This window comes from Vitis riparia, chromosome 5, assembly GCF_004353265.1.
Source record: "Vitis riparia cultivar Riparia Gloire de Montpellier isolate 1030 chromosome 5, EGFV_Vit.rip_1.0, whole genome shotgun sequence".
Lineage (NCBI taxonomy): Eukaryota > Viridiplantae > Streptophyta > Magnoliopsida > Vitales > Vitaceae > Vitis > Vitis riparia.
Window position 1 is genome coordinate 9,464,136 of NC_048435.1, and position 104,933 is coordinate 9,569,068.

The 104,933-nt window shown below is 33.6% G+C and overlaps 2 protein-coding genes across 4 annotated transcripts; both read right to left on the reverse strand.

Annotated features, from left to right (window-relative positions):
- Positions 1–23,341: 23,341 nt before the first annotated feature.
- LOC117913856 (probable folate-biopterin transporter 8, chloroplastic) lies at positions 23,342–27,122 on the reverse strand. 2 transcript variants are annotated; one of them, XM_034828945.1, is made up of 2 exons: positions 26,191–27,122; positions 23,342–24,935 (listed from the first exon to the last, which is right to left on the reverse strand). In XM_034828945.1, the coding sequence occupies exons 1-2, from the start codon at positions 26,690–26,692 to the stop codon at positions 23,782–23,784; spliced, it is 1,656 nt and encodes a 551-aa protein (XP_034684836.1). In that variant the 5' UTR covers positions 26,693–27,122; the 3' UTR covers positions 23,342–23,781. The 2 variants fall into 2 exon arrangements, with proteins under 2 accessions (XP_034684836.1, XP_034684837.1); XM_034828946.1 differs by having other exon boundaries at positions 23,342–24,924; positions 26,191–26,323.
- A 12,303-nt stretch (positions 27,123–39,425) lies between these two features.
- LOC117914815 (haloacid dehalogenase-like hydrolase domain-containing protein At2g33255) lies at positions 39,426–82,239 on the reverse strand. Of its 2 annotated transcripts, XM_034830300.1 has the most exons (5): positions 81,799–82,238; positions 62,228–62,270; positions 53,752–53,812; positions 40,816–40,950; positions 39,426–40,209 (listed from the first exon to the last, which is right to left on the reverse strand). In XM_034830300.1, exons 1-5 carry the CDS (start codon positions 82,154–82,156, stop codon positions 40,045–40,047), a joined length of 762 nt encoding a protein of 253 aa, XP_034686191.1. In that variant the 5' UTR covers positions 82,157–82,238; the 3' UTR covers positions 39,426–40,044. The 2 variants fall into 2 exon arrangements, with proteins under 2 accessions (XP_034686191.1, XP_034686192.1); XM_034830301.1 differs by lacking the exon at positions 40,816–40,950 and having other exon boundaries at positions 81,799–82,239.
- Between the last annotated feature and the right edge of the window lie 22,694 nt (positions 82,240–104,933).

Genomic DNA, 104,933 nt, shown 5'->3' on the forward strand with positions numbered 1-104,933 from the left:
GATTCGCAAATCGCTAAAAGCGAAAGAACAAAGTCGAAGACAACTATGTGTTTTCAAGCACCTAACTAAACCATTAAAAATGGAAGAACAAAATCGAAGCTAGCTACATGCTTACAAGCACCTAACCAAACCGCTAAAAGCAAAAAAACAAAACTGAAGTTGACTATGTGCTTACAAGCACTTAACTGAACCGTTGAAAATGGGGGAACAAAGTCAAACTACATAAGCCCCGGTCTCATCGCTTAAAAGTGAAGCCAAAATGGCACAAACAACAAAAAAAAAAAACTTGAAATTTAATAAAGGCCAAAGGCTAAAATAGATAAGCAAACATGTAATATATGTATAAGGTTAAAATGAATAAACAAATAACATGTATCTGATTCTTCAAAATGCAATAAAAAAAACTCGTACACTGACCATCTAAAGTATGAAATTTGTATGGCTTAAATGCTTAAAAGAAAAATTGTCTAAGTATGAAAAATAAAAAACAATTACAAAATGCCAGGACTATCCGACCTATCCAACCACAAGCCTAATCGGCCACATTGTTCAAATGAGCCTTAGCACCGGATCTTCCATAGAGTGAAATAGGACATAATCAACATTAGATTACTTAATGATAAGCGTAGTCGGGTAAAAACCCATCATAGGAACTATACCAATAGAATTTGAGGGAGTACCGATCTCAAAGCTTGATTTCCTCATCTTAGACAAAAAAGGCCCAATTATCAACTAAAGAGTCTTTGATAGTCTATTATGTTGTCTTTCCCTAAAATCGGCACGAAGATTGGAAACCATATCCTCTTCCTCTTCTTCTTTTTCAATCACCATGAGATTCAAATAATTAGTGAACCCGTAACTTACTCTTCTCCCTCCGACTCAAAGGACTCCTCAATAGAAATTATCTCTTGCGCTTGAGCACGTTTTCTCTGGGTCAAACAAGATATAGAAGTTGAGGCCTGATGAAGAGTGTCTTCTTGGCACTTCCTCTCATGAGCGTCTAAACAAGTTTGTCACACCTCAATAGCCATTATCCAAGCAACCTCATAAACCTTCAAATCTTTTAACAAGAAATACTCGTTGGGAACATGAGAGAATGGAGCAAACCGAGAGAAGACAAGAATCACAAACGAGTGTTGATGGTCTAAAACACAATTGAAATTCTTTTCTATCAAAAGTACAAAGATCTTCATCTTAATCAGTTCAATCTCAAACAGCTTGTTAAGACAATCCCAAGATAACTTTTCCACCCACTCTACCAAGTGGTCGTGCTTCTCTTTGCCTATACGGAATTTAAAAATTATTACACTACCAAATAAGAGCACTAAAAGGGTAGGTGGTGGAAAGTCAATACTTAGTAAGTCAAAAGAGCGAATAGGACTAAAAAGTGGTTTGAACCCTTTGTGGAATTGCTCCAAGATCTGGACACCAAGACATGTCCTTTTGCCCATCCTTTGTTGTAATTGGGCAAGCTAGTGACTAGTTATAGTGAAGGAGTATGAGCTGTCAAGCTAAACCATTCCCAATGGCTCATCTTGATAGTGTAGATGAATAGGATCTCCAAAAGGAAAATGTCTAACCGGTACAAAATTTCTAAAATACTACATCATATGAGGATTTAGATAGCATTTTGTCTTGATGTAAGCAGACGGAATCACCGAGAAATGTAAGAATTGTTTAAGCAAAGACAGAATGAGAAAGCGGAGTCCTACCACAAAGTGTTCCTTTGTGAAGTAGATTGAGTTGTGAGCAAGCCCATCTATTGATAGGGCTTTGTTGTCTAAGAATTGAACATCAATGGAGTCAGGAGTTTGGAAACAAACTTGAAACTCTCATTCGAACAATTCATCTATAGGGTGGCTAGTACACCCGAATCGAGATGCCCACATTCTGATCTGTTAAGATCTACCGCTCATTGAAGCAACACTCCTTCTATCTATGTGGACAAACGAAATGAAGGTCGACTACACACCTGCGCAAGAAAAGCATAAACAGATTAACCAAACATACCATTGACTAAGACATAGAAGGCATCAACCTGATATCCTATTGTTTCTACGGAAGTTTGACCCCTTGGACAAATTGAAGCCATCTGCAAAGTATCGTCAGCTCAAAACCCTATATAAAGTTATTAATTTGCCAAAATCCATGCTTTGGATTTGAAAAACCCTCTCAAAATCTCATAAATCAAGCAAAACGCCCTCACAAATCACAACTCAGGAAAAAATATGTAGAAACCTTACCATAATATGTAGAAACCCTAACACAATGCTAATAAAAGCAAGAAGTATTCGAATGAAAGAGGAAGAAACCCAATTTGGCATAACAAAGTAGAGGTATTTTGGCACCAGTGTTGTGATTCATGCCTAATTGGTGCCTTAGCTGATTCGTGTCCAACTGGTGCTCCTTGATTGAGGGAGTAATCAACAAAATTTATAACCTATTACACCATATACTAGGGTAGCAAAGACAAAGCTACTATAGCATAATGGCTCTAGGATCGTTCACTGGGATGGGTTTTCACTTTGCAAATGATATTAATTCAAAGCTGAATTGGTGCCTTTACATTTCAAGGTTAGCTTTAAAAGAAAACATAAAGATGTTTGGATGAAAAAGGTTCGGTTTTAAACTAACCAAAAATAGTAACTAATTTTACTTACAAAGAAAAGTGTTTCTTGGAGTTTCAAATCACTAGGCTCAGATTCCTCATACAAAAAGGGAGTTCTGGTCACTTGTTTCTTTTCCTCGCATTAGAGAATTAACATATAGTTCCTTCTCCAACCGGTGTTGTACAGATGCTTCCCATTAATGGGTTCAAACACTAAATCCCTCTCACTGATGCACCTTGCAATGGTTCATACCTCTCACCTAGCACTTGCCATTCAAGGTGATCTTTAACCTTGGATTACCCGTCAAAAGCTCGCAAGAGATAACTAATGGATGTCTTCTTAGAGTCCAAAAGCTTACCAAGTGTTGGCTATTCTAGAAAATCCTACCTTCAAACCACCTACCAAAGGCTCGCAAAAGGTAAACTAGTGAATCTCCATGGACGGAGATCACTTGCCTTACCAAGTGTTGGCCCAGGTGATTTAAAGACGTTTTAAGTTAACTAAAAAGATAAAAACCATTAACAGGTCACACTTTTTCTTCATTAAAAACTAAAACAACAAAACTTCCAATTTTTCATTCGGAAACTTACTCGGCTTTCTTCACTCCAAGAGACGAAGAGCCTAGCCTCTCATCCTCTGAGGAAAAATCCTCAGAGTTTGATTGGCTAGAAAGAAAACTAATGAGAAAACAAGAATATATAGAAGAAACAGAGCAAGTGTTCTGTTCGTCGATTACATAAATGATATATATCTATGATATGGATCCTCTGGAAAAAGCTCCCCGAGAGTCTCCGAGAGTCCTCCTGGAACAAGCTCCTCCGAGAGTCTCCCCTTTTTTAGTGTTTACAAGAGAGTTTATATAGGAAGGTAATTTACCCTTCCTTGGATACTTCCTAGCTAAGGAATTACATGAGTGGCTGAATATAAGGAGAAAATGGAAATTTAGACAAAAATATCTTAAGAAAAGATCTAAAAGAGTCGGTGCACAACTATCGGGAAACTTTAGGAGAAATTCCACAGCATTGTGCAAAATGGCTGCGAAATTATTTCGCAACAAAAGGGTGATTTCGCAGCCGTGCAAAATTCTTCATTTAGCTTGGAGTGATTGGCTTCCAATGGCTGTAACTTCCTCATTTCAGCTCCAAATCGTACACAGTTTGAAGCGTTGGATTTTTGACTTCCTGAGCTTTGAAATGGTATATAGCATGTAGAAAATGGACTTCGGGAAGTGCTCCAAAAGTGCAAAGGAAGACTGCAGCTGCTGTCCTCTGTTTTCCTCTTTGCTTTTCTCCTCTTTACTTCTCTCCTCTTTGCTTCTCTCCTTTGCTTGGCTTGTCTTAATGATCCAAAAAGCTGTCAAAACACTAAAACTAGCCACAAATATGATTAGAATTCATTGCTAGGTTCTTAACATGCCAATTGGAATAAAAATGGAGAACTACTACACAAAAGTGCTTAAAACATAATGACTTAAAGGTGCAAAATAGCACTTTTTGGGTAGTAATCACTCCCCCCAACTGACACATTGCTAGTCCCTGAGCAATGAAGGAAAGAAAAATAAAGAAAAATAGATAAAATAATAATTTACAAAATCATGTTGATCACTCGAAAAAATAATCAAGTGGCATGATTGGATCAAACTCTCACATGGAACATGAAAGAAATAAAACTCAAACTTCAATAGGAGCTATCAAATAATTTGCCTAGTCACAATTCATAAAGAGTAGGCATTATGCAAATTTAAGCTTCAAAATAATTTCCACTCCCAAAGGTCCAACCCTTACTCTTCCACAAAAATCTATGTGTTATTTATTAGTTTCCGGATATAGTATGTCAAACTAATCTCTCCCCTCAACCTAGTTCTTTTCAAAGCTTAGCAAACTAATCAACCTCCAATAGGCTAAGAACGCACCTCTTTTCTCTCACAATTTTTTCTTGTAGGAGTACAAGGCTTAAAGGTATTCTTTTCTAAATTGTCCATGTAACGAGGGTCCATCGATGACTCCCAACCAATCAAGGTTTAGGGCATCAAGCTTTAAGGATTTTTCAACCACTAACTCCTCGGATTTCACCCCGAACTTTTGAGAATAATTTTTTTAATACCCAAGCACCTACAATATGTTAAACTCCACCTATTCACCCTTGTAACGAGCATTGAGGTCGGTGACTCCCAACCAATTAAGGCTTAGGGCACCAGGTTTTAAAGATTTTCACCATATACCCCTCAGACCTTGCTCGGGTTTCAAGGCAAGCAAACATTTTTTTTTTTTTTTTTTTCAAAGACTCATTGGCCTTTTACAAGGTGTCTCAACACTATTAAAATGAGGTCAAAGGTACCAAGTCTAAAATTTTCCTAAGTCAAGAGGGAAATAGTTTTTCATCTTATAATCGGAACCTAGTGTGCACAGTGTGTGAATAGCTTAAAGTGGAAGAACTGAGGTTGAATTCAATAGATGTTTCAACAATTCATCAACTTTAGTAAGCATAATACAAACTCTAAGTCAAGTAAAAAGACAAAAATTCAATTTCTCCCTTTTCATTTTGAAAATTTTTCCTTAATAACCATGGAGAGTAGAATAAAAAACTTAAAAATTTTAAAAATTAAACAAAAAGCAACTAAATTACCAAAATAACTTAGCATTAATAGCAATACTTACTTTCTCAACTCTCTCCCCAACCAAGCTAAACATTATCCTCAATGTGACAAAAGCGATTAAAAAATAAGGAGGAAGGGGTACCTCCTTAGTGACATGGAGTCTGAGTCGTATAGGAGAAACCACATGTTTCAAAGAAAACATAAGAGTTAGTGAGTAAAGGAAATAGAAAAATGCCAAGTTTAAACAAAAATGATGTCTATGTATGATATATCATCAGTAATACATCCAATCTCAGAATATAAGACATCAAAACATGGAATTATCTATACTAATATAATAAGTAAATACAAAAACTAAAAAGATGATCAAGTAGTGGTAGGGTCCTGTGGAGCTGATGCATCTCTGGTGGCCTCTTGAGTGGGTTGGATTAGAACTTCAACCTCTGCTTTGGTAGTCTCCTTAGGTGGCATAGTCTCCTCAGCTGGAGCTATGGGCTCTGATGGTTTTAAGGAGGTAAGAAATGGAATGAGAGGCTTCATGTGTGTGATCTCAGGGTGCGCGGGGCTCTCCTCTAGTCTTGGCCATGGCTGAAATGGAGAGGTGGCTGTTCATGAGTTCCAGAGGGTACTCAGCTGGTGCGTAGGGCTCTGTTGGCATTTTAGCAACTTTCCTTGGCTTTGCAAGGTGTTTTTGCAAACCTCCCTCCATTTTGCAAGTCAATTTCGCAATTTGAATGCCATTTCGACGCTTGGAGGTGATTTCGCAGCCATTTCGAAGCTCGCAGACCATTTCGCAGCCTAAAGGTGATTTCGCAGCCCATTTCGCAGCTGCGAAATAAGTGTACAGGGCTTCCAAATGGTACTCGTATGCCAAAAAGTGGTTTCGCAGCTTCGAAATACCCTGCGAAATGGAGTTTTGGCTGCGAAATTGGAAGTTTTTACGTTCACAACCATTTCGCAGTTGCGAAATGAGGGTCACTGTGCTGCAAAAATGGCACTCGTGTGCCAAAAGTTGGTTTTGCAGCTACGAAACTCCCTGCGAAATGGGGCTTTGGCTGCGAAAAATGAAAAGGAAATTTTTTTTTTTTTTTTTTTTTTTGGGTTTCGTAGCCATTTTCGCAGCTGCGAAATGAGGGTACTGTGCTGCGAAATGGCACTCGTGTGCCAAAAGTTGGCTTCGCAGCTTCGAAATACCCTGCGAAATGGAGTTTTGGCTGCGAAATTGGGAATTTTCATGCTTTGGTGGTTCGCAGCCGTTTCGCAGCTGCGAAATGGGAGTCACTGTGCTGCGAAGTGGCACTCATGTGCCAAACTTGGTTTCGCAGCTGCGAAAATTTTCGCAGAGAGGGGCCTGAGGCTGCGAAATCTCGCAGACCCTTGTTTTTGCCCTTTTTTTCACTCCGAAAGACTTCCTTTCAATTTCTTTGCATTTTCTCCTACCTGAGATCATCCAAAAACCTATATTACATCAAAACAAAGTAGAATTAAAGCATTGAAATCAAAATTAAAGCATTTAAATCAAAATTAAAACATTGAAATCAAAATTAAAACATTGAAATCAAAATTAAAACAAGTAATAAGTAAAACAAAAAGCTATGGACTAGTTAGTCTTAAGAAAGACTAAGTCCATCAAAAAATTTTGATCCTGACTTAACTTGCCCGGATCCCATATGAAGTTTGCATCCCTCACTTGGGGCTTGGTTTGTATGATTTTCCCATACAAAGCTTAAAGAAAAAGCGGATGCATGTGTTTCATCATTTTTTCCTTGATGACTATCCTCTGTGGTTCTTCATCTATATAGTCATCTTTCTCTATGTTTTTCCTCTTTTTCTTTCCTTTGATTTCCTCCCTCTTTTCTTTCTCTGTTTCACTCTCTTCATCATGCTCTAGCTTGCAAGTGGGCACATCAACCTCTTTACCACTCCTCAGAGTGATCACTTCTTTGACTTCCCTCTTTTGTGAAGATTCTCCCTCCTTAGCCTCCATTTCATGGATACTCATGGAATTTTTATAAGGTTGAAAATGAGAGTTTTCTTTCTCTTGCACTGTGTTGAGGTTGGCAAACCTTGAGATTGAATCTTGGAGATTATCTATCTTCTGAGATAGTTTTGCACTTCATCCATCTTTTTGTTCAATGAACTCTCTACACTGTCAATTCTTTGACTGAGCTGAGCATTGATGGATTTTTTAGCTTCAACAAAGTCTTCCATGACCTTGTTAAGATTCATCATAGCTTGTTCAAGGTTTGAGGCTTGCTGTGGTGCTTGAGCAGATTGCTGATACTGAGGTGGCTGTGGTTTCCAAGAGAAATTTGGATGGTCCCTCCAATTGGAATTGTAGGTGCTGCAATCACCAAACATTTCCCTCTCGGCTGGAATGGTAGGACACTCATACACCAAGTGCTCATATGATAGACAAATAGCATAAGGCATAGCTTGCAATGGTGTCTGAGAGATGGCTTGCACTTCTTGCATCTGGTTCATTTCCAGCTCTTCCAATCTCCTTTCCATAGTTGCAATCTTTGCCTTCATGTCTATGCCGTCATTCAAAATATACCTCTCACCCTTAACATTAGGTTGAGACGTCATTCTTCCCATATCTCTAGCATTTGGTTCATCCCATCCTCTTGAAACTTCAGCCACATAACTCATGAAGTTCATGGCTTCCTCTGCTATCTCGTATTCAACATGGTATGCACAACTAGCAATTTGTGAATTAAAAACAGAGAAAACAAAAGAAAACAAAAGAAAAACAATTCTAAAAAAAATTAAGACTAACTAAAACTAGCTGAAAGGTAAACTAAAACATAAATAAAGAAAAAGAACAATTAAAAAGAGTTAGTAAAAGAAAAGAAAAATCACCAAACTTGTGATGAAGATCACAAGTACTCTAGAAAGGTGATATCACTGTAAAGTGGCACCATCCCCAGCAACGGCACCATTTGACTCATGCCTAATTGGTGTCTCAACTGATTCGTGTCCAACTGGTGCTCCTTGATTGAGGGAGTAATCAACAAAATTTATAACCTATTACACCATATACTAGGGTAGCAAAGACAAAGCTACTATAGCATAGTGGCTCTAAGATCGTTCACTGGGATGGGTTTTCACTTTGCAAATGATATTAATTCAAAGCTGAATTGGTGCCTTTTCATTTCAAGGTTAGCTTTAAAAGAAAACATAAAGATGTTTGGATGAAAAAGGTTCGGTTTTAAACTAACCAAAAATAGTAACTGATTTTACTTACAAAGAAAAGTGTTTCTTGGAGTTTCAGATCACTAGGCTCAGATTCCTCATACAAAAAGGGAGTTTCGGTCACTTGTTTCTTTTCCTCGCATTAGAGAATTAACATATAGTTCCTTCTCCAACCGGTGTTGTACAGATGCTTCCCATTAATGGGTTCAAACACTAAATCCCTCTCACTGATGCACCTTGCAATGGCTCATACCTCTCACCTAGCACTTGCCATTCAAGGTGATCTTTAACCTTGGATTACCCGTCAAAAGCTCGCAAGAGATAACTAATGGATGTCTCCTTAGAGTCCAAAAGCTTACCAAGTGTTGGCTATTCTAGAAAATCCTACCTTCAAACCACCTACCAAAGGCTCGCAAAAGGTAAACTAGTGAATCTCCATGGACGGAGATCACTTGCCTTACCAAGTGTTGGCCCAGGTGATTTAAAGACGTTTTAAGTTAACTAAAAAGATAAAAACCATTAACGGGTCACACTTTCTCTTCATTAAAAACTAAAACAACAAAACTTCCAATTTTTCATTCAAAAACTTACTCGGCTTTCTTCACTCCAAGAGACGAAGAGCCTAGCCTCTCATCCTCTGAGGAAAAATCCTCAGAGTTTGATTGGCTAGAAAGAAAACTAATGAGAAAACAAGAATATATAGAAGAAACAGAGCAAGTGTTCTGTTCGTCGATTACATAAATGATATATATCTATGATATGGATCCTCTGGAAAAAGCTCCCCGAGAGTCTCCGAGAGTCCTCCTGGAACAAGCTCCTCCGAGAGTCTCCCCTTTTTTAGTGTTTACAAGAGAGTTTATATAGGAAGGTAATTTACCCTTCCTTGGATACTTCCTAGCTAAGGAATTACATGAGTGGCTGAATACAAGGAGAAAATGGAAATTTAGACAAAAATATCTGAAGAAAAGATCTAAAAGAGTCAGTGAACAACTATCGGGAAACTTCAGGAGAAATTCCACAGCACTGTGCAAAATGGCTGCAAAATCATTTCGCAACAAAAGGGTGATTTCGCAGCCGTGCAAAATTCTTCCTTCAGCTTGGAGTGATTGGCTTCCAATGGCTTTAACTTCCTCATTTCAGCTCCAAATCGTACACGGTTTGAAGCGTTGGATTTTTGACTTCCTGAGCTTTGAAATGGTATATAGCATGTAGAAAATGGACTTTGGAAAGTGCTCCAAAAGTGCAAAGGAAGACTGCAGCTGCTGTCCTCTGTTTTCCTCTTTGTTTTTCTCCTCTTTGCTTCTCTCCTTTGCTTGGCTTGTCTTAATGATCCAAAAAGCTGTCAAAACACTAAAACTAGCCACAAATATGATTAGAAGTCATTGCTAGGTTCTTAACATGCCAATTGGAATAAAAATGGAAAACTACTACACAAAAGTGCTTAAAACATAATGACTTAAAGGTGCAAAATAGCACTTTTTGGGTAGTAATCATGTTGCAACGGCACCAATGACAAATCTGATACAATATTAACGATGAAAATAACAGTAACAAAGTCCTCAAATGCAACCGTGAGAAGAAACTCAATCTAAGAACAAGAGACTAAAGTTAAAATGGCTAAAATGGCATTTAAATAGGTTGAAAAAGGAGTGTGATGATCGAGGCATTTGAAAATACTTGTTGCCTATCAACCGTTGTAATCATGTGTCACCTCAAACCTTGTACACCGAACATGTGCTCCTTTGGTGCCAAAATAGAAATTTGAAAAATTTTCCAACAAGCAAACTAGTAGTAAATTCTCTCCAACCATCCATCTAGTTTCTAAAGGAATCTAAATGAAAGAATTAGGGGGCATTATGAGACCTAGCATCTGTCCAGGCATAAATCCATTTCCCGTCTAAGTATTAGATGGACAAAAGGCTAACCAAGTAGCATTCATATTCAAGTAATAAATGTACCGAACCATTACATCAAGATTAATCATAAACATAAACGTCTTACTTCAAGTCCAAAAGTCGTTATTCACAAGGCCAATTATTGGCATTTAAAGCATTAAAGAGACACATAAAATGTTACACCTCTGTTAGAATAAAAGGTTACCAGGCATCAAATTCAGGGATGAATGAAGCTCCCTAAAAGAACAATAGCTCATTTCTTCCGAATACTAACTTAAGCTTTGAAGGGGTACATCCAGAAAAACTATCTGGACACACCTTGTTGTAAGTACACTCGTCATTTTTGTGGAGGAAGCTAGCCAGAATAAACATTGTTGGTCGTGTACCAACACTATTGATATATCCAAATCCAAATCATAGAAGATAAAGGATTTCAATAATTCAATTCTTACACATGAGAAAAATTCATATTTCATAACTCTAGGAAATGCAAATATATAAAATTCTTGTAGCTCTAGGCTATAAGTGAAACAATAATTTAATATCACAATACTTACATAATATATGTATTGCTTTACATATATGGCTTTTGGTTATAAATTTTCCATATGGCTTATGGCCATGAGAGATTGTAAATTAATTGTCCTACATAGCTTTTGGCTATGAAAAATTATATAACACTAACTTTTATATAGTTATTTGTTATAATATATAAAATAATAATCTCAATATTTTCCATATATATGAAACATATATTTGCTTTCATAGAGCTTCATATGAAAGTATTTGACATAATTTTTTTTCAACTACAAGAGTATGTAAGAATTTTTGCATATATTTTTAGGCCATAAAAATATGTAAATTGATTATTTTATATAGCTAGTTTTAGTCTATAATAAGATGCAAATTATTTTTCATGCAGTTTCAATCCACCAAAATAATTGGAATATACACTTTCCTACTCCACATAGCTAGAAGTTATGTAATATAATAAAATAAATATATTATTTTTCTACATAGGTTCTAGTCATGATAAACAATATTTTCATATTATCATAAAATAAAATAATTATTATAAATTTAGGAATAATTACTAAATTCAGGAAACTAACATTATAATTAGGCAACATTAACTAAATAATAAAAATGAAAAAATTAACTTATCATAACTTCTTGCTATGAATAGTTTTATTATGATGAAATGAAAATTTTGCATAGAATTAGGCTATAAAATATTCTCCATATAGATTATGACCATAACATTCTACAAAATTGTTAATTAACAATTTTGTTTTGTATAACTTCTAGTTATACCATAGTTATAAATTCTCTATATAACTTCTAGTTATAGAATTGTTGATTAAAAATTTTAGTTTATATAACTTCTAGTCAAACAACAAAAATTTAGAAATTGTCTACATAGGTTCTGCTATGAAATAATTATCAATAAAGAATTTTTCATATATTCTACCTAAGAGAAATTTTCTGTATAACTTTTGGCTATACAAAATTAAAATATCAATATTTTAAAATTTCTTGCTTGAACATAGAAAATATGGCTTACATAACTTTTAACTATGAAAAAAATTATGTGTAGCATTTGGTTGTACATTCTACTTTACATATTTTATTGTAACAAGATTGTGAAAATTTTTAAATAGTTTCAGGCTATGAAATATTCATTATATAACTTCTAACTATATTTGTGTAATTTTTTAATTTCCAAATAAGTTTTGGTTATGAGGATTTTACATATTTTTTATTACTTTTTTTTTTCATAATTTCTAGATAGAAATATTTTCTACTTAATTGCACATGTTTTCTACATTTAAATAAGACAAATGAAATAGAAAATAAAAGTGTGATTTCATCACATACCTTTTACATGAGAAAGAAGAGATTTTCTAGTAGTGAGTTTATCTTTTCAATGTTTCAATCTTCCACAAACACACTTCTATTAGAGTTTCCATTTGTAAAGATTAGAAAAGAAATAAAGAAAGAAAATAGAGTAATAAAAGAACTCTCATGTGTGATTTTCATTAATCTAGGTCTCCTATTTATGGGAGTCAGAAAAAGTAAAATTAAATACAATATTTAATTCTTTGTGGGGAATAACAAAAGTCTTTATGAATAACTATAAGATCATTCACAATTATCCATACATATTTATAACATCATGAAATAAATAGTAAGAAAGAAGAACTTATTAGTGAAATAGATTTTGAAACTAAAAACTCAAGTATATTTATCATAGAGAAAACTCATTAGTATGACCAAAAGTCTTCATAACTTATAGTCACAATTTTATTTTTTTATAAATGTGATGGTATTTTTTCATTGGTGACATTTTTCATTTTTCGTGAATAAAAACTTTTAAATTGATTTAATTATTGATTTGGTCATGAAGTTTTGGAATTGTGGCAATAAGAATACTGTGTTCATATGATTTTGTTTAGCAATGACAAAATGGTTTTTATCCCTTAAATATATTTTTATATGTTGCTTTCTCATTTTATCCATTAAACATATTAGTAATATGAAACATATTACTAATTAATACATGTTTTATGATATATATATATATGGTTCTATAGAATCTTAATTCCATAAATATACTATACTTCTTTGAAATCCTTCACCTAGAATTAAGTATATAGCTAAATCTTGACTAATGAAAATAACCTTACATCAGTCTCAGTGAGTAGAATGTCATGAACATATAAGATCATAAAGACCAACATGCTTCCTTGCACCTTCTTGTACACACAAGGTATATCCACTTTTTGATTAAACTCAAAGGTCTGGACTACCTAATCAAAACATTTATTTCATGAGTTGGATGCTTTCTTGATCCATAATTGGATTTATGTAACTTGCATATCATATACTCTTGACCCTTTACTATGAATATGTCCAGTTGCATCATATAGATACTCTCGTCAAGATTACCATTTTAGAATTCAATCTTGACATCCATTTGTGATATCTTATAATCAAGATGTGTCAAAATATATAAGAGTACTTTGATATACTTGAGCATGGCTATTGGCAAGAAGGCCTTCTCATGGTCAAAACCAAGTTTTTGACTATAACCCTTTGCTATAAGCCTAACCTTATATGTTTCAAACTTTCCATCTAGTTGTCTGTTCCTCTTGTAGACCCACTTGCACCATATGGGTTTTACTCCTATAGGTGCTTCTACAAGGTCCTAAACTTTTTAAAATATATAAGATGAGTATATGATGAGTAATAAATCTCGGAGTGAGGTTGATTGAAGAGCACTGGACGATACTCTCACAATAGCATAAAATACCATCGATCTAGTATCAACCATTCCTGTTTCTAGTACACCGATGTCTCGTCGTAGTGAGAGAGTTGTTATACAACCAGATCAATTCATGTTTTTAAGAGAGTCTTTTGAGAAAAATCTAGAGGGCCATGAGATCGATCCCATGGATTATGATGAAGCAATAAGCGATGTGGATGCAGATCTTTCGCAAAGAACGGTGGAAACAAAGTTAAAATCCATGTTTAGCTCTAACCCCTTTAGTAGTAAAGGGTATTTTGGCCATTTTACTTTCTATACAGGATTTACAAATTGAAAAATCTACTAACCATCCAAGCATTTCATACATGAATAATTAATGATTTTTCATTTATTCATTCATTCATCCATTTAGGTCATGGTATGAATAACAAACCCTGCAAAGTAATCACATCCTAGAAAAGTAATAATGTGTTTTTCCCTAACCTAGGGCTCTTATACTTGTTGCAGAGAATCCTGAATTGTTCTGTTCCTTGGCCTTGAATCATATTAAGTGCATGCAACTCTCTTAGGTCTACTAAATTCTAGAAACATAAGCAAAAACAAGTATAAAAACTTTATAGGATCTTGTATCAAGGGTTTAGATGGGCTTACCTTAGATCTTGATGTTCCCAAATTATTTCATATCTATAAATAGTAGAACAAAAATTGTAGAAGATCTTGTATACCCTAAGTCTTTCTCCTAATGACTCCTTCTTAAAGCTCGACACTCAAATAGTGCAGATTTGGTAGAATGAAGGCTAAGGTTTTCTCTCTTGAAGTGGATAAAAAGAAGGAAGGATAAAGCCTCAATAAGGGAGTATTCATAGGCTTTCCATAGGCTTAAGTGACTTGAGCCCACCTTGGGCTTAGGTCACTTAACCTAACTTAAAAAATTGTCCTAATTGATCAATTAGCCCAATTAGACTCCAAAATTGATTAGCCCAATCATGATAAATCATTCACTAACCAATGTGCAACATTAAGTATCTACCAAAATGCCTTTGTGCATATAAATGAACTAAGAACCAATCAATCCTCATAAACTATGTCATCAAGGAATATAAGCTTAAGCGGGATCACTAGGACCTATAGGATAATACTAACTCTCTCAAAATCAAATTTTGAAGTTGACTCAACATTCCATTATAGAATCAATTACACTCCAATACTCTATGTAATTATAATGAGACACAAGGTGCTCAGGTGTCTGACCTAATATCCACTATTTGCAGCCTCCTAATGAGTTGATGTTCATAATCTAACAACGTGAATCCTATCAACTTCTCAAGACTACCTCCATCATCCTTAAGTTATAGATCATTTTATTATGTTATCAACTAACATGTCCTATCTCACAAAAAGCTTATGTCAAGTTCCACTTAAAGAACTATTATGATCATAGTTTACTTGAATGCATTTCCTTATGATCACCCAATGGGACACATTGTCTCAAACTCCATGAGATATTATGATACCTCTATTGAGAATACCTATTGTCACTAGCCTCTATCAATAGTGACTCAATCCATTAGGAATATATAATCAATTTAAGGTTTCACCTGTAGGTCAAAGCCATCGAAACTTTGACACAAGCTCAGTATTCTCTCAAGGCTGAAAGACCAAATATTATAGTAGTTTACTAAAGTCATGACTACCTGATAATCTTACATCATGACTCATCATAGATCCTATCCAATGTATAACCATACACACAAGTGCACTCACCATGGGAAACCTATCCTATTGACCAAGACTAGTCATCCCTCTAATTAGGGGGTAGCGCACCACAATCACAAATGGATTATCTAAGTCCATCAACCAGATGTGAACAAATCATCTATTTGCAAGGAACCCGTGACTTAGATTTTCGTGCAACTCCTAATGCACCAAATAATATATAATGCACAATATGTCAAGTTAGATTGTTCATAAGATATAATACTTTGAATAGGATATATTTTTATATTTAAATAATTTAGTTGACTAATTATAAATATATTAGAATAATTTATTAAACCATTTTATAATAAAGAAAATAAAAAGGAATAATAAACAAATGCAATATAATAATATCATAAAATATTTTCCATTACAATAATATAATTTTAATTATATTTTTCATCAATTTTTTACATTGGTGAAAATTCAAACCAAATAAGATTTTACAAATTTTTTTTTCTTAAATAAAAGCATTTTTAAGGGGAAAAAAAACATGAAACAAAAATAATTTCCAAAATATAAAAATCAAAAATCAAAACCCAAAAACATTTTTTCTCTATAAGTTGCTTTTATTCATAAAGAAAACACAAGAAGATGATGAAATTTTTTAAAATAATTTTTTAGAACACTCATTATTTTTGGAAATATAATTTTATGGGGAAATTATGTAAACATGTACTATCCATAAAATATGGATAAATTCATAAACCAAAAAAGTCACTTTCATGGGTAGTACATTTTGGGAAAAATAACTCTTATTTCATGCACTAGAATAGTAACTTTGTGCATGTTTCCAATAGTGCCCTCCAACCAATTAAAAGTGGGCAGCCACCTATATAAGACAAGCTGATAGGTACACTTGATTGGACCCATGTACGCAACTGTCATATCACTCATCACCACTTCAATCTCTACATCAAACATACCACTAGAAATAGTAAATAGTTTTTACATAAAAGTAACAAACTAAAAGTACCACTGTGGATAGAAGGATATGCTAACTTATTTATCACTCATCACCATTTCAGCTTCTACGTCAAACATGTTATTGGAAATAGTAATATTATTTTTACCTAAAAGTAATAATGTTAATAATTACAAGTATCATTGTAGATAATAGGATGTACTAAGCCTATTAAGTTTTTTATTGTCATTACTATGACTCTGATAGAGATTATTAAATAATATTCCAAAAAGAGACATATAATGTTATAGACTCTCAATATTGTCCCCTTAACACATGCCCAATTAAGTGCTCTTTCAATACTCCATAGTAGTTCCTCGATGGCCCATCGTTACTCATGCCATTTACCTTCTCTAAGCCACTTTGAAGACTTTGGTTGAGGAATTTGTCTGGCCCCCTTATTGTGACCTTGGTCGCCCTTCGAGTTTAGATTAAGCTTTGTTTAAGTGCACTTTAGGTTAGATTCCACTTAGTTCGCCTTAGGACACTTAGACACACTAGGCTCATCAGGCACTACTAGGCCTAACCCATTTAGGCCATCCATTGACTCACTTTCCCGTATGGTTGCATTGTTTGCATGGATCACCCTATTGCATGGCTTATAAGACTTGCGTGTGATTGATCTTTCTTTTTCCTTTTTTTTTTTTTAATGATTCCCAATCTTAATTTTTTTTATTTAATACTTTATCTTTGAATTTATTTTCTTGTTACTTTTTTTTGGTTTTTTGGGGAAGAATACGCATTCGGAAGGGGAGGACACTAAGCTGCCATTCTGAAGATGGTAGAATGTCGAGGTGCATAAGGAAGGAACAGGGAAAGAAAAGTTGTGGTAGGAAAAGATAGAGAAAGATAATTTAGGTAAGTAAAGACAACATAGTGGATTTTGTAAGCTAAGGATTCAGGCCACATTTTGAGAGAGAGGATGTGGACAAAGATGGCAGAAAAAAAGGAAAGAGTGGGGATTCTGATTTTTCGGTGGGAAAATTTTGGATTATGGGAAGCAAAATTTTTAGAAAGAATGAGAAACCGTTCAGGGAATAAGAAGGATTATAAAGAGAGCGGGAGGAAGCAGGGAAGATTTTTTTATGGTTTTCGTGAGAAAAAGGGGAACAGAGGTTCACTGTTTTTATGGTGGGTTTTAGAGAAGGAGAACCTATCTCACTTGAAGCCGAGCAATACTTCTCAAAGGCAGGTTCTTCCAGGTACGGTCACATGAAATTCGCATCTTCTCATCTCTATATGATTCTACATCTTTTTTGCAAATCCCGGTGTTATCTTGTTGATTGTTGTGGACATTTAGGGTTGATCGTTTCTCTTGCTGAATGTGTTTAAATATGTGCATGCTCCGTTTTAGATTTTACTTTGGTCTTTTTAATCTCTATTGTTAATGGATGATGCATGGAATTGTCACTGATATTGATATCTAAAAATCTTGCTCTTTTTCTCTGATATCCCCACCTGTTTTTCAAGCCCATTGACAAAACAATGGAATGTGGTTTGGCTTAGTTATTCACTCTTTTCCTGTCTCTACTCTGTTTTCTGGAGTTCCTTTTTTCTTGTGTTCATTTTGTTTTTTTCTTTCTTTTTTTCAGGTACCCTTTCTTCGTTAGGCAGCAATTTCTGGAATTCTTGGAATGGGAGAATTAAGAATGTCTTGGGAAGTAAAAAATTGGAAATACAGTGTTGAATCCCAATTGTCTGATCTTCTGAATTTATATCGTGACCTTAGCCATGTTACTGGCCCTCATTGATTAAGTGTTGATGATCCTTCAAACCTGCGGCTTGGAGCAATTCATCAATTGCATCCTTTGGGTTCTTTTGTTTCTATTAGAGTCACTAGTAAAAAGGAAGATGAGGAGCAGAGATCATATTTTTTCATGTCGTGACATGATCATACTCTATTATCACATTGCCCATTTCATTTTGAGAGTCAGGAAAGGCCATGTTGCTCCCTCGACAACATCATGATATTCTGAATATATCACCTTCTTCAAAATCTGAGGTCTCCTTTTTCAGGGTTCTGCAGATTCAATCTGGATCAGAGATATACATACTGACAGAATGACGCTATTGTGGCAAAGTTATTGATTTCATTGATGGCATTCTATTGGATAGGCCAGACTCCTATAATCCAATTCTAGTGCATTGTTTGTGCGGGCAAGAACTGGTTCAATTAGTTTTAACTACGTTTGTAGCTACCAGTCAAATTTTTCTACAGTTAACTGGGCATCCACTTCACCTATGGAGACTGATGATAGGAATTCAAAATAGGAAGAACAGGGCCTCCCCTTTCAGATTCAACTGGACAAACCAGTCCCTTCTCATATCAAAATAGACGAGTGGAACCTAGAGAAGTATTGGGCAGCCATGGTTATGAAAGGTGTTGGGTTTTTCCTCATGTGAAAGGCTTAAATTAAGAGCCCAAAATTTAAGGCCTCTTAGGCCTTTATATAAAAGGGCTAGAAAAAGAATCATTTTTCTTCTTCTTCTTCCAATTTTTCGTAGCCACCAGGGGTAGGAGAAAAGAGAGAGAAAGGGGAGAACCACCATTTTTGAAGTTAGAGAGAAAAATTCAGTTTTTTTTTCTTCACTGCCCAAATTTCATCAAAGGTCAATCCCGCTTCGTATGTGGGCCGATCGACCTGAAATTTGGAGGAGATGTTCGTGACTCATTGATATTCATTCTAAACGGTGAAGATCGGATTTGAAGATCTGGACAGTCGTCTTTCAGTCCGAGAACAGAGCCTCCGTTTTGATGCATTTTCTATCCGGACACTTTTGATCATGAACTCATATCAACGTTAATCCGTGGTTCAATTGAGCCGATTTTTGGAGAGCATGTTCAGAACTCATTGGTATTCATTCTGAACGGTGAAGATTGGATTTGGAGTTCTGAAAAGTTATATTTTAGTCCGAGAACAGTGGTGTGTTTGGTGAGATCTCTCCATTGTTTTTATACAAAGTTATTGAAATTGCCAAAATCAATTTGTCTTGAGATATGGTTGATGTATGCCTCTAGTTTTATCTAAAGAGAATTGTGTAACTCATTAATTATATTAGTGGAGTTTTTAAGTGGCCTAAGGGTCTCGTGGTTTTTACTTCTCATATTAGAGAAGATTTTCCACGCTAAAATTATTGGTGTTCATATACTTGTTGATTGGATGTCTTCTTGCTACTCTATTTGATTGATTCCTATTAGGTTCTCATAAGAGGGGATAAAACCTGGTTGTGCATTAGTTGTATTTATCTCATCAAAAGGCTCAAAGATTCTATGGCACCATTTCAAGTGGAAGTTATGGGCATTTTCCCTAGATGGTGCATAGCATCCTTTTGTTGGTGTTCTGACCCATGGATGTATGGATCCTTCAGATCGAACTGGTGGAAAATCTGATAATAAAGATGCAGAGGCTGTTTTGACAGCTATTAAGATGGCTCCTTTGCTTGGGCATTATTTGATCAAGTAGCAATACTGCGACAAAAATTGAATGTAATCCTTTTTTCCAGCACAGAATACTCTTTTACTTGAAAGCTCGGTGAGCTAGAAGAAGCTAAAGCTAGAGGACAAGTTATTGACGCTGAACGGATTTACTTACGTGGGAGAGGCTTTGGCATAAGGAGCTTTTGATAGACTGTACAAAGGTGCCTACATGGGTCTTTTCTCCAGACTGCACCCCCCCTCCCCCATCATAGAACTTGAATTTGGATGGGGTTCCTATACTTGATTTTCCCTCTGTTTATCCCTTTTAAATGTCTTGACTGGGATTTGCTAGGTTCAGTTGTGTGGTAGAGTATCTACCGGTTCATGGTACAGGTATAAAATCGATCTGGTTTCGATTTTACTTGCTTGAAGATATTTAACAATGATTACTGCAAACAACCTACTGCTAAAGGTTGAGATACGTCATTGTCCATTTGGAGACGCACAACAATTTAGCAGGGACAACGAACATCCTTCAGGAAGACCCTGTGTTTCATCCAACAGAAATCAATTCAGAAACGTCCTTATAACAACCAGAAATTGATTCTGAAACCGAAGCAGTCGTGAGTGGCTTTCTCGAGGCGTCATTCCTAATTCCCGAAAGCATTTCAGATCAGTATGAGACTTCAGGATGGAAATTAAAGAACTTCCCATGACTGCCAGATTCGGTACTTTGTTTTGAACAGAATGATGTCTCGTGATTCTGGTATCATGGCTCTATGATGTATTTCTCGTCAACAAATCCTCAGGTTATATTGAACAAAGTTCAAAGAAATCTCGAGTTCTTGAAGCCTGGTGGGACAGCATTGATTCAGAAAACTTCACAAACTGTTACAGGAATAAGGGAGATGGAATTTAGTTTCGTGCCCTGTCTGACCAGTTCTATCCTACGCCTGAGCACTACAAACCTGTGAGAGAATAATTCATTAGGTAGCCTCAATTTAATCCAGGAATTTATGAAGGTTATTTTCCAATGACAGTCTTCTGAATCACCTTGGCTCAGAGTATGACCCCTTGCCCAATGAACAGAATGCTAAGAGTCTCTGTTACTATTTCTAAACTGGTCCTTCGTGTGAAATGACCAGCCTAGATTTGAGACTTATTATCAGATTGATTTGGTCATGAAAGACCAAGTGTTGCACTCACTAGCTTGGTTGATTGGCACCAATGCTGGCAAGTTTCGGAGCATTCGTATCAGCTTTAAAGAGCCCATGAAACGGTATGTTGTGGATGGAGACTTGGAGTCGGTTCTTCATGCATGAAACAATAATGGCAATATTATGCACCAGTGGCTCGGATCCCAGAACTTGTTCCTGTGCTGTGCTTAATGGGTACAGAATTTAATTTACAGGCCAACGCATGCGAAAACAAGAAGACTACTTGGTTTGAAGACCAGAAGGTGGTTCACGGGTTAACTAGGGGAAATGTGAAGCATGTCGAGAGGCAGCTGGCCGGTTTATGTTTATACTATTATTTTCATGGGTTTCTCATGGATCAGTTTTCGTGACCCATGACAAGGGATCTTCTCTCGTTAATGGGTAGCAGAAATGGTGGTGGAGTTTGACGCTGGAGTATCACGGAAATAAGAGAATAAAATAAAAAACAAAAATAAAAAACGGCTTCAATTGGTTCTATCTTGTTATCCTTTAAGTACGCTGGAATTATCAAAAAGCATTGAATCTTGGGAAGCCTTCATCAATAGAATCAGATCACCAACCTTTTTTCCTCGACACAGCCGGGCGTGACATGGAAGAAAAGACGGATGAAGGAGCCCCGTTACTTGAAAGAGCAGCACGTGGACTGTCTTCAACTACTTGACTCCAATTGACGGTCCTGATGATCACGAATTTGTTTTTGACCAGTATGTGGTGGGGACAGCCTTTGATGACAGTGAAAAATGCTCAAGGCCTTTTGAGATAATGGCAAAGAAAATCCAATAGATGGCAACTTGTTGCTCAGGCTCTTCGTGGCGATGTCCTTGATTGCGCGGATACCTATAGACAACCTTCTCTGATAAATCCTCTCCTTGAGAAGCATATAAATCAGATGATACCATCATCTTTTCCAGAATGCTTCAGATCACCTTTCCAGTTCCGCTTTCATGACACTCGCCGCCCATCTTCCCTTTACGTACAACCACAGACCATTCCCCTTTTTCAAAAACTTTATCCCTAGATATCTAGGCTGCTAAATTTCATATTTTTAATAAACTTTTTTCTGCCAAATTTCTTTCCCACATGCTTTTTTTTTTTTTTTTTTTTTTGCTTCTTTTATTTTTTTTCATGGTCTTTTTTTATTTTTAATAAGTATGAATAAACTTCATGATTTCAAATAATGGGGTTTATATAATTAATTCATGTAAAATTAAATTGAGCTTCGATGGGGCCTGACATCCTTAATATTTTCTCCGATATCGATTCAAATGAGACGATTGTTTGATATTTAATTAATTTTGATTCCTATTTATGATGTAAATGAGTTTGTTTTATATCTATTGTTGAGTTAACTATTATTTTTTTATTGAAGTGCATAACTTGCTGTTAGGTACATTTCCTACCACCCCATTTTCAAAATTCTATGAATATGCATGTCATTGTGAATTATGCCCTTATTTTGTGTCATACTTGATTACCTTGATATATGATGCTCGTTTGATTATCTTCGATAAAAACGCGTATTGTATGTCATATTCTTGAACTAGCTTTAATGTCTTATGATAGTATTTAAGAAATAGTTCAGATATGCACTCTAACTCTACTTTATGATTGTGATTTGATTTCTTATTTGGCATGTTAGTTTTGAAATCACTTTTACTAATAATTAAAATAAATTAAATGAATGAATTATCAACACAGTTTTTAGACCAAACAGGTAAAGAAAAATGGGGGAGTATTGACTTCTAGAATAGAAAATAAATAAAAATAAAAAATAAAGAAAGAAAGAAAGGAGGGCAATACAGGTGTGCCATGCTCAAACTAGCTTTGCCTTGTCACGAGTAACATGTGGAACAACACTCTTCTACAAAGGCTGAAAGAGTAAAAGATCAAAAAGAACAATTAGGATCCACTGTTTCCCTTGTTTTATGAAGACATTTTAACATTCTCCAAAACAAAAGATATGAGAAAGAGTTTTTTCTACTTATTTTAAATGGAATTATTATATATTTATATATTATGTAAAAAAATTTAAAATATTTTTTATTCTTTCAATTATTACCCAAAATATTCTAAAAAAATAATTCAAAACTTTTCTAATTTGCTTTAAAAATAACATGCTTTTAAGGCAAATTATGGCAAACTTATTTTCAATCAAAAGTTTATCTAACATATTTTCAAAGTTAGAAATTTAAGAAATATGTTTTCAAAATTAGAAAACTGTTTCAAGAGTCGCAACTCTGTTTTAAGTTCTTATCATAAAAGTTATTTTAAAAAACAGTTACCAATTAAGGCATTGCCTGCAAGTTTTCTTTAACCGGTCCAATTATCATTCTTTAAGTATGAGTGTGAAAAGACAATGTATAACATACTCCTCTGTGACCACAGACCTGTGGTTTATGTTAAACCCTCTTATGCAAATGGTGAAAAGAAAAACCATGGATGAAATTTACACTTGGGTCCCTTTTTCTTTTAATCATGGACGAGAAATGTACACTCTGCAAACAAATAAAATAAAATCACCAACCCCAGGTGAACTATGGACATTAGCGCCATTCTTGCCTGTCATAACCCCAAATAATCTTTCATTTAGAGTATATTTGATAATGATTTTTGAAAGTGTTTCTAATCTTTTTAATACTTAAAAGATAATTTCAAGTATTAAAAAATTTGAAATACTTCATAAAATCACTACCAAACAGACTCTTAATCTTATATGAGAGCAGGCTGACTTAGCAACTTCCATTGTGTTGCGTTGACTAAACGATGCACCAGAAACACGGTAGACATTATGCTCTTATGCCACGATAAGGCAATGGTGCTTAGCCTCTTCTACCCAGCACCCTCCAAAAACACTGCTTCTTTTACCTCTGCTCCTCGTATTCTCTTTCTCGCCGGTAAGCATAAATTGAATCAAGAGCTACTCTTCCAACCCTTCTATTTCTTCTACTTCTTTTACTTGTACCCTTCTTCCTTTCCTTTTCAGCTGTTGGGTCCACCATGGGTACAAGGTGCATCCACCCCAAAGGCACTAAAGCTGCAAGGAACTGTATCAGAATCCCCACAGGCAGGCTCGAGTAGTCACCGCCTGTTATTCCAATTAGAGAAGCCAATCCAGCACCAAAAACCCCACTGAATATTGATGACAAACAAAATGCTGATGCTAAGAAAGAAGTCAGAGATCCTTCACAACCTGATGGACACAAACTTGCAAAAAGCACTGAGAACGGTAGGAGCTTAAACTGTGCAATAGTTTCTGCTACACCTGAAAAACAAAGAGCAAACACCTGGTTTGGAATACCCAAACTGAGATTTATCTGTCTTACTAGAACAAGGTCCAGAAGAAGGGAGGAGGCATACAGAATCTGCACAGTGCCAATCAGTTTCCTCATGGGAATCCTTTTCCAGAACTGATTATAGAGTACAGTTGCAGATAGAAGCATCAACTGACTAACCACTCGAGACATCCCAATAGTTGAAGGATCAAGGCAAAGGCATTGTGTTTGGTAGCAAAAGATGGGCCCTGACAGAATTGGGACCATGGCAATAGAAACTACAACCCAAGCAAGAGGGCGACAGATGCTATCTTCACCAATTGTTGTCATAAGGTTAGAGAACTGTTCTCTAACACCTTCAAAGATCGATTTCCTAACAAGATTCTGATCCACTGGTTGTGGTAAGCCAAGAGAATCCTCTTTCGTAGTCAAGGACACTGCAACTTGAAAGAGGAGTAGAATTGCGAATACAAGAAACATTGTATTGGGTTGTGTGTTTTGTAAAAAATATCCACCAAATAAGTTGCCAAGGATTCCACCAGCAGCCACAGCCATGAAAGCATAAGATTGGAGGCCACCCCTTCTATGCTTTTGGCCATACTCTGCAACAAGAGCATCCTGTGCAACTTCTGTAATGGATGCTCCAAGATTACTGAGAAGAACACACAGCATAAGAGTAGCAAGTGCTTCACCTGCAACTGGGATCAATGACAACGCCCCCCAAGAGAGAATCTGCAAAAAGGCTAAAGAGTTTGATTTCCATCAATGTCTTTCATCACATTTAACAATTCCTAGCTATTACATCTCCATTATGTCCACTTTTAAGCAAAGCTCTTAGTTTGACAACCGAGTTACAAATTATCCATCAGACTGAATCCTAGATCTCTGTCTATGACAATTGTTACATATTTCTTTTATCAATTCAAGATTTATTCAAATCCTTTGCACAGTAACCAAACACTAAAACACAAACAAACTAAACACCCATCACAGAAGTAAACATTTTCATAACACATATAGAGAATAGGAAAATTATTCTTATAGAATTTTGTCCTCTAAGTATTACCGTTTAGCTACTAAGATTAAAAGCCCGCTTGAGATTTGATGGAATTAGTAGTGCTTTCTAATGCTTGGAGGCATTTCCTTGCAAAAATTAGGTGTTTAACAAAAGTTTAAAAGCCACTTCTAAAAACATGGAGAATCACTTGATATATGATTCTTCCAAAAATCATTTTTGAAAAATGCTATAAAACAAAAGCACTTTAATCAAAATCATTGCCAAATGGGCTCTAATTCACCTTCTATTGATTTTCATAAATATGTTGCAGACATGACTCCCTATATTGAATTCATTGTAATTAGGACTGACAAATTTTTTATTTTTCCCTGAACTTTGGGATAAAGCAAAGTGCAATTAAAAAAGTGGGAAGGAAAGAAGATTGCTTGCACTTTACAACTAATCCCTTGTCTTATGAGGAAACAGCTTGATGCAGCTACCTCAATTTTATACATTCTTCATCGGAAGTTTCGAATATTAGTACATAAATCAAATCAAGGAAAATTTAAAGTGGGAGAAAGGATCAATACAGCAAAACCATGTAGAGGGAAGACAAAAAGAATAAAGAGAATATAAAATACCAACATATGCTATGAGTGCGGATCAAACAACAAGGAAATTCAACGGTAATATTTGCTTATAATAACAAATTAAACAGAACCAAATTTGAACACAATGAAATGCTTCCTTTGGTTGTTGAGAAAATTAATAGATATCAAATAAGAAAAAACAAAATTCGCTTCTGCTGTTTCCAAATAGATGAAAGATCTAACTCCAGAATAGAAGAAACTAAAACCAAAAACATTATGATATGCTGGGAAGAGAGAGATTTTTACTTCATTTTCTCATCATTTTACGGCAACCAAACAGAGCATACAGTCAAACCCACTAAGGTGAAGCCAAGATTTATGGAACAGAGTCTATAGAAGATGTTGACTGACCTCCAAGGAAAATATAAGGGATTCTGTGAGCACCACCAATGTAAAAAGCATCTGACAAGATTCCAAACAGAGGCTTGCCCACCATGGGAAGGTTACCAATGTTCTGCACAATCTGCATCATTGAAGGGTCCAGTCTAAGATTGTGGGCCATGTGGAAGTTGAGCGCAAGCCATGGAAAACACCTGAAACCTTGTACCCCGTACCCAAACCCGCATAAACCCAACATCTGCCGACTACCCACTTGGGAAGAAGATTCTCTCCTCTCTTCATCTCCACTGTTTTTCTTACCATGCTTTTTGTTCACTAGTTCAGTGGCTACCGTGATGTGGTGTATGAGATGGGTCGAGAGTTTCACGGATTTATCGACGGCGTTGGGGTTCTGATGATGATTCGAACAGTGGACAGGCTTCACGCGAAACAGAGAGGGTTTTGGTGGGGGTTTAAGGACTGACGGGGTGATTGGGTTTAATGGGGCTCTCACAGAAATTGATGGGAAAATCATAGTAAGTTTGGTTAAGACCTTAGAAAAGAAGAACTCAAAAAAATCAGATGAAACTCGATACCAGAGGAATTGCCCAGTCTGATGAGGAAAACGAAAAAATAAAGAAGAGAACGGAGGATCCCGGGTTCCTCAAAGAAGAAGAAAAGGAAAGAATAATATAATAAAAGAGAAGAGGCGCATCTAGAAGAGTGTAGGGCTGAAGAGGGTATTCTGCATAGAGCAGTGGGTTTCTTGGAGTGGGTCATCGTTGTTTTCTTGCAGATCTGAAGGGCCCAGCCAGCACCCAAACCCAATACTCACGGATCCTACTCTCTCAGAAGTCAGAACTCATACGTCCATGTACAAATCCCATCATCATCATCACCATCTTTTAGACTCAAATGTCCTTCTCACACATGTGCTGATACCTCTTTTGCCCGCTCCCACGTTATTAGCTACCAACCAAGACCTTTTTCTTTTTCGTTTTTGCTCCTTTATTGGACGAAAAAGAAAAGGGTCATTTGATTAAAATAAAAAAGAGAAGAAAATCATCCTCCGTCTGTAAAACTAAGTTGACTAATATATTGATTTTTCTTTCTTTTTAATGCTTAATAAAAATAAAATATTATATAAATAAATAATCTAATATTTAACATTATTAAACATTAAGATTCTATTTTTAAAATTAAGTAAAAAAAAACAAACACCACTTAACCCTCCAACTTTTTTCCACTTTTGTAAAAATACTTTTTTTAAATTAAAATATATATAAATAATTAAAATATCAAATGATATTTATGTTAAAAATATATTATTTTTTAATTTCAAAAAAATGACAAAAATTAATTTTACAAATTTGGGATCCCATCGTAAAAGACTTTTATTCATTTTTTATATTATTTATTTTTTAATTAATGTTTCATAACATAAAAAATGTGACAACCACCATTCTAAAAGTAATATTTTTAATCCTAATTTAGAATATTTAAAAAAATTTAAAATTTATGATTTAATTGTGGACATGAGGAGGGAGTGTTTGACAAAAATAAATAAATTAATTAACCACTTGTATATGTAAAAAATGAGAACCATTCTTTTAGGTAGGTTTGAAAACATAAATTTTAAATCAATTAATCTTTACTTGAAAAGCACTAAATTTGTTTAGTGGAAGGACTTTGACTACTTATCACAAAATATTATAAGTGGATTTAAAATTTTATAACTTTTTTATTTTATATTTATCTTTTGTAAAATAAATATTTTTATTATTAAAAAATTTTGTATTAAAATATGTCTTATTTTAACTAAAATATTTTATTGTTAGTTCCTTTATGTACTAAAATTAAAATCTTTTAAAAATTTTATTTTAGTTGATGTCTAGGAATTATATTAAATCAAACATTATTTTTAATTGATTTATACCCTAAAATTGAATTTCTTTTAAAATAAAATTCTTTATCTTTAGTTATCACTTCATAGAATAAAATTAGAATTTCAAATAAATTATGATTATTTTAGAACTAATTTTTTAAAGGGTTAATGAAGGAAATGAAAAATTATGATTATATTTCTTTAAATGATTTTGATAAAATAAAAAGAATAAAAATATCACATGCGTCTCCAGCAAACTTGTTTTTTTATTAGTGAAAAACTAACTTTTTAAAAGTTTGAAGTCGTCATCTATTTTTATTTATTTCAAAAAGAAAAAAAATAAAAAATAAAACTTTGTATAATTCCTTATTTGAAAAAAAAAAAAAACAAACAAATCTACAAACCAATAAATAAATTTGGAAATTAAGTTACCTATCAAGACCATTATAATAAATAAGTGGTAACACCTCTCTGAACTTTATATACCTACCTACAATCTCTATTAAGCCAAATGAAAGAATTTACAAATACCAAAAATGACTAATTAATCACATATACTGAAAAAGTATGATGCAAATATACAACAAGATAAAAATAAAAATAAAAAGTTACAAGAATATACTGCATTAATAATCAAAGAATTGCACAAAATGACTTATTAGATTAATTAGAAAAAAAAATAGATTTATTGTTCAAATATCATAACATAATTTAAAAAAAAAATAGAAAGAATCTATTTATATTAAAAATAATTTTAGATTAATGATTTCAATTTATTTAGCTATAAGCTTTTAATTTAATAATAAAAGATTTGATTTTTATTCACATTTAACTTTGTTTCTAGAGACCTTTGCTCGTCTTTCATTAAAAAGAATTTTATTAGATACAATTTTACTTAAAAAAACGATGCAATTTGATTTTGTTTATAAGAAATGGTTTTTTTTTTTTTTTTGTTAGGAAAATGACGAGTCTTTACATATTTATTTTCATGGAATATTTTGATTTTGGAAAATTTTCTACAAGGTATTCAAAAAAAATTTTGACAAATTTATTAGAAAAATTATTTTTACGAATTTATCTAGAAAAGAAATTGTCAAATTTATTTACAAAAAGGGATTTTCCAATTAATTTACAAAAGAAGAGATTTTCTTATTATTTTATTGAAAACAAGATTTACACTTATAAATATTATAGTATGTTTGACAATAATTTTGAAAAGTGTTTTTACCATTTCTAATACTTAAAAAATAAAAATTTTTTAAGTGTTAAAAAGACCAAAATTATTATTAAATGTACTCTTATTATATTTTTTAAGAAGTGATTTTTGCATAGGAAAGGGTTATTACTAATTTATTTAAAAGGAAAAATTCAATTCAAATTTTTATTTAAAAAACATGTGGCTTTTATAAATTACTAAAAAAATATTTTACAAATTCTTTTATAAGAATGTTCCGATCCAATTGATTAAGAAAATAATTTCCAAAACTTTAATTCACGAAAATGATTCCCATCCAATTCTTATTAAGAAAATAATTCTTAACAACCTCCATTTATAAAATTATTTCCAATCCCAATTAAGAGAAAAAAAAAATCATTTAATCATTAAAAAGATATTTTACAAATAAATTTAACTTAAAAAAAAGTTATACAATTTCATTAGAAAGACCCCCCCAAACTTTTTTCTATAATTTACAAAGAAGATCAAATTTGTTAGAGGAGATTATTATTATTATTTAGAGAAATTTAAGAAAAAAAATATTAAAGGAAATATTGAAGATGGATTTTATCTTTTGTTCTTGTTGATAAGATTTTGAATTTTATTATTTTTAAGAAAATATTTTTTTAATTTTATAGAGGAAAATATGATTTTATAAGAAAAGTTTTCTATTTTTATTCAATAAGAGGTCTACCTCTACACTTCAAAGGATTTTTGCAGTTTTTATTTTAAAAAATAATAAATAAATAAAAATAAGCATTTTTTGGACAGTTTTATTCATAATCAATTTTTTTGTAGTCTTACTAAAAACCAATTTTCTGGACAGTTTTGTTAAAAACATTTCTGAACAATTTTCTGGGCTGTTTTATTTACTAAAAGGAAAATTTCGAGGCTATTTTATTTTATTTTAAGTTTAATTTTTTAGAATGTTTTATTTACTAAAAAAGATTATAGGTTGTTTTATTAGAATTAAAAATAATTAATCGGTTAAAAGAGATAAAATAATTCTCAATTTAATCTCTTTCATATTTTTGTTTAAAGAATAACACATTTTTTACATAAATGTCCTTAATTATTTTAAGTATTTATATATATATATTTAAAAAATAATTATTTTTATAAAAAAAAATAAGGGTATTTTTATTAGAATGAGATTAAAAAAAAGGATAAAGGAGTAGATTTTTAAAATTATGTTTTTAATGACCCTTTTAATTAAATAATTAGAAAATGATTTTTTTTAGATTTCTTTATTTGCTAAAAACAAATTTTTTAGATTATTTAAAAGAAAATTTTCTGGACAAAATAAAGAGATGAGGATGGGGAAGTGTACCGCAATAGCTCATAGCAAATCAATCCCAAGAAAGGCTTTACGAGGATACAAACAGCCTCACTTTCTTGCTAAAAACAATACAAGAATTATAAAAAAATAAAACAAACAAACAGAGAGAGACAGAATGTCATACCTCCTATGAGCTGTCCACCACCATCCCTAAACCCTAGGGTTTTTCCGCTCTTTATAGGCCGTCAGTTTGGTCTTCCCGTGAGAAAGTTCCTGCCCTCTACATGGTGCATCCCAGCTCCAAACAAAAGTGTCAAAGAGTTGGGCCCATACACATTAAGAAATAAAATTTTGGTGTCAATCAACTTGATTCTTAAGTTTTAAATTATTTTTAAAATTTATTAATCTCATTAAGAAATAAAAAGTGTTTATTATTACTTGATTTGAATTTCATTTGTTTAATAAGAAAATTTGGAAAAAAAAATGTACTTATTCATAAAGAAGAAACTAATATAACTATTCTAAACCAATTTTGGTTCAAGAAAATTTGGTATTAATTAGCTCATTTTTTTTTGTTCTAACTAATTTTTAAAAACTACTATATTTATTAAGAAATACCTTAAGAGGGTGCTTCGTATAACTTAATACTTATTATTTAATGATTTAAGTTGATTTTAAGTCAAATTATAATTAAGTTATTAACTTAAAACTTATTATTTAATTTTTATTTTAAGTATTAGTGTTGTTTGATAAACTTAACTTAAAATTTATTCTAAATCATCAACATATTTATTTTTATAAATTATAACTAGGGTAAATACGATCAAATAACAATGCAGGTTATAGAGTAGTAAAAGAGATTATGGAGATAATTAAAGCAAATGACAATAAAAATGTAAATAAAAATGTGAACTTAAGAATAAATTAATTATTTTTACTTATTACTTAAAATTGTTTTTGATTTAAGTCATGCTATTAAATTATTTTACCATACATATTTAATTTACTTAATAACTAAAATTAAGTTATTAAGTTAGTTTACTAGACACCCACTAAGGTGGTGTTTTTTTTTTTTTTTTACTTTACTCTAAATAGAAATTTAATGTTTAATAGTATTAAGTATTAAATTATTTATTTTTTATAATATTTTATTTTAATTAAACATTAAAAAGTAAAGAAAAATCAATATATTGCTTTTTCCATTTAGAAAAAACCAAAATATTTGACTTTTTTTATTCAATAAAAAGTTGGTAATAAGTTATAAAAAAGTAAAAAAACAAATAACGTATAGTCTAAAAGTAAATTGCTATCAACAAAAAGCTAAAAAAACAGACACCCATTAAATTTCCCTTCATTTGAAATTTCTTTGACTAGTGAAAATATTTGAAGAAATTAAAAAACTCATTAAGTTAGAATGTGAGTGCTCGAGTAGAGGGTACATTGATGAATAGTAGGTGATAGATGCATGAAGAAAGGGCAGTATATCAATATGCATGAATAATTTTTCAATGTACCATCTACATTCTCCACATACTAGTTAACGGTCTTCTCTATATGACTAATTAGTGTTGATGCCTTGCGTCCCAATGATCCACGTAGCTATCAAGTGGACGCACGCTTTCAACCAAGATTGAGTTCTGGTTCAGTCTTCCCTGCAAAAGATGTCTGGACAGGATGTCCGGACACACCCTCCGATGGTTTTGTCAGCCATGGCTCAAGAGATTAAGTTATCAGGCTTTTTCAGGGATAGTCAGCTTACCTTTCTCCTTGTGTGAAGGTCCTTTTATATAGTATCAGAAGTTCTGTCTCCCTCTTTAATGGTGGGAAGACTTTTTGGCTCGTCATGATGCCTCTAGATGGTGGCAGGGTCATCATCACCCTACGGACGACTGTCAGAGATCGTGGGAAGCGACTTATCATCATTCCTGTCATTTCGCTCTGCAGGCGGCGGAACGTGGATTGTGGCAGGCTGTCGGAATGATGTAGCAAGGCTTACTCACTTTAGTCGATGATCCGGACAACATATCCAGATAGGGATATGCTATCGTCCGGATGTGATATTCGCGAGTGCCGTGTGCTTCTCCCTGAGGGAGTCCGGATAGGGGAGCGCGTCACGTGTCCTCTTGGGGGAGTCCGGATGGAGTTACTCCGGATAGCGATGCGCACCACGTGTCATCAGGGGGAGGGGTCCCTACAATTAGTAGATGCATATCATTGTGAGACATTTCATAGGCTTCCAAAAGGTTTTTTTTTTTTTTTTTTTTTCTAGACAAAAAATTCCAAAGCATTTAAAAGAAACGAAAAAAACCCCTAAATTAATTAAATTTCAAGTTGGAATTGTTAAAAATAAAATATTATAATAACAACCTCTTAAAAAAAATAATCATGACCCAATTTTGTTTTTTCTTTTTTATTTCAATATCTATTTTATTTGAAAAACATTTGTGAAGATTTAAGGAAAATAAAAAAATAAAAAATAAAAAATAAAATATTAAGATTTTAAAAAAAAATAATAATAAGACAGGGTTTGAGAAAAAAAAATTCAAATTTTATTGCAAAAAAGGTTTCTTATCAAGAAATTATATTTAAAAAAAAAAAAGATTTTGTAAAAAAAATCAAGAAAATAAATCAATTATCGAGATCATACTACTAATAAGAAATATGAATTTTTAAAATGTTTATATGTTTAATCGTTCTTCTATTTTTTTTTTTTTTAGGATTAAAATATCAATCACGATGTTAGACAATATCATATATCTTAATAAAAAATATGAATTTTAAAAGTATATATTAAATTCCCAATTCCATAAATATATCTCCCTACCACGAAGGAAAAAAAAATGATATTAGGTAATAACATCATGTTTGCTTATAAGAAATATTAATTTTTAAAGTTTATACTAAATAGTAAACATAATGGAGAAATTTTTTTAAACATTTTTGTAGGAATTCAAAAAATAAAATCCTTGTTAAATAGGGATTAGTTGACCTCTTTATCTCATTTTAAATAAAGAGATATGGATTAATTCTAAATCTCATTTTTGTATTTCAGTGTTACATTCTCTATGGCAACCGTATTATCATTTTTCACAATGAAAAAAAAAAAAAAAAAAAACCTTCTCTCTCTATCATTCTTGATGGTATCAAAGCCAAATTTGGCTTCTTAGGGTTTTAAATTTTTTATTCTCAAGCCTTCATCGCTAGTTTTTTAAGAACCTGCAAAAATTTGTTTTCTAAAGAAAAAAAAATCTGCTTTGTTTTTTAATCCAAAAACAAAATATTTCTTATTATAGCGTGCATTCTTGCAGCCTTTTCATTGACATCAAATTTTTTGTTCCAACTTCCAACACTGCCTTATAACCCTTCCTCAGCCTTCATTGTCATTTTTTCTCTAAAAACTCAAATGTGAAATACGACATGGCGACGAAGAGGCAAGAATCCTTTTCTGAAGTAACCTTTGGTCAAGAAATCATACAATCCAATAATTATGGTGATTCGGAGACTACTGTTCTTCCGATCACTGGACACAAACTCAATGACTAGAATTATCTCCAATGGTCGAAGTTAGTAATGATGTTTATGTGTGGAAAAGGAAAAGATGATTACTTCATCAGAGCGGTCACCACGCCTTCACCTAAAGATTCGAAGTTCAAGACGTGGAAATCAAAAAATAGCATGGTCATGTCTTAACTTATAAACTCCATGACCAATAAAATCAATGAGGACTTCATATTTTATGAGACAACTAAGGAAATCTAGGATGTTGCAAAGTTAAACCTACTCGGACAAAGAGAATACATCCAAGATATTTGAGATAAGAGGAATCCTTAATGATCTTAAATGGAGGGAACTCAGAGTCACACAGTATTTCAATGCACTTGGTAGGTGTTGGCAACACCTAGACCTATTTGATGAGAATAAACTTGGATGTCCAGACTGTTATCGAAAATAAAAGACAATTGTTGAGAAGGAGAAAGTCTTCAAGTTCCTGTTTGGACTCAATAATAATCCGGATGAAGTTAGAGGACAAATCCTCGAACCAAAACCTTTTCCTTCCATCCGAGAGGCGTGCTTTGAGGCAAGAAGGTAAGAAAGTAGGTAGAAAGTAAAGCTGGGAAAAAGCTCCTCCTTGACATCTAGTGAGAGTTTTGCTTTCACTACTCATGGTTCAAATCAATCCCCTATGACAACAAGCAAAAGAAGAATGGCAGGCCCTGGTGTCATCATACCATAAACATGGGCGTACGAAGGACCGTTGTTGACAAATATATGACAAACCAATGGATTGGAAACCTCACAGCTCATCCAAAGAAGGTCAAGGTCTAGTAGCTAACTCGGGGGAAGAGAAAGAGCAGCAGACATTCAATAGCTCCACTTTTTTCAACAGGAAACAAGTGGAGATCAGTTAAAAACTGATCACTCAGACAACCTCTTCCTAATCAACTCCAACAGGAGTAGCATCCGTATCTCATAAAGGTAAATTTTCAATGGCCTTGAACTCCCAAAAGGAGAAGAATAACCATTGGATAATTGACTCTGGAGCCTCCAATCATATGACAAGCAATGCCAATTTATTCCACGTGTACAGCCTATGTTCTGAAAATTCTATAATTTGTATTCCTAATGGTTTTATGTGTAAGGTGGTTGGAATAGGTTCAATAGTCATTACCAAATATTTAGCACTTAAATCTGTCTTGTTGGTTCCAAATTTGATTTACAACTTGATGTCAATAAGTAAGCTTACATGTGACTTGAATTGCGGTACTAATTTTTCTCCAACACTATGAATTTTAAGACTTGGAATCGGGGAGGATGAGTGGCACTCAATGCTAAGGAAAGTGTTGGACTCTTATCTTCTTGAGGTTCCTAATAATCCTAAAGAACAAACTCAAGTTGCATGTGGTGCTTCTTTTCCTATTTCTTTTCATGTTTCAAATAATGATAGTGCAATTATGTTATGGCACTTTAGACTTGGGCATCCAAATTTTTGTGTATTTGAAAAAACTATTTCTTGATTTACTCAATAATACCAATGCCAAGTTTCTTCAATGTGAGATTTGTCAATTGTCAAAAGATGCAAGAACTAATCTTCCCATTCAAGGGTACAAAGTATCTCATCCTTTTGCTCTCATACGTAGTGATATTGGAGTCCATCTAGAATCAATAACATTACAGGAGCTAGATGGTTTGTATCATTTGTTGATGATCAAACTAGAACAACTCGAGTTTACCTTATGAAAGAAAAATTTGAAGTTAGTCCTATATTTCAAAAATTCCATACCATGATCCAAACCTAGTTTCAAGCAAATGTTAGGGTATTTCAATCTGACAATGCTCAAGAATACTTTAACACAAACCTAGGAAACTGTCTTGAGGGTCAAAGAGTTGTACATCAGAGTTCATGTGTTGATACTCCTCAACAAAATAGAATATCCGAGAAAAAAACAGACACCTTCTAGAAGTTGCTAGATCCATTATGTTCACCATGAATGTTCCCAAACATTTTTGGGGCGAATCAATCCTTACTTCCACCTACCTTATCAATAAAATACCTTCTAGAACTCTCCAATTTCAAACACCTCTCCAAAAAATCCTTTAAGTCTATCCAAATACCTGTATAATGTCCATCTTGCCACAAAAAATATTCAAATGCATTGCCTTTGTCCACATCCATCAACACAATAGGAGCAAACTTGACCCTAAAGCTAACAAATGTCTTTTCTTTGGATATTCCCCCACACAAAAAAGGGTAGAAATGTTATTTCCTTGCTACCAAGAAATTTTATGTCACTTTAGATGTCACCCCTCTTTGAAAATCAACCATTTTTCACCAAAAATAACATTCAAGGGGGGAACATACAAGAATGTGATTTTTGGTTTCAAGAAGTTCCTAGAATTGAACCTAGTGCTTCGGTTAACCAACCTGTACCTGATATACCTCAACCTATCCCTTCAACCTCACAATCTGAGCCAAGAGATTCACTCAAATCTATGGCATAAACTACCAAAAGACATTTCCCCCTATTGCCAAACTTAATACCTAGAGAGTACTGTTGTCTTTACCAGTCAATTTAGATTGGACTCTTCAATAATTGAATGTCAAGAATGCTTTCTCAATAGAGATCTAGAAGATGAAGTCTATATGGAAATCCCTCCAAGATTTTAGAATAAATCCAATGTTGGTAAGGTTTGTAAACTTTATAAATCCTTATATGGACTTAAACTATCTCCTAGAGCATGGTTTGATAGGTGTACTAAGGTAGTTAAGAAACATGGGTACATACAAGGCTAGACAGATCATACTTTATTCATCAAACATTCCTTGAATGGGAAGATTACTATTCTTATTGTCTATGTTGATGATATTATCTTGACAAGCATACAAATGAAATGGATAAGTTGAAGGAAGTATTAGCCAATGAGTTTGAAATAAAAGACCTAAGACCTCTTTAATATTTCCTAGGCATGGAAGTGGCTCACTCAAATAAAGGTATTGTGGTTTCTCAATGAAAATAGGTTATGGATTTACTAAAGGAAACAAGGATGCTAGGATGCAACCCTTCATATACTCCTATGGAATCAAACTACAAAGCGAGACTAATGATAGAAAGCCCCCAGTTGACAAAAGAAGGTACCAACGACTTGTAAGGAAACTCATTTATCTTTCCCAAACACAACCTGAAATTGGTTTTTTAGTAAGTGTCATAAGTCCATATATGAACAATCCTAATGAAGAGCACCTTGAAGTCGTGTATCAAATTCTACGGTATTTAAAGATGACACTGGGAAAAGGTCTCTACTTTAGGAAGGGAACCAACGAAGGGATTGAAGTCTACTCTGATGTTGATTCGACAAGGCCCATTCAAGTTAGAAAGTCTACTACCTACTACTACACGTATGCTTGGGGGAATTTTGTAACTTGGCAAAGTAAGAAGCAATCTATTGTAGAAAGAAGTAGTGTTGAGGCAAGGTTCAGGGCTCTTGTTCAAGGTATTTATGAAGAAATATGGTTGAAAAGATTGCTTGAAGAATTGAGAATTGAAGTTGACAGAGGAATGAGTGTTTGTTGTGACAATCTAGCCACAATCAACATTGCAAAGAATCTGGTTCATCATGACATAGCCAAACATGTTGAAATAAATCATTACTTCATCAAAGAAAAGATTGAGAAAGGGAACTCAATTTGATTTATACTCCAACTAGTCTTCAAAGTAGCTGATATTTTCACAAAAGCTCTTCCAAGGGTGAAGTTTGAGGAATTGATTTCCAAATTGGTAATGATACACATTTATTCCATAGCTTTAGGGGAAGTGTAGGAATTCAAAGAATAAAATCCTATTAAATAGGGATTAGTTGATCTATTTATCTCCTTTTAAATAAAGAAATATGAATCAATTCCAAATTTCATTTTTATATTTAAGTTTTTAGTTCTAGGGATATCTTTATGTTGAAATAAATCTTACTTCATCAAAGAAAAGATTGAAGAAGGGATACTCAATTTGATTCATACTCCAACTAGTCTTCAAATAGCTGATATTTTCACAAAAGCTCTCCAAGGGTGAAGTTTGAGGAATTGATTTCCAAATTGAGAATGATGGACATTTATTCCATAGCTTTAGGGGAAGTGTAGAAATTCAAAGAATAAAATCCCTATTAAATAGGGATTAGTTGATCTATTTATCTCCTTTTAAATAAAGAAATATGACTTAATTCCAAATCTCATTTTTGTATTTAAGTTTTTCATATATATGATATCTTTATGTCCTTAATTCCTTAGTTTTAAGGATATCTTTATGTCCTAGAATTAAGGAATTTTCTATGGCAGGTAGTTGCCATCTTTCCTATTTATATACCATCATTTTTCACAGTGAAGAATAAGAAAAAAAAAAAAAAGTTTTCATTCTTGAATTTTAATAAAATAATATTTATGCAATCAAGTATAAATTAATATTGATGTAGGTAAAAATTTTATTTCATTGAAAACATATTATATTTAAATAGTTAAAAATTAAAATATGGTATATTTATAAAATAGTTAAAATTTTATCGAAAAAAATATCTATATTAAAAATTTAACTTAAATTAGTCAAATTTTTATTTCTCGAGCTAAATTTATCTAGTCTTTTACTAGAAGTATCTTAAATTTTTAAATATATTTATATTCATTTATTTTAAAAAATTAAAAACTATTATGAAACCAAGGTTTGGTATTACTCGGTTTTTTTATGATAACAAAATAAGATTTCAAATTAATGATTTATCCTAAGTGTGTTTAAGTAAGATAATTTTGAAAGTAACAATCATAAAGATAAATAAAGTTAAAAGAAAATTAAGGAGAAGACCTCAAAGAGAATATCAATCAAGACCTATTTTCTAAAATCTCTTTATAAGGTTATTTGTACACTAGGAATATGTATTTCATTTTTACTTAAGCATCTAAAATCATTAAAGTGCATTTTACTCTTGTATAAAATAAATGAAAAATCTTTCTAAATGAAAACCATCTTTGTTTAGTGTTATTCATAGTTAAAAAGTTTTCAAAATGATAATAAGTTCATCTCATTCAAAAATTTTAAATAAGATTTATAAAATATTATATTTGAAAGTTTATTTTAAAAACTTCATTAATAATTTCGTACCATATTTTTTTTGTTGTGACAAGTTGTATTCATAATTTATCTTATAAAATTTAGTTTTTATTTAATATTTAAAAAAATATTAATAATTATTTTCATTAATTGTTTTAATAATTCGCTTATTTGTGGATAAGTTTATTTTTTTAATCTTTTTTAAAAATAAATAAGAATTAAATCAATATGAAAATATGAAAAGTAAAAAATAAAATATAAAATGATGATATAAAATAAAATAATAATATAAAACAAAACTACTGGCCCATTTAAAAATATATATCGGATAAAATGGGCAAAACGCCCATTAAATCAGAAAGAAATCGCTGATTTTCGGCCCAACCGACTATCCCCACGTTGTTGCCTGCCAATAATCGAAAAAATCCTTGAAATTTCGGCTACTATCATTGATTTTTTGAAGCCTGCCTACCACTAATGGGCTACAGAAATAATAATAAGTTTTGTGCATTAAATGGAACCGTCTTCTACTGTCTGTTCCTGTAGCCATATATCATTCTACCCCAAAAGGGGTTGAATCGGACTAAGAGGCATCTCTGTAAGTACAATAACGATCTTACCCACCCACATCAACGTGATACGAGCAGCTGAACCAACCTATTCTACAATACCAAAGCCAATATGTGTATTGACCATTGTCTCCACAAGTATCTCTTTCCCTCGGAAAACCAAGTTCCCATGATGCTTGGCCATTCCAGGAACCAACTGTTTTCTTCTGCTTAAAAGACTGATTAATATAGTTCATGGGAAACTTATCCTAGTACTTGTAGAAACTTAAACCAGCATTATATTTGGATGAAGCATAACCTCAGCATGGTCCCACTAAGCGCCAATATGATATTATCCAAGGATTTGAGGATCATGGTTTCAGGTCAAAATTTGCTTCCAATAGTGATTGAAGTTGGGTAAGGGAAGATACCTTGAAATCGGGTTTTAGTTCTGCACTGGCCATATCATCAGAACTGTACTTCCCTGTTTCATCAAGCAAGCATGTAAATGATCCTGCTTGTTTACCACAACCCACCTGCAAGGACCAGGTAATGATTAGAGCCAAGCATACTCCATTTAGCACAGTGAATTATAGTTCAAAGGAAACACCTCGAGTACATCGAGAATATAACAGACCATGGATGTGAGCAGGTAAAACATGCATAAAGGTTAGCAAAGGTAAGAGCACAGTCTATTTTATATTGTGGAAAGAATATCCACACACAAAAGAGAGAGAATGCCATATAATTAAGTGGCAAATTGGATGACACCATAGAAGTAATCCAGAGATCACATGAGAATGCCATGTAATTAAGTGGCACAAATTGGATGATACCATAGAAGTAATCTAGAGATCACATATTTATTACACCTAAAAGTAAGCCCAAAAAAAGAACAATTTTCTGTCACTTGAATAACATGGAGAAATCGGATGGTCCTTTTTTTAGCATACAAATATCTAAGCAGGGCTCATTTATTGTTGAGACCTGTTCATTTAATTGTGTGCTATGCATAACAACAGAGAACTGCACAAAGCTTGTATCAGGGTTTAATTCAGGTATAAGAACTGAACAATAGAAACCAGCACTTGCTGATGCATCGGAAACATTATTTTAAAAATGATTCAAGAAGAAGAACTCACATCATCTTTAAGGCTATCACCAACCATTATTACTTCATAGGGTTGAACTTCCCAAGTAGAACAGATATGTAGTAGTGGAGCTGGGTCTGGTTTATAGGGACGAAATTCTCTGCTTAGCGCCGGAGAAAATGCCATCTAGAATGACAGTTATTACAATAAATATCAAAATCTAATATTCACATGGAAAAGATTTTAAAAAGACCAATTTGAGAGGAAAGAACTATGCTGTGTACAAGTGAATACCAATGGAAAACAACAAAGGATAATGTTCAAATAGATAAAATAAGTCACTGAGTAGCACAGAAACTTCTAAAAAGCAGTGTTCATGCTGTGACACTCCTTGGACATGAACATTTGTGGCAGTGATTGGCTAAATAAAGTCCATTCTTGTACAGAGGAATATTAACTTGTCTCCCTTTAACAACACAGATAAAGAGGAAAAGTCTAATGGATCCCCTTTGGAAAAAACTGACTTTGTAAAAGCTTGTAACCACACTCTGAGATTTCGACTAAAAAAAAAACAATAAGTTCAAAATCATTGGGACTTATGGACCCAGTCAATTTATTTTCCATCAGAAATTCAATTATGGGATCCTAAATGTGTATGCGCCAATGCACCCTAATGAGCATGCAAACAAATATTCACATTCTCTCTCTCTCTCTCTCTCTCTCTCTCTCTCCATGAGGAAACCCAGCCCCATTGCCACATCAGGACATCTATGCCATGTCTACTGGCCACCAGTGTTCCACATCAAAAATGTTTTCCAACTCATCAAGTTCACAAGTTAAAATGCCAGTTGTAGAATTAAAGGGCTTGCACTCATGAGGGGCTCAATGTAGTATAATGGATCAATAATTGAAACTTGGTCAGTCTCCAGCACCATTAACAATTTGAAAGTGAAGAATGTGGATGACCACACAGAATACAATCAGAAATTATCAAAGTCAATTCCAGCTTGGGTGGACAGATGAGGCCTGTTCCATAGTGGAAACCCACACACTCTAAAACAGAAGTTAGCAACCATCTTCTACACACTTCTAATTCATAAGGATACACTGTTAATTCATCGAACATAAAAGAAACTGTGTAGAGTAAAACTCCTATCAATACCTCATTCTCATTCCATTTCATCCACAATTCAATTGAAAGCCTCTTTCATTTTATATTGTTCTAATTTTATTTTTTATTTCTCTCAAATTTTTATAATTTTGGGACTTTGGTTGAAGTTTTTTGAATAATTTAAATTATTAGTTTAATTTTAATATGAGTTTCATATTGAAGTTCAATTGAGTCCATGACTATAAAGACTCAACATAGTGACTCATCAAATGTGGTTAACATTTATCACCTTATTACATGGTTTATGGCCAACCTTCTCAATATTATGGGATGGGGGTTCAAGTTCAAATGATGAAAAATATGGTATATAAAGCTATTTTCCTATGCAAATGTTATACAAAGTTTTGGAAGATTTAAAAAATCAGGATATATACAAAATCATTTTTCGGTGGGTCAAAGCACAGGTCAAAGATTTTTCAGCGGGTCAAAACGGTCAAAGCCAGCAAAATGCTGGCCAGGAGGTTTGAACTTGGTCTTTCAAGTTCAAAAATCAACCCATGCACCACTAGGCTAACATGCTTTCACTTAATATTATGGCCTACATTTTATATATTGTAAAAATAAAATATTAAAATAAGGTTTAATAAATACATCAATTTTAATTATTTATTTTCAAGTTCTAATTAATTTATTATAGAAATCCAAAAATCATGAATTAAATACAAATATAATAATTATACATATATTATAAAGTAGATAAATTATCATTTTAGTATTAAATTTATTTTCAAATTCGAAAAATTATCATTTTAGCATTAAAATGCATTTTCAATATCACCTTTTATCATTATAAAATATCATAAATTATATTATTATGTTAGCATACTTACTGTTTTTTATTGTTTAGGCAGATGAGAGAATGAAGGGTGCTTCCTATTTTTTAGGAAGTTAGTTTTTATTCCTATCTGCCAATTTAGTAGAATAGTAGAATTAAAAGGGCAGATCATTGCAAATTGTTGGCTTTATGGTTTTGATGAATAAAATGCAGTGCTTGAGATTGTTTCTATCCTTTTATTAGTTTTTTTTTTCATGGTATCAGAACTAGGCTATTTGGATGGCACAATTAAAAAACCAAGCACAAATGATCCTTCCTATCCAAGTTGGGAGGCTCAAATTCAATGGTCATGGCTTGGTTAATTCATTCCATGGAAGATAACATTGCTAATACGTATATCCTCATTCCCAAGGCTAAAAGGATTTGGGACGCGGTGACATTAACTTACTCAAAGCTTGAGAATTCATCTCAAATGTTTGAGCTCCGCAATAAAGCTAGAAATCTGAGGCAAGGGGAGCATGATGTGACTCAATACTACATTGATTTGACCAAACTATGGCAGGAATTGGATCTTTTCAACTCGCCAGCATGGAAAGACCCAGATGATGCTATACTATATCGAAATATGGTGGAGAGTGATCGGATATATGATTTTCTTGCTGGCCTCAATAAAGGGTTGGATGATGTTAGAGGAAGACTATTGGGTTCAAACCATTGCCTCAAGTTGAAGAGATTTTTGTTGAAATAAGACGTGAGGAGTGTCGTCAACGAGTTACGCTAGGAGGCTCAACAATTTCGACCATTGAAACCTCAACATTGGTTGCTCGTGGTTCAGATAACCGTGCCGAGTCCAGAGGGAATAAAAAATGGTGTGACCATTGTCAGAAACGAAACCACACCAAAGATACCTGTTGGAAATTGCATGGCAAACCCACTGGACTCCAAGCCGATCTCATGGCCGTGATGGTAAACGATTTTAGGTGATGATTGAATCTAAGATAGAGGCTACCTCTAAAACATCCACTGTTTTCTCTGAAGAGCAATTAGAGCAAATTCGGAAGATATTATTTGCTTCATCGTCGTCCTCAACATCACTTATGGCAAAAAATGGTATCATTATGACTGCGTTTGGTGGTCTTACGGAAAAAGGTGAGCCATGGATCATTGATTGTGGGGCAACAGACCATATGACTAGATGTGAACAATGTTCACGACATATGCACCGAGTCCTGGTAATCATCAAGTAAAAATTGCGGATGGTTCTTTTTCAATTGTTGCTGGTGTTGGAATTATTAAAATCGATCCTAATATTAGCCTTCAGGCAGTCCTTCATGTGCCTAACTTGTCATGCAATCTTTTGTCAATTAGTAAAATTACGAAGGATTTGAATTGTGTAGTAAATTTCTCTCCTTCTGTTTGTGTTTTCTAAGACCAGATTTCGAGGAAGAGGATTGGCAATGCTAGGGAGTTTGATGGTCTTTACCATTTTGAGAGTGCATCTTCTATGGGTGGTCATGTTCAATTGACTGTAGGAAATTCTTCTCTTTCTAGATCTCAACAAATAATGTTATTGCATTGTCGACTAGGACATCTAAGTTTTGTTTATTTGAAATATTTGTTTCCTTCATTGTTTCAAAAACATGATTCATTTCAATGTGAAGTGTGTCAGTTAGCTAAGCATAAACGTGTTTTCTTTCCTTCCTAACCATATTGTGCTTCGAAACCTTTCATGTTGATTTACAGTGATATTTGGGGACCTTCACACATTTTAAGTTTTACCAATAAAAGATGGTTTGCTACTTTCACAAATGATCACACACATGTTTGTTGGGTGTATCTTTTAAAGGAAAAATCTAAAGTTGGGATTGTTTTTCAAAATTTTCATTCAATGATAAAAACCTAATACAATGAAAGTATTAAAATGATCCATACCGATAATGGTACAAAATATTTTAGTTCGATCCTTGGGGATTTTCTCATAAAACATGGAATTATACATCACAGCTCTTGTGTTAGCACACCATAGCAAAACGGTATTGCTTAAAGAAAAAACCACCATCTTTTAGAGGTTGCTCGTTCTTTACTATTCACATCCAATGTTTCAACACGTTTTTTGGGGAATGCTGTAACGACCCCCTCCCAACCGTGTAGATATTGTCCCCTTTGGACCCAAAGGGGCCCTCACAGCTTTAAAAGGCGTCTACAGGGCTAAGAGAAATCCATACTTATATAGCGTCAGAAACTTTCTCCCTTATCTGATGTGGGATGTTACAAACAACCCCCCCCCCCCCCCCCCCCCCCCAATGCAGACACAACGTCCTTGTTGTGTCCCATGGGATTGCGGGGCCAAACAAATGAACACCCATACGAGGCCAAACAAACCCCCATACTAAGGTTGGAGATCGACTTTGATACTATTTGTAATGACCCGCTCCTAACCGTCAAAGGGGCTCACACGGCTTTAAAACGCGTCTACAGGGTTAATAGAAGTCCATACTTATATAGCGTTAGGAATTTTCCCCCTATCCAATGTGGGATGTTACAGATGTTGTGTTAACTGCATGTTATTTAATCAATCGGATGCCATCTCGTGTTCTGAAGTTCCAAACACCATCAAATTGTCTTTCTGAGTCATACCCAGATTCACGGTATTTTTCAAACTTGGACTTTAAAATTTTTTGTTGTACTTCTTTTGTCCATAATCTCGATCCAAACTGAAGCAAACTTGATCCTCATTCTTATAAGTGTATTTTTCTCGGGTATTCAACTACACAAAAGGGTTATTGGTGTTATTCACCAGAAAAAAGAAAGTATTTTGTGTCTAGGGATGTTACATTTTTTGAGAACCAACTGTTTATTACCAAAAACTATCTTCAAGGGGAGAATATACATGCAGCAGATATTTTTTTGGGATTCTTTGAATTCGTCTTCTAGTGCTGATTCAAATTCAAACTTGGGGTTATGAGAGTATTTTTGGGAATTTTCTCCTGATTTTCGTCCAACAAATTCTGTCCATTCAGAGTCAGTTTCTCCAATTCAAATCTGTCCAGATTTGTCAACTGAAAATCCAGCCACAACTCAGCCAATTCAAATTCAAATTTCAACTGAATGCTGTCCAGGTCCATATACTAAAAATCTGATCACAAATCTGCCAATTCAAATTCAAAATTCACCTGAATTTTCTCTTGGAGAAACTCCAAATTCAAATTCAAATATCAGTCCACCAATTCAAAATTCAAATCTGCCAATCAATCCATTAATTCAAATTTCAAATCCGATGCCTACAATCAAGGAGCTTCAATCGACAAGGAGAGGACAGCTACAGCCAATTGAGATATCCTACTCACGAAAGAAACATTCAAAAAATATGGAAATACCAGATGCTTCTCACAGCCAAGAATCCAACCCGGAATCAGGTATGGAAACAAAACAGTCTGACCAAAACATTCCAATTGCAGTGAGAAAAGGAGTCAGGTCCTGTACACAGCATCCCATATCCAACTTTGCTACTTATGAACATTTGTCTGACTCTGTTCAAGCTCTAGTTTCCAACTTGGCTGTCATGAAAATTCTGAATAATATTCATTGGCATGGGAGAATCCAAATTGGAGAAAAGCAATCAGAGATGAGATGCATGCTCTTGAAAAAAATGGTACGTGGGAGGTTGTGCCGAAATTAAAAGAAAAGGTGCTAGTGGGATGTAAATGGGTGTTCAGTATTAAGTATAAAGTTGATGGATCAATTGAGCGGTACAAGGCTTGGTTGGTCGCAAAATGATACACCCAAACGTATGGCATTGACTATCAAGAGACATTTGCACTAGTGGCAAAGATAAATATCATACGTTTTTTATTGTCATTTGTTGCAAACTTGGAATGGCCTCTACAGCAACTTGATGTAAAAAACGCCTTCTTAAATGGAAACTTGGAAGAAGTCTACATGGAGTTGCCTCTTGGATTTGATGAAGAAAGGAAAAATGGTAAAGTATGCAAATTAAAGAAGGCTTTATATGGTTTGAAGCAATCGCCAAGAGCATGGTTTGGTCACTTCACCAAAGCAATTCGGAGACAGGATTACAAGCAAGCTCAAGTAGATCATACCCTGTTTTATAGACATAAGAATGGCAAAATTACTATTCTTATAGTCTATGTTGACGATATAATATTAACCGGGGATGATGTAAGGGTGCAAACTAGTAGAAACATCGGTTGATTCAAATGTGAAGATCAGCACACAAGAGGCTAGTAATCTAGTAGATCGTGGGAGATATCAACATCTGGTGGGAAAGCTTATTTATCTATCTCACACTAGGCCTGACATTGCCTTTGCAGTAAGTCGGGTTAGTCAATTCATGCATGCTCCAACTGAGGAACCCATGGAGGCAGTTTATATGATTTAAAAATACTTGAAAGAAACACTTGGTCAAGGTCTTTTCTTTGGGAAAAATGGTAAAAGAAGCATAGAAGCTTATACGGATGCTAACTGGGCAAGAACTATTGATGATAGGAAGTCTACTTCCGGATATTGTACTTTTGTTTAGGGAAATTTGGTAACATGGAGAAGCAAGAAGCAAACAGTTGTAGCTAGAAGTACTGCCGAAGTAGAATTGAGATTGGTAGCTCATGGAATTTGTGAAGTGTTGTGGCTAAAAATTCTTTTTGAAGAGTTGGGAGGTAATGGTGAAGCTGCCTTTAAGAATTTACTGTGATAATAAGGTTGCATCAACATCTCACACAATCTGGTTCATCATAATAGGACGAAGCATGTTGAAGTTGATAGGTATTTCATCAAGGAAAAAATCGAGGATGGTACTATTTGCATGACTTATGTACCTACTACAAAACAAGCTGCAGATGTTCTCACCAAAGGACTTCCAAAGCCATTGTTTGAAAAGTTAATAGACAAGTTAGGCATGTTTAATTTGTATAGTCCAGCTTGAGGGAGAGTGTTAGCATATTATTGTTTTTTATCATTTAGACGGGTGAGAGAATAAAGGGTGCTTCCTATTTTTTAAGAAGTTAGTTCTATTCCTATCTACCAAGTTAGTAGAATTAAAAGGGCAAATCATTGGTTTTATGGTTTTGATGAATAAAATGCAGTGCTTGAGATTGTTTCTCTCCTTTTATTAGTTTTTTTTTTCATATTCATATATCAATTTCTTCATATCTCAATTATAATATATGTATTATTACTTCTTATATCATTTTTCAGAAGTTTTCCAATATTTTCATGAGTTTTAATCAATTTTTACTTCACCGATATTTTGTATCAAAATATCCACCAATATTTCCTGATATATCTTGGATATATTCGTAAATCAAGTTACTGGTATATCTGTCAAACCAATATTTTCATCCTTGAATAGGAGAACTTCAAGTTTTCCATCCATGGAGAGGCATTTTATTATTCAAGTTTGCAACCTCATATTTATAGTAAAATCTTGATAAATAAATGTTCGATAAATTAACCTCACTTAAATAATAAAATATTTTGTTCCCAACTTAAGCCAATGTACTAAATTAATAATCTCGTTAAATGTATAAGATAATAAATTTTTTATAAATCCTTAAGGGCCTAAAGAAATATGAATTAACGATGGATAAAGTACATAAAAAAATAACAAACAAGAATTCACAAAATGGTATTAAGTAACTTTTTATTACTTTGATTTTTCTGAATTCAATTCTTTCTCCAAACCATCATATATATGAAACCTTTTTATCTTTCATTAAGTTTTGATACCACATTTCTTACTTAAGAGTTTTCTATCTTTCATAATTAATCATCATTTCTTATTTTTTTTGGAGTCTTTTAGGTTTCTATGTATTAACTTTTGACCACATCCATTGTTTTTAGAATACATGTATAAGTACTCTACAATAGAAACATAATATACTCTCTAAATTAATAAATATATGTGTGTGTATATATATATATATATATATATATATATCAATAAATTAATGAATTATTCATTTATTGATAAATCAATCTTCTTTTTGATAAAATGTCCATCTATTTTAACATGTTATATCCTATTATATTCAATGGGATTATGAGCAATGCCTATTGTTATTTTGTTCTCACAATACAACCTCATAGATCTTTCAATCTCTACCTGCATTTCTTTAGTAAAGTTTTAATACACATGAGTTAGCAAATACCTAAGGTCATAGCTCGAAATTCAACCATAGCACTTAACCTGTTACTTTTTACCCCCACATAGTCACCAAATGGCCTCCCACAAAGGCACAATATCCAAAACTGGACCTTCTATCAATCATTGACCCTCTGTAGTCAGCATCGGTATAAGCCTCTACATGCATGTGATTATTTTTAGATAATAACAACCTTTTGCCTAGAGTAGCCTTTACATATTTTAAGATCCTCATCACAGTTTCCATGTGGTCTTCTAAAGGAGCATGCATAAATTCATATCCTATGCTTACAACATATGCAATGTTTGGCCTTATGTGAGACAAATAAATTAATTTTCCAATAAGTCTTTCATATCTTGCCTTATCAATTGGTACTCCTTCCATTGTTGCTTCTTGCTTATGATTTTGATCCATAAGGGTATCTATAGGATTACACCCTAACATTTCAATTTCATTTAATAAATCAAGAAACACTTCAATTAAGATATATAAACCCTCTTTGGAAACTGTTCTTGAAAACAGTTTTCTATTCCTCAAAATAAAAAACAATTTTTTAACTCAAAAAATACATGGACAAACTTCTAACAAAAACAAGTGGTTTTTTAAAACAAATTTTAAGTGTTTTCAATTTTTTTTTTAATATTGTTTTAAGTTAACAATTGAAAATATAAAGAATACTTTGAAAACTGTTGTATTATATGTAAGTGCATAGTATTTTCATGGAGAATAAGTTGAGAAGACTGTTTTTTATATTTGAGTTCCCAAATAAAATTTTATTCAGTAAAACAATGAAGAACTGTTCTCAAAACTACTTTGAAAACGTTTCCAAACATACCCATAGATTCCTATCATTGATCTTGCTACGTCAATACTAAGAAAATGCCTGAGCTTTCCCAAATCTTTGATCTCAAATTCCTTAGCCAATTTCTCTTTCAATTTATGCATCTCCTAGTCATTTCTAGTGACTATGATATTATCAACAGACTAATAATAGTCATCCTCTTTCATATATGATGAACAAATTAGGGACTCCTTGACTTCGCTAGTATCCAAATTTGACAAAAGACTTAAGCAAATCTTTCTAACCACACCCTTGGAGATTGTATCAACCCGTAGAATGATTTTTCAACTTGCACACTTTTCCATTGGCGAACCATCCCTCAAAACTAAGAGGCAAGTCCATGAAGACCTCTTCTTCTAGATTCTCATGCAAGAAAGCGTTCTTGAAACCAAATTGTTGAAGTGGTCAATTTCGATTAGCATCAAGAACTAGTAGGATTCTGATGGAGTTCATCTTTGCAACAAGTGCAAAAATTTCCTAGTAGTCAAACCTTGTAGGTTTAAGTAAATCCTTTAGGGACACTCATCTCACTTTATATCTGTCCATAAAACCATCAGTGTTGTATTTGATGGTAAACACCCACTTACATCCAACTAGACGCTTCCCTTTAAGCAAATAAACAATGTCCCATGTGTCATTCTTGTAAAGAGCTTTCCTTTCTTCATTTATAGTTTCCTTCCACTTAGGATAAATAGGAGCTTTTTGCATATTTTTGGGAATTAAACCCAAGGTCAAATAAGTGGTAAATACCATATTTTTGTTGTTTATCCTGTGAGAAGGCAAAAAATTGGACACAGAATGTTTTTGTACAATACAGCTATAGGAATTGTTCAGGTCAGTATCAAACACTTGAGTAGCATTGAAAGGATTCAAGAGAGTAGAATAAGGAGGAATAAAAGATATACCTCCTTCCATAGTTGATGATTGACCATGTACAAGAGATACAAAGCATTGTTCTAACATAGTTTCCTCATGTCTTCTTGAGTAGACAAGTAACTCTAAATTACCTTTGACAGGTTGGGTGGTCGACACCGATATCACTTTCAACAGTTTTACCATCTCCAATATTTTGTTGATCCCCTTACCCACCCACATTTTCCCCCAATATTTTCTTATTTTCCTAAGTGGTGACATTGGCAAAGGTACTAACTAAGCTTGAGATGATCTTCTAATCGCAATTTCTCCTCCTAAAGATTAGTTTTCTGATGATAAGGTTGTTTTTCAAAGAAAGTAACATCCATTGTAACAAACTTTTTATTCCAAAAGATGGGTGATAGCATTTGTAGCCTTTTAAGTGGGGAAGTAGTGTAAGAAAATACATTTAATGGCTCTAGGTTCAAGTTTAGATTGGTCTTTGCTTTGGGATATGAACAAAAGCAATACAGCCAAAAACTTTTGGAGAAAGTGATCTAAGACATGGTATAGGAGAAAGATATTGTCTCAATGTTCCAATAGGAGTTTCTGAATCAAGGACTTTCAAAGGCAATTTGTTTATCAAGTAGACTGCCACAAGGGTGGCATCTCCCTAAAATTGTTTGGAAACATTCCTAAAAAACTTTAAGTGCCTGAGCTACCTCTAAGAAAATGTCTATTCTTCAATTTTGCCACCCCATTTTGTTAAGGAGTATCAACACAAGTAGATTGATGAATAATACTTGTTTGTGTAAAGAAAGCACCTAGATTCTCATTGAAATACTCCCCCTCATTATCAAATCTAATCAACTTCATGTGTGCACAACATTGTTTTAAGATCATCATGCAAAATATTTGACAGTGGGAAAAGTTACATATTTTTCCTTTTAGCGGTATACCCATGTGGTCCTATTGTAGTCATCAATAAAACTAATAAACCACCTAGCTCCAAAGAAACAACTTACCGATGAGGATCACCACACATCAGTATGGATAATATAGAAAAAGAACTCTCACTTTTTTTATTACTCAAAGGATAAGGAACATGATGACTTCTTGCCAACTCACATACTTCACACTTGAGTTTGGAATGATTTAAATTGATTCACAATTTAGAAAATAACCTTTGCAAGTAAAAGAAATTTAGGTGTCCTAATCTCTCATATACATTATCCAATTGTCTTCTTCTACTCCCTTTACTAAATTTCTCTTTATTTGATAAGCTTGGATTTTTCTTAATTCCTTGGTATCTAGGAGGTAAAGATCATTTTTTGACTTAGCATTGCCAATCATCTTCCACAAACTGAGATCCTAAAAAATACAATGACTTGGGAAAAAAGCTACAGAGCAATTCTAGTTTTTCAACAATTTACTAATGGACAATATATTGCAAAACATGTTAGGAACATGTCATACAGGAGAGTAATTTTTAATGAGAAAAACACATTTCCTTTACCACTTACAAGGGTGAAAGATCCATTTGCCACCTGCACCTTTTGTTTTCCAGAACATGGCATATAAAATGAGAAAACATAAACTTCTTTGGTCATATATCACTAGCTCCTGAATTAATGATCCAGGAGCAAGGAAGATCAAATTGCTCCTTTGTAGAAGGCAAGCTCTTACCACTTAGAGAAGATCCTGCATTGTTTGTAATGGTAGAATTTGCATCTAGTAATGCTTCTACTTGAAAATCTTTGCTGTTTTTGAGGAATATTTGATTGTAAGATTGTTCAGTCATATTGAACTGGCATAGTTGATTAACACAACACAACAGACGAAAACGTTAAAGAAAGGAAAGGGCAAAGACGCCAAAGAAGAGAAAGAAAACAAACCCAGAAACTACTATGGCTCTGATACCAAGTCGGATAAAACCTATTCTTTTTTTTATTCGAGAGACAATAGCATTTATACAAGATGATTAGCATATTCTAACCCCTAATTACTCCTATAATTTAGCCCTTATGCAATTGTCCTACCATATACGATAACTCCTATAATTCAGCCCTTACACAATTGTCCTATCATAACAATACTTCAACAATTCTACCAGCTATCACTTATTAAAAACAAAATTAAATTAGCCAATTATTTTTTTTTATCAGAAACGAAGAAAAATATATTAATAGAAGAAAAGATACAGGAGAAAGAAAAGTTACAAAAGAAAAAGAAGAAACCAAGGGAAGGATGAGAGGTCCTTCCTACACAAACTGAACAAAGGAGAAAACTCCCAACAATAAAACTCTAAAAACAAAGAGAAACCCCAACATTCTTCAAACTTTTGAAGCGCAACACACTTAGAGGGACTCCTCTAAAAGCTTCAGTACAAGAAGCCCATAGAAAAGAATAGAACCGAATCAAATCTCATAACATCTCTTCCGTTCTCCATTTATCCTCAAAGATCCTATTGTTTCTCTTTTGCCACACCATCCAAATCAAGGTAAGGCAAGCGATTTGCCAAAGTGTCTTACCTCTTAATGAGTTCCCCAAACCTTTAAAAGTAATAACCAACATGTCCTCAAAACTCTTTGGAGAGTCCCAAACCAACCCTGCTAGATTGAACAACTTGTGTCAGAGTCCAATGGTAACAGGACAATGAAGAAAAAGGTGGTCAATCGACTCTCCATTTCCTTTGCAAAGAATGCACCATTGAGGACAAAGGGATTTGTAGGGTCTTCTCAATTGCAACTTATCATTGGTGTTTACCTTCCCATGTGTTACTAACCAAGCGAGGGCCTTAACCTTTGAGGGGGCTTTTGAACTCCACAAGAACTTGGCCAGAAGGAACAAGATAGGATTTGAGACTTTTGACAAGGCCAAGAAAAAATATTTCACAGAAAAAAAATCCTGGCAAAGACAAAGACCACGTTCTTGAATCTGCCAAAGAAGGAGAGAAAAGCACAGAACTAAGGGAGGACATTAATCTCTGAAGGAGATCAAATTTCTGAATCCGTAAGATTGCAAACTCAAGGAATTTTGCCAATTTCCAACAAGCAACACCTAATGCAGCCTATAGAATAATAAATAAAAACAACAAAAATTATGGAAAACAATTATAGATGGAAAACTTTGTGCCATGTTTCACAAACTTTATGCACAATATCCATTTTTATGCTCAAGTGAAATTTACCCCAAATCGTTGATGAAACAAATCAACTGCTGCTTTAACATTGCGAGTAATTAATCCCCTTCTGAGAAAACAAAATAGTAAACAATTCATCACCATTGATCTATATCTTTGACAGAAAATAGCATCACAATATAAAAAACAAGTTGATTTCCAATCAAAAAGTGTAAGTTAATAAGATGGAATCCTCATATGACCTTCCATAGGGAACCCTTACATGATTTTGACACATGAAAAATAAATAAATAAACTAGTTGCTAATTTAAACAAACTATCACATAGTGTGTTAAAACTTGCAAATGGTTTAAGACAAATTTCATCAATAAAACACACACCAGAACATCAGTTTATTGATGAAACTTAAGATCAAATACTTCATCCATCTTATACATGCAAGTGAGACTATTTAATCCACGGCAAATCAAATTCATCCTCAAGTTCCCACTACCTTCAAGAAAATCAAACATGCACCTCTAACAAGATATAATCATATAAAGCAGTTGTGGTACCTCAATCCTGATATAAAACAAAGCTTTTGCTTCATAAATCCAAAATTTCATGCATGTAAGAAAATTCACTAAGCTCCTCGATAGTTTGTGCCTCTATGATCATTTTTATCCAGAATCAATAATAATTTAAAACACAAAGTAGAATTTAGCTCAAACTACTTTTTTAATAGGATTAGGGATGAGTAATCAGGCCCATACACAAGCCTACATGTCCAAAAAACCAATCACATTGGATATAATGAGCTAGGCTTTCTGATGAATAAGATTGACCCTTTCAATTCACAAGGAATAGTTCATAAAGTTAAGGTTACTTTTTTATTACTAGTCATTCATCTATCTCATTCAAATAAAACCAAAGGGCAAAAGTTACGGAGGGATGCATGGTGTCCAGATGCTCCTCTTATAGAGGAATGTCTATAACCTTTCAGGATTAACTTAGACAAGGAGGCTAGGAAGAGCAATTATTATTGTTATATGGGAGACACATCAGAATGATTTTTACAAGTTTCAATGAGTTGGAGTGGTTGCACTATGCATAGTTCAAAGTCATGGTATCAACCATTAACAAGGGAAGTCTCAAAGCGAATCGATCTTGGGATCCTAGATTACTATCAGATGGTATGCATAATATGCTGGTTAAAAGGTTCAAAAAGCACTAAAAGAAACTATGAAATTATCAAAACTAAATAAATACATTTAGATGGGATCAAAAAATTGTAAAAACAAACTTATATCACATTTAGTATTGTTTAAATGATCATAAAAACATGCATTCAAATTTGTTTGTAATTAATATATTTTCCTTGAATTAATCATGATCCAAGTACCAAACCAATTACTCATTACCTAACTCATGACCTAATCACTCAATACCAATACCTATTCCTTAGTAAAACATTATCATACTTATTTTTATACCAAATACCAATTTTTGATCATTAGTATAAAATATATTGGAATTGGAGCTTGCTAAATAAGAATTATTTTTTATTTTTAAAAAATAAAAAAACAAATACAATTGATAACAAATTTGTTTGCAAAAGTATTTTGAAAATTTTTAAATTTATTTCTGAAGTGTTAAAATACAACCATTTTAATAAATAAAATGATAGAAGAACATACATAATAAAGGTTATTCTTTTAAAAGAAATTGAATCATCCTAGAAAAAAATTAACATTTTTTTTTTCAAATGTACTCAAAATAATGCAATTATAAAAATTCAAGACATTAGTTTTATTTTTATTTGAATCAACATATTGAAAAACAAGTATGTTAGCATAATATCAATGTCCAATTTTTACACCAATATCCGTATGCATTTTTTATCCTCATGTTTACATCCTGATTCTTTTATATTATCCCAAATACCCTTAGCCATTTTATATATGCCTAACTAACCATGAACCATTTCATATAAACCTAAACACCCTGGAAAAATGCATATGCCCATTTCATCAATGCATCCAACACTAAAAATACCCGCTTTGTAAACCCAAATAAGTCTCAATTGTTGAATACAACCTCACCTCACTTGTGAAACTTCAACCTTCAGAGGAGGCTAATCTTATAGTTATAGAGCTTATGAAAATGGATAAGTGGATTTCTTCTCCATAATCATAGATGAAAGGCTTTTTTCATTCATTGCAAAGATTCTCTACCTTTTTCCTTTAGATAGTTTTTCTCTAGTTTTCATTGGATTTGGTTCAACTCTAAATTGTTTCTAAGTCATCCTCCAAAACATCTCTGAGTCTACAAATTCACCTCCGAGGCAACCAAGTCGTTTCTTAATTTAGTAAACAACTCAACTCATATATCAATTGTTGCATACATGGTCGAGGCAAAGACTAGTCCACTAAGTCATATCGATTTCAGCCGAGATTTAGAACCTTGACATTATGATCTTCAAAAGTTGTATTCTAAAAAGATCTCAAGAGGAAGAAAGGACACAATGATGAGGTAGGAAATGAGAATTGCAAGTTTTCACTCTGATCTTTTTAAAAGGCTCTGGTCTATTCAACATGTAGACGATAAATTTTTTAGCAAAAAGGATGTGCTTTGTTTCAATTCCTACTAAAGTAACAAATTTTATTTAGATGATGGTAAAAGATTTGGGAATGAATATTTCATTGGATATATATATATATATATATGAACGAGTCATATTGATAGATCCCTTATTCCTCCATTTTCAAGTGGATGCAGGTTAGATTTCACTTTCATACTGATACCATTAGGGGCACATAAGGTGCTTCCTCACGTACCTTATGCACTAACTTTGGCTTGGTAGATTAGAACCATTTGTATGAGAAAAGAAAGAGATTTGAAAAGAAATTCTCATATTGTGTTGTAGTGAATTTGGAAAAGAAAGATTAGATGAATTAATTTGATGGCTACACAACAAATTGAAGAGTATAGTTGTTATGGATCTATTTCTTCGGAGCCTTCATTCAGATGCTGATTTGATTAGTCGGTGCTTTTACCTTTGAGATCTGGTTCAAGTGGCAAGGGGTTGGGACAGGAATATGGAAGGTTCAAGTTCAAGTCCCAGCTACGACAAAAATAAAAATAAAAGTAGTGTTTTCCTTTTTTTCATTTTATTTATTTATGCTTTCATAGGTTGCTATATGCGTGCAGCCATTAAGTAAATAGTAACCTTGCTTCATTTCCTTTAGTAAAGAAAAGGGAAAAAAATTTAAAAGTTCAAGCAAGTAAATAGAAGTCATGATTGAAAACTTGGACTTAGACCATAAATTCAACAAGACATTAATTCCATCATTTTGGGTGGGAAAATATAAGGTTGGAAGAAGCAAATCCATTATCCTTTTATAAAACTCAAAATTCTTATAAGGAATAAAACAAACATCCTTTATGAAAAGGAGAAAAAAAAAAAAGCACACCTTTGTGAAGCTAGAAGAAGAAGATGAGAAAAAAACACCACAAATTCTCAAAGAAAAATAACAAAACAACAGAGAGAGAGAGAGAGAGAGAACATTGAGATCAACAATCTAGAAGGACAAAAAAACAACTTTATGAAACTAAAGAAGGATAAGAAGAGAAGAAAATTTTGGGGGAAATTTTTACACAGCCCTAAAAAGAGAGGAAAAAAATATTGTCCGAAGCTAAAACTTGGGATTAAAGGAAATCAAGGAAGAAAATAGTATTACAAAGAAAATACTCCTTAAATGACGGGAACCAAATCCTTTTGCCAAAGATTAGAGCAAAGATAATTTTAGAACACACACACATATAAACACAAATATAAAGAGTTAAATAATGCATGCATATAATTAGGTTTAAAGTGTCGGGAAATATCAATAAAAAATTGTTGAAATATCATGTATTGGCACCCCTTGACATGATATCAACCATGGAAATCTTGGTTGAGAGATTTTTCATTATTTTTCCTCTTTTATTGCCGATTTATCAACAAAATTTCAATATTATACCAATGTTTCGGATATATTGGCAATTATTTCAACCACAAGTGACAAGTCAACACCGATTTTCTTTCCCTTAAAATTCTTGTTGGGATACTAGGTCGGAGCTCAAAATTGGGCTCAATTCCAATCCCCGACGCTTGTACTAAGTAATAGCAATGAAGGCTACTAAATACAACATTGCCTTTTCTCCTAGTTTTGATGTGGGATTGCTTTCTAAAGGCTAAATAGAAAAGCCACCTAAATATGCAAGTGTAAGGTTTCAACCGATGACCTTGAGATTAAAATGAACAGTCTCTACCACTAGACCAATTGTACTTTGTTAATATCAATTCAAAGAAAAGAAACATCTATCATATGCTAATCTTTTATATATTATATATTATAAATTAATTAAAATAAAATTATTATAAATAAACCAATTTTAATTATTTTATTATGTATTTTATATAATAATTTAATAGAAAACAAATGTAAATTTATAAATAAAATTATCAATATTTTTAAGTAAAAAATACTTATATATCATCATTTCTTTTATATCCTTCAATATATATCAATTTTCTTGTTAAACAATTCAATATATGTATTTTTTTTTTATCATTTTTAAAGTTTTTTCCAATATTTCTGTGAGTTTTTTTTCTTATAAATTTTTATCTTACCAATATTTTATGTCAAAATATTCATCGATATTTCCCTATATATCCATAAAATTAAGTTACCAATATATCCATCAAAACCAATATTTTCATCCTTACACATAATGACTTCTTGCTCAAGTGATTCTTAGAGGTAATTTGTTTATCTCTCTATTTGCGATGACATAAAACTAACCCATAATCTCCCTAACCCCAACATAATTCCTTACCACTTGAGCGAGACCTCAAAAGATTCTCGATACAATATATCAGGGGAAAATAACTCTTAGTAAGTGTTGATCATCTATATTGCCCCATGAAATTTAATATTATTAAATCACATACCTAAGGAGGTTATTTCAAAATTCCTATGTTTGAGGGACATTTGTAGAAGATCTTCACCTGGTCTCTTATCTAAACTTTTTTATTTAGAATTGCACTTCTAATGCACCTTCCTTGTATACTTTGTTGATTATACTTTACATTTTCATAGGCTTGCCCTCTCTTTTTTTTATAATTAGAAATAAATTTGATTTGCATTGCCTCACCTCCTTTTTATACTGAATTCATTATACTTTGCATGCACATTAAGCTTGCCCTCCTTTTTTATTTACCTTGCCTCAACTTTTATTATTAAAATAGATAAATAAATCAAAGAATGGAGAAAATAGTCAAATAAAAGCCACTGATAAGAATGAAATTCAAAAATCTAATCAAGGAAGGAATGAAAGGAAATAAACAAATTCCAAATTATTTTATCAAGGATATTTATGTAATTTTGCAGCTTTTTTTTTTTATCAAACATAAAATATATTGATAATAATAAGGGTGAGAGGTCCTTCCCTTAATGTACAAAACCTTATCAAAGTAAAAGTATACCCTTCACTGTACAAAGAGAAATACTTATAAAAGCAAGGACAAAAACTCTCAAAAATCAAAACCAAACTCTCTCAAAAATTATCTACCCCTTTCTAATTACAAATCGAAAGTCAACTAAGTAGAATAACATTAAGGGGAATTCCTTTAAAATTGACGGTACAAGAAGCCCAAACAAAGGAGTAGAAATGAATAAGATCCCATAAAATTCCTTTCGTTCTACACTTTTCCTCAAAAATCTTGTCTCAATCCTACCTAGGACATCTGCTACAATGGTAAAAAGGAAAGGAGAAAGAGGGTCACCTTGTCTCAATCCTCTAGTGGCTTTAACCCAACCTTTGGCATTTCCATTAACTAAGACTACAAAACTCATTGAAGACAAGCAACCCCTCATCCAAGATCTCCATTTTGTGTTAAAACCTTTCCTTTCAAGCACATGGTCCAAGAATCCCCAATCCACATGGTTGTAAGCCTTTTCAAAGTCAATTTTGAATACCACCCCCTCCTCCCCTGACCTCTTTTTCTCATCCACCACTTCATTGAGGATCAATACTTCATCCAGAATTTGTCTCCCTTCAACAAAGGCTCCTTGAGACAAAAAAAAATTGTTTCATTAAGCACTCTTCTTAAGCGCCCTGACAAGACTTTAGCTATAATCTTATATAAACTTGTAACCAAGCTAATAGGTTTAAAATAAGAAATTTTGGTTAATTGACTTTTTTTTGGTACAATGACAATGAAAGTGGCATTGATGCTTTGATTTATTATCCCATTACTGTGGAACTCCTCAAACACTCTCAAAAGGTCCTCTTTTATCTCTTCCCAACACTCTTGATACACCGCAATGGTAAAACCATCCCCGGGGCCTTTTCCTTGTTCAGTTGGAATACCATTAGGCGCACCTCCTCTTCAGAGAAGGCATGCTCTAGCTAAGCAGCACTCTCTCCAGAAATGGGTGACCACTCATATATTTCCATTCTCCAAGAAGCACCTAAGGGTTTGGAGTAGAGTTCTCTTTAAAAGTTCAATATCTCTTTTGAAATAGTTTGATTGTTATCTAGAATTAAACCCTCTTCAGACACCAAGGAATTTGTGATTTTCCTTTTTCATCTCCCATTGGCAACTCTATGAAAGAACTTAGAGTTGCAATTTCCTTGTTTGATCCATTTAACCCCAGATATTTGCCTCCAATGAACCTTTTCCTTTAACAAAAAATCTTCTAGATCCCTCTTTCTAAAGGCCCCCAAAATGGAGATCATAATTCAAGTTCCCTTCCTGCTCAATTACATCAATCCTTGCAATGTCTGAAAGAATATTATTCTTTTTCTCTCTTGAAGCACCAAACACCCCTCTATTCCACTCCTTCAACTTAACTTTAACAAACTTTAGTTTCCTCATAAATCTATGACCTTCCCAACCATCATCCTGACACTCCTGCCACCAACATCTAAATCTTTCCTTAAAATCAAAATAGAGCAGCCACATATTCTCAAATCTAAAAGGAGTTTCAATGCATCTTCAGGACATTTTGTTTCAATGCATTGATAGTGATCAAATTCTTGCCATAGATTTTTCAGCATATTAGCATATTTCGTGACTGTCTTGTTTCCCATTTTGCTACTCCAATCTAGACATTTATTTCATATACTTAGGCTACATCTAATGCCTTTAAGTATGTGTGGTGAACAACATCCCAAATGTCTTTAGTAGTTGCCAGGAACATACATGTATAACCGATTTTAGGAGTCATTGAGTTCCGCAACCATACCATAATCATTAGGGCTTACTCGTCCCAAGCATCAAACCAAGGATTCTTCTCTTTAGTTCGGTTCCCAGGAAATGGCTTAATTTCTATTTTCCCTTTAGAAAGGTACAAACAAGTTGTGACCATTTCAAATCCTTTTTTCCATTAAGTCCGTATGTCGCTTGAATATTCTACCATTCTCCTGTGATATGACTGGTTATGACTTCCTCAGATTAAGTGGTAATAGCAAGAGTTTCCGATACTTTTGACATTTTTTTTTTTGAAATATATTATATAAATAAAAAATAAAACTGAGGGTTTAAATAACACATTGAGTCATGTTACAACCCTAGCTGATAGCGATCAGGAGTAGCAGTGGCCTTCATCGGAGATCCTAAGGTCTCAACCTCCTATTGTATCGACAGTGCAAGGACAAAGGTGGTCTATGGGGTCTCCTGTTACCTTCGCAATGGGTTTGCAATCTGTATCTGCAGTGATAGTTACAAGGATGGCAGTGTGAGCCTAAAGTTGTAGCAAGCCAAAGATGAGGGTGCCGACGTGATCTCTGTTTGCAACAATGGCACGACAATGATGCAAGGTGGAGACAAGGGTGACATTGTGATTTCAATAGTGGCGCAACAACAATTTGAGGTAGAGATGAAGGCAACACGATATGTGTTCGCAATAATGGCGCGATTCAAACAAAAGGGAAACCCTTAAAGGTCGACACTGAACTTTGAACTTGGTGATGAAGGCTAAAAAAAGCTTCACTTCTTGATTCCCAGTTTTACGAGCCTCAAGCTCTTATACCATGAAGAATCTAAGGAATCAAAGGAACAAAGAGAATAAATTTTTTTCCTTGATTTCAACATGTATAACACCTCATATTTATACAATTATTCGTAGCACCAAAAAATAGAAACTTTCCTAACCTAATTACATTAAATCTTCGTGATTACGAGATTGTCTAATTCTCTCTTTAATTACCAAATTATACAACTATAAGCTCCCTAATTTAGTCAATTTGTCAGTCTACATATAGATTACTCTCTTCCATAGGATGTAATGTAAAAAACAAGAGTCACAAACTCAAGCAGACATACATTATTTACTTCAATAAGGCAATTACAAGGAAAGACTCCCAAAGCATAGAAAAGAACAATACTGCAAAATAATAATAATAATAATAATAATAATTATCATTATTATTATAATAGTAATCATTATTATTATTAATAATAAATAAATAAAAAGAAGAAAAAGGAGGAAGATACCTCATTTTCTTTGATTCAAGAAAATTATAAAGTTCTGCAGCACCTACACCATATGCCACTTACTATTAAACATAGATCAAATATAAAATTCACAAAGTATAGCAACCAATTCCTTCAACAAAAAAATGATGGCATTGAAACGGAATTCTGATAGTGAAAAGTGGGGCACAAAGATAACTACAAACCTTGAGCCTCCTATTTGTTTAAAATTTGGAAAATTAAGATCCTCCCATCCATGCAAGAACATCAAAAACTTAAAAGAGTTTTTGAAAACTTTCAAGTATCAATGCTCTTAGATTGAAACTACCTCCTTGTGTGAATGAAAAAAGTATATTAAAAATAAAAACTAGGAACAAACCCTAAAGTGCATCAACCAATCACTATATCATCCTAGGAAAACCAAAACCATTGTTTAAAATTTTGAAACACAATCAGAACTACCAAAACTTTCTTGTTCCGTAAAGTACTCGAGCAAAATGCAAAGGAAAGTTTTACACAACTACATAAAAGTACAAGAGTTGACCTCCATTAGGTAAACCATGAAACATTGTAGCCCCCGCGACCCCCCCCCCCCCCCCAATCACCTAAATTAAGAGCTAAAAAATAGGACATAAATTACAATCAAATTTGTCAACACTCCCCCTCAAGCTAGTGCAAAGAGAATTTGCATCCCCAACTTGTCAACAATCTAATGAAAAATTGTACCAGACGATCCTTTAGTGAGCACATTGGTAAACTATTTAGAGGATAAAAATGCATAGAGTGCAAACTTGTCTTGAGTCCAATTTTTCCTTGAGAAATGTCTATCCACTCCCACATGTTTGGTCTGATCACGATGGATTAGATTACAGTCTATATGTACAACATCATTGTCACTTCCCTCAAATCTAAAAGCATTAATTTCAATCAGAGCAATTCCCATATCCCTTAAGCCATAACCCTGAATTCTGCTCTACACTAGAGCGAACAACCCTAAGTTGTTTATTACTTCTCCACATAACTAAATTCCTTCCTAAGAAGGTACACCAGCCAACAATCGACCAATGGATCCAGCCCAATTGGCATCGATATAAGCATCTAACTTCAACTCTGTATTTTTCTAAAATACGATTCCCTTGCCCAGTGTCCCCTTCAAGAATTTGATGATTCTCTAAATTGCATCAAGGTGTGATCTAAGCAAGGCATGCATAAGCAGATTTACTACACTTACTCCATAGGTTATATATGACCTTGTACATGTCAAATAGCTCAGTTTTCCAACCATTCACTGGTACATCCTATGATTAACTACTTCTTCCTTTTGTTTTCTCTTAACCTGTCTATTGGAGTATCAATACGCTTGCAGTCGAGCATAACTATTTCTTAGAGAAGATCTTGGGTGTATTTTTGTGGAGAAATGAAGATCCCTTACTTAGATCTAGCAACTTCAATTCCAAGAAAATACCTTCAATTGTCTAAGTCTTTGATTTCAAATTCTTTTTCTAAATAAGTCTTTTTTTTTAATCAAAAACAAAGATATATTTTTATTGATTAAAAGAAAGAGAGAAGGATGAGGGGTCATTCTCTCAAAATACAAAACTTGATCAAAGTAAGAGTATACACATCCACTATGAATTACAAACCGAAAGCTAATAGAGCTGAATAACATTAACTGGAACTCCCCTAAAAGCAATGGAACAAGAGGCCCAAATGGAGGAGTAGAAATGAAGTAGGTTCCATAACATCTCTTCCATTCTCCATCTATCCTCAAATATCCTAATGTTTCTCTCTTGCCATATAATCCAAAGAATAGTTAGGCAAGCAATTTGCCAACCTCTCGAAGAAGACCTCAATCCTCTAAAAGTGATAAGCATCATATCTTCAATACTCCTCGACAGCACCCAAGCCAAATTAGTTAGACTGAAGAGCTTATGCCATAAACCCAAAGTTAAATCGAAAATGTAGAAAAAGATGGTCAATCAATTCTCCGCTTCCTTTGCATAATCTACACCAATGTGGACTAAGGGATTTATAGGGTCTTATCATCCGTAGCAAGTCATTGGTGTTCACCTTCTCGTGCACCACCAACCAAGCAAAGGCCTTGACTTTTTAAGGGGCTATTGATTTTCAAACAAAATTGGACAGAAAGAAAAGGATTGGATTTAAGGATTTGGACAAGGTCATAAAGAAGGATTTTACTAAGAACAAACCAAATGAGGATAAAGACCAAGCCCTTGAATCTACAGTGATGGGAGACAAGCACACCGAGGTGAGTGAAGACATAAGTCTTTCAAGAGAATCAATTTCAAAATCAGTGAGGTTGCGATGGAAGTTAAAATTCCAAGAAAGAAAGTAGGAAGTATCAAGGACAACTGAGATTGTGAGATTTTTCACTGAAATAACTCTATAGAATTTTGAAAATTAGGAACACAAAAGTTGACTACTCCATCATAAATCTTCCGAGAAACGGATTTTCTCTCCATTCCCCACCACAAAGTGAGTATGTGGTGCAAAATCCTAAAAGACTTATGCAATAGCCTTCCAAGGACATCGGTGTGACCATGTAACCAAAATGTTGACATCTCATCCATTAGGATGTGTCCCATAAATACTCGCAATAACTTGATGTCAAAGACCATAACTTTCCTAATGAAACCTCTAAATCCACTTCCTTAAGAGAGGCACTATTTCTCAAAGAAAGCTTCCCTATCCTCAAGCCGCTTTAACTCTTTTGGCCTACACACCACTTCCCAACTAATAAGATGATCTCTCTTACCATCTCCAGTCCCAAACCAAAGGAAATCCCTTTACATTTTCTCAATCTTTGATGGTATTCATGCGGAGAGAAAATATGTAGGAATGTGGGTCAAACATGATTGAATTAAGGTTACCTCCCCCTCAATAACAAAAAAACCTTTTTCCACCCCGTCCAACCTCCTCGAGATTCTATCAATTACTGGATCCCAAAATCCTATTGTCTTTAGATTCCATCCTAATGGCAGACCTAAATAGGAGAGAGGTCATTATGAGATTCTACAATCAAGCATCATGGTCAATCTGGATAACAACTCCTAGCTAACATTAATACTAAAAATAGTGTTCTTCTCTAGATTTATTTTCAAACCAAAAACCAAGAGGATTATTTTCCGAAGAGGCTTTCAAGAAAAAAAATGGTGTCGTCTACAAAATGTAGTAAAGACATTGTAACCCTATCTTTTCCTACAATGAAACCCTCAATTAAACCTCTAATCAACATCCTACTTAGAACATCCGCTACAATGGTAAAAAGAAGCCTCTAGAAGCCTTAATCCACCCTTTGGCATTTTCGTTAACTAGGACTGCAAACCTAGTTGAAGAAAGGCAACCCCTTATCCATGACCTCCATCTTATGCTAAAACCTTTTCCTTTCCAGAACATGATCTAGAAAGCCCCAATCCACATGGTTATAGGCTTTTTAGAAATCAATTTTGAAGACCCTTTCCTCCCTCGATCTCCTCTTCTCATCCACCACTTCATTTGGTATCAACACTACATCTAGAATTTGTCTCCCTTCAACAAAGGCTCCTTGAGATTTAAGGATTGTTTCATGAAGAACTCTACGTAATTGTCCTGATAAGACTAACTATAATCTTATATAAACATGTAACCAAGCTAATGGGTCTACAACCTAAGATTTTGATTGTTTGACTCTTTTTTTACCCAAGAGAATTGAAAGTGGCATTCGTATTTTGATTTATTATCCCATTACTGTGGAACTCTAAAAACACCCTCATAAGATCCTCTTTGATCACATCCCAACACTCTTGATACACTGCAATAGTAAATCCATCAAAGCCAGGGGCTTTCTCCTTGTTCAGTTGGAAAACAACAAGGCGCACCTCCTCTTTAGTGAAGGGATGGTCTAGCCAATCAGCACCCTCTCTAGCTATGGGAGACCAAGAAACGCCTAAGGGTTTAGAGTAGAGCTTTCTAAAAAAATTCAGGGTCTCTTCTGAAAGGATTTCAATGTTGCTTAGATTTACCCCCTCCCTAGACACCAAGGTACTTATAAATTTCTGGTTTCGCCTCCTATTTGGCCACTCTATGAAAGAACTCAAAGTTGCAATCACCTTCTTTTATTCACTTCACCCTTGATTTTTGTCTCCAATGAATCTCTTCCTTTAACAAAATATCCTCTAGGTCCCACTTCCTTAAGGCTCTTAATGTTGAGAGATCCGCAATCAAATTTCCTTCCTACTGAACTGAGTCCATCCTAACAATGTCTGAAAGAATGTTATTATTTTTCTCCTTTAAATCTCCAACATCACTCTATTCCAAACTTTCAATTTAGACTTAACAAACTTTAGTTTCCTTATAAATCTGTGGCTTTCCCAACCATCAACCCAACACTCCTACCACCAAAAGTCTAAAATTTTCCTTAAAATCAGAATGGAGCAGCCACAGATTCTCAAACCAATTTTCTTTCCTTTCTCTGCACCTTCGTCTTTGTCTTCATCAGCACAAACACAGCAGCTCGCTCTTTTCATAGTTAACGGTTCAACCAACCCACAGAATATCCTTTCTTTTTGCTGCCAAACTCTTTCCAAAACACAATCCCTTTGTTTCCCCACTTTTTCTTCTGTTTAAAGAGAACCCAGAAGAGCTTCAAGATTTTCTCAAACACCACCTAAAAATCAAGCTTTCAAACCCCTCTTCTTTACTATTATCTTCACTGCACAGCCTTCCCTGTATTCTGTTGTAGCTAACCTCCTAAATATCAGAGAGAAAACTCCTCAAAAAACCCACAGCTTATTCATTTACCAGTTTCCCTCTCTCTTCATACCACATTCACTCCTCTACCCCTCTTTCTTCAAAGCCCTAGCAAAAAAGAAAGTTACAAAACCCTGAAAACCTCTTTAAAAAACACTTGAAAACGAGCCCTCAAAACCCTCGAAAGAGAACAAAGCTTCAGGCCCCCTCAAATAGACAACCCTTCTTCCGCAACAAAACCTTAATGAATGGAAATGAGAAAGAATAGAATCAAGGCAAAATAAGTCTTGAATTCCATCATTTCTTCAATGTCATCACCAGTCTCAATAATGTTGTCTACATATACAATTAGGGCAGTGACTCTTCCAATAAAGGACCTTTTATGAATAAGGTGTGATCACTTTGACTTTGAAAGTACTCCCTCTTTAACATTGGCTTGATGAACCTCCCAAACCAACCTTTTAGTGACCATTTTAGACCATAAACAGATTTTTTAAGCTTGCATACCTTATTTTTCCAAGATTTCTGCTCATACCCTGGTGGAATATTCATATAGACTTCTTTAAAGTCTCTGTAGAGGAAAGCATTCTTCACATCAAACTAATGTAAAGATCAATCCTTATTTGCTGCCAAGGATAAAAGAATTATGATTGTATTCATTTAGTCATTGGTGCAAATGTCTCATGGTAGTCTATTACACATGTTTGAGTGTACCCTTTGGCCATTAGCCTCACCTTGTATCCGTCCAAAGTGCCATAAGTTCTATACTTAACCGTAAAAATCCATTTGCAGCTCATTGACTTTTTTCCTTATGGCAAATCAACAACTTCCAATGTCTGGTTTTTTTCAGTGTTCTCATCCTTATTCATCACCTCCCTCCATGATTTTAAGGTTAGAACTTCTTAGACAGATCTGGGAACTTGCTGCGACAGAACTTGAGAAAGAAAAGCTCAATATTTTTTTTTATTTTTTTTTTTGATAGGAAGAGAAAAGCTCAATATTGGGGTGATAAGTTCTGCATTGATACAAAGTTAAGACATGGGGCCCTTTTCTAAGAGCAATGGGCAGATCAAGGTCATTATTAGACTGAATTTCTAAACTAGAACCAGAATTTGGATTATTTCCATTATTTGTTTCAAGGCTGATGATTGGAGTTGGTGAGGTGATGGACTTTTTCCTCCTAGAATACAGGTTGAAAGTTGGAGTCTTAAGTCTCTCAGTTTCAGTTTCTTGATTTGTGGGAGGACTTTCTAGAGGTGCAGTAACAGGTTCAATGTGCAGAAGGTCACAAAGAAGAGAATTAGAAATAGCACTTAGGTCAGGGCCATAGTCTTTGCCACCTTCCATAGTTTCCACAACTCAATTATTTCCATCTATGATCTTTCCATATGTTTCTCCAACATCCATAGTTTTTGAATTTTCCGAATTCCACCACCTATCTTTCATTTTTTAATCATTCTCCTCCTAAAGATAGGAGCCCCTAAAATAAGGCTTATTCTCTACAAATAAAACGATATATTTCTTCCTTATGGGAGGGGTTGTAGAACACACTTGTGTATCTTTTTTATGAGGAGTGCCCTAAGAACATGCACCTTACAACTCCAGGATCAATTTTTTTCTAGCAAGTATTGTTTGATATGTACATATGAGACACAACCGAAGACTTTTGGTGATAAGGATCCAACTCCTTGGAAATTTGGAAATAAGGTGATGAGCCTTTTTATTACTGTCTAAAATTCAAGAACTTTTGTTGGCATCCTGTTGATGAGATATGTGGCTATTAAGACAGCTTCCCCCAGTAGTTTTTCAACACTTTCATTTGGAACAAGAGCATCTAAGCTACTTCCTATAGATGCCTATTTTTCCTCTCAGCCACCCCAATGGTGCAAAACACTCACATTCCAAGTAGTTTGTTAATTCTTGGTTGAAGTACTACTTGCTATTATCAGACTCAAGTGTTCAAAGTACTCCCCCCCTTCCAATAGTTTTTAGGCACTTTCATTTGGAACAAGAGCTTCCGAGCTACTTCTAATAGATGCCTAGTTTTCCTTTCAACCACCCCAATGCCCTCACGTTCCAAGTAGCTTGTTAATTCTTGGTTAAAGCACTCCTTAGCACTATCAAACTTGAGTGGTTGAATTTTAGGCCCAATTTGAGTGCTAACTAATTTGTGGAAAATAAGAAACTGGATGAGACTTTCGACTTGGATTTCATTCAGGAAACCCAAGTGTTTCTAGTGCAAACATCTATAAATGTAAAGAACGAGCAAGTTCCCAAAATATTTTACACAAAAAAGACCCTAAACATCTAAATGAATCAAACTAAATGGAAAGACAAATTGCAATTCTTTTATTGAAAGATTCACCTGATGATGTTTAGTAAGAGTAGATGATTCATATTGGAAATTACAAATATTATTATTTTCAAACAAAGAAGACAACTTTTTCAACAAGGAAAATAAACGGTTGTGTCAAAGAAAAATTTTATCATAATTGGTTTTATGGGTTGAAACTAAGTTTTGAGATCCTAGACTACCACTCCTCCAATTGGTCCCCCATGTGGTAAAGTCCATCTTTCAACTTACCATGTCCAATTCTTCCCCAAACTGTCTGAAAGCAACAACGAGTGAACTTAACAAAACAATTTGGGTTATTTGAGATCTTTCCAATAGCAAACAAATTGTAGTTTAAGTTTACAACAAGAAGAACCAAATTTAGGGACAAGGTAGGTGAGATTTTCATAGTTCCTTGACTAGCTATAGATGAAAATAATTCATCAGCCACTTAATTTTTTGTTTTCCCAAACATGGTAAGTAACCAAAGAAAAGCACAACATTGCTTGTCATATGGTGTAAAGCACCTAAATTCATGATCCAAGTATTAGAATACTTTTTGGATGAAATTAAAACTTTTGTACCTGATTAAACCATGGAACAAGAACCTGAATTTGGAGTTGAGGTTGTGTCGTTGTCCTCAAGGTAGTTCAGCAGTCTCCTAAGTCTTTCAGTATGGAGGCTAGAACAAAAGGTGGAAATGACAATGAAGGTCGTCTAAAAAAAACTAACGACGATGAAGGCCATCAGAAAAACTCTTAACCAAGGATTAAATAACGAAAATCACAGAAATATCAATAGTTAGATTTTATAGAAATATCAAATGAAAATTCAGTCAAAAAATATTTGTAGATGGAAATTGATCAAAACTCATAAAAATGTTAGAAAAAAACTCCAAAAAATGATAAAATACTTAATAATACACGTATTAAAGTTGTTTTACTAAAAAAAATAATATACATGATAAAATTTGTGACATTAGATGATGATATGTCATACTTGAAAACATATTTAATATTATAATGATGATTCATGCGTCTACTCAGCATAAATTTAAGGATATAAAAAAAATGATGATATATTTATAATAATTTTTTGTTTAAAAATGTCAATAGTTTTATTAACAAGTTTATGCTTCCTTGTATTTAATTATTTTACAAAAGATTAGAAAAACACTTATTTATAAGACTACCTTATAGTTTATATATTTTGAGCAATTAGTACATTGGAATTTTTAAATAAAATAAATAAAAATTAATTTCTTTATTTAAGTTTTATTTTAATATTTCATTTTTGGTGTAAAAGTCATGCTTTAAAAGAATACACACACACATATATATATATATATATATGTTATCCTTAAATATTGTAGTTGTGATCGTAAATATTATAAATTATATTGAAACGATTATTGCATAAATGGTAAAATATGATGCATGAAGCAAAGTTGCAAAAGCCAAAAAATAAAAAATATATACATTATATTTAAAAAAAAATTAAGGGAGAAAAAATGTTTTTGCCCAAAACAGTTATCTTTTTCATTTTATGGTTTTTCCAACCAAAATAGACTCCAAACATATCAAGATGTGAGAACCTTAGCTCTAGTTTCTCTACAATCATGGCTTTCTCTAGCAATTGGATCATGTATCTGAAACACAATTCAACTTTACTCAATGCCCTAGAGTTCTAAGTGTTTTGCCCAACGACTTGTTGAGATTTTTGATCCATAATACAAATTAGCTTTACCTAGTCCCAAGTTCCAAGTGTTTTGCCACACAACATTGAAGCTAAGATTTCAAAAAGAACAATTAGGATAAAATCCCAAAATTTTCTAAAAACTTGAGAAAATCAAGATAAAAATCCTAAAATTTCCCAAAAAAGGCTAAAAAAATCGAAAACTCGTTGGAAAATTACAACTTTTTGTCGGGCGGATTTGCTTCCCATTTATCATTTAGGGGCAAATTGATACCTAATTTATTGCTTGATATATTGGAAAATTTTGCCAACATTTTAATCTATTCTCCCAAAGAAGCTAGATAGACTCTAGTACAAGATGATCCCCTAAACAATGGTGTTGGTTATACAAGCCTTCCTCGCATAAGGAGCAATTCCTCCAAGCTTGTCCCACTCCATGACGTCTCAACTTCGTCTCCACTTTGTTTCCACCCTACTTCAAAGGCATTCCAATTAAGACATAACTACAGTTGGCTAAGTTGGGAGCAAAGCACATGCACCTAACATTCTAAACTCCTAAAACAAGGTACTACAATATGGAATCTTTTACCTAATTTCCTATTAAGTTGATAATGGTGCATGATAAATTCATGAAATGCTTTGGGAGATTTCAATAATAGATTGTCTGAAGGAAAGCTTTGTATGAGATTTAAAGGCCAGCTTTCTACCACCCCTAAATCTTTTAAAAGTCATAAAAAACGTCATCTTTTCTCTAGCATTCAACCCTTTCCTTATTTTTTTTCCTTTTTACATCCAAAAGAAATAATGGACTACCCATTGTGGTGGACTGTGGAATGAGGGTAAGCTTTAATAAACCCAAAATCCTGGTGAAAGCAAGATTAAACTAAAGGTCTCTAGTACAAACACCCCCAAGGACTTCATGAGGCTACCGTACACCTTCAACCTTGTTCTTTTTCTACCTTCCCCATTCATCTTTAACATTCTATTGCAATCAAAAGACCACCACATAGAACAAAGCATCAACTAACAAACCTAATAATCACAACTGTATTGAAAAGAGGGAAAAATAAAAATAAAATAAAAGTAACTTGTGATTCTTGTTTATGGATGAGCAAAAAAAAAAAATTGACTGGAATGGCACATACAAACTTACAAAAGCCAAATCACATCAACCTCATTAAATAAACAAACATCCATGGGATTTAAGGGAGGAAGGAGTAGTCTTTAAAATAGATTTTGAAAAAGACTATGATTGTGTGGATTGGGGTTTATTGGATCATGTGCTAGAGAGAAAAGGGTTTAGCACAAAATAGAGGTCTTGGATGAGAGGTTGCTTGTCTTCAACAAGTTTTTCAATCCTAATAAATGGTAACACCAAAGGATGGGTTAAAGCAACCAAAGGTTTAAGACAAGAAGATCCTCTTCCCCCCTTCATCATCACCATTGCAACTGATGTCTTAAGTAGGATGATGCTTAAAACATATGCTAAAGGGCATTATAGTGGACAGGGATAGAATTAAAGTATATCTTTTACAATTAGCCAATGACAACATTTTTTCTCTAAAGTATCTATGGAAGACCTACAAAACCTTAAGTTAATCTTGTTGGTATTTGGGCAATTTTTTAGGCTAAGGATTAATTTAGATAAGAGAACCATCTCTGGTATCAATATAAGTCAAGATTGGGTCTCTAGTTTGTTTTTTATGTTTGGCTATAAAGTTTCAAACTAATTTTTATCGTATCTGGGTCTTCCTTTAGGAGGGAATCCACTGGCAAGAGGATTTGGGATCCGATGGTTAATAGAATCTCAAAGAAACTAGATGGGTAGAAAAAAGCATTTTAGCCTTTGAGGGGAAGAATAACTTTAATTCAATCTTGCTTGTCTCATATCCCTTGTTATTTCTTATCTATTTTCAAGATTCCAACATCAATAGCTTCAAAAATTGAGAAATTGCAAAGGGATTTTCTTTGATCAAGAGTTGGGGAGGGTAAAAAAGATCATCTAATATGTTGGGACATAGTACATAGGCCAAAGGAGTCTAAAGGTTTTGGGGTTCAAGAAGAATGTTTTGTGAAATCATGCTCTATTAGGAAAGTGGCTATGGAACTTCCCTAACAAAAGGTCTGCCCTTTGACATCAGGTTATTTGAGTATTTATGAGACACATCCCAATGGATAGGATGCCAACATTTTGATAAGATGGTCACATCAATGTCCATAGAAGGCCATTGCACAAGTTTTCCATGATTTTTCTCCACATATCTATTTTGTGGTGGGTAATAGGTAAGAATTTGTTTTTAGGAAAATTTGTGATAGGAAAATCAAAACCTTTTTGTTCACAATTTGCAGATCTTTATGAAGTTTCCATTCTAAAAAATATCACCATCTCAGCAATCCTTGACAATTGTTTTTCTTCTTCTTTGTCTTAGGATATGAACTTTCGTCGCAACCTCGCGGATTAGGAAACTAAGAGTCTTGAAAGGCTTATGTCTTCACTCACCCTAATCCATTTATCTCCTCTTGTCTTAGATACAAGAGGTTGGCCACTATCCTCCTTAGGTTTATTCTCAATAAAATCTTTCTTTTTTGCCTCCAATTTATTATTTTCAGGTTTGTTGTTTCCGACCAGATTTGTATGAAACTCAGGCTTAAGCTTTTGCATAGTTAATCGTGCACAAGAAAGTGAACACCAATGACATGTTACAGTTGAGAAGATCTTACAAATCCCTTAACCCTGATCAATGCATCTTATGTATGGTACAAGTCATTTAGTCTAACCAAGATGGATTGAGTTCCACCTAGGAACATATACGACATTGTGAGTATTTAGTTAGGTTGGCAATTCTGGACAAAATTTCTCTCCTTCTTTGGCAAATTCAAAAGCGTGGTCTTTGTCATCTTCAAGCCTGTTTTCAGTGAAATCTTTTTTCTTGGTCTTGTCAAAAGTCTCAAATCCTATCTTGTTCCTTCCGACCAAGTTTTTGTGGAGTTCAAAAGCCCCCTCAAAGGTTAAGGCCCTCGCTTGGTTAGTAGCACATGGGAAGGTAAACACCAATGACAAGTTGCAATTGAGAAGACCCTACAAATCCTTTTGTCCTCAATGGTGCATTCTTTGCAAAGGAAATGGAGAATCGATAGAGCACCTTTTTCTTCATTGCCCTATTACCATTGGACTCTGGCACAAGTTGTTCAATCTAGCAGGGTTGGCTTGGGTTCCTCCAAGGAGTATTGAGGACATGTTGGTTATTGCTTTTAAAGGCTTGGGGAACTCATTAAGAGGCAAGATACTTTGGCAAATCGCTTGCCTTACTTTGTTACGGATGGTATGGCAAGAGAGAAACAATAGGATCTTTGAGGATAAGGGGAGAACAGAAGAGATGTTATGGGACTTGATTCTGTTCTATTCCTCTCTTTGGGCCTCTTGTACTGCAGCTTTTAGAGGAGTTCCTCTAAGTGTTTTACAACTCAACTGGACTACGGTTTGCACTTCAAAAGTTTGAGAGTGTTGGGGTTTTTTTGTGTTTTTAGTTTTCTTTAGTTGCGTGTTTTCTCTTTTGTTTCAGTTTTTGTTTTGTGGGAAGGACCTCTCATCCTTCTCTTGGTTTCTTCTCTTTCTCTTGTATCTCTTCTTTCTCCTGTATCTTTTCCTCTATTAATATACTTTTCTTCGTTTTTGATCAAAAAAAAAAAAAATTCTAAATGTCTCCTAACTCGGTTTTTCTAAATCCTTCTTCAGACTACTTGTCTAATGAAGATCTAAGTTGTTAAATTTGCTAAGAGACTAAGGTATGTAATTGAGGTTAGAGCTGAATGAAATTGAATCAACCATATCTTTCGAATTATTGTTTTTCTTAAAATACTTTTTTAAGGAGATAGGAAGGCTTGGGAAGCATTTTTTTTACTAAGTGTTCAAAATGCCTTGTTCTAAGATTGATCTAGCTTCATATTAGATCGATTCAGATTGCAATTTCTTGATCTTATTTCATCTGTTAGATCAAGGCTTTCTTTTAACTTAAAAAGAAAAAAATTGCTTCCAAAAAGACAGAGATACTAGTAGTCGTTCCCCCTTGTGCTCTCTCTTTCTTACCAAAGTTAGGGTGTTTGTTTGCTAAGAAAATCCCATTTTCTTCATGATTTTCAAGTTGTTTTCCAAAAATTTTCTTGAGAAAAAATAAGTTAATTCCTTCGGTCATTCATCTCTTAATTTTTAGCTATTTGGGTTTGGATGAAACCCATTTCTTCTTATGTGGATTCAAGAAGAGGCCGAGATCAAACTTGGTGTGGACTCCAAGTGTGCTCCAGAAGAAGGCATGAAGCGGAAAGTGGAAAGGTGTTAGTCAAGTGATTCTGGAAGAATTAGTTGGCTTGAACTAGGTAAAACCTTGTATTTAGTTTTTGTTTTTCATAGTGGACGTTTTTTGATCGGTTGTAGGTTTATGGTTTTTTATTTCTTCGAAGGTTTTCCAGGTAAATTTTGGGGTCATTGCCCCTCTTTCTCTTATTCTATTAGTGTTAGTTTTCATTTATTACTTATGGATATAAGTTGAATGGATGAACAATGCACTAAAATAGGTGTGATCTTCTAAGGATATCATGAATATTTTTTTCTATTTATTTTGCTATAGATATTCAGTGGAAATTAAAATTTGTGTTATTGAGAAATTATTCTTATGAACTATGTTGGAGAGTGTTGAAACATGTGCATGTGACTTGCATTTGAAAATTATTGGGAGAGTGTTGTTGCATTCATACTTGCATGTGACTTCTACTCTTATTGGAATGTATTTGAAGAGATGAGAAATTTTATGGTTAGATAATATGTTTTTGAATTGGTTGAAAAAACCTATTCACCCCCGTTTAGGTGTAGACCATCATTGAGATTCACCTTCACACATGATGACCATCTCTTTTAGAGATTTTGAGAGTTTTGTTAGAGGCATGACCCTTTGAAAAATTGTTTGCCCCACTTTGCCTTAGATCATGTGGTGAGAGAGAAATGTCGGGATCTTGAGGAAAACTAGAGGGCGGTAGAAACATCGTGGGATCTACCTCATTTCCATTCCATTTTATGAGTTTTTTGTACTACTGCATTTAAAGGCACTCCCTCAGTATTATTCAATTGGCATTTGGCTTGTAATTAAAAAGGAGTGGACAACAATTAGAGAAGCTTACAAAGGGAGACAAGGGGATTTCGCGCTGCAATTTGGTAAATAAGGTGTGTCCTCCTTTCTCAGCTTTATCCGAGCAGGGTCTTCCTTTGGTTGGGGCTTTTGATCCAAAATTTCTTCCCAACTCCTCTGTTTCTTATGTTCGTCCTTCTCGTTGTCATCCTTTTTTTTTTATTCCGTTGGAGTCAAGCTTTGCCTTTCAGCGTGGTCCCTTTTCGACTTCTCCTGTTGTTGATCTCAATTGTCATGGTGGCGTGTCCTGTTCTGAAGGTGTGGCGTTTCCCCTAGAAACCTCAAACCAAAATTTTAAAGACTGCCCTTTCCTTAGGGAATCACTCAGTAACCCAAATGAGCTTTGTGTCTCAGGCAAGGCTTCGTCCCCAGAGCCAGAACCTCCCACCCTCCCGTTGGAAGGTTTTCAGGTTGAGGGACTCACACCTAGGAAGATGGTCAAGGTTCAATCGGTTTTGGAGAGTTTGAGGATTAGAATTGTCAGAGATAATGGAAAAGGTGCGAAAGTAGAGAGCAAGAGTACTCTTTCTGCGGATAAGGTTTATTTCAGAAGGAAAAGGAAAAATGACTCTGGAACCCGAGGAGAGGATTAGGTTTGGTTGCTGGTTGTGCTAGGTTGTTTTTGTTTACATGAAGATCTTAAGTTGGAATACAAGAGGATTAGGTTCCAAGAAGAAAAGGAGGACCATCAGAAGGTTTTTAAGTACTCAAAGTCCAGATGTTGTGATGCTTCAGAAACAAAGAAAGTAATTAGGGACAGGAGGTTTGTGAGCAGTGTCTGGAAAGGCAGAAGCTTGGAGTGGGCTGCTCTTCCTGCTTGTGGGGCTTCAGGGGGGATTGTGATTTTGTAGGATTCAAATAAGTTCAAGTGTACAGAGAAGGTGTTAGGATCTTTCTCTGTAACTGTGAAGTTGAACTCTGGTGAGGAAGGGTCTTTTTGGTTAACTTCAGTGTATGGCCCGAATAAGCCTTTGTGGAGGGTGGACTTTGGTTGGAGCTTCAAAACCTATATGGTCTGACCTTCCCAAGGTGGTGTGTAGGAGAGGATTTTAATGTTATCAGGAGGATCTCTGAGAAGATGGGTGATTCTAGGTTAACATTCAACATGAGGTGTTTTGACGAGTTTATAAGGGAGAGTGGTTTGTTGGATCCCCCACTAAGGAATGCGGCTTTTACGTGGTCAAACATGCAAGTTGTTCCTATATACAAGAGATTGGATAGGTTTTTGTTTTCTTCTGAGTGGGATTCTTTTTTCTCTCAAAGTTTTCAAGAGACCCTTCCTAGATGGACCTCTGATCATAGCCCAATTTGTTTGGAAACTAATCCTTTAAAATGGGGTCCGACTTCTTTTAGGTTTGAGAATATGTGGTTACTTCATCCTGAGTTTAAAGAGAAGTTTAGAGATTGGTGGCAAGAGTGTACGGTTGAAGGTTGGGAAAGTCACAAGTTCATGAGGAAATTAAAGTTTGTTAAATCAAAGTTGAAAGAGTGGAATATAGTGGCCTTTAGAGATTTAAGAGAGAGGAAAAAGCACATTCTTTCGGGCTTAGGTAGAATTGATCTAATTGAACAAGAAGGGAATTTAAATCTTGATTTGGTATCGGAAAGGACCTTAAGAAGAATGGAGCTAAAGGATTTGTTATTAAAGGAAGAGGTTCAATGGAAACAAAAATCTAGGGTCAAGTGGATTAAAGAAGGGGATTGCAACTCTAAGTTCTTTCACAAAATGGCCACTAAAAGAAGAAGCAGGAAGTTCATTAAGTCTCTGATTTCTAAGAGGGGGGAGACTTTAAGTAACATTGAGGTCATCTCTGAGGAGATTGTAAATTTCTTTGGGAAACTTTATTCCATACCTGAAGGTGATTCTTAGAGGATTGAAGGAATTGATTGGGTCCTTATTTCTGGAGAGAGTGCGGTCTGGCTGGATAGGCCTTTTTTCTGAAGAGGAGGTACGAATGGCAGTTTTCCAATTGAATAAGGAAAAGGCCCCTAGCCCTGATGGTTTTACTATAGCAGTTTACCAAGAGTGTTGGGATGTAATAAAAGAGGATCTTATGAGGGTGTTTCTTGAGTTCCACACCAAGGGGGTAATAAATCAAAGTACAAATGCGACATTCATTGCTATGGTGCCTAAGAAAAGCCAAACTTTTAAAATCTCATATTATAGACCTATTAGCTTGGTTACAAGTATTTTTTTTTTTTTATTATTGGCAAACACACAAAGAAGCATATATTAGCAAGGAGCCCCAAAAACAGACCCAAAAGCATACAGGGAGTATACAAGAGGAGGCGCCCTAGGGCACAAAAAGAAGCAGAAATACAATACCAGCCCTTACCTAGCACCTAGCCAATCAAAAAAACCGAGTAAAGAGAGAGGACCTTCATTTACAACTGGTTTAGACCACACCTAAAGATTACAAACAAAAGAATTTTTCAACCTATTCAACGATAGCTCCTCATTGTCAAAGGCAATCCTATTTCTTTCCTTCCACACCGCCCAAAAGATACACGAAGGGACAGCCTTCCACACCTTTCTGCGCTTCTTGCCCATATTAAATCCACTCCACCCACTAAGGGTATCTCTAGTCGAATAAGGCAGGACCCAAGAAACACCAAAAAGAGCAAATAATAATTCCCATAACACTCTAGCCTTGGAGCATTGAATAAGGATATGATCAATAGATTCTTCTTCCTCACAGCAAAGAAAGCATCTGTTGGCTAAACACCAACCCCTCTTTTTGAGTTGATCCAAAGTTAACACCTTACCCCAAAAAGCTTCCCAAGCAAAGAAACCCACTTTAGTAGGCACACAAGGATTCCATATAATATTGATAGAGAATTGAACGCCTCTTCTTGATAGGCACACAAGGCACACAAGTTAATATAAGATAATTGCTAAGGTCTTATCAAGGCGTTTACGCAAAGTTCTTCATGAAACAATCTCTGGCTCTCAAGGAGCCTTTGTTGAAGGGAGACACATTTTGGATGCTGTGTTGATAGCCAATGAAGTGGTGGATGAGAAAATAAGGTCAGTGGAGGAAGGGGTACTCTTCAAAATTGATTTTGAGAAAGCCTATGATCATGTGGATTGAGGCTTTTTAGATCATGTGATACAAAGGAAGGGGTTCAGCCAGAAATGGAGATCTTGGATAAGGGGTTGTTTGTCTTCATCAAGTTTTGCAATCCTAGTTAATGGAAATGCAAAGGGTTGGGTTAAGGCCTTTAGAGGTTTGAGACAAGGAGACCCCCTTTCTCCTTTCCTTTTTACTCTAATGGCAAATGTTCTAAGTAGATTGATGATCAGAGCAGAGGAAACTGGGATAACTGAGGGTTTCTTTGTGAGGAGGGATAGGACTAGAATGTCTTTGTTACAGTTTGCTGATGACACCATCTTTTTCTCTAAAGCCTTTATGAAACATCTTCAAAACCTCAAGATTATTCTTTTGGTTTTTGGGCAAGTATCTAGTTTAAAAATCAACTTAGAAAAAAACACCGTTTCAGGTATTAACACTAGGCAGAAGTTGTTGTCTAGTTAGGCCTCGGTTTTGGATTGCAGAGTGTTAGAGTGGCCTTTGTCTTATTTAGGCCTTCCATTAGGAGGGAACCCAAAGACAATGGGCTTTTGGGATCCGGTGGTTGAGAGAATTTCGAGAAGGCTGGATGGTTGGAAAAAGGTCTTTTTATCTTTGGGAGGGAGGATTACTTTAATTCAGTCTTGCCTGTCTCACATCCCTAGCTACTTCCTCTCCCTCATTAAAATCCCAGCATCAATAGCTTCAAAGATTGAGAAGATGCAAAGGGATTTTCTTTGGTCTGGGGCGAAGGAAGGGAAGAAAGATCATCTTATCAGATGGAAGGTTGTTAGTAGACCAAAGGAGTTGGGAGGTTTGGGTTTTGGGAAGACTTCTATGAGAAATATTGCTCTCTTAGGGAAATGGCTTTGGAGGTTCCCTAGAGAAAGGAGTGGTCTTTAGCATAAGGTTATTGCGAGTATATATGGGACACATCCTAATGGATGGGACGCCAACATGGTGGTTTGATGGTCACACAGATGTCCTTGGAAGGCTATTGCTAAAGTTTTCTAGGTTTTTTCCCCTTTTGTCCGCCTAGTGGTGGGCAATGGGGAGAAAATTCGTTTTTGGGAAGATCTTTGGTGGGGTAACCAAACTTTGTGTTCTCAATTTACTGATCTTTACAGAGTTATTTCTGTGAAAAACCTCACTGTATCAAATGTCCTTGGCAATTCCTTTCCACTGTCTTGGAATTTTAACTTTCGCCGTAATCTTACGGATTCAGAAATTGATCTCCTTCAGAGATTAATGTCCTCCCTTAGTTCTATGATTTTCTCTCCTTCTTTGGCCGGTTCAAGAGCGTGGTCTTTGTCTTCGTCAGGATTGTTTTCAGTGAAATATTTTTTCTTGGCCTTGTCAAAAGTCTCAAATCCTATCTTGTTCCTTCCAGCCAAATTCTTGTGGAGTTCAAAAGCCCCTTCAAAGGTTAAGGCCCTCGCTTGGTTAGTAGCACATGGGAAGGTAAACACCAATGATAAGTTGCAATTGAGAAGACCCTACAAATCCCTTTGTCCTCAATGGTGCATTCTTTGCAAAGGAAATGGAGAGTCGATTGACCACCTTTTTCTTCATTGTCCTATTACCATTGGACTCTGGCACAAGTTGTTCAATCTAGCAAGGTTGGTTTGGGTCTCTCCAAGGAGTTTTGAGGACATGTTGGTTATTACTTTTAAAGGCTTGGGGAACTCATTAAGAGGCAAGACACTTTGGCAAATCGCTTGCCTTACCTTGATTTGGATGGTGTGGTAAGAGAGAAACAATAGGATCTTTGAGGATAAAGGGAGAACGGAAGAGATGTTATGGGATTTGATTTGGTTCTATTCTTCTCTATGGGCTTCTTGTACTGAAGCTTTTAGAGGAGTTCCTCTAAGTGTTTTACAACTCAACTAGATTGCAGTTTGCGCTTCAAAAGTTTGAAGATTGTTGGGGTTTCTCTTTGTTTTTAGAGTTCTATTGTTGGGAGTTTTCTCCTTTGTTCAGTTTATGTAGGAAGTACCTCTCATCCTTCCCTTGGTTTCTTCTTTTTCTTTTGTAACTTTTCTTTCTCCTGTATCTTTTCTTCTATTAATATATTCTTCTTCATTTCTGATCAAAAAAAAAAAAAAACAATTAGAGAAGCTTTGATCGGTCTTGATAAATAGCCATAATTGGACAAGTTTATGTATAAGTTTAAATGTATAGTAGAGGAGCTTAAATCATATTCTGATCAGATTCTTGTATTTTGTGGGAAGATCCCTCATCCTTCTCTTGCTCTTCTTTTTATAAATATACACTGTGTTATTGTTTCTGATAAAAATAAATAAATAAACAAACAACCACGCAATTTACGCAAAACTCAATAACAATCCAACGCAATACTCAATTATTAGAAAAGACTAAAAATTAAACCAGCAGCACCCCTCTTGGTTGCTGAGAAAACTAGGAAAAGAAAGGCAAATGCATCCATAGCTTATTGCAATCCAAACAGTCTATGAAGCTCAATTCACAGTACACAAAAATTCGCTTCCTTTTTTTTCCCGCATTTTCCCAGCAACCAAACAGGTTTTCAAAGGAACAACAACCAACCTGGCATAATCTGGAGCCGATCGAGGCCCTGGCGCTCAAAATCGGCGATGGTTTCATAGGCCTTGCGCTGCTTCTCGGGGCTCCAATTCTCAATTTGGTGCAGTATATCGATTCCAGTAGGGTTCTTGGCTTTGACGGAGAGGTACTCATCTTCGCCGAGGACGGACCTGTACATTGCCGGAAAATCGATGACGGGGACCGTTAGGGTTCCGTCCATATCGAAGACGACACCCCTCAGGCGGGCCTTACGAGGGATGGCAATGGAGCTAACGGAGCTGACGGAGGTGGAAGTGGCCATTAATAAGAAGGGGGACTTTGGGTGGACGAAGCAGATGGATCTGGAGAGAACAAATTGCATGGCGTTGGATTTCGTGTTTTGGGCTTCTAGTAGCGATAGTGCGGGCCATTTGAGTTTTTGTCGGAGCAAATCGTGTAAAAGTGTAATGTCTGAAAAATATGGATGAATCGAGGGGCGTACAAAAGTGGGTTTCAATATTTGGGGGAAAATAATCCCCCGCTCATGCACTAGAGTAGTAATAAATACAATCAGTTCAAATTGGGTTGCCACCTAAACAAGATAATATGATAGGCATACTTACTAATTTTTACCTAATAGTAACAATGTTAGTAATTAATCACTATCACTTTAACATTTACATCAAATATTCTATTGAAGATAACAATATTGTTTTTACCTAAAATTAAAAGTAACAATATAAGTTTGCCCTTTGTTAATTATTTTGCACCATATATATATACTACATATACACAAAATATTAAAACAGTACTTCAATTGAGCATTTTTAGGAGATAATTTTCAAAAACCTTTTGAGCTTGTTTTTCTATAGCATAATCCTTTTTGTATTTATTAGCAAAATAGGAAAATTGGGTTTGGAATAGAAGAGGGACTTTAGGAAAGACATTGGTAGGGATGATTTTTTGAATATTATTTTCAGTGATGAGTTTATAGTTTTATGAAATATAAATCTCATAATCTAGGTCTCTTGAAATCATTCTTGACCTCTAATGATGAATTTGCTTTTTGAGGTTGACTTTAGTACAAGGCAAAGAGTCCTTTATACCAAACAAATGGTGCTTTCAATGATTGGCTTTGAGAAGGATGAAGTGTTGGGCTGGATGGACTCCTCCATCGTTCGAGCACTCAAAAAGCTTGCTTTTAATAATGAGTTCAACATATTTGAATTATAGAATGAAGGTGTTCAATGTGCAAACTGCTAATTTCCTTCCAAATCTATCGGTTTGCACAAGATATGGGAGAATTAGTTGATAAAGTAACTCATAATCCATGAAGAAAGCAGGAGTTAGTTCTATTGATTCATTGTTGAATTTAATAACTATTGGTCTATATTTGTCTAAGTCAATATTGGCCTTGCAAATACTGTAAGTAAAAGCATACTTACAGTCACGTCTTTCTAATGAAATTTTCCTACACAAGGGATCAAGTTTTGGACATTCATTATTGGTGTTGCCATAATGAGTATACCAAATAAAACTCATATCTTCAATAGTAACTCCAAAAGTACTACAGTCAACAATTAATTTCATTATATGCTCTTGCTTGGCTTCTCCCATAGCCAAATCCAAAGTCAATTAAACCTCTAATAACTCCTTCAAAAATTATACAACATACAAATGGTACTATTCAAATAGAATTTGGTCCAACTTCAAAATGTTCATTTACTTAAGATTTTCTCTCTACAAGACCTTCTAGTTCAAATACAAATTTAAATAGTGTCGACTTGGTTGGCTGATAAGCTGAGTTGAAGTCTTACTCTTGTAGAAGTTGAATTTTTCTTGAATCTCATGAGAAAATATGGATTCTAGTAGACCGAAGAAAGTCTACCATTTTTAAAACCAAGTCGAAAATTTGACATTACAGCCTCTTGAAAACGGAATAAACCATGAATGCTGGTAGCTTTATAAGTAAAATATATTGTACCAAGCATCCATTAGTCTATGTAGTTATAACTCATGTGATGCAAGGGTTGACTAACTGCTTTGCAAATAAATGATAATATTCCATGTAAAAATCCATGGAATTCTTAGTCTAGAACAAAACATCAGGAGTCTTGGTTGGCTAGTAGAGTGGGTTGAAGTCTTGCTCTTGTAGAAGTTGATTTTTTTCTTGAATCTCATGAGGAAATATGGATTCTAGTAGACCAAAGAAAGTCCACCATTTTTTAAACCAAGCCGAAAATTTGACATTACAGCCTCTTGAAAACTGATTAAACCTTGAATGTTGGTAACTTTGTAAGTAAAACATATTGTACCAAGCATCCATATACACTATGTAGTTATAACTCATGGGATGGAAAGGTTGACTAAATGCTTTGCAAGTAAATGGTTTTTTATTATAATTAGCAATGGTCATGACTATAAGATTTTGGCACTTGGAAAATGCAATCCTCTAAGGATTATTTTTATCAATATTATGAGTAATCTCAACTGAATTAGTATCAATTAAGATAAACTCATAAAATTGACGAGTTTTCAAAATATTATAGATTATAAGATGTGAAGAAAAAAAAACATCTAAATAATAAATAAAATAAGAGTTGCGTGATTTTTTGAAATTGTGAAGAAGAAGCAAAAAACAAAACAAAAATAGTATAGATGTGTGTCATCGTGTACTATAGGGTTATAGAAAAAAAATTGTGTGTAGACGGACTGAGAAGAGATTAAAAGTTGGGAAACAAAAGAAAAAAAATGTTATTATTATTATTATAATAATAATAAATTGTGGAGTTGGTGTAGACCGAAGAGTTGTTGGAAAAACAAAAAACAAAAAAAAAAATGGACGCGTGTGCTCTTGATGGAATGAAGGCTTTGGAATTAATAATAATAGTTTTTGGTATATGTTTTAATATAATTTAATTACATCATGAAATAAATAGTTAAGGTAAGATTAGAAGGAATATGAATTTTATAAAAATTTGGAAACTCACTAAATTAATTTATTATTGTTTAGGAAGTTGAAAAATGATATTATTAATAATAATGTTGACATAGGAAATTAATTAGAATTACTAAAACTAAATAAAATATTTTTAGGATTGTCAAATTTATATCTTTAGATAAATAATTGATAATAAATGTTATGTACGATATTATGTTAGGTGAGGAGTAAACTACGACTACAAAAATTACATACAAAGGCATTTCATTCAATGGCACTTTAAAAATCGTGAATGTCCAATAAAATTTTTAACATAAGTTAGCGCTTGGTAGAAAGTGGGCTAACAATGGCATTTTTTGGTAGAATCATTGGCGCTTTTATACAAGCATCCTTGAATAATTTGCCCTTTTTTTCTTGGTTTTTTTTAAGGCACCATTTTGTAAAAGGCTTAATATTTTTTTTTCCTTGGCACTTTTGTAAAGCGCCATTTTCTCACTAGCTTCGTAAACCCCTTTATAAAGTCTAATCCTCACACTGCTACACATCCGCCAAACAGAGTTCCTTCCACTCTTACACCCTGACAAGCTACCGAAACCCATGCCAAGTGCAATCTACAGATGATTCTCTCTTTCATACCTACGTAAACACATCACTCTACTCACTTGCTCTGAGAAGGTACCAGTAATGTCCTAATGTTTTCTCTATTTAATATCTATAGAAACAACACTTCATTCTCTAACTTTGAGAAGCTACCAACAATATCCTAGTGAGGCAGCACAAATTTGAAGACCCCAGCATATCAGTGTTGGTGACCATCGTCAATGAGCCTTGACCTTCCTGTAACTTGCAAAATCATCATCGAGTATAAGGAATCTTGGGGTTCTTTTGAAAAAATACAAACGAGTTGATTACCTTTAGCAAAATCCACAACAACCTTAACCCCTTGGTTGGTAAATTTCTCTATCAATCTCATATTTTATTTAGGGTTTAGCTTTGTTAGCCTAGTTTTTTACCCAAAAAAAAAGATTAATTTATTGTTATTGAAATTATTACTTGTATTTTCCTTGATGTTCAATAGCTTCATGATCTTCAATCCAAATTTTTTCTCTAGAAATTTTCCCAATTGCTCCTGAGGATTTTTCTTTTTCTAGAGGTTTGCTTTGTTTTTTAAAGTTTCCTTTCCTTTTTATTAATTCTTATTCTTAATGAAAATTCAGGATTCTTTGTGTTTTGTGTTGTTGCCCCTGCATCTACTACTGCAATCTCTCCGTTCAGGGTTTTTTTTGTACCTCAAAGATTCAACTTTCTTGTGTTGTAAGAATTTAGCTAATAAGCGTTTTCTTATTACCTTTTCTTCTTTAAGTTTCTTTTATGTGAAATAAGTATTTGGTTTCTGCAAATTTTCATTGAGTTTTTCTTTGTTTGGCTGCTTGTAAAAAGAACAAAGGAGAATTTTGGGTCTCGGGAACAAAATCCTCAATTCTCAACCCAAGAGCCACAATTTAACTTGTAACATCCAAACTCCTTTTTTATTTTCTATCACTTTCTATATAGCCAAACAATTTTTCTTTTAAAAGGCAAGTAAGAGCCTTTTTGAAGAGCTTTCAACTTTTGCTTCTCATTTCCTCTCATTTTTCTGGGACACCAAACATATATTTTTCCTTATATTGTTAGTTAAAAGCCATCCTTTGTTTGGTATGTTTATAGTTTGGTGCATTTGGTAACCTCCATGAAAGCAATTTCAAATTCAGTAGCCAATTTTTTTATTTAGTACTTCATTGCCCTGTTTTTCAATCTTGTGCATACTTTGATTCATGAATGTGCAATCATCACGGGATCCTTTTATACCATAAAATCAACTTCAATTCTTGATATTCATTGTATATGGATGTCTTACAAAATATATTCATACTATAAAATGTCACTTGTTTTATGACTTTTCTTCGGTGAATTTTACTACTACTTCAACCTGTTTTTATGAAGAATTTTAGTTGTCTCAATCCATAGAGGCAAAAATAAAAAATTAATATTGATCATGCATAGATGCACAACTTCAATAATATGATTTGAATATTTAACCTCACATAATGCTTTGTTTAATATCTCTATGTTTGTGTTTTTTTTTAATTCAAGGCTTTTGTCTTTTATTAGGAAGGATAATTGATTTGAAAAGTTAAAGGTCTCAGCATCAAATATAAAATAGTTTTCTTTGATTTATTTATGAAATGATTTTAAAACAGTTTTTTATTTGAAAAATAAAAAAAAAATATTTTTAAAATTTATAAGGGTGGTGTTCTCTAAAAATAAGTTTGTTTTGAAAACAAAATAAAAGAAAACAATTTTTAAACGTGTAGATGTAAAGAAAATATAAAGAAATAAAAATAAATGAAATAAAACTATTCAATGCAAATAAAGTGCATGATTAGTTTACTAGAGTGGTACTCAAAGAATCATAACAATAATTAAAAGGGACAAGGGGAAAAAAAATAGTGAATGCTTGGATGTAGTCTTTTGTCCAAGACTATTGGTCTTTACTTTTAATCTTTCTTTTCTTTTCCAACTAATTCCATTAAGGAAACTATATGATTTATTTAACTTAAAATATTTTTGGAAAATTTCATTAACTATATGTTCAATCAAATTTCAAGCACTACCATCATGGCAAAAGGCTACCCAAGTATTGCCACACGGTATAGCTACAAACATGTGAACTGCTAAAGATCTAGTTCAATTGCTTATTGCATTTGTTTTTTTAATGTTAAAAGAATTTTTTTTTCTAATATTAGAAGAAACTCCAACAAACCAACAACACATCTAGTGATCTGTTAGAGAAGGTCTTACACTCTCTTGAAAGAAAATCATTGATTGTCTATTAGCTAGTAAAAAGATTTACCACTATTCACATAATGATTATATGCCACCTGTGATGAATTGGAATAGATGGTTCTCCTATATTCCATGGTCAATTTGTATTTTTGTTAGGCAAAATTAATTATTATAATGGTCTGGATAAAAATTTATATATGTTGCTCCCTAATACCTTTTTTTAACATATATTTGATTAACTATGCCAAAGCTTTGGTGGAGATTTGTTACAGACTCTATTGAAATTTGCAAAGGGACTTGTAACTTCTACACCAAAAAGCATAGGATTCTAGATGTGGAGATTCATTTTTGATACAACATTAGCTATCAATATACTTACTTTAGCAACTAATCCCCATTCTATCATTTTTGGGTCAAGTTCAGATTAGGCTGAGAGAGTTAAGTTTCTCTCTACAACAGGTTTTTTATTAACTTTGATTAGGTACCTCAGGTAGATAGCACATTTTGGTAACAACTTTTTGTGATCAGACCACCAGTACCCATTTCTTTGCTTTCCCTATGTAAATCCTTTACAACCCATAAAATTTTTATTCTTAACTTATCTTCATGTATAAAAAAACCCAAGTTAATAATTCCAAATTGCTTTTATATATATTCAAATTATAGTCAAACTACAATAGCAGCCTAGTAAGAATGACAAAAACTTGAGGAATGGACACTTGTGGGTATCTTCATACATTATTTGTATTTAATCCTTTCATCACCCCAAAATAAAATTGTTCATTTGATTTCATGCTATCTCATTTTTTAGACTTTACCACAAAGGAAGTTACAAATTTGATGAGCTCTGGGACCAAATGGCAGAATAACCATCCAAAAATTACAGTTAAGTACTACAATAATTTTTGAAGGTTTTGTTAACTATAGATGAGTCTTTCATTGCTACACAAGTCCCTTATGGGACTTTTATAAAATTAGTTATTAGTGATTCTTTCTTTTCTATATGGAGTGGAGATAAATTGTTGAAGTTTAATGATCAATGTAGTGTACTTGACAACTCTTTGGGGATCTTGCACCTTGCTCGTGATTCATTAATTCCGCAATCCATAACTAAGAATTGCCTTTAGGATGTCAAAGTTCTCTAACAGATGGACAAGAAATTTATCCCGGTTGTGGCTGATGGAGCAGTTGCTATTATTAACCATGTCCATTCACTAATCTTCTCCATTTCTTGAACATTTCTTTGATTTTGGTGGTTGATTCTTCCCCCTCTTTTTCCATTTCTCATTCGTAGTAATCCAATGAGTGTTTCTTGCTAAATTAGGATATTTTAACTTCATACATGGGGGGGTTTAAAATAATATTGCAGAAATTTTTTGATATGGGTATTGCCTATTACTAAAATGCATATGAGAGGATTAAAAATATTAGTAGTGATAATTTGTGGGAGGTTCCTTCTCAAATAGGGCCAACCCTGCCTGTCAAATTAGATGTCTATATGTACATTTGTGCATGCACACATGTGCAATGGACATGTCCATGGCATAGACCCTTGGGGATCCCTTTGCATATGACCAATAGTTTTACTCTTTTGTTTATTTTCCATACCTTGTGACATTCTTTGTAGGCAGTTTCCTAATCATACGTTGTACTGCACATATTGATAAACCCATTTCCAAGTGACCCTTTACTCATTAATCCTATCTCCTTCAGGAACTAGAAAAAGCAAAGTTCTAATTTTAGTCTAAAAACTAAAATCAATTATTATATTTTTCTTTATATATCTTGCATTTTATTGTCATTCATGGAAAAACCATAACTCATCGTTGTTTTGTTGAGCAATTGAGCTAATGTTACTTTCTTTAGTTATACATAACACATGTAAAGTTAGTGACTTTCTTGAAAAAAAAAGTATATCCAAACAATCATACAATATATTTTAAATTGATTTAATTGTATATATATATTGTATAGGTACATGCATGATATGTCATTGATTAGTTTAAGAATAATTAAGAATAGGTTGGATAGGTAATTTTAGGTAAAAAGACTTCCTAAACTAACTGGTAGATTTTTGCTTCTACAAAAGTTGGAATTTATTCTTACACGATAAAAGTGTTTATCATACTTTTGGTAAGTTGAACTAGCATCACATACAAATCAAATAAATTTAGAAATCCCAAAATAAACTACTAGTGGATAAACTAATGGAAAAATGAGTATTCCCATAATTGAGAAAGAGAGTAAGATTCACACATTTTTTTAACTGAATCCTCCTATGACACTTTCTCAGCATGTTCTTTTTGTAATTATCCAACTTCCAGATTTAGAGATAGAATGTTACTCTAAAAATATTTAATAATTTTTACTTGTCCCACAATAAGAAAACTCCCTTAATTCGTTTCAGTATAAGTAATTTCTAAACATAAATTTGTGTTGTAATTGGTTAACTCATTAAGTAAATTAGTTCAACTTTATGTGATGCTAGCCAAGACTTTTATCTATAAAATCTATGTGGAATACCTTAGTTTTCTACTTCAAGAAATGGTAAACCACTAACAATGTTGGTTAACTAAAAATTTAGAATTAATTACCGAAAGTTAGTGAAATCTTTTTTATCAATAAAGAATAAACTCACCAGAAATTTACTAGCCATAACCCAATATCCAAAAAAGAAAATTGTCTTTTTAGCATTTTACTAAAAAGCATGAGGTTAGTCATTTTTAGAAGGCTTTTGTAGAAGGTTTCTACCAAATGATTTTGAAGAAGGTTTCTACCAAATGATTTTGTAGAAGGCTCCGATTTTGATATTTCTTTAATAAAAACTTCAATCATATTTGTAGTCATATTGATATTTGTCTATACTAGTATTTCTATTTTTCTTGTTTATCCTAAAATTCTCTCAAGTATTTTCATTTTGTGCGTCAAATTGCTTTATAATCTATAGTCATTGTGGCATAAGTTTGAGTAAAAATGATTAGAACGGTCATCATGTTTTACATGTTACAAACTTATAAAAAAAACCTAAACTAGGTAGTTGTGATGAAGAAAGATTTTTTGTTTCAACTCCTTTAATCTCTAATAATTTTTTCTCATTCCAAAGATCAAGATCGGAAAAATCTCACTCCAAATAAAAAGTAAGTTTTGTTGTCTTGCCTTAGTTATAGTAATTTCATAGTTATAATATTAAATGTGATTAAACCCAACTTCATGTTTGTAACTAATTACTTTTCCTTCAAATTTTGAAGTTAAAACTTGAGATGCTTTTTTCCGAACATCATCATGTTTGCGAAGAAGTTGATTCATTATCGCTTTCCTAGTAAAATAAAGGGTGATCATTCTCAACCTAGCTAACTTCCTTTTCTTTGTCCTTGCTAATTTTGCTTAGGTAAATTCTCATATTGCACAAAATATTTATTTTAGGTAGTTAATGTTTATGTCATGTTTCATTTATCCTATTGTTCTGGATTACCATGATGCTATATTTTTAACTTCTTAATGTTATATAATATTTGGAAATATATTACTCTTGAAGATTTTTTATTTGTTTTTACTAATGAAGCATTATTTTATTACAAAATTTATTTGTTCAATTAATTAAAGACATCTTATCCACAAGCGGTAAGCTCTGGTTATTTTTCTCTAACTCGTGTTATTTTTCTCAACTTTTTCTACATTTCATTTTATATTGATTTTGGTATTTTTTTTTTCTATTTTCCCTTCAAATTTTTGTGAGAGTTATAGTTTCAATTGTACTTATTGGTTGTTGCATGTATAATTTAGACGTTTTCTATTTTTCTTATATTTATTTAAAGGTTGCAAAGGAAATTGGTTTGCCAAAAGACGAGAAATTATTATGTTAAAAGAGATGATGTCGAAAATCACGAATATTACATCAATAAATTCATTTGGAGGTTGAACTTATTTTTTGTAGAATATAGATATTAATAGTTGGTACACCAATATTTTCTTTTGTTGAAAGAATTAGAATTTGTTATTGAAATATTTTGTTATAATTAACAAAGTTTATGTAATTATTGTATATAAGTAGTTACATTAATGATTTGAACTAGGTTATTGTATATCAATATTTGAAGATATTTCTACTAGTAGAATTCAATTTAATTTTGGGGTTTGTTTTTTTCTTTTTATTTAATTATATAGGAAATCATTATTTTAATAACAAGATATAAATATTATTTTTAATATGAAATGTTCAAAGATGACACTTTCATAAGTGTCATTGTTAACATGAATCAAACGCATTGATAAAATATATTAAAGTTGACACTCCTTTAAGTGTTAAGATTGCCAATTTTGTAAAAATTATTTTACTAGAAAATGTTCAAAGATGACACTTTTTACAAGTGTCATTGTTAACATTATTCAAAGATGATGCTTTTTTAAGCGTCATTGAAAGAATTTATAAAAGATGGAGCTTCTTAAAAGTGTCATTGTTGGCTAACACATACAATGACAGGTTAGAAGATGACGTTTTAGAGAAGCGTCATCTTTTACCTTTCTTGACGCGTAAAAGATGTATATCTTTAGGCTAAATTCTCCAAGATTCTTAAGTGTTTTTTTGAGGTAAGAGAAATTAATGCAAAAAAAAATTTCTTTTTATATTGTATTTTGAATATATATATATATATATATATATATATATATATATATATATATATATATATATATATATATATATATATATATATATACATAATTTTTATTTATATGCATGGATCAAATGTATGTTTTGCATGAAAAGTATGTTTGAGCATTTTCTTTGTTTATGAAAAATGAAAATTGTGGAGATATGATATTTTGTTTTGTAAATTTGAATTAATGAAATGAAGTGTTTTACTCTGGTTTCTATGGCCCTAGTCAATAGGTTATAATTGTTAACATTTATATGACCCTAGTCAACGGGTTATAATAGTTGATATTATATGGCCTTAGTCAACATGTTATAATTGTTGACTTTTGGTTTTGTTCAACTTAAATGGAACAAATTTGAAACTAGTCACTGATTTGTGAAGTTCCCCTTATTGGGCACCATTTGTTATTTGATAACAAGAGTAAAGATATTTTGAATGTATTTGACTTGGTTTTGATGTGAAATTGTTTTGAAATAGATATGAGAAAGTTTTGAATGTATTAACATGTTTAACTCTAAAGTTTTATGAAAATAATTACATGTTATATCTCTGGTCTATAATTATAATTGAAAATATTTTATCCATAAAATTGTATTAATGTTCCTTATTGAGTTTTAAGCTCATACCCCTTCGTTGATAATTTTTCAGGTACTCTCAGTTCGGGCAAAGAGCAATGGCCAGACTAGGGAATTTTTCTTTATTAGCATTTTGGTTCAAACTTTATTTTGGACATTGTTTAGATGTTAAAATTTAATTCTCATTTAAATTATTTGAGTTTGGAGTTATTTGGACAATAACATTTTAGTTGATGTGTTAGTTTTTAAAGTTGATATATGAATATTTTATAATTAATTTATTTTACTACTCTGAATATGAATTTGGTAATTAGTAATTTTCAATTACTAGATAAATGATTATGTTGTTTCCACTTTGAACCTTCGGGTTTGAGGTGTGAAATGACCGTCATGCCCTTGGAGTAGGTTTTGGAGAGTGACATGATATATTTCTTTTTTAGTTAATGGATATATAAAGGAAAAAAATATGGTATTTCCTAATATTGTAGTTTTGATACCTTCATCAATTACTTGAAATGGATAAAGTAGTGTAATAAAAGGAGTTCCTAAAATTAAGGGTTCGGTCATATTTCTTATAAGCATAAATTGAGTTTTGAAACAATAATTATTTTGACATATATGAACATTTTGATGTTTGTATTTTATGTCTAATTTTCTTTTATTTGTAGCGAAAAATTCTTCTCCTGTTTTTTCAAAATATTGAGTAGGGATTAATTATTCTTTTATACAATTCATATCAGCTTCTGAGTCTATTAATGTTGTCATTTCTACTTCAAAAATTTAAATTATTACTCTTATATTTGTATACCATCTTTGAAAATCCATTTTAGATATTGTATTTATAAATGATTTTATGGGAGTTTCTTTATTTGGGATTATGATTCCTATATTTTGATCATCAAATGTTTCAACAAAATTTTCTTGTTTATATTATGGTATATTTCTTATTTGTTCATTTTCTTGTTTTATTTGTTCATTTTATTGTTTTAATTAATCTATTTGCCTTTTTATTTCTTGTATTTCTTCTTTTAAATCTTCAATAGATATAGACTTCGAATTTTTTGAATCAATCTATTAAAATTTCATCCATTGAATATTGTCTAGGTCTAATTTCTTGAGTTTTATTTGGGTTTTTCGTGAGAATTAATTTTTTTTTTTAAGTTTTGTAAATTTTTTTTTTTTTTTTTTTTTTTTTGTGTTTCCTCATTATCTATTTTGTCTATAACATCAAAAAATACTTGTTTACCTTGTTTTGAAGATATTACGTTTATTGTTTTAATTTTATTTTGAATATTAGTTGAGTTATTGTTTTCTATTTTGTTTGTTTCTTTAATTTTAATTTTTTGTGCTTTACAACTCTCATCATTCTTTTCAATATTTTTTGTAAACTTTTGAGTAAGTGTATTTATTGATTTGTCTATTGATGTTGACGTTTCTCCTACTACTCTTAAATTCTTTTCTTCAAGTTTTACTTCCTTTACTTCACATGTCATAAATTTTTTACTTTTATTTTTATTTGTTTTGTCACGCCCCAAAACCCACTCCAAGGGCATGATGATCATTTCACACCTCAAGCCCAAAGGCTCAAGTGGAAACGACACAAACATTCATATTGCAACTGGAAATTTACCAATTACCAAATTCCTGTTCAGAGTAGTAGGGAAAAATTCTAAAATCTCAAAGTATCGACTTTAAAAAAAAACTAACACATTAACTAGAGTGTTATTTTCCAAATAACTCCAAATTCAAATAATTTAAACACAAATTAAATTTTAACATCTAAACAATGTCCAAAATAAAGTTTGAACCAAAATCCTAACAAAGAAAAATTTCTCAACCTAGTCATCACTCCTTGCCCAAACTGAGAATACCTGAAAAATTATCAACGAAGGGGCATGAACTTAAAGCTCAATAAGGAACATCAATGCAGTTTCATGGATCAAATATTTTCAATTATGCTTGCAAATAGGAGATATAACATATACTTATTTTCACAAAAACTTTTGAGTTCAAAATATTAATACATTCAAAACTTTTCAACAAAACTTTTTCACATCTATTTTAAAACAATTTCTCATCAAAACCAAATCCAATGCATTCAAAACATTTTTACTTTGGTTATCAAATAAAAAAATTGTGTCCAATTAGGTGGGACTTCAAAAATAAGTAACTAATTTCAAATTTATTTTAGTTAAGGTGAACAAAACCAAATATCAACAATTATAACCCTTTGACCAAGGCCATAAGGTCAACTATTATAACCCGTTGACTAGGGTCATATAATCTAGAGTCAAACACTTTATTTCATTAATTCAAACTTACAAAACAAAATATCATATCTCCTCGATTTTTCACTTTTCATAGACAAAGAAAATTCTCAAATATACTTTCCATACAAAACACATATTTGATCTATGCGAAAATATAAAAATAATATTTTTTACACATTTCAAAATACAATATAAAAAGAAAATTCTTTTCTTTTATAAAAATCTGAATTAATTTCCCTTACCTTGAAGAAGCACTCAAAATCTTGAAGTATTTAACTCCAAAGAATTTTCTCCTCACCTAACATAATATCATACACAATATTGATTATTGATTATTTATCTAAATATATAAATTTGACAATCTTAAAAATATTTTATTTAGTATTAGGGATCCTAATTAATTTATCATATTAATATTATTATCATCCAATGTTATTTTCAACTTCTTAAACAATAATTTATTTATCTTTACTAACTTATCTAAATTAAATCTTTTAAGAATATTTATTTGCATTAAACTATTATTACTATTATTTAAATCTCCTACTAAAACTTAACAAATACCCCATGCAATTTTTTTTTTCAACATGCCAAATCCTTCCTACGCATCTTTCATCATTTTTTTTCTAGATCTATTCATTTGAGTAATCAAAATTTGTCGATCTCCATTAATAAATTAAACTATGTTCATAAATTTTTAATATTTTTGACCTATAAATTAATGAAACGAACTCTAATCAAAATTGAGATATTCCAAAGAATATCTAAAGTGTTCAAAACTAATTAACAAATATAAAAATCTTACCTGAAAAATTGAACCTCAAATCCTAAACCTCCAAATCTTCAGCCCTATGATCTCTAATCTTTTTATGATCTCTGTATAAAAGGGTTTTCTAAATAGAGAATATAGGAAAAATCTAATTTATACCTGGGGTTTTTAATACAAAAAGACCTTTTTACCCTTATTAAGTTACTTTAATTAATTAATAATTTTTAAATTATGATTTTACCCCTAAATTGGGTTTGGGGCATTACATGTTTCATCTTCAATAATTTCACTTGATGGTTTTTCTAGTTTCTCTATTATTGAAGTTGATGTTTCCTCCACCTCTCTCGGGGTAGAAGGAAACAAAATTTGATTAAATTTTGTTTCATTTGACTCTTCTTGTTTGAAATTTTGTTAATTTGATAATTTTTTTTATTATGTGGAGAATTTTCTATTACTTGTTTTGAAGTTATTGTTACAATTCTTTTAAGAGGTTTCCTAAATTTGAAAAACCAATGAAAAAGGGTAATTTGTTACATATATTTTTCATATTGTTTTTGTAAGGTGTTTCTAACTTGAGGAGGAAGTGTTTTAAAATAATTTCTTTTTACAGTGTTATATAAAGAAAAATAATCTAATTTAATCCATTCTACATCAGGAACAAAATGATTTCTTTTAATGTATCTTCTTGTAATGACATTTATGTTTAAAGGAAGATTATTAGGATGAGAAAAAAGTTTTGATTCAGATTCTTCTTCAAAAATAGGAATTTTTGGAACATAGTTTGTCAAATTTTACAAATCTTTTAATTGATTTTCAATTTGATTTTTTTCTATGTTGATCTTGGAATTATTATATTTTATGTGATAAGATGATGACTCTAAAATTTTATCATGTTGACTATATGATGCAACTAATGACTCTTTAAATCTACTTAACTTATATGAAGAACTGAACTTGCTAAAGTGTTGTATGCAGAATTATATGATGCGGAACTATCTATCCTAAGAGATTAGAATGAACTAACTCTACTTAATTCCTTCCTAATATTACTCATTGTCACAAAAATAATCATAATTTTATCCTTAATTAATTCAAATAATTTTATGAATAAGGACCACCACAAGCATATCAACACAGGACTTACACTCCTTCTTCCCTTAAACACCATTATCTAGGTTGATCAGGTCGTTCACAGGAAATTCAATTTGAACTAACTCAGGACTAAATTAGTGAAGAAAGAGGGGAAGACATGTAGCATGATAAATAGTTTTGCTTTGTTAGGTGACAAGGTTGAAGGGTGGTTTTGGAAGATTATCAAAAGTTACTATTCTAGTGCATGATTTAGGGGTTATTTTCCAAAAAAAATTTACTTTCTAAGATTTCCCCATTTTTAGGTTCTTAATTCATCCATATTTTTCAAATACTACCCATTTACATAAATTTCCTTATGTTGTAATATTAATATTTTGAATAAAAAATAATTATCATGTTTTTATTAGATTAATTAATCATAATGGATATAGTTATACTTAATGTAATTTATTCCTTATTATTTAATAAAACAAACATAATTTATTATTTTGTTGAATTTTGAAAACTAAAATAATAATCATATTCCAATAAGATTTTTAACTCTTACAAAACTAAAATAAAAGAAAACATACTTTAATCGTGATTTTTCCATAACTTAGCAAATGAAAGTATGAAAGTGGGACAATTATAAATATGAAAAAAAAGTAAGTCTTAATTTTATGACACATATTATAATTTGAAAATAAATATGTTTTAAATTATAAAGAAACTTAAATTTTAAATTCAAATAATCATTTAAATTCTGAAATCAATGTATCATTATCTATAATTTTATATAAATAGAGAAATTATTTTGAAGAAAAAAAAGAATTGGATAGAATTTTGCAATTTTGTTGTAATTGTAGCTAGTTTTTATTAATTCTATCAAAACAACAATATCTTCTATTTGGAAAATGAAGTAAGAAAACTATATATATATATTCTTATTATTTAATTTCATAAATAGGAAAATTTTATTTTAAAATAAAAATATCATATTAAGAAAAAGTTTATATTTTAGTCTTATATATTTGGTAAATATTAATTTTACCATCATTAATATTTGTTGTGATGAATATCTTTTTTATATTTACTAAAAATAAAAATGAAAAAACTGATATCATTGAGAATTTCTTTTTCTTTTAAATATTATTTCTATCCAAATAAGTATAAATTCCATATAATTTATTTATTTATTTATTTATTTTGCAACTCTTCAAAAAAGAAAATTCTAATCTTGAGAAAAAAAAATGAATTTTTTATGTGAATTTTATAATAATTCACAATGGCAAAATAATTAATTAAAAGATGATTATTTAGACATGATTTTATCTATAATTCTATATAAGTAAGGAAATTATTTACGAAAAAAAAAAAGAAGGGTATTGTGATACAAAATAAAAAAAAAAATTATACATTTTTTTATTTTAAAAAAATATCTTAGAAGGATATACCCATATGTAAACCCCTTAACGGACCAAAGGTTTATTTTCCTTTTTTACCACCCTCTTTGGACTGGGAAGAGCTAGGCATGGAAGTGGGGACGACTGCCAAGAGCAAGCTACATAAGACATATGGCCACCTTGCCATGGTGGTGGTTGAGGATGAGGACTTGCTGAAGGGTGAGCAGTGGAGCCATTAGAAGCTTGCAAAGGAAGCTAAGAGAAGCTGACAAAAGGAAAGGAAATGAGAGCAAGCAAGCAGGAGGTTTTTGGGAGTTTGAGAGAAATATATAGGAGGTCTCAAAGATTGATGGGAGAAAGGACGTTTTCGGGAGGAAAACATAGAGAGGAAGAAATGTGAGATATCCGAGGAGATGAGAGATTTTTTAGAGAGCCGCATACCAGTGTCGGAGGAGCTTGAAAGAAAATAAACCAGCCGAGGTTAGAGAAAAGCATTGAGGGTGAGCTGAGCATTTTTTTGGAGAAGATAAGAAAACGAGCCTAAAATGGGAATAACACGATATGGTTTCTATAAGCTCTCGACTCCTTTGTTTTCATTCCATTTTATTATGTTTACTGTGTGCAATGGGATTTTATCTTGATATTTGAATGTGAGTATTAAAGACTTTTGCGTTTTTTTTAATGGAATCGGAGTTGCTGGCACTCACTTTATGCTTGATTTATAACCTACATTCTGGGCTCTGTTTTGAGGTTTTATAAGAGACATTGTGATGAGCCAAGAAGATCGCAACGTGTTCCTAAGAAAAACCCAAGGTTCATAACATGATAAACATGCAGAGCAAGTAGGATGATCGTGCAAGGAACTGTTAGAGATTAATTGTTGGCATAGTTCTGTTAGAAGACTTGGTCTAATGTCTGTTAGCTATTATTATGCTATTTGAATAAGTATTGGCTATTTATTTGCTAATAATGGTTGAGTCCTTATTTTCAGTTTTTATGGTCGTGAGAGTAGGAGAAGGTGGGTTTTTCCTTGTATATTTAAACTATTTCAATATGGAGCAAGAGCAAGAAAGTTCATTCAAAAATCCAAATATTGTGGCTCGTTCTTGCCCTAAGAAGAATTATGTTTACTGATTATAGTAGCTTTGATTGGGACCTATCATTGGTATCAGAGCTCGGTTACTCTGATGGTAACTAACAAGGAAAGAATAGAACAATTGGAGGCTGGGCTAGGAGGACTTCAAGACGGAATGAGTCGAATGGAACTTGGTCTGACTGACAAGTTGCATCAAATGGAGGAAACCATCCACAGGCTATCAGAAGCTTTGCTTTCCAACAAAGAAGGATCCAGTAGCAACACCAACGATCGTAAGGGTCGTGTCCGCAACAATAGAGACAACTCTAAGGAACAAATGGAAGGGGAACAACAAATGTTCTTATCCAAGTTGGCCAAGCTTGAATTTCCAAGGTACTCTGGCAACGATCCAACTGAATGGTTCAACAAAGTGGACCAATTCTTTGAATATCAAGGCATCCCAGCAGCGCAAAAGGTGTCATTGGCGTCATTTCATCTTGAGGGTGAAGCTAATCAGTGGTGGCAGTGGTTACACCGCTCCTACAGTGAAGAAGGGAAAGAAGTGGCGTGGGCAGATTTTGAAGAGGAACTCTGGGCTCGTTTTGGACCTACAGAGTGTGAAGATTTTGATGAGGCTTTGTCAAGGGTGAAACAGATGGGCTCACTACGAGACTATCAAAGGGAGTTTGAAAAGCTAGGAAATCGGGTGCAAGGATGGACACAAAAGGCGTTGGTTGGAACGTTTATGGGTGGTCTTAAGTCGGAAATTGTCGACGGCATTCGGATGTTCAAACCCAAATCATTGAAAGAAGCAATCAGTCTGGCACGAATGAGAGACGACCAGCTAACTCACCAACATAGATTCACACGACCTTTGCAACCCAACTGCCTGCAGTCTGACTTTTCTACTCAAATGAAATCCAAGCAAACACCAACCATGAAACGTCTCACTTGGGAAGAAATGCAGAAAAGGCGAGCACAAGGCCTCTGTTTCAATTATGATGACAAATTCACCGTGGGTCATAAGTGTCGAGGACCGCAACTCTTGTTGTTGGAAGGGAACTTCATTCCAAATAAGGAAGATGATATAGATGAGGAGATCAAAGAACCCGCTATCAACGAACAAACTGAACCCGAAATTTCCTTCCATGCTCTAACTGGATGGTCAACCCCCAAAACCATGCGGATTACAGCTAAGATTGGGCAGCATGAGGTGGTTGTCCTCATTGATAGTGGTTCCACACACAACTTTATTAGTGAGAAAGTAGCCGACATGTTGCACTTACCTGTGGTTCCAACCAAGCCATTCACTGTCAAGGTGGCAAACGGAACACCATTGAAGTGCCAAGGGAGGTTTGAGCACGTGCATGTGATACTTCAGGGTATTCATTTCTCTCTTACTCTCTTCAGGGTATTCATTTCTCTCTTACTCTCTACTCTTTACCACTAACCGGGTTGGACTTGGTGCTAGGCGTACAATGGTTAGAACAATTGGGAATAGTTGTATGCAATTGGAAGAAACTGACAATGGAGTTTCAATGGGAAAATCAAACACATAAGCTACAAGGGACAAATACACAAACCATTCAAGTTGCATCCTTGAAAGCTGTTTCAAAAGAATTACGACAAGGAAGTTCTATGTTCGCAATCTGCCTGCAATTAACATCAAATGAAGTACAACAAGCTATCCATCTAGACATGCAACAATTGATTAAAGCATTCGAGGACATTTTTCAAGAGCCAAATCAACTACCTCCAGCAAGAGAGATTGACCACCGAATTACTTTGAAAGAAGGAACCGAGCCCGTCAACGTGAGACCCTACAGGTATGCCTATTTTCAAAAAGCTGAAATCGAAAAACAAGTTCGTGACATGTTAAAATTAGGGCTTATAAGAGCAAGCACTAGTCCTTTTTCATCTCCTGTTTTATTGGTTAAAAAGAAAGATGGAACGTGGCGTTTTTGTACTGATTATAGAGCACTTAATGCCGTAACTATCAAAGACCGATTTCCAATTCCTACAGTTGATGATATGTTAGATGAGCTCCATGGGGCAACTTACTTTACTAAACTCGATCTCAGAGCTGGCTACCATCAGATACGGGTACATCATCCAGATATTCCTAAAACTGATTTCCCTACTCACAATGGTCATTACGAATATTTGGTCGTGCCTTTTGGTCTTTCTAATGCACCATCTACCTTTCAAGCAGTTATGAATTCTATATTCCGACCATATCTCCGCAAATTTGTGTTAGTATTTTTTGATGACATTTTGATTTATAGCCCCAATTGGAACATGCATCTTGAACATGTTAAACAAGCTTTTGAAATATTAAGGCAACACCAATTCTTTGTTAAAATCAGCAAGTGTGCATTCGGCCAGCAAGAGTTGGAGTATTTAGGTCATATTGTGACTCCGCAAGACGTACAAGTAGATCAAGGAAAAATTAAAGCAATGCTAAATTGGCCAAGGCCTACTAATATTTCTGAATTGCGTGGGTTCTTAGGCCTAACAGGTTACTATAGGAAGTTTGTTTGTAACTACGACATCATTGCTCGGGCCCTTACCAATTTGTTGAAGAAAGGACAATTCGCATGGACAAAGGATGCCGAAACAGCCTTCCAAGCACTCAAACAGGCTATGACTTCAACCCCTACACTTGCTATGCCTAATTTTAATGAACCTTTTGTCATTGAATTTGATGCTTCAGGAGATGGGATTGGTGCGGTTCTAACCCAGCAAGGAAAACCAATAGCCTTCATGAGTCGTGCCTTAGGAGTGTCCAAACGATCATGGTCCATCTATGCTCGCGAAATGTTGGCCATTGTTCACACCATCCAAACTTGGCCACCATATTTGTTAGGACGAAAGTTCTATATCCAAACAGATCAAAGAAGCCTCAAATACTTGCTAGAGCAACGAATAGCAACACCGGAGCAACAAGAATGGGTGGCAAAATTGCTGGGATATGACTATGAAATCACTTATAAACCAGGACGGGAGAACTCAGCAGCATATGCACTATCAAGAGTGGTAAGCAGTCTTAGTCTTAATGCTTTATTTGTTCCACAAGCTCCTTTATGGGATGAAATCAAAGCAGAGGCTATCAAACATCCATACATGGACAAAATTGGCAAATTGGCAACGGGCAGTCCAGGTGCTCCTTATACATGGCGAAATGGGCTAGTGTGCTATAAAAATCGAGTGGTGATACCCCCAAACTCTCCGATAATCAAGCAATTATTGCGAGAATTCCATGATTCTCAAATCGGGGGCCATTCAAGGGTGTTACGGACATACAAAAGGCTTGCACAACAATTCTATTGGCCATCAATGTTTCAAATAGTGCAGGACTATGTCTCTTCTTGTGATGTATGCCAACGAGTTAAATCTGAAACTCTTGCGCCAGCGGGACTCTTACAACCATTGCCCATTCCATGTCTAGTATGGGATGACATTACAATGGATTTTATAGAGGGGCTGCCAACTTCCAACGGCAAGAATACAATCCTTGTGGTGGTAGATCGCTTGAGTAAATCAGCACATTTTTTTGCCTTAGCCCATCCTTTCACCGCAAAAATGGTAGCTGAAAAATTCGTTGAGGGAGTAGTCAAACTTCACGACATGCCCAAATCCATCATTAGTGATCGGGATCCAGTGTTTATGAGCCAATTTTGGCAAGAATTCTTCAAGTTATCAGACACACAATTGAAAATGAGTTCTTCCTACCATCCGCAAAAGGATGGGCAGTCCGAAGTCGTCAACCGATGTGTCGAAGAATATCTTCGCTGCTATGCCCATCACCAACCACGAAAATGGAGTTTCTTTTTTCCATGGGCAGAATTTTGGTACAACACAACTTACCACGCATCAACAAGAATGACACCATTTCAAGCTTTGTATGGGCGTCTACCCCCAAACATTCCACACTATCTGATGGGCACAACTCCAGTTCATGCAGTCAACCAAAATCTCGCCTCCAGAGATGCAATATTACACCAACTCAAGACCAATTTACATGCTGCTACCAATCGCATGAAACAGGTGGCTGACTCCAAACGGCGAAATATTGAGTATCAAGTAGGTGACATGGTCTTCCTTAAACTACAACCGTATCGACAGCAATCGGTATTTTGTAGTTCTCAGAAATTGGCAAGTCGATTCTATGGTCCTTATCAGATAGAACAACGAATTGGCAAGGTAGCATATAAATTAAACCTTCCAGAAGGATCCAAAATTCATCCCATTTTCCATGTTTCACTGCTTAAAAAGAAATTGGGTGAGCCCAACAATACTACGGTTGAATTGCCTCTTACTAATGATGAAGGAGAAATTGTCCTAGAACCTGAAGTATTCTTGGATACACGCTGGGTTAAGAAAGGATCACGTATTTTTGAAGAAAGTCTGGTTAAATGGAAACGACTACCACTAGACGATGCTACGTGGGAGGATACTAAAATGTTGCGGGATCGATTCATTAATGTGAACCTTGAGGACAAGGTTCCAGTGCAAGACAGGGGTATTGATGAGCCAAGAAGATCGCAACGTGTTCCTAAGAAAAACCTAAGGTTCATAACATGATAAACATGCTGAGCAAGTAGGATGATCGTGCAAGGAGCTGTTAGAGATTAATTGCTGGCATAGTTCTGTTAGAAGACTTGGTCTGATGTCTGTTACCTATTATTATGCTATTTGAATAAGTATTAGCTATTTATTTGCTAATAATGGTTGAGTCCTTATTTTCAGTAGTTATGGTCGTGAGAGTAGGAGAATGTGGGTTTTTCCTTGTATATTTAAACTATTTCAGTATGCAGCAAGAGCAAGAAAGTTCATTCAAAAATCCAAATATTGTGGCTTGTTCTTGCCCTAAGAAGAATTATGTTTACTGATTATAGTAGCTTTGATTGGGACCTATCACATTGGTAGTCATGTCTTGTTTTCTCTTTGAAACCTGTTCGAAATCCATTTTGGCACACCCCCTTACATCTAAGCTCGTTGATCGAAACATGAAACGAGGCTTTTATGTGTTCATTTTGATCCTACCCTTGGTGCTCTGTCTTGCTATCTTCCTTTGTTCCTGGTTCTCGTCCATGTGCATCAATTTTCTCATCTCTGCTTAAGGGAGCAAGGAACTGCATATGATGTATTCTTAGTATGTGGGTAGGAAAAGTTACAACATGCTCGTCCAATTGTGGGAATGCTAAAAATGACTTATGGATGCTGAAGACAATTGAGATTTATTGGGATGGTAACCTTGGCTCTGCTAAGATTATCATTCATAAATGTGACAAAGTGTTTCACTGCTTATAAGGTGATGGTGGGGCGCTTTATGACTCACTTACCAAAGTTGCAGGTTGAAAGTGGGGAAGAGAAGTTACGTGAGGGAGATGGCATGTAATGGGTAAGGAAATTGAAAGAGTCGTAAATGTAACTGGTCTTAATGGGAAAATGTATGGGAGAGCAGGTCTTGATAGATTGTAGAAAGCTCAATTTTTAGGGCCACTTTTGGTTACTGTAAATTCCAAAACTCAACACCTTGGAAGAATATGTTTTTGATACCCTTCTCCCAGC

Excerpts from the sequence above, each read along its gene's own strand:
- LOC117913856 (XM_034828945.1), bottom strand. The coding sequence starts at position 26,692 with ATGATTTTCCCATCAATTTCTGTGAGAGCCCCATTAAACCCAATCACC. Across the intron at positions 24,936-26,190 it reads CCCTTATATTTTCCTTGGAG|CCTTTTTGCAGATTCTCTCT; the intron begins GTCAGTCAACAT and ends CAAACTCTTTAG.
- LOC117914815 (XM_034830300.1), bottom strand. The coding sequence starts at position 82,156 with ATGCAATTTGTTCTCTCCAGATCCATCTGCTTCGTCCACCCAAAGTCC. Across the intron at positions 62,271-81,798 it reads TCGGCTCCAGATTATGCCAG|GTGCTGCAGAACTTTATAAT; the intron begins GTTGGTTGTTGT and ends CATATGGTGTAG. Across the intron at positions 53,813-62,227 it reads CTTGAATCAAAGAAAATGAG|AAGGGGATTAATTACTCGCA; the intron begins GTATCTTCCTCC and ends TTGTTTTCTCAG.